At 40.1% G+C, this 120,948-nt stretch overlaps 1 protein-coding gene across 1 annotated transcript; it reads right to left on the reverse strand.

The window, feature by feature from the left end:
- Window positions 1-68,776: 68,776 nt before the first annotated feature.
- On the reverse strand, window positions 68,777-117,042 carry LOC126291799 (peroxidase-like). Its single transcript, XM_049985496.1, has 9 exons — window positions 116,858-117,042; window positions 113,012-113,207; window positions 112,292-112,489; window positions 108,678-108,825; window positions 103,971-104,127; window positions 90,579-90,749; window positions 83,565-83,754; window positions 69,496-69,601; window positions 68,777-68,934 (listed from the first exon to the last, which is right to left on the reverse strand). The coding sequence occupies exons 1-9, from the start codon at window positions 116,918-116,920 to the stop codon at window positions 68,868-68,870; spliced, it is 1,296 nt and encodes a 431-aa protein (XP_049841453.1). The 5' UTR covers window positions 116,921-117,042; the 3' UTR covers window positions 68,777-68,867.
- Window positions 117,043-120,948: the final 3,906 nt, after the last annotated feature.

Below are 120,948 nucleotides of genomic sequence, written 5' to 3' on the forward strand. Positions count from 1 at the left end.
TTGTTGATATGCCTCGTGTAAGGAGGAGAAATGCGTACTATCACGTTTCCGACTTTGATAAAGGTCGGATTGTAGCCTATCGGGACTGCGGTTTATCGTATCGCGACATTGCTGCTCGTGTTGGTCGACATCCAATGACTGTTAGCAGAATATGGAATAGGTGGGTTCAGGATGGTAATACGGAACGCCGTGCTGGATCCAAACGGCTTCGTATCACTAGCAGTCGAGATGACAGGCATCTTATCCGCACGGCTGTAACGGATCGTACAGCCACGTCTCGATCCCTGAGTCAAGAGATGGCTACGTTTGCCAGAAAACAACCATCTGCACGAACAGTTCGACGACGTTTGGAGTAGCATGGACTATCAGCTCGGAGACCGTGGCTGCGGTTACCCTTGACGCTGCATCACAGAAAGGAGCGCCTGCGGTGGTGTACTCAACGACAAACCTGAGTGCACGAATGCCAAACGTCCATTTCTTCGGATGAATCCAGGTTCTGTTTACAGCATCATGATGGTCGCATCCGTGATTGGTGACATCGCGGTGAACGCACGTTCGAAGCGAGTATTCGTCGTCGCCCAACTGGCGTATCACCCGGCTTGATGGTATGGGGTGCCATTGGTTACACGTCTCGGTCACCTCTTGTTCGCATCGACGCACTTTGAACAGTGGTCGTTACATTTCAGATATGTTACGACCCGGGTCTATACCCTTCATTCGATCCCTGCGAAGCCCTACATTTCAGCTGGTTACTGCATGACCGCATGTTGCAGGTCCTGTACGGGCCTTTCTGGATACAGAATATATACGACTGCTGCCCTGGCCAGCACATTCTTCGGATCTCTCACCAATTGAAAACGTCTGGTCAATGGTGGCCGAGCAACTGGCTCGTCACAATACGCCACTCACTACTCTTGATGAACTGTGGTATCTTGTTGAACCTGCATGGGCAGCTGTACATGAACACTCCATCCAAGCTATGTTTGACTCAATGCCCAGGCGTATGAAGGCCGTTATTACGGCCAGAGGTGGTTGTTCTGGGTACTGATTTCTCAGGATCCATGCACCCAAGCCGCCCAGAGTGGCCGATCGCCTCTAGGCGCTTCAGTCTGGAACCGCGCGACCGCTACCGTCGCAGGTTCGAATCCTGCCTCGGGCATGAATGTGTGATGTCTTTAGGTTAGTTAGGTTTAAGTAGTTCTAAGTTCTAGGGGACTGATGACCTCAGTGCTCAGAGCCATTTGAACCATTTTTTATGCACCCAAATGGCGTGAAAATGTAATCACATGTCAGTTCTAGTATAATATATTTGTCCAATGAATACCCGTTTATCATCTGCAATTTCTTCTTGGTGTAGCAATTTTAATTGGAAGTAGTGTAGATGTACATATGTCCTCAATTGAACAAATGGCCGTTGTCCACGACGTGAAACATCTCAAGGGGGTGAAGGTAGCGTTAGTGTCTGGGGAATGTTTTTATGTCATTCCCTGTGTGACTTCGTCATTCTGGAAGGCATAATGGATCAACACATGTATTTGTTTATCCCTGTGGATCACCTCCACCCCTACATGCATATTGTTTTCCCTCAGCACGATGGCATTTACCAGCAGGACAATGCATCGTGTCACGCAGCTCGCAGCCCCTGGCCATCAGACTCGCCGTATTTAAACCAAACCGAGAATCTGCCGGGCAATTTCGATCAGGTTATACGCGCCATAGAACCTCAACAGAGAAATCTACTGCAGCTGGCCACAGCACTGGAGCTGATATGGCTCCTCATCCCTGTCTGTACCTTCCAGAACCTCATTGATTCTCATCCTATCCTGCGGGTCTCGCAGCCGTCCGCTGAGCAGGAGGTTGGCATTCAGGATTTTGACAGGTTGTCATGCAGATGTGGATGGGCCACGTACGAGGCCTGTTCAAAAAATTCCGGTACTTTGCCCTCTAAACTTTTCTAGTTATTGTGCACGGTCTCCTTCGGCATACTCTCCTCTATTATTGATACACGGCTCCCAACGCTGTTTCCATTTCCCGAATCAATCTTAATACACCTCTTGTTGGATCGCGCAAAGCGCCGTCTGCGAATTTTCTTTTATCTCGTCTGTCGTTGCGAATCTTCGATCTCTCAAGGGATTTCAACTTTGATAGTAAAAAATAGTCTGCAGCGGCAATGTCTGGAGAGTAAGGGGGATGAGACAGCACAGTTAGTTTCTTGCAATACACACCAACAAGGATGAATGTGCGGGTGCGTGATACAAGAGCCAATAATTGTCTCACCACATTTCAGGCTGTTTCCTTCCCCCGTTTTTGTCAGAGGCGACACTAGATGTCCTCATAGTACCATAGATTAACTGTTTGTCCTTGTGGCACAAATTCATGATGAATTCATCCTTCAAAGTCAAAGAAAAGTATCGGCATGGCTTTGACATTTGACATGACATGACAAGCCTTTTTTGGTCCTGGATAACCTTTCCCGACCCATTGCCAGGATTGAACCTTGGTCTCAACGTAACTGTAGTCCCACGTCTCATCACTAGCTATGGTTCTCTTAATTCCTTCTCATTTGCGCGATCCAAAACGTCTTTACAGATTGCGAGGCGAAGGTCGTTCTGGTCATGACAAGTGGAACGTACTTGGAGGCAACACGATGCACTGCAAGATGCTGTGTCAGTATTTCATGGAATGATCCAACTGAAGTGTTATATTCTTATGCAATCTCACGGACAATCAGTCCTCGGTTGTCAAGCACAATTTCGTTGACATTCGTCAAATTGGCGTCGTCTGTAGACGTCGAAGGGCGTCCTGAACGTGGGTCGTCTTTGACTTCCGTCCGGCCATTTTTAAGCCGTGTAAACCATTCGTAACACCGAGTACGCCTTAAACACTCATCAGCGTAGGCTTGCTGCATCATTTGGCGTCTCTCTGTAATGGTTTCCTTGAGTGCAAAATTTAATGCAGACGTGGTGCTCCTTCAACTCTTCCATCTCTGAATTCGCAAATTGTGCAACACAACGTTCTACTCAATACAGCACTGAACAATAACTAACACACACAACAATGAAACTTCCGGCATGGGACCACCGAGCGAGGTGGCGCAGTGGTTAGCACTCTGCACTCGCATTCGGGAGGACGACGTTTCAATCCCGTCTCCAGCCATCCTGACTTAGGTTTTCCGTGATTTCCCTAAATCGCTTCAGGCAAGTGCCGGGATGGTTCCTTTAAAAGGGCACGGCCGATTTCCTTCCCCATCCTTTCCGCACCCGAGCTTGCGCTCCGTCTCTAATGACCTCGTTGTCGACGGGACGTTAAATGCTAATCTCCTCCTCCTCCTCCTCCGGCAGGGGACCACATCCTGCCTATCTAACACATGTTAATTTAGGCAAGTATTTGACCCATTTCTGAGAAAACTATTTAATGCAGTATCGGACTTATGGAAGAATATGGCCCAAACATCTCTCTTCATTGCCTCCAGATTTTCTTTATTTCTCCTAATTACCTGCCTATAGTATACCTGCAAGTTTTCTATAACAACTACTTGCAATCACACTTGAACAAAACTAACCGCGTGTTTGAAAGCGTGTTGTTTACAAACAACAGAAACAAAAGAGTACCGACCGTCGCATCACAAAAATGGTTCAAATTGGCTCTGAGCACTATGGGACTCAACTTCTGAGGTCATTAGTCCCCTAGAACTTTGAACTAGTTAAACCTAACTAACCTAAGGACATCACACACGTCCATGCCCGAGGCAGGATTCGAACCTGCGACAGTAGCGGTTTCGCGGTTCCAGAGACTGCAGCGCCTAGAACCGCACGGCCACTTGGGCCGGCTCGCTTTACAAGGATATCCAACACACTCTGGAGTAAAAAAAAAAAAAAAAACAGTAACGTGCAATGTGGGGGATATAAAGACCTAAAATATATGCAGAAAAGTGGGTGACAGAAAAGTGGGTGTGGCACATAAACACACGTGGTAGGAAAATGCTTTTTAAATGCTCGAAAAAAATAAAAATTTCTGCGAAATCCTTTTCAGAGTACTTAAATAAAACCTTAATCTATCGAAATATGATGACAACCGAAAATCGATTGTTTTCGACCTGAACCATGGCGTGGTCCCCTTAAAAAAACACATTAACATAGGCGTGTGCTGGGATGCCATTCGCATTTCGCTCCTGCACACTATTGGCGCGAAATTACGTATGTTCCAGAATTTTTTGAACAGACCTCGTATACCAGTGCTGGCGATGAGCCAGACGCTATTGCGCACTGCAAAAGCTTACGCAATCAAAACACTGTTTCCTGTCTATGGAGAATAATCCGTGTAGCGTACGACGCAGGTCAGTCATAGAGCTCGTTTGGGCACATCGCTACCTGCGACACAAGTAAAAGATTTTTCTTTTGTACTCATCTTTAATTTTTAAATGACTTATATAGTTTCATCACTCATTAACGCAAATTTTGCAATATCTCCGCGTTCTGTAATCCATACATATAACATTTCCTCAGAACCTAATTTACTTCTACGTATAAAACGAATAAACAAAGTCTTATCAAAGGAAGTAGCTGCATTTGCGGTAGCACGATCTACCACACAGTCGATGTTTCCTTTAAAATCCTGCCCGTGATGACATCTCGAAATGGGATATTAGCTATTGCAGTGGTCCCAACTGTAATATTCTTGTTTAGGCGAGCAACAACAACAGTTAAGTTTTTACCGCCGTCAACATAAATATTCGTCAAGGCGAAATCAAATTTAACACCACGCATAACTGCACGACCACGAACTAACTACTGATGTGTAGCGGTGACGGTAGCAAAGCTATACTCAATTTATACGTCATAAACTTGCATGTAGGCGGTAAAACGCCACCTATACACACGAGGTGTCATCTCCACATTCTTCTTATATGTTACGCTTATTATCTCGGTACTGTTTCGGTAGCTTTTCTAGATTAAGTAAAATTGATAAAATATAAACTCTTAGTTTCTTCAAAAGTCGGATATTATAGATAAGTACGGATGACATTTATTTTAAAGGATAATAAAACTTTTCAGGCACGTTGTTGGAAACGGTAAAAATATAAATGCTTCCTGCAAAACTGATATTTCGTCTGCTACTCGTGTCGAAGCGATGGAGTAAATGATTCACAGTGGAGAAAATACAGGGATTCGCCAAATAACTGCAGTTCTGTCGCTTGTAACAAAAAAGATCTATCAGTACAGTTTTCCAGACTTTTGTCACCCTTTCAGCTACCCAAATCTAGAAACGATTATCATCACATTGATTCTGGGAATTTCGGAGAAATTTAGTCAACTGTACTATTACATGTGTAACGCAGTGTGTGCTTAAAATTTCACTATGATTACAAAAAATAAAAACAAAGAAACTATTAGATATCGAGAACCGTGGCGTATTGTAAAACGTTTCGCAACAGTCGTAGTTTTATTTTTCTATGTCCTTTGTTGCAGATTTACCTTGGAGTGTATGAGGGGAATGGTCACAGATTACTATTACAAAGATGGATGGCGTCAGTCGAAAAAATTAGACTCTTTCTAAAAATTAACCTAGTTCCGTTGGTAGAGCGGTGAATTGTCGCTTATTGAACGGCGAAATCCATAGGTCGCAGGTTCGAATTTAGTCTGCAACAATATTTTAACTGTAAAATGTAAACTTTCACGGCCTGAACTGTCATGATTAATAAAATTCTTTTCCGGGCTATTATGCCGTGGTCAGACCACGGCATAATAGCCCGGAAAAGAATTTTATTAATCATGAATATTTTAACTTATTTATAAAATAAATTGACGGCCCTTTCATATGAAAATCGAGTCAAAATTACAGAACTTCACCACACCGATTAGAAACAGAGTATTATTGCGTTTCCCTATTATTGCTGACATTTGCAACCGCTGTTGACATACGTCACGTTCAAGATGTTTCCTGCTTCATGTGACCACACACTTTTTTTTATTATAAACAATGTTTTTTTTCTTCGTAACGTCCAGCTAGAATCCTTGTTATTTAATCTGTTATTATCTTATTGTTGAAGCTTTTGAAGTTTCATCATCTTACAGAAGATGAAGTTCGGTCTGCTTCGGACACTGAGGTTATTTTACACTCTCAAACAGCATACGCCTTACATTTTTTGTTACCTGCATGTTATACATGCTTTATGTCTTCCGCACACAAAACCTCATCGTACGCCTCGTTATGGGAGAATGGTGATATCTTCATTATTAGCAGTGCTTTCTAAAAGGGTAATTGTTTGTAAGTAGATGCATTTATCTTCAGTTGCCCATTTCTCAGACTAAGATTAATGTGACGCTATATACAACACATCCCACCATCGAAACAACTGCTGTAATGAGTCCTTGCTAACGGTAGTTTCATATTTCGTGTAAAGCTTTTAAAAATGTAACACGTTTCTAGGATTCGAACCTGTGACCTTCTTATAAGTAGTCGCATGCGCTATACGTTGCGTCACAGTACGTCTGTTGAGCGTCATGTATAGCGGAAATCAGCACTACGATTTGCCAAGAATAACTTTATTGTGCTGTGGGTCGCATTTAATGACTGACAGCCGTCAATCTAGGTGTAAGACATGGACCCATTTTGGAAAAGTTCCACAATTCCTTAGCTATCAGCGGGTTTACATGATGTTGCAAGGAGCAGGGAAAAGAATGTTTGTCCTTGCACATATCGCCGCTCTAAATGAATGGAGCATAAACGCATTAGTTTTCGTAAAGTTTCCACTATACAGTGTTCACAAAATTCTTTCCTATTGTTAGTTAAAAGTTGCAAATGCGTTTCCCACCACTAAATAGTTAAATTATTTGCAGAAGAGTACGTTACTGTAAAAGGTGTGTAGTTTCGTCTGAACTCCTACCCTGTGACGTCATCATAGTTCCAGCCAATAACAGAGCGTTTCCGAGCAAGTGACTAAATCTTGATATTTAATGATTTTTAGCTTTAATTACGTAAAAATAAGAGATATTTTGTGAGAATATTAACCGTAAATGTGATTTGAACGTTATAATGACTCTAAATAACAACAATGCGAACCATATTTTTAACACAGGAAAATAGGCTCTTATGGACTCTAGCATGGGAGGCTGCCACAGGCTAAAACAAGGGTAATGAGGTTGTTCAAAAAACTTCAGCCCCAAAGGCTAGCCGACACGGTCAGAGGGTTAGCTGCCCTCTGTAATAAAAAGAAACTGAGTTCATGGATCAACGACGAACGTAAACGGGTGTCTTGCGACGTCCGCCCCGAGCAAATACAACGAACAAAATGAGATTAATAAAAAAAAAAAGGATCGTGATAGTCCCGTGACTCGAATACCAACATTGGCATACTGCGAAAAAACTTTGAGTTGCTTCATATTTTGAACAAACGACGATGCTCTATCTCTCATAGTTCCCAGATTTCCAGTTTATGATTTTTTGAAATGACAGCGGGACCTATGCAGTTTTGGAAACGGGAAATTTCGAATGCAAGTTATATTAGACGAACTAAATTAGCGCCCGCTGCTTCGATCGCTTAGACTCTATGATCTGCACTGATATTTTTTTTTTATTTGATCTAATTTTTATATTGTTCACAAATTGCAACACCTTCTAAGCTTTTCACGCTAATTAAGGTAACATGATCATGGCCTTTTCCGAATGTACTTCTGACCAAAAAGCGATTTCGGTAGGTGGAGTCCAAAGTTTTTGTTAATCATGCCTTTTGCGTTCTTGTGCAAATATTGCCATAGCAACTTTCATCCCCTTACACATATTTCTTTATATCTAACAGAGAAGTGAAATACTAATTTTCATAAGTTAAGCTTTAAATTTTTTTTAATCTAACGAAATATTTTTTAAAAAATTCCATCCCCTGTTGCATTCCATTAGTGGTTGAATTTTCAGACACTGAAACACATTTTTTTTAAATTTCTAACCGAGAAGTCAAATACCAATTTTCGTAGATGTAGCCGTAAAATCCTTTAGTAGTTCTTTAGTTATTATTTATTTTCAAGAAAACTTTCATCCACTGTTTTGGCCCGTTAGTGATTGGATTTACAAAACTGCTGAAACACGTATTATTTATTTGCTGATTGAGAAACCGAATACCAGTTTTCGTAGTTCTAGCTTCAATATTCCCTTCATAGTGAAATACTTTCAAAAATCCTTTCATCCACTATTTCACCCCCTTAGGAGTGGAAATTCTGACAATCCCAAAAGTAAAAAATCTACACCCTCTCCAAACTTTCGGTTTAGCTATTTGGGTTGAGCGGAAATGAGTTCGTGAATTCATCTCTAATGAAGAGGCCCATACCAATTTTCAAAGATTTAGCTTTAAAAATTATTCGCAATGAAATTTTCTCATGAAACTTTTCACCGCCTGTTACAAGTACTTACCGGTTTAATTTCCGAAAACAGTGGAATGCGTATGTTTCATTTCTAATAGGGAAGCCAAATAAAATTTTTCAGAGATTTAGCTTCAAAAATGTTTGCACTATGAAATATTTCCATAAAAACATTCATATTTCGTTTCACCAACTGCCAAAAACAGTTAAACATGTATTTTTTATTTCAAACTGAGAAGCCAAAATACTTTCATGGTAAAACATTTTCAGAAAATATCTCATCTCTTTTTCACCCTCTTAGGGGTTCAGTTTCCAGCAACACTGAAACACGTATTTTTTGTTTTTTTGTTTTTTTATTTGTAACGGAGAAGTCAAACACCAATGTTCACAGAGGTAGCTTTAAATATACTTTAGTAGTTCTTTAATAATGATAATTTTGAAATAAAGGTTTCACTCACTATTCCACCTCCATAGGGTTAAATTTCCAAAAGTTGTTGGTCTAACTTCTAAACTGCCTTAACAGCGAGAATTATCAGAAAAAACTTTCTTCAGGTATTTCACCGCCTTAGGTTTGGAATTTTGAAAAATCCCTTCTTAAACGACACCTACAGTATAAGATCCACACCTTCTCCAAATTTTAAGTTTCTGTACTTAGTAAGGTGTACTGGGCGATAATGAGTCAGTCAGTTAGAGCATCGCCTTTTTTTATATATAGAGATAGAAGATTAGATTGGCTGGATCTCGCTTCAGAAGAACACGTAGAAAAAATTAAGTTTCTAGGAACTGACACAGAAGAAGAATGTACTGGGAAAGACAAACAACTCAAAAATCTTACGAAATGTGATTAAAAGCGTCGTTCAAACACGATAGGCTCTTTTGCGGAAACCATTTGGAATACTTAGAAGATTATAACAGTGCGTTTCTGATGTGGAAAAGCTTGTTTGCACATATTTGAAAGGAAAAGCATCGCTAGTCAGTTACACCAATTGAAATTCAATCCAAGACAAAGTGCACTGACTGAGCATTTCTTAGAATTTGACAATTTGACACGTAATCTTCGTAATCTTCGATCGATCGGTGTTACGATTGAAGAAACTGATGCCATTTGTTCTCTTTTGGTGATAATGATTAAAAAATATGATGTCGTAACTGCTATCGAAACATTATCCATCGAAAATCCGAAGTGAAGCTTCGTGATAAACAGGCCCATAGATTACGTAAATAAACATGCAGACAATAAGAAGCAACCTGCAGTAGCCTCAGGACGGAATGCAGTTCTTAATACGTACAGGAATGGTTTCTCTCTTGGGACAACTCAATGGGAAAACAAATTCGTGAACGTCGTCGAAAGTGACTAGCACAATTCAGGCAGAGAAACCGTTTAGTTTTAAATGTAATAAGTGCGGTGAATTTGAACACAAAAGAACTGACTGTAATAAACGAAACAAAAGAAGGGTTATGAAAACTCAATAAGTTGCGACTCTCGAGAAGTTTTTGTTAGGATGCACATTGTTTTTGTACTGTTATTGAAACAGTTTTGTGGTATTTGGAGTCTGATGCGAGTGAACACATTGTGAATGACGTGAAAGGTCTTGGAGATACGGAAACGCTAGAAAAACTAGTAGTGATAACCGTTGCAAAAGCTGGATCTGTTTCGAATGCAACGTAGTTCCGTGAAATTAATGTTGTCAGCTACATCGACGGAAGGCTAGTTCCAATTTCGATTAAAAATAATTTCTTTGTTCCTGGGCTGGCTCACAACTTGCCGTTAGTGCATGGACTGGAGACAAATAGTTTAAAACTCACGTTTGAGAACGGAAGATGCGACTACTCTTAAGGAAAAGGATGTTGTCATGGCAATGAAAAATGAGGCGAAAATGTACGCTTTGAAATTCGCTAGAAACGCCTCAAGGCGTTTCTTGTCGAAACACTACAAATCTGTCATAAAAGGTTATTACACTTGAATTATGCCGATCTAAAGGTCCTTCCGAATTCCGTAATACTTGGAATGAATGAACAATGAAGATCTGAAGACACCATTTCATGCACCCTCTGCACAGAAAGCAAGTAAACAAAACCTCCACACAATCTGAAGAGGACAAGAGCAACACTTCCACAGGAACTAATGCACAGGATGTCATTTTTTTTAACACTGATAAAACTTAACAATTCTTCTTGAATCACACAAATACTTTGGAAGTCGACAATGAGTAATTCTGAACAAAATGTTTTGATGGTTCAAATGGTTCTGAGCACTATGGGACTTAACTGCTGTGGTCATCAGTCCCTAGAACTTAGAACTACTTAAACCTAACCAATCTAAGAACATCACACACATCCATGCCCGAGGCAGGATTCGAACCTGCGACCGTAGCAGTCGTGTGGTTCCGGACTGAGCGCCTAGAACCGCTAGACCACCGCGGCCGGCACAAAATGTTATGAAAAAACTCTTCGTGTAACATAGAAGTTTCGGCAGCAAGGAAATAGTAAATAATAATAAGAACACAAGTGACTTTTCATTATCTTCTGTTCGTTCTCGTTCAACGTGTTGTAGTGGTTCCACATATTTAACCGACACCCATTCTTTCAAAGATGATCTTCAGCATTTTTGCGTTTTCACACTTCATGTAAACGCGGAATTCTATCTCGTTGTCCGACCCAAGGTTGTTGATGACATAACTAACATATTTCCCCAGTAACCAGCTAATGGCGTTGGTTTTTAATTTCGGAAGGTACGTCATGTCTGGTCTCAGGAGGAGCGATGGCGTTATTATCCCGTCGAGAATCTGGTGAGAAAGGCGATTCGTTGCTTGATCCAATTCCAGTTATCCACATTGCCGCCACAGGTGAATATGTGTATGAGTGTATCCACAAGATTGCATTTTCCACAAAGGTGTGTCTGGTTTAAACCGATCCCATATAGTCTCTCGATGGTGCTGATGACATTGTTAACTGTTTTGTACCATGCGGAAATAGCGTCTGTAGATAGCCCGGCATAGTTGATGTTCCGCCATACAGCTTTCCAGTCACAATTAGGGAATTTCTTTTCAATTTTGTTTCTGCCCTCATTTAACTTCCTTTCAAGTATGATGTAGCGCGCTGTGATGCATATGTTGCTTCTGATTTCGTCACTATGATAACTTGCTTCGAGGAAAAAGTTCCTCACATACTGCAGACGGTCATTAATCCTTCGCACATCAATCGGTGCTTGCAGGCTATGAGTGTCACAGCCTCAAAGAGTTTTGCGGCTATACATTGTGAAAGTTCCCTGAGTATATGGAAAGTCCGTTTGAGGAACGGAGCAGACGCTTTATTTCGAATATCCGAGGCCCCCATTTCTGACATCGCACCAACACTGAATATGTCTCCTCGCCGTAAATAATTGGTAACAGTGGATATGATCCCTGTCGCTACTAGTTTGGGGATTGGAAATACCTGCGCAGTGAAATACGCTTTAGACAAAATGCAGGAGTTGATGAATCTGACTTTTTGCACCTGGTCCATAGTTCGATGGATGTTCTCCATTACAGCACCATGAACTTTCCTCCTAGTTTTCGTCCAGTTAAAAGCAGCCATCCTCATCGGACATGCCATTAAGGTTATTCCCAAAGTTTTATGTTTGTTGCCTTGTTTTGCCCATGCCCCGCAGGTTCAATATTTTACTTTTGTTTTCATTGGCTGCCGCTCCCGACGCAAGACAATACTTTTGGATTTTTCTTTCCAGTGTAACTGTCTCCTCCTTATTCTTTATTAGAACACCCACGTCATCAGCATAAGCTTGTATGACAGTTTTCTCACCACTCATTGGTATGCCTGTTAATCTTGCGTGGACAGTGCGGAGAAAGGGCTCTAAAGAGACGGGAAAGAAGAACATAGATAAGGGTACCCCTCGCCTTGTCTGTATAGATTTGGATGTTAGGCCATTGATTGCTACAAGGTGCATTCAAGTTCTAAGGCCTCCGATTTTTTTCTAATTCACTACTCACCCGAAATCGATTGAACTAGCGTTACTTCTCGACGTAATCGCCCTGCAGACGCACACATTTTTCACAACGCTGACGCCATGATTCCGTCGCAGCGGCGAAGGCTTCTTTAGGAGTCTGTTTTGACCACTGGAAAATCGCTGAGGCAATAGCAGCACGGCTGGTGAATGTGCGGCCACGGAGAGTGTCTTTCATTGTTGGAAAAGGCAAAAGTCACTAGGAGCCAGGTCAGGTGAGTAGGGAGCATGAGGAATCACTTCAAAGTTGTTATCACGAAGAAACTGTTGCGTAGCGTTAGCTCGATGTGCGAGTGCGTTGTCTTGGTGAAGCAGCACACGCGCAGCCCTTCCCGGACGTTTTGTTGCACTGCAGGAAGGAATTTGTTCTTCAAAACATTTTCTTAGGATGCACCTGTTACCGTAGTGCCCTTTGGAACGCAATGGGTAAGGATTACGCCCTCGCTGTCCCAAAACATGGACACCATTATTTTTTCAGCACTGGCGGTTACCCGAAATTTTTTTGGTGGCGGTGAATCTGTGTGCTCCCATTGAGCTGACTGGCGCTTTGTGTCTGGATTGAAAAATGGCATCCACGTCTCATCCCTTGTCACAACCGACGAAAAGAAAGTCCCATTCATGCTGTCGTTGCGCGTCAACATTGCTTGGCAACATGCCACACGGGCAGCCATGTGGTCGTCCGTCAGCATTCGTGGCACCCACCTGGATGACACTTTTCGCATTTTCAGGTCGTCATGTAGGATTGTGTGCACAGAACCCACAGAAATGCCAACTCTGGAGGCGGTCTGTTCAACAGTCATTCGGCGATTCCCCAAAACAATTCTCTCCACTTTCTCGATCATTTCGTCAGACCGGCTTGTGCGAGCCCGAGGTTGTTTCGGTTTGTTGTTACACGATGTTCTGCCTTCATTAAACTGTCGCACCCACGAACGCACTTTCGACACATCCATAACTCCATCACCACATGTCTCCTTCAACTGTCGATGAATTTCAATTGGTTTCACACCACGCAAATTCAGAAAACGAATGATTGCACGCTGTTCGAGTAAGGAAAACGTCGCCATTTTAAGTATTTAAAACAGTTCTCAATCTCGCCGCTGGCGGTAAAATTCCATCTGCCGTACGGTGCTGCCATCTCTGGGACGTACTGACAATGAACGCGGCCTCAGTTTAAAACATTGCGCATGTTTCTGTCTCTTTCCAGTCCGAAGAAAAAAAATCGGAGGCCTTAGAACTTGAAAGCACCTCGTATTTTCGCATTTATGCCTGTTGCAATATGTCTTAGCATGTTGACAATCTGAGAGTGGAAAGCCATTCCTGACAGCGTCGTAAAGATACCTATGACTAACGCGGTCAAAAGCTTTGTTAAAATCTATAAAGATTGTAGCACATTTTATGCTTGTCACTGAAGTAACTGAAATGACGTCTCTGTATGCAGATAGACTTTCGAATATCGTTCTGGTTGGTGAACAAGATTGATGATGACTCAACATTTTGATGGAAAAGGCAGAGAGTCTTTTGTTGATAATACGCGAAATTATTTTGTAATCAGAATTTAGTAGCGAAAGAGGCAGAAAATTGTTTAAGTTGGTTTTGCCTTTACTCTTAGGAATCAGTACTATTTTACTTTCCTTAAACTCTGCAGGGACCGCTTTTCCGTTCAGGACCTCATTCGCCATGGAAGTGATCTTGTCCCCAATTATAGAGCAGTAGCGGGCATAAAACTCCACAGGGAGGCCATCAAGTCCCGGAGATTATTTGAGAGGTAAGCTACGCACTGCCTCATGCACTTCATCTTTAGTAATAGGTGACAGGATGTCAGCATTCTCTGTTCCCGATAATTGTGGACCTAAAATAGTGAGAAAGTCATGGAGAGCTGCATCGTCCACTGTGGTAGGGGCAAATAAGTTGTCCAGTATTTCTTTCTGGCATGTGAGCCTGGAACCAGTATGCGTCTGGACTTCATCAATAAAAGTTTCACGTCTGTTTTTAGGATGCCGCACCAAGTGATACAGAGAAGCTGTTTCATCTGCTACTACTGATGTGGCTTTCGATTTAATTATTAGTCCCTCCATCTGTTTCCGTTTAATGCTTAATAACTTATATATATATATATATATATATATATATATATATATATATATCATTCAGACGAATTACGTCATCATGTGCCTGTTGATATATATCTCTTAAAACTTTATAATGAAACTCCATTGTATTCCTCAACTCCCTGTGCCTCGCTACACTACACTGCATGACAGCTTTCCGCAGCCTTGGTTTAGCCCTCCTAGTCCACCAGTCAAAGACTGTTTGGGGCTTGTCTGCTGTGCGGAGACACATAGTCCACGCTACTCTTATTTCCTGTTCCAGTTCTTCGTCAGTTAAAACAGAGATATTCAAATTCCATTGGCCTCTGAATCGACGGGTTGGCTGTACACTTAAATTAAAGCAAAAGTCTACTGTGACCGCTAAAATGCACGGGAACAGCTTCAACGTTTAATAAAAGATTTTGTAAATTTGGTGACACGTAAATTCTATCTAGTCTGCTGCAGGAGTGGCTGGTTATATTAGTGAACCCGACTGACGTCGGGTGCTGAAGTTCCCACACATCCTGAATGTGTAGATCACTTACTAACTTTTTTAACTGTGGCGAGTAGTTGAAATTGGGTTTTTGATCTTTTTCTGGTTTAAAACTCAGTTAAAATCTCCACCTAGTGTAAAAGAACACGAATTTTTCCTCAATAAATAAATAAGTTCATCTTGAAAAAACTTCGCACGATCCAATTTCTGGGAATTTCCTGATGGGGCGTAAAGGTTAAGCACGGTCACATCGAAAATTTTTATGCCTACGGCTCTTCCTGAATCTAGTCGTTCGATTTCAGTCACCGGAATGCCTTCCCTTATAAGAATGGCTGTACCGATATTGGCTTCCGTAGAAACATTAACAATTTCAAAAAAGCCTGAGATCCGAAATTCCGTTATCGCAACTACTTGTAGCAACGCGATATCTGTCCCAGACTCGTACAAGAATTCTTTTAGTGCTGCCAATTGCAATGGTGACTGTATTTTATTAATGTTAATTGTAGTAATGCTACAATCTTGCATCACAGACATACCAGAAGAAGCTATTTGGGAGAAGGATCGGCATGATTCTAGCAGCAACGTGCTTCTCTGCAAGCCACGATCTTTACAAGCTGTGTGGCCATTACATGTACTAACTTCCTAGAAAAAATTTTACTTGAGAAGAAAATTATCCTGAAATCCTGACAATGCATTGCTATAAGTCAGTGTGGTCTTTCTCTTTCTCCTCGTCAGTGTTGGCCCTGATGACTTCATATTTAATATTCTTTTTCTTGATGTCTTTCTTCTCTGGTGTAGCTTTCGCTTGATGACGCGTGACAGCAAGACCTGATTTCGGTCGCAGCCTCCGACGGTGGCCGTCTGGCGCAACGGCGGTGGCTTACGAGTCGTCAATATTTGGCTCCGGCGTGTTGTCTGTTGTGTTGTCTTGCTGGCGAGGGGGTGATGCTTGTTTATTTCCTCCTTCGGCGCTGTGTTGCGATTCGGAGTCAGCAGGTTGTTTACTTGATACTTCCTTGTATTGTTCGCACTGTATGGGCTGTGCACTCGATGCGGTTATTGCACCTGTGACGTCAGGCTCAGGGTCACATTTCCGTGAAAGGTCACGACCAGGTGCGTCACTATCTGTTCGTGGCGGTATAATTCCTTGTTCAGAAGTGGGAGCCACATCAACCTGCATTTCATCTCCTTTTACCACTTCCAACAGATCTTCAGGACTTGGCTTCGGCTTCCTGGCAACGGGCGTTTCACAGGAAGAGTCCTCATCAACATTTTTTTCAGTGTCCTCTAGAGGACGCTTTTTAGTAGGAATCTCGCTGTCACGGGACGGAATTTCAGCAGTTAATGCAGGTTTTAAGGACGGAAATTCATTAAAAGTGCAACATATTCAGAGGCAGTAACAGGATCCACGACAGCCGCTGGCTCTGTTGTATTACTGGCTGGCAACAAATCGTTGAGTGTTAATTTCCGGCGTTGCGCAAGGTTATTTTTTAGCACAAAAATGCGGCGAGGGCAGTCCTGGCGGAGGTGACTAGACTCGTTACATCATGACATGTAGGGGTTTGCCCTGAGTGAATAACATGCGCCTTGTGCCCGTCAACAAAGACGTGGGAGGGAATGTTTGCCTTCACTTCCATCTCCACAGATCGAGTGCCGTTAAAGCACTGCAGCTTGAAATGCGAAGCCCACCTTTCGTTTACTATTTGCCTAACAACCCCATACTTTGAAAGGACATCTTTAATTTTCGAGTTGTTTATTTCTATGGGAATATTCAAAACCGTAAGATTTCTAATTACAGATTCGGAACTCCTGATTTTTACAGTACTTTTAAGTACCATCACGGTGTATAAATTCCGTTCCATAACCAAAGTGATCTACACCCACGGGATCGTTAAGCTTAACAAAAATGCAGTATTCATCGGAGTCTAGCTGCATGGTATGAACAGATTCAGAATGAAAGGCCAATTACCTCGGTAATCCAGTCACGTATTTCAGGTGCAGAGGGCTGTACTCGACAGGTGTACTTGTCGAAGGTGAAAATCACGGTGTTTTTTTCTCACGGAATTTGCCATGGTGCTCTGCAGCGAAGAAATTTCGGACAACTCCGAAATCACTACGCAGAAATACGACACGAGCGAAGACCAATAGCTCAATTTATAACACTTAACTCACGTGCAAAACGCCAATAAACAATCACGAAACACGAAAACACTGGCGTAAACACTGAACTTTTCACGGAGCAAACTTGAGGAGCGTGCGACCGCGGTGACAGCTCAAGCCAGACTAGCAAAACCTCCACACAATCTGGAGAGGACAAGAGCAAAACTTCCACAGGAACTAATGCACAGGATGTCATGGGTCCTATCACTCCCACGTGTTATCGTGAAAAGAGGTTCATCATTACAATTATAGATGACAACAATCCTTTCGTCCATAGCTCGCAGTCTCGCGGTAGCGTTCTCGCTTCCCGGGCACGGGGTGCCGGGTTCGATTCCCGGTGGGGTCAGGGATTTTCACCTGCCTCGAGATGACTGGATGTTTTTGCTTCGTCTTCATCATTATCATCATTCATCCCCATTACGGTTGGAGGAAGGCAATGGCAAACCATCTTTACTAGGACCTTGCCTAGAACGCCGGTGCGGGTCTCCTGCATCGTTCCACTACGTTCTGCCAAGAAGCATGGGACTTCAGCATCATACTCCTTTTACAGCTGCATATGTGATGCAAGAAAAAAAAATGGCTCTGAGCACTATGGGACTCAACTGCTGTGGTCATTAGTCCCCTAGAACTTAGAACTACTTAAACCTAACTAACCTAAGGACATCAAACACATCCATGCCCGAGGCAGGATTCGAACCTGCGACCGTAGCAGTCGTGTGATGCAAGAAAATCCTTGGTTTTGGAATATGTTAAATACTATGAAGCAATGGCCACTACTCTTTTCCATTTGGCTCTGCTGTGATAATGTCAAACGAGAGGAAAAACTTCTTTATGGAGAAGGAAATCCATATCAATTGACGATGAGACACACTCCACACGAAATGGAGTGTATGAGTGAATGAACAGGAACATTATAAACAGGGTTCGTTGCATATTGTCGAACAGTAAACTTGAAAAAATGTTTTTGGTCAGAACCAATAAAGACTGGTGCTTACGTTATAAACAGAACATCAACATGTCCAGTAAAAATGATAGTTCCCGCTACTCCGTGGTACGGTGAAAAGTTGCAGAATTGAAAGTGTTTGGTTATGACATTCTGTAGTTGCTGGAAAGTTTAATTACAAAATGAAGAAGTGCTTCATGGATGGAGACTTTGTTAACAGGTATCAGTTACGGTGTCCAGATGAGAGACGAATCATTCTTTGAAGAGACGTCAAGTTTGATGAAAATCGTTTTCATTTTAATAATGTAGATTGGATTTGTTGGAAAGGAGACAATAATGATAAAGCTATCATCGATGAAGAAAATGTCAGTGACTGCAGGGGTGACTCTATATCAAGTAGAAATGAAGCTGAGGATGTCAAACATCTTGAAATACGCAGAAGTACCAGAGAGAGAATGCGTCCGTGGTGGATGGAAGACTATGCTGTATTAAGCATTAAATGCAAAATGGCTCTGAGCACTATGGGAATTAACATCTATGGTCATCAGTCCCTTAGAACTTAGAACTACTTAAACCTAACTAACCTAAGGACATCACACAACACCCAGCCATCACGAGGCAGAGAAAATCCCTGACCCCGCCGGGAATCGAACCCGGGAACCCGGGCGTGGGAAGCGAGAACGCTACCGCACGACCACGAGATGCGGGCATTAAGTGCAGAAATGTACAGTACGTTGAGGACGATCTGGAGACTTTCAGTGACATGTATAGCAGATCAGATAAAGAAGAATGTCTCCACGCTTTCGCACAAAATAAACGAAACAAGTCTATGAATTACCTTAAAACAGGAAGGCTATTTACACTAAGTGTGTCTTAAATGGGAAGCGTGATGATGTAGGCAACATTAGTGGTTATAAAGCTAGACTAGTTGTCCAATGTTCTCAAATAAGCGAGTTTGACTGTAATGAAAAGCATGCTTCTGTAGCAAGGTTATTTGCTCTTATGAGTCGTGAAAAATTGGCTGCACCTCAGATGCATGTGAAAAATGACTTTCTTCAGGAACATTTAGATGAAGAAATGTATGTAAGTATACTGTCAAAATTTAACGTAGACCCAGGTACTGTAGGTAAGCTAAAAAAGCAATTTATGGTTTAAAGTGGGCTACAAAATCTTTGAATTTAACGTTTTACAAGTTTGTTAAATATGCATGCATTGTTCTAAACAACGCTGATGGGTGTCTATATACTTACAGGAACTTAAATACTACGGTTTATGTTTTGTTCTATGTAGATGACATTATCATTTTAGATAAAAATAAGTTCACAATTGAAGAATTCAAATTAGCTTCAAGAAGTAAATTTAAAATGGAAGATTTGGCTGATCTGAAACTGCTCTTGGGAATTAAGAAAGAAAAGAGGGAGAATGGAATTATTTTGAGCCAAGAAACTTGATCGGAAAATCTCTTGAAGTCAGCACACCAATGGAACTGAATTACAGAGAAGTGGAAGATGATGGGAGATTGTATGAAAAAGCGCCGTACAGAGAATTAATGGCATGTTTTTTGGATGTGACTTAAACAACACGTTGTGATTTAAATTATGTGTTAATTGTTTCAGTCGTTATCAAAGTGATACAAAGCAATCAGAATGGAAAGGTTTAAAGAGAACTCTGCGTTATATAAAAGGCACACTATGTTATTGGATGATAAAACTGATCAGAACGATGAAACTGTAGTAGCATGTACTGATGCTGGTTAGGCTATTAGTTCAGATAATAACTTAACGTCAGGTTATGCTGTCAAGCTCTTTGGTAACACTATAAGTTAAGGAACTAATAAACAGAGTACGAAAGCAGAATTTGTATCAGTTACAATTTGTGTTATAGAATACCAGTGGTATGAGAAGTTTTTCAGGACCTAAAAGTTTTGAAATGAAAAACTTATATTTTATTAAGACAGTCAGTCTTGTATTGCCTCTATTTGTAAATGGAAATGTAAAAGTCTAAAACACGCAGTTGTTAAGAATGAGCTCGTTAGAAACTTATCTACGATAAGGAAAATGGTTGTCGAGTATACTGCTACAAAAAGTCAGTTAGCTCACTTTTTTTCAAAATCCTTATGCAAATAATTGAACAATTGTCACAAGTATTGGGGATTTGGGGATATCTAAAGTTGTAGACTAGCGTCATAAACAATTGAGGCAGAGTGAAGGAATAGCAACTATAAATCGTGCTCCTTGTGACCTCTTTGATGTATAAATCTTTGGTTTGAAGGACCTCTGATTTTTCCCTTCTTTCTTGTACAGTATGTTGTATATGCATTGTCGTTATGCATGTTATATATTTTCTTTATTGTTTCAACCTAAATGTTTCTTGCTTTCATTTACGCTCTGCAAGCATAGAAATAGCAAACGAAATATCAGTTTCGTAGTATTCTGAGAATTCCTTTACAATATGAGTGAAACTTTTTATCTGCTTTTATCTGGAACTAGTGAACCCGCCGACACTTCACAACTGCTACTGATGTATTGGTGTCAGATATTCCTCCTAATGTCCTCTTTCCCCTCTGTGTGTCCATCTACTCCTCCTCCCTGTTACTGTTTATCTCCTTCATTCCACTCTCTGTATCAATACTCCCCCCTCGCCACCGAGCGTCCGTCTTCTCTCTCCCCCCCCCCCCCCCCCCCTCCCTGTCTGACCCTAAGCATTGAGCGAACGAAATATTGATTGGGAAATGAAGTGGTTTCAAGCGAATGGGTACAATGGTTGGGATAATTGGTATATGAGGTATGAGAGAGACGTCTCCTGCTGTTGGGTTGGCGGGTTAGTAACTTCGATTACAGTATTATCCATAGTTTTAATTTGTAAAGCGGCTGTATTACTAAATTTCGGGCAATTCAGATTCCACAGTAGTATTCTAATCATAAACCTACAAGCCATATAATGACTTTCTTGTTTTCTGTGAGGAAGAAAACAAACCAGAACATAGTTGGGTATATTATTTTTATTTAAAATTGCACATGAAATAGGAACATATTATGGGAGAAACAATTTGTGTAATGTTTAAACGCGCTGGTATCGCAGTTAAAACTGAATGAGAGAATTGAAATGAAATCGCACTTTCTTTTTAGCACACCATTTTCCTGCTCACAAGAGGATGTAACAGAAACCTGCTCATTGTTGTTGTTGTTTTTTTAATATATCTGTATGAACGGTTGTTAGACTGTTGTGTAAAAATCTGAAGTAAATCGGACAGGAACTTTTCGAAATTTCCATATATATATATATACTCCTGGAAATGGAAAAAAGAACACATTGACACCGGTGTGTCAGACCCACCATACTTGCTCCGGACACTGCGAGAGGGCTGTACAAGCAATGATCACACGCACGGCACAGCGGACACACCAGGAACCGCGGTGTTGGCCGTTGAATGGCGCTAGCTGCGCAGCATTTGTGCACCGCCGCCGTCAGTGTCAGCCAGTTTGCCGTGGCATACGGAGCTCCATCGCAGTCTTTAACACTGGTAGCATGCCGCGACAGCGTGGACGTGAACCGTATGTGCAGTTGACGGACATTGAGCGAGGGCGTATAGTGGGCATGCGGGACGCCGGGTGGACGTACCGCCGAATTGCTCAACACGTGGGGCGTGAGGTTTCCACAGTACATCGATGTTGTCGCCAGTAGTCGGCGGAAGGTGCACGTGCCCGTCGACCTGGGACCGGACCGCAGCGACGCACGGATGCACGCCAAGACTGTAGGATCCTACACAGAACCGTAGGGGACCGCACCGCCACTTCCCAGCAAATTAGGGACACTGTTGCTCCTGGGGTATTGGCGAGGACCATTCGCAACCGTCTCCATGAAGCTGGGCTACGGTCCCGCACACCGTTAGGCCGTCTTCCGCTCACGCCCCAACATCGTGCAGCCCGCCTCCAGTGGTGTCGCGACAGGCGTGAATGGAGGGACGAATGGAGACGTGTCGTCTTCAGCGATGAGAGTCGCTTCTGCCTTGGTGCCAATGATGGTCGTATGCGTGTTTGGCGCCGTGGAGGTGAGCGCCACAATCCGGACTGCATACGACCGAGGCACACAGGGCCAACACTCGGCATCATAGTGTGGGGAGCGATCTCCTACACTGGCCGTACACCTCTGGTGATCGTCGAGGGGACACTGAATAGTGCACGGTACATCCAAACCGTCATCGAACCCAACAGGACAATGCACGTCCGCATGTATCCCGTGCCACCCAACGTGCTCTAGAAGGTGTAAGTCAACTACCCTGGCCAGCAAGATCTCCGGATCTGTCCCCCATTGAGCATGTTTGGGACTGGATGAAGCGTCGTCTCACGCGGTATGCACGTCCAGCACGAACGCTGGTCCAACTGAGGCGCCAGGTGGAAATGGCATGGCAAGCCGTTCCACAGGACTCCATCCAGCATCTCTACGATCGTCTCCATGGGAGAATAGCAGCCTGCATTGCTGCGAAAGGTGGATATACACTGTACTAGTGCCGACATTGTGCATGCTCTGTTGCCTGTGTCTATGTGCCTGTGGTTCTGTCAGTGTGATCATGTGATGTATCTGACCCCAGGAATGTGTCAATAAAGTTTCCCCTTCCTGGGACAATGAATTCACGGTGTTCTTATTTCAATTTCCAGGGGGACAATGAATTCACGGTGTTCTTATTTCAATTTCCAGGAGTATATATATATATATATATATATATATATATATATATATATATATATATATATATATATAACACCTTACCCTGATAAACATTTGGACAGCATAGGCTACATACTTTTATACTTTTTAAAGCATAGAGTGTGCTGTCCAAACGTTTATTAGGGTAAGGCGTAAAAATCTGAGGTAAATTGGTAAAGAAATTTTCGAGTTTTTCGCTAATAAGTTTGCCACACACACATATATATTCCAAATGTTTATTAGAGTGTAGTGTAACTACTTGAAGTAAATCGGTCAAGAATTTTTTGAGATTTTTGGTAACAACGTTAAATAACGACTTAGTACCGTATAGATATACAGGGCGTGTCAAAAGTCCTTAGACACCTTCATAAGTTGGAAGATTAAAGGGAAAATTGAAATGTGACGATGGGAACATAGGTTCGATGTGCGCCACAAGTTCTGGAGTGAATGTCATTTATGGCCGCCATGTTGAAATCCGCCATTTTGAATTCAAGCCATTTTTTTAAAAAATGGGAAGGGGCGTGTATGACACATCAAATAACACTCGTTGGAGCTCTGGAATTGAGTGGTGTAATTTGTTTTTGTCTATCTTGTACAGTTTAGAAGTTATTAATGTTCATAGTTTCCTTGATACCGACTCATATCGACAAAAATGGTTCAAATGGCTCTGAGCGCTATGGGACTTAACATCTGTGGTCATCAGTCCCCTAGAACTTAGAACTACTTAAACCTAACTAGCCAAAGGACATCACACACATCGCTGCCCGAGGCATTATTCGAACCTGCGACCATAGCAGTCGCGCGGTTCCGGACTGAGCGCCTAGATCATATCTACATATCTTTGTTTTAGGTGATCTAAAATGAGTCTGACACGTGAACAGAAGGTCGAATCATCCTTATATCAGGGGAACGCAGCTAACGAACAATAGCAGCTGACTACAACAGACGGCGCCCACTATAGACGACGTCCGTTTACACCAATAGTATACGACTTTTACACAGAATGAGGGTTTATGTCTTACTATTTTTTTATTAATCTAGCACTCTCACTAAATCAGTGTCCTTAGAGAAAACATAAGGTGCATTAGAGAACAATAAGTAGTTCAGTTGTTGAAATCAGTATTTGATTTCAGCTGCAAATCAGACGAACTGTGGATGTCGATCCCACTTGGCACATCATGTAATGCAAGGATCTCTGCTTTCCGTCTCAGCCACGTGACTCAGACGGCAGAGCTTTAACACGGCAGAGGTAGGGCAGTGCGTGGTCTACGTGTAACTCTATATCTACGGTCTAAGGTAGTAAGACCACCGCGCGGTGTGGCCGCACGGTTAGAGGCACCATGTCACGGGTTGCGCGGCCCCTCCCGCCGGTTCGAGTCCTGCTCCGGGCTTCGGTGTGTGTGGTGTTCTTAGCATAAGTCAGATCAAGTAGTGTGTAAGTCTAGAGACCGATGACCTCAGCAGTATGGTCCCTTAGGAATTCAACTGAACTGGACACACATTTGACTACGTGTAAAGCGGGTAGCGGCGATTCGTTCGGCAACCTGCTCGCCGTCTTCACTCACCTCCGTGACCGATCGTGACGAAAAACTCGTATCGCTCAGCTGGCAGCGAATCGCTGGATTCGCGGCCGCCCGTGTGAGAAGGACTCTTCGTTGCAGCCGATATCTTAGCAGTGTACGTCCCTCGGCCTATCTATGAACTTTCCCATCAGCTCGACTTGTGTTCGCCAATCGACATACCTCGTGAATAGTCAACGTGAGCTATATGTGCTAGTCAATTTATGAGGTTACAAATGTAGCGCGTCTTTTACAACATTCATCATCACGTTAGCTATGCAGTTTTCTGCGGATGTTAATCAGACGACCAGTTTTGCAATACTTTTGTGCATATTCCCTGTCCCGTCCACAAAATCGAATAAACTCTTGAGGGAGAGCTCTCTTACAGGTACATAACATCGAATATTTCGGAACATACTTGTATTAAATTAACCCTCGTACTACTATCTTTTTTTTTTTTCTTGTTTAGTCACTGGGTAGCACTGGATTCATGCAGACCCCAAGTAATCTATATCGAATAAATTGGAATTATTTTAACGAAGTAACATAAAAGCATGCATTACTATTGTTCAGTATAATAGTAATGATCCTATTTTCATTAATATCACGTTCAAGAAACAAAAGAAATTTAGATTGGTGTAATATCGACCTCAGTGGTACTCGCTAGAAAAAAAAACACGAATTAATTTTAATTTGTTGTAAATATAAAAATGAACGAATCATCTTTGTATGCAACTGGCTCAGATCGAGAAAGTGAAATTGTAACCTCCCCACAAAATAAAATAATATGAATAATATTCACATTTAGTGTAACCTCGCAACAGAAAATTTCCTAAACCTCTCAACAGTAAAATATATAATTATGGCGTTCACATTCAGTATAACCTACCAACAGAAAAATTGCGCAACCTATCAATAATAAAATGTGACTAATCTCTCAATAATAAAAATGTGACTCACTTATAACCTTTCAATAATTGACTGTCAATTTAACCTGGTAAATTTTGGACGTCAGCAGTGCTGCGTCATAGCCTCAGTCTAGTCGCCGGATAACGCATATATATCTGCTCCTGTTGTTGTTGTTGTTGTCTTCAGTTCTGAGACTGGTTTGATGCAGCTCTCCATGCTACTCTATCCTGTGCAAGCTTCTTCATCTCCCAGTACTTACTGCAACCTACATCCTTCTGAATCTGCTTAGTGTATTCATCTCTTGGTCTCCCTCTACGATTTTTACCCTCCACGCTGCCGTCCAATACTAAATTTGTGATCCCTTCATGCCTCAGAACATGTGCTACCAACCGGTCCTTTCTTCTTGTCAAGTTGTGCCACAAAATCCTCTTCTCCCCAATTCTATCCAAAACTTCCTCATTAGTTATGTGATCTACCCATCTAATCTTCAGCATTCTTCTGTAGCACCACATTTCAAAAGCTTCTATCTGCTCCTATATGAAACTAAACTTTTCGGGCACAGCCCCGTGCAATGCTGGTCGATAGATTTGTCATGTATACAAAGAAACAACTGACTTTTCTTTACAATAATCGGGATGACCATGGACTGGAGAAATTAGTGAATTCTTTAAATTGAGGTGAATGATTGTCAAAAGTTACTTTTTATGAGAAAGATTATTATTAACAGATTTTTTAAAACCATTTAATGGAACTTCATATAACAATACTACATATGCGCGACGCTGCTTTTACCTTATGCTACAACGCTCAGGCTCCGCCATCGCTCCCACGACCGGCCCAGCCAACTCCACACACGCCACCGCTAGCAACAACTTAACTGCTACTGCTACGCAGTTCCTACTGCAGTCAACACTGCTCTTTGGTCTCAGATTCTCTTATAGCTTACATATCGCAGGCAGCGCGTGAGCAATACATCGAAATTACATCTGCTCGAGTGCGCTAACAACAAATTCCTTAATCATGGACCTCTTACAAAATATTCTGAAAATAATCAGGAGGATCCGTAAGAAAGAGCCAGAATCCCTTAGAAACTTGAAGGGGAATGAGTTTGCGTGTACCAAGTGGCGAACCTATTCCTTCTTACTTCGTGGCTCCACGTCTTTGCACACTACACCACTGTTAACTTAAGCAATTTGTGTCTTGCAACCTATAGTCTCCTTGTCATTGACTGAAATTTAATTATAAAAAATCTTATTAAGGTCGACACTCTTTTAGAAATCTTCACTATTCCATTATCTTGAAACGGCATAATTTTATAAGTTATAGTATGAAAGCCATCAAACACAAAAGCCAGTATCGGTGCTCCCAATTTCTTCAGAGCAATAGTAGAGTCGACGTAAATATGGAATGTTTGACATTCGTGTTCGGTTACGTCACCTCACGTCATTTCATAAAGGTGCTCGTGTGCAAATGATCTTTTTCAAGAATTCTACCCCCGACACTTTGTCCCTGAGAGCAGTGCTGCTAACGTCTTCGAAAAAAAAAAAAAGTTTTTCAGCTTTACAGGCTCCATACACTTACATTCTGGACATGCCTCCTATGTTCTACATGCAGCACGTGCTTTTGCTAAAATGGGCATGGGTGTCAGATGAAACCCAATTACAGCGTTATGAAATGATTTGATAATGATCGTCATAACAAAATAGAAGAAGGTAGTATGCTCTGAGTGTACGAATAATGAATCACAAATAGAGTCATTGATGCTGTACGCACATTTTGGTAGTAGCGGTGTGTAGAGCACTGAAATGGAACCATGACATAGATCTAAGTGATGGGCACCAAATGGCAGGTTACGATTCTCTGGTAATACTGGCATCTATTCATCCTAAGAACAATACTGATGTTAAAAGTACAGTGCGTATGCTTTCGCGTTTGCTAATACCCCATTGGCTTTTACTTTCCGCGTAGCATGAGCTGCGTGTAGTCGGGTTCAATAATAACCTTACGTGTCATGCAGCAGCGTAGCTCACGCACGCTATCCAACGAAGATAACGCAAGGTACAGCGCTGTACCGGCGTATTGAAACAGGGAATCCGGTCGATAAAGCCGGCAACAGTGTGAAAAACTGCGGGTAATCGTGTGCAAGCTTATTTGTCTCTGTTCCACGTTCCAAAACTGAATGTTAATAAAGTTTTCTTTAATCTGTTTGCAGTTGCTTTATTTTAACACTTCTCATAGAGAGCTACTTGAAATTACTAGAACACTCAAATCATTCACGTCAAAAGCATTAAAACATTCGGAAACAGATTGTACGAAACACTACACCTGCAGATAATGAAATCGACAAACAGCAGACAAATATTAAACTTTTCATTCGATTTAAATTTTAAAAGGGATAAATTAATATACATGAATACTATAGCAGTACGCTTCTTGAGGGACCAAGCGGAAATCTTATTTTAGCCTAGAAAAAGAGCAACAAAAATACTTGTGTAAACACAATATGGTTTATCCATGATAGCGATGTGTGATTTTAAGAGCGAACATAAGTGAATGCTCCACTACAGCAATATCATCTCTTACAGACTGAAGTACGGTGAGCAGTGCATTGTCACATACAAAAGTCGATTTTCCTCCGCATACTCTACTTATTCTCAACTGTGCAATATAAAATGTCATTTCTATAAACATTTTTTTTTAAAGTGGAGTGGAATCGAGCCAACGGCCATGCGTGTAGAAGTTAGCTACTGTATTCACTACTGAAGCACAACTGTGTAGAATTTGTAATGTTTTCATAATGATACTACACTATGTTACTCAAATTTCCTAAAAAGAAGACCAAAACGTAAGCTTTTCGGAATTTCATGTTTAAGGGAGATATTAAGAGAGTATTTACAAACGAAGCCGACATGTGCCCATCAGAACTAACCACAACTCCTACACTGAACTGTTCAGAGAAAGCGACTATACACTGAGAACACTGAAATTTCAAGTACGAAATAAATTGTGTAAGTAGTTAGCCTACTGATCACCAAACCATTGCTGTCTTATAATGCTTTAGAACGCCTTAAATGTTCATTACCTGTAGTATAACGTAAAATATCTAATGCATACAGGGTGACATTTATTGAACTATATGAAATAAGATAATCATAACTTCTGCTTCAAGAATCATAAAAGAAGGTTGTACACACGGAAGAACCCTGGAGATACTAAAAGGTATCAGATAGATTATATAATGGTAAGACAGAGATTTAGGAACCAGGTTTTAAATTGTAAGAGATTTCCAGGGGCAGATGTGGACTCCGACCACCATCTATTGGTTATAAGCTGTAGATTAAAACTGAAGAAACTGCAAAAAGGTGGGAATTTAAGGAGATGGGACCTGGTTAAACTGAAAGAACCAGAGGTTGTACAGAGTTTCAGGGAGAGCATAAGGGAACAATTGACAGGAATGGGGGAAAGAAATAGAGTAGAAGAAGAATGGGTAGCTTTGAGGGATGAAGTAGTGAAGGAAGCAGAGGAACAAGTAGGTAAAAAGACGAGGGCTAGTAGAAATCCTTGGGTAACAGAAGAAATATTGACTTTAATTGATGAAAGGAGAAAATATAAAAATGCAATAAATGAAGCAGGCAAAAAGGAATACAAACGTCTCAAAAATGAGATCCATAGGAAGTGCAAAATGGCTAAGCAGGGATGGCTAGAGGACAAATGTAAGGATGTAGAGGCTTATCTCACTAGGGGTAAGATAGATACTGCCTACAGGAAAATTAAAGAGACCCTTCGAGATAACAGAACCACTTGTATGAACATCAAGAGCTCAGATGGAAACCCAGTACTAAGCAAAGAAAGGTGGAAGGAGTATACAGAGGGTCTATGCAAGGGCGATTTACTTGAGGACAATATTATGGAAATGGAAGAAGATGTAGATAAAGATGAAATGGGAGATACGATTCTGCGTGAAGAGTTTGACAGAGCACTGAAAGACCTGAGTCGAAACAAGGCCCCCGGAATAGACAAGATTCCATTGGAACTACTGACGTCCTTGGGAGAGCCAGTCCTGACAAAACTCTACCATCTCGTGAGCAAGATGTATGAAACAGGCGAAATTCCCTCAGACTTCAAGAAGAATATAATAATTCGAGTCCCAAAGAAAGCAGGTGTTGACAGATGTGAAAATTACCGAACTATCAGTTTAATAAGCCACAGCTGCAAAATACTAACGCAAATTCTTTACAGGCGAATGGAAAAACTAGTAGAAGCCGACCTTTCGGAAGATCAGTTTGAATTCCGTAGAAATACTAGAACACGTGAGGCAATACTGACCTTACGATTTATCTTAGAAGAAAGATTAAGGAAGGGCCATCTTACGTTTCTAGCATTTGTAGACTTAGAGAAAGCTTTTGACAATGTTGATTGGAATGCTCTCTTTCAAATTCTAAAGGTGGCAGGTGTAAAATACAGAGAGCGAAATGCTATTTACAATTTGTACAGAAAGCAGATGGCAGTTATAAAAGTCGAGGGACATGAATGGGAAACAGTGGTTGGAAAGGGAGTGAGACAGGGTTGTAGCCTCTCACCGATGTTATTTAATCTGTATATTGAGCAAGCAGTAAAGGAAACAAAAGAAAAATTCGGAGTAGGTATTAAAATTCATGGAGAAGAAATAAGAACTTTGAGGTTCGCCGATGACATTGTAATTCTGTCAGAGACAGCAATGGACTTGGAAGAGCAGCTGAATGGAATGGACAGTGTCTTGAGAGGAGTATATGAGATGAACATCAACAAAATCCAAATGAGGATAATGGAATGTAGTCGAATTAAGTCGGGTGATACTGAGGGAATTAGTTTACGAAATTAGACACTTAAGGTAGTAAAGGAGTTTTGCTATTTGGAGAGCAAAATAACTGATGATGGTAAGTAGAGAGGATATGAAATGTAGACTAGCAATGGCAAGGAAAGCGTTTCTGAAGAAGAGAAATTTGTTAACATTGAGTATAGATTTAGGTGTCAGGAACTCTTTTCTGAAAGTATTTGTATGGAGTGTAGCCATGTATGGAAGTGAAACATGGACGATAAATAGTTTGGACAAGAAGAGAATAGAAGCTTTCGAAATGTGGTGCTACAGAAGAATGCTGAAGATTAGATGGATATATCGCATAACTAATGAGGAAGTATTGAATAGGATTGGGGAGAAGAGACGTTTGTGGCACAAGTTGACAAGAAGAAGGGACCGGTTGGTAGGACATGTTTCTGAGGCATCAAGGGATCACCAATTTAGTATTGGAGGGCAGCGTGGAGGGTAAAAATCATAGAGGGAGACCAAGAGATGAATACACCAAGCAGATTCAGAAGGATGTGTGTTGCAGTAGGTACTGGGAGATGAAGAAGCATAGACAGGATAGAGTAGCATGGAAAGCTGCATCAAACCACTCTCAGGACTGAAGACCACAACATCTACAACTTCTGCGTTAGGGCGTTCAAACTGCACGGATGGCCTCGGGACGTGTTGGTAATTAGTACTCACTGTATGGTTTTCTTTAGCGACGGAGCCCACTTTCATTTGGTAAGCAAAATTGGCGCATTTGGGGGACTGAGAGTCCACATTTCGCGTTCGAGAAATCTCTTCGCCCTCAAGGGGACTGTGTGGCGTGCACTGTCCTATCAAGGAACAATCGGTGCTTTATTCCTAGATGGCACGGTGACTACTGAATAGTACGTGAAGGTTTTGAAAGATGATTGCATCCCCATTATCCAAAGTGACCTTGATTTCAACAAGATGTGGTTCGTGCAAGACGGACCTCGACCCCATAGAAGCAGGAGGGCGTATGATGTCCTGGAGGAGCAGTTTGGGAACTGCATTCTGGCTCTGGGGTACCCAGAGGCCACTGCCATGGGCCTCGATAGGCCACCATATGCTCCGGATCTGAACACATGCGACTCCTGTTTGTCGGGGCTATATTAAAGACAAGGTGCACAGCGATGACCCCAAAAGCACTGCTGAGCTGAAAACAGCCGTTCAGGAGGTCATCGACAGCATCGATGCTCCGACACTTCAGCGAGTCATGCAGAATTTCGCTATTCGTCTGCGCTACATCATCGCCAATGATGGCAAGCGTATCGAACATGTCATAAACTATATCCGAATACTTGTAGTGGTGTTTACACGTTGAAAAAAAATATGTGCAAGCCGTAGTTTGCAACTAATTAACGTTTTCTTTCATGGTCACCATGTAATTAGCATCTATTTCCAATGGCGTAACAACACCCGTGAACGACGGATGCCTAATCGCCGAGCATGGGTTTGGTTACATCATGATCATTCTTACAATAAAGGGATTATAGCTACGCACTTGGACACAGTCTCGTTTTGAATATAAATATGGAAATCCGTGGCCTATCATTTTTGAAATATTTGTTTATTGCCATAAACTAGTTTTCAAGCCTTTTCACGTTCATCTTCAGATGGGTCACATGGAAGTTACGTCTTTGTTTTCGCACTTGATGATGGACACTGGTTCGGTAACAAGAATGAAGGAGACACTTTAATGTTCAATTAAATTTTATTCGCCCCTTACATGAAGCTCATACAAAGGCCGTATATATTGTGATGCTACAATTGCCAGCGCTGCAAGCCTTTATCGGCGTCTCTGGGGTGCGGTTGCTCCAGCCTAACAAGATTCTGAGGCTGTCAGAGATACTTCTATGTAAAGTAATAAATGCAGTTGTGGTCATCAGTCCGAAAGCGTTTGATGCAGCTTTCTATCCTGTCGAAGCCTCTTCTTTTCCAAGTAACTACGTCAATCTACATCCTTCTGAATCAATCTGCTTACTGCATTCATCTTTTGGTTCCATCTACGATTTTTACCTCCCACACTTCCTTCCAATTCTAAATCGGCGATCGCTTGATGCCTCAAAATCCTGATCCCTTCTTCTAGGATCCCTTCTTCTAGTCAGGTTGTGCCACAAATTTCTTTTTTCCCCATTTCTTTTCAGTACTTCGTCATTACTTAAGTGATCTACTCATCTAACCTTCAGCATTCTTCTGTAGCACCAGATTTCAAAAGTTTCTATTCTCTTCTTGTCTGAACTGTTTATCGTTCATGTCTCGTTTTTATAGATAGCTAGGCTACAGACAGATACCTTTAGAAAAAAAAAAACTCCCTGACACTTAAATATATATTGGATGTTAACAAATTTCTCTTCTTCAGGAAAGCTTTTCTTGGCATTGACAGCCTACACTTTATATTCTGTCTACTTCGGACGTCATCGTTTACTTTGGTGGCAAAACAGCAAAACTCGTCTACAACTTTAAGCTTCTCGTTTCCTAATCTAATTTCCCCAGCACCATCTGATTTAATTCGACTACCTTCAATTATCCTTGTTTTGTTTTTGTTGACATTCGTTTCATATCCTCTTTCCAATACGCTGTCCATTCCGTTCAACTGCTCTTCCAAGTCCTTTGCTGTCTTTGACAGAAATACAGTGTCATCTGCAAACCTCAAACTTTTTATTTCTTTTCGCTGAACTTTAATTCCTACTCTAAATTTTTCTTTGGTTTCCTTTAGTGCTTGCTGAAGGTACAGATTGAACACTCCCTTCTTAACCACTGTTTTTCTTTTATGCTCCTCTGCTCTTATAACTGCCTTCTGGTTTCTGGGAAAGTTGTAACTAACCTTTCGTTCCCTGGATTTTCTCATGCTACCTTCAGAATTTCAAAGCGGGTACTCCGCTCAACATTGACAAAAGCTTTCTCTATACCTACAAATGTTATAAACGTTGTTGTGCCTTTCCTTAACGTATCTTCTAAGATAAGTAGTAAGATCAGTATTGGCTCATGCCTCCGGAATCAAAACTGATCTTCTCTGAGGTTAGCTTCCACAAGTTTTTCCATTTGTCTATAAACAATTCGTTTTAGTATTTTCCAACCATTTCTTATTATAGACTAAGGTGGTACAGTTCGGATCATTTCGGACAAATGCTATTGTAAGTGGAAACATATTGAGAAAAGAAATAATTTAAATTATTACACTTGTTCTTTGATGTTCAATGAATATGTAACACAAATATTACACCATTGTAAATGTTGCTTTAAACACAATAAAGATTACAGAATTGTACTAAACTGTTCGAAAACGTATCACACTAGATACAACTGTGATTACTTCTTGGTACAGTTCTGATTTTTGACATCTTCCACATCAAAAGCACTTTTCGTCTGAAACAGGTCTATTGGTAGTTTGATTTTTGAATTTCTGGAATTTGTACATGGATGTCTCAAACGCTCAGCGACATTTTGAATCGCTTATTATTCGCTCACAGTTTTTGGTCAGAGTAGCTCTGTCGCTGGAAGAAGTGTTTGTTTTGTCACCGCTGCTTGGCAGTGAGGAGTGAAGGGAGTTCTATTATTAGTGTAGTAGCCGGCCGGTGTGACCGAGCGGTTACGGGCGCTTCAGTCTGGAACCGCGTGACCGCCACGGTCGCAGGTTCGAATCCTGCCTCGGCCATGGATGTGTGTGATGTCCTTAGGTTAGTTAGGTATAAGTAGTTCTAAGTTCTAGGGGACTGATGACCTCCTATGTTAAGTCCCATAGTGCTCAGAGCCGATTGAACCATTTTTTGTTAGTGTAGTAGTGAGCCAGACACCGAGGAGAGAACGTGAAGTTAAATGCATCTGTGTTTAAGTTAGATGATTGTGAAACTTCCTGGCAGATTAAAACTGTGTGCCCAACCGAGACTCGAACTCGGGACCTTTGCCTTTCGCAGGCAAGTGCTCTACCACCTGAGCTACTGAAGCACGACTCACGCCCGGTACTCACATACTTCTGCCAGTACCTCGTCTCCTACCTTCCAAACTTTGATGGTAGAGCACTTGCCCGCGAAAGGCAAAGGTCCCGAGTTCGAGTCTCGGTCGGGCACACAGTTTTAATCTGCTAGGAAGTTTCATATCAGCGCACACTCCGCTGCAGAGTGAAAATCTCATTCTATATGATTTGTGTTTGAATATTGTGAAACACTTGATAAGGATATGATTAGTGATTTAGAATGAAAATAATATGAAGAGGAATGAAGTAATATTTTTATTTCTGGGCACTGCTGTTGCTAGTGCTTAGAGTCACTGTTTGAATGAGACATCTACGTTAGGTAAGTTTCGGTTTTTCAGTAAAGATTGAGTAATTTTCACTGTCAGGTTTTTTTCAAGTTTGTTAATGAGTTACCTAGCATTTGCGTGAGTAAGAGTTCGGTATCAATGTTAATCTTTCTCAATGTTAACCAGTGTTTTAACATGAATTGCATACAAGTAATAATATATCAGATAGTTTAAAAAAATTATTAAAGGGATATTCCACCTAAGAGTATTGTCCATATCCTCCATCCAAGTAATTTTTATGATGTGTATAAAATAATTTACTTGTTGTCTGGAGCATTGCACTAATCTCTTAGCAGCGGTAGAAATTTGGTGCACAGAGACCAGCAAGCACCGCGTTTCCAGGCAGTTACATTATGAGGTAAGATATTTTTATTTCAGGATCCGTTTGCTACGAAACGTCGCAACAACAGTATTACGCTTATCATTAACGCACAGGACTACTTTGTTTAATTAAGGAGATTAACTTTTAAGTCCAGGAATTAATGAGTTTGCACATTTTCTTAGAAAGATTATAAAACAGAGAGGATTTCATGTTGTATTCTCCCACGCAGATACGTATATTTGGTTTCTCTCCTATTTGGAAATGCACAAAGCCACCCAAAGCTAAAAAACAGCAAAATTACAACCAACCAACGAAGCGAGTCAAAATCATATCAAACAAAAAGAATTTATAAAGGAAACTTTTGCGTGGTACCAAACATTACATTTTTGGCAGCGTATCCAGTCACTATTTGCCAGTAATTCTGCACCATAATCATTAAAGAAACAAACTCCACAGTTATTCTCATTGTTTGTTGGCGATTTGAAGCTTATAACACTTCTTTCGTCATTGTTCATAAACCTACATTTCTGTTTATTGTTCTTGTTGCATTTGATTATTTCTTTCTCTGTTTGCTGCTGAAAAAAATTTCTCTTGCTGTGGAGATTTTCCAGATTTTCATCTGAAGTGAGTCGACCTGATGTCTGCGTTTTCCTTCTCCAAGACGAATACTTTTTTCACTGTAGTTGGCATAATGTCCTTGACAGCATCGTGCTGAGAAATGATACTGGATGCTGGTGTTACGTATTTGCCGTGCTCTTCAGTTTCACCTTCTAAAGATATGCTCTCTTTACCCAGAATGCTGATAGTGGCTTGATTAGCGGGGGTTGAAGGAGCAGGAGCCTCGAATAACGTTGAAGGTGTAAATTTCTCCTCGGGAACTGTGTCTTTTGCAGAAGGGCATTATTCCGTGCACTGGAACCCCTTGGTTGCACATGCAACAGATGCAGTTTTGCTCCAGGCGCCATAGTAAATAGTACAAAATCTTTTTCTTTTGTAGTGGTTTCATTGGGGTTACGATGAATCCACTCGGTAACATTTCTGTGACACTGAGCTTTTAGCCTAATGGCTATAGTAGGCCTACCTGAATACTGTGTGGAGGCAATCCCAAAGGTCCTATCCCATTTTCCTGACAGTGCTCTATAGCATCGAAGCTGGCATGACTGCCATGTTTGCCAAAACAGGAACTGTGATACTACCCACTGTTATTTCTTGAAGAGTCGAAGTCATTCTTCATTAATGTACCCTCAATTCATTCATCTCCGTAATGGAACCAGGAAATGAGCCATCTTGAAATTCAGGGCGTTTCCTCACTCCTTTGAAAATTACCATTGGTGGTAATTTGTACTAGATGTATTCATGCATGCAGCAAGAGTCACATTTTGTCCTCTTCCCACGTTTCTTAGTGGAACAACTTCTCACTTACCTTTACGACTAACTTAACAGGAAAGTCAGACTCATCCAATTTATAAACTCTGGTTTACCAAACAAATCATATTCCTTTATGACTTCTTCCAAATTAAGGAAATATGTACAGATGTAGGATAAAATTTTAAAACAATTCGAATTTTTTACTGGGTAATTTATTAGATTGATTCTTTAAGAATAACATTGCAAAGTTTGATAATCGAATTCTGGCTAGAAATATGTTTTAAAAACGTTTGTTTTGGTACCAGCATCTGCCTCACAGACTAACAGATAAGGAAATTCACACTTTACAAATATATTATGGAAAATATTTTTATAGTGTGGAAACAATGCAGCAAGTAGTGTATGCAATACTCTTTCTCAAACTTTCCACAGACGATAATCCTCAACGTTTCCTTTGTGACATATCGTGGTGCAAATATCTTCAGGCAGAAGCCAGTGGAAAGCCATACACCCAAAAACATGGTTTGCCACTTGCTGTTTTAGATGTTATAAAACCAACTTTCATGTACCAAGCCAAGCTGGAACTGCTGAAAACATGTGTACACCGGAAAACACAGAATAAAAATGAGAGCTACACTCACCTTATATGGATCAACAGTATTTGTGTTGTCTATGTTGGGAAGATAGCTGTGCATGATGCCTGTCTAGCATTCAGTAGTAAAGATTTGTATATATGATCAAGTGCCTGCAGAGATTAGGTGCATTCACACTGAAGATTGTCAAAAGCATCGATGGACAAAGCTCAGGTAGCAGAAGAAGAAAAAAAATGGATATGGAAAGCATTAGTCACTAGAGGTATATCAATGTTGTCAAATATTGAAATAAAAATTTTAAATGCGAATTTCCATAAAATGACTTTCTTGAGTTAAGATGTACATTTTCTCAAGAACTATAAAAGTTAACATCCTGAAATTTGGCACGGTTTTTAAGAATTATTTATTGAATAATCCTGTGAAGCGCTTTCCCATTATCTTTTCTCTGCGAAAAGTTCTCCTTCAAAATTTGAAGAAGATAGAGCAGTCCTCGGTAACACAAAACTGAAAAATTAATTTCAAAGCAACTGTGACCTTAAATAAAAAATCTGTTCAACACGTTTTATTAGCCTCTAATGCACATGTAAACTGTGAAATTCCAGTTTTATTGCTTGAATAGTTTACGAGAAATGCTACGCTATAGAAAGAATGGTAATTAAAAATTCAAATCTTTATAAAACGTATGTCGGTGCTCATTATCAAGCAAAAATTGCATAGAATGTAAAGCATTATATTGTACATAATAGTCTCAAGTTTTACTAATTTAGCTGTACGATTTGTGGAAATATACGCGTTTAAGTACAAGAATGCATTTTGTCCTACAACTGTCCTTAAGCCTTCAGCTCTGGTTTTTCATATACCCTCGGGTTTTCGCAGGTTAAGGTTCACGTGACTCTTAATAAAAGTTCTAAGCCTATGGGTTTCATAACCTTGCTTTCGAAATTCCATGGATGTTTCAAGTTATTTTTCTCAGCCAACCGAAATGCAGCTTTTCATAACTGGAGTGGCGACAGATCGAGTGTTCTCTGTTCTAGAAATAAATAGCCATTCTTTCAGAACTGAGTACCATTGGATGACCAATTCTGCTTTTTTTATATTTCGGAAGTAATCCAACTTGTACTTTCTTTTTAATCTGTATTTTACCCTGTGGAGTGCTGAAAGAAATATCGTATAATTCCGCTGGAACTCGAAGGCTATGTCCACCCACTGCCTTTTGTAATGCAGGTGGATGCCATTTGCAGTAGATTTTCTTTTCTGGTCGTTTATGTGGCATATAAGAGAAAAAAAGGGTTTGCTTTAAAAGCTCACGAGATAAAATATTTTTAAATATGCAGAACTAGCTTGTAGTAATTGTGTATAATATATCTACACGAACTAAACTGAAGAACTGCATTGATCGAAATTGTACTAGGGTATCGAAATTATACCTTTTTTCTGATCGAAAATTTACTACTGGCGGGAGTGAAATCACGAGTAAGTAGCACTGAACTGTGCCAAGAGATGGCAGCACATTTCACACAGTCTTTCCCTGTCGATGCGTCAGAACAAGTTGGAATGGAAAATAAGTCTAACCTGACTAATGTAGAATTCACAACGACATGGAAACTAGTCAGTGTACAAGAAAGCATAAAGCTAATTAACTGCACTTACCTCTCAACATGAAAAAAATTATACCTCTGTAGCAGAAACTGGTCGATTCAGGGAAAACACAGGAGGAGCTGCAGAAACCTTCCACACCGCAACGTCACACAAAGGCAAGTGCTACCAACAGTACGAAACTGAAAAACGGTGTGAAATCTTATGTTGATCGACACTGTACTTATATCGAAATTGTACTACTGTACCCTACTGATAGTTGTATGATTTTCACACCTGTTAGCACCTCCTCTCTTTGGAACGGGAATTATTATATTCTTCTTGAAGTCTGAGGGTATTTCGCCTGTCTCATATAGAGTACTTAATATTAACTACAATTATTTATTAATAATTTTATTTGTGTTAGGAGGGCAGAAAGAGATGCCAAATAGATATGGATGATGCCACAGAAGAGGATTTTGTGGATCGTAGTTACTAATAACTGAGAAGTAGGCAATTTTTGCCAACATGGCGTTTACAGTCGGAAGGCACCTCCTCTCTTTGGAACGGGAATTATTATATTCTTCTTGAAGTCTGAGGGTATTTCGCCTGTCTCATATAGAGTACTTAATATTAACTACAATTATTTATTAATAATTTTATTTGTGTTAGGAGGGCAGAAAGAGATGCCAAATAGATATGGATGATGCCACAGAAGAGGATTTTGTGGATCGTAGTTACTAATAACTGAGAAGTAGGCAATTTTTGCCAACATGGCGTTTACAGTCGCAAGGCAGCCCTCTGTTTCTGGTTTGGACTGTTTTTTGCCCATAAATTCACCAGAGGGTCGCCGGATAAACGATCCCAACTGTTACAGGAAGGCAGTGGCATTCCAACCTGACTTGACTTTTTAACCTGTCTATAACGGTGGAAATGAGCGCTGCTAGACTGGCTGTGGAAAGCAGAGCCTTCCTCGCAGTCGGCCGTTTTTTCCGATACCCGAGGAGTTGAATAACCCCCACAGCAAGAGCTCTGCCTCATTTGGTCTCAACATATCCTGCAGTCTAGACGCGTTTCTGTGGCTGGTACACACAGTCACCAGAGCACATGGTCCTACCGTTCATATCCTCTTCAGTCTCCATGTATGATATATGATACCTCCAGGTATTATTATTTTTTTCTGGGGCGCGTACGCAGCGGAATCTTTTTCGGCCTGTGGTAACATACACGATTAGACACCGCCCTTGCCGCAGCTCGCTTGTTCGTGGTTGTGCGGATTCTGGAACTGCACAGCATGTCTCGGCGAAATAAAGGTAAAGACATAAATTTTATCAGTTACATTGCTTTAACAACTTAGAAAAGCTCTACAAACAATACTCACTCAATAGTCAACTATTTATCAACGTAATACAGGATTTATAAAAGACAATGTTTTGGGTATCGTATACTATCCCTGGGACTCAATGCCGATTTTGTTCACGTCAGTGGAAGTGAGGTTATATTCGTTTTCCGCTTGATTCTTAGGCTTGACTGATGAAGAGGTCACTGAGTTGGTCAACAGAATTGATCCAGATGAGTCTGACGTAGAGTTTGATGAATCTGATGATGAAGATGACGCTTTGATACAAAGAAATCAAAGTGACGAAAGTTCATCAGATGAAGAGACTGTACCTCTTGCTAAAATCCGAGAAAGAAGCGAGTTTTGAAGGCATACAGACGTGTAAGAATAAGAGCGGTAATTAAAGAGATTACAGTCTCTTACTAGATGGTTTACTTAAAAACACTAATTTGCCTTTTTTTTAGTTTTCAGGTGCTTAGCACTTCCAAGAACCTCCGGTCCAACATTGCTGCCAGCACATCAGTAGCCACAGATGAACTCAAGAAACCATTTGAATACTTTTTCAAATACTTTTATGGTCCATTTTTTGAGGATATGTCTCAATTCACAAATTATAGGCATGTCAGTGAAACAGGAAAATCACTAAATTGTACTGTAGAAGAAATGCACAAGTTTTGGGGAGTACGGATTGTTGCAGCACTTACAGGTGTATCCACATCTAAGAATGTGCTGGGAGAGGAAAGGTAGGTACCCAATAGTTTCAAGAGACAGATTGTACCTACTGAGGAACAATATAAAATTAGTTGACAACAATGCTGTAATTGAACAAGAAAAGCAATACCAAGTTTTGGAAAATAAAACCAATACTGGAGACTGTTAGAAAGGGATGTTTAGGAAACCATCGGTCAACGGAAATATCTATCGGTGAGCAGATGATTCCGTTTCATGGACAAGTGGAAATGAAGCAGTATGTAAAGGGAAAACCTAACCCTGAAGGTTTGAAGAATTTTGTCATGGCAAACCCTAATGGCATACCTCTTGATTTCTGTATGTATGAAGGAAAAGGGAAAGAAATTCAGTCTGAAATACTGCCCCTCGAGACAAGTTGGATTTAGGAGGCAGAGTAGTGTTGTAACTTAGTGATAGAGAAGTTGTCAGTTTATATTGTCAGATATTTTACTTCTGTTCCCCTCCTTCACAAGTTACTGAGAGACAGGAACATTACTGCCACTGGCACAATAATGCTGAGTTGCATCCCCAGAAGTATACGGTTTGAGGAAGACGCAACAATGAGAAAAACAAGAGGCAGCCATGATCAGGTGCTAAGGAATGACGGGAACCTAGCAATTATTAAATGGTTTGACAACTGAACTATTTATTTGGCTTCAATAGAATCAGGTGTTGATCCAATTGAAAAATGCACTCGGTGGTCTAAAAAAGAGAAAAAGTACATTGAATTTCCTCGCCCATGTGTAGTAAAGGCATACAATACTTACATGGGAGGTGTTGACCTGTTAGATAGGATGGTGGGAAAGTATGGCATGAGAGCCCAGGTCCACAAATGGACCCTCAGAGTGATTCATCACTTTATTGGTTTTGTAATTGCTGCTGCATGGTTGGAATACAGAGAGACTGCAATGCAGAATGGTATTGCAAAGAAACATACAGTGCCATACTATCAGTTCAAACTTGATATTGCACAAAATTTGATATATTTTCAACAATGGTCAAGTTTACTGATCGAACCTGTGTAGCAAGAATTAGACTCCGTAGAAGATTATTTGCGAGATAGGAAAAGACCAAGATGTCCCATCCCACCACCACCAATGGAAAAAAGAAAAGCAAGCAAGCTTTATTTGCCTGAAATGATGAACCATGTTCAGAAGAACAGGTAAAAATTCCGGGCAGAAGGCTGTAGACATCTCATTTGTACGATGTGAGCAGTGCAAAGTATTCCTTTGCTTCATTGCTGACAGGAACTGTTTCAACAAATTCCACAAAAAATAAAATTAATTTAGCATAGGGGTTGTTAATTTACATTTGATACTTGTGATAATATGAAAACAGGAACAATAATTTGACACATTTTTCTAAGGTATTTTTGTTTATGTATTTTTAATTGTTTACATAATATAGTCAAAAATTTTGATAAAAAATTTCTGTTTTCACCTATCATGGTATCTACAGAAAATATGAACAATGTGTGTAATATTTCTCACAGACATTTTTTTTGGAATAAACCAAAATCAAACTGCATAGTTGTGTGTATAAATGCCCTGCTTGAGTCCCAAGGTATCATATGTGATACCATCTATAAGAAATTGTCAATGGCTAAAATTTTTTTTGAGGGTCATTCATTGTTAACTAGCATTAACAGATTGTAGTTAACACAAATTTAGCTCGTTTGTAATTTTAATATGTGCTCGGGACTGAAGAGAATATACCATGTGGGGATAGTTGAACTGAGTGCTACAGCCATCAGGCTACAGAATTGTTACGACCAGTTAGTCCTATAATCGACCAATTGTCTTGTTGTCTGCCAGTGGCTACAATCAGATAGCCTGAAATTATTAGCCGCATTCAATATATAATACAACACATTCATTTTTCTGAAAGCATCTTGGTTTTATTAAGGATTTCAATAACCCATTTTATTCCCCACTTTTTTTGGCTACAAAACCCTATTTTTCAACACAGTCTCTGTTCAATGAGACGGCCTTACGTCGCTTTACTGGGAGGGCACTTATGCCTGCATGGCACAACTCTATTGGTTGATGTTGGAGCCAACATTGTGCTGCATCAATAACCTCCCCATTATTCAAGTGCTGCTTCCCATGGAGTGCATCCTTCATTGGGCCAAACAAATGGACGTCAGAAGGTGACAGATGTGGGCTGTAGGGTGAATGAGAAAGAACAACCAGTGCCTCGTTTATTGAGCCAAACACATCAGAAGCCGACATATCTGGGCTGTAGATGAGAAAGAATAGTCCAGTGAGGTTTTGTAAGCTCCTCTTTCGTGCTCAGACTTGCGTTGACATGGAGAAGGAGACGTTCGTTTACATTTTTGTGACGATGAATACACTGTTGCACCATGAGGGTGCACATTAACCAGAGTAACCCCTTCAGAGCCCAGAAGATCGTCGCCATAAGATTTCTGGTTGAGGGTGTGAGTTTGAACTTTTTCTGTGGACACTACTCCACGGATTGTCATTTTGTTTCTAGTTCAAAATGATCTTACCTGTTACGATGTTCGACAAAAAATTGTCAAAATCAGTCTTATAACATGCAATCAATTCCACACGGATGGTCCTTCATCGCTCTTCATGGTCTTCCGTTAGGCCTTGAGTAACCTAATGGGCACACACCTTTCAGTGCCTCAACTGGTGGATGAGTGTGTCAGCACTACCAACAAGGATGTCCAGATGAGCAGCGAAGTGTTTGATTGTGATATGTCGATCCCTCGAATCACTGTTTCTGCATGTTCCAACACTGCAGGAGTCACAGCTGTGTGCACTTATCTGGCACGCGGCCTTTTGGACAGGCTTGTGTGGCGTTGTTGCGATGGTGACATTGTTGTTTGTTGTTGTGGTCTTCAGTCCTGAGACTGCTCTGATGCAGCTTTCCATGCTACTCTATCCTGTGCAAGTTTCTTCATCTCCCAGTACCTGCTGCAGCCTACATCCTTCTGAATCAGCTTAGTGTATTCATCTCTTGGTCGCCCTCTACGATTTTTACCCTCCACGCTGCCCTCCAGTACCAAATTGGTGATCCCTTGATGCCTCAGAACATATCCTACAAACCGATCCCTTCTTCTAGTCAAGTTGTGCCACAAACTCCTCCCCAATTCTATTCAATACCTCCTCATTAGTTACGTGATCTACCCATCTAATCTTCAGCATTCTTCTGTAGCACCACATTTCGAAAGCTTCTATTCTCTTCTTGTCTAAACTATATATCGTCCATGCTTCACTTCCATACATGGCTACACTCCATACAAATACTTTCAGAAACGACTTCCTGACACTTAAATCTATACTCGATGTTAACAAATTTCTCCTCTTCAGAAACGCTTTCCTTCCCGTTGCCAGTCTACATTTTATATCCTCTCTACTTCGACCATCATCAATTATTTTGCTCCCCAAATAGCAAAACTCCTTTACTACTTTAAGTGTCTAATTTCCTAATCTAATTCTCTCACCATCACCCGATTTAATTCGACTGCATTCTGTTATCCTCGTTTTGCTTATAGCCTGTTTTAAATGTAGAACCGTGTAGCCTTAGGAGTGGGAGTGTTTATGTTCTGTCTTACCAACACCCTCTGGTACTGCTCCCAGACACTGGAACAATACTGTAAAATTGATAGCGTAGTTGATTCACATAAAATGCTTTGAACTCCACTTGTCTGGAGCTCCATCATGCGTAAAAATCACCCAATTCTTGTTCTTCTGGACTGTCTGCTATTACATCTCAACACTTTCAAATCTGTTAGTATACGTCGATGAGGAGTGCTAACCTCCTCGACATGGGCGAATCTGGAGAAATGTTGTGCTCTTGGATGGGCTAGGACTCGGCAAGCTCCATTCATTCACGAGACATGGAATGCAGCGGTCTACTTCTGGTCTGCTGCAGATTAAATCGGCAACGGTGCTGCAGGACAGGTTGGTCAAAGACAGTACGATGGGGTCTTTCAGTTCCTAATTTTATCCTAAAACTGCGAGAATGCTCTGTGACTCCCATCCGCATAGAGATAATTCGTAAATTAAGAAGCATGCTCGAGATGCTAGAAATATGTACAGCACTGTCTGGTATATTTTGATGTTGTATGTGTTCGAGAATTAACAATGAATAAACGTACTACACAGTCATCTACCTACATTTGCAATGATACTCACAAAGTACAGACCGAGCGAGGTGGCGCAGTGGTTAACACACTGGAGTCGCATTCGGGAGGACGACGGTTCAATCCCGCGTCCGGCCATCCTGATTTAGGTTTTCCTTGATTTCCCTAAATCGCTCCAGGCGAGTGCTGGGATGGTTTCTTTGACAGAGCGCGGCCGATTTCCTTCCCCATCCGTCCCTAATCCGATGAGGCCAATGACCTCGCAGTTTGGTCTCTTCCCCCAAACAACCAACAACAACCAAAATCACAAAGTAGAGAAGCGGTGTTTTAGCTATGCTACTGAAATTGGGAAACATGCTGTCTCATCATTGGTCGGTGGTAAAATACTGTAAAATTGCTAAAATTGTTCACACTATGAGCTGTGATGCTTACTATTACAGTACATCACCGGTGTCTTTTCCATCCCATCTGTCCACTGGTCTGCTGTTGGTTACCACATAATGACTGACTGACATCGCTTGTTTGAGTTGGAGAAAGAGTTTTGGTGAAGGGGCAACATTTTCTGGGGATGGCTAGCACCGAAACAGTGATCGCATATTGCATAATGAGGAATCAGTCGAAATGGAATGCAGAGCTATCAGCTATTCCGTCACTGTGACAGATAAGTGTAAATGTAGAGGCCATCAATTGCCTTCAGACAGCAGTTCGGAAACTCTCCACAATGCCGTCAAACCCCTGCAGTTTCCTTATGTTGTAACTGTCTTTTATTTAAAATCATCCAGGGTTTGTGGTGTGTTATGGTAGCAGCAGTAACACCATGACTTATACCATGTGACGTCTAGTTTTCTGTGAGAAGCAATGGATCAGAACCTTTTTAACGACAGTTTAGATCCTGGCACGGACCTCAAAGTCGTGGCGAAAAAACAAAATGTATGGCAGTGTACAAAGCATGTTACAGCATTAAAAAAACTGCGACACAGGGTCACAGGGAGAGTCTCTTGCGACTTATAGTTTGTGGAATACGGTCATCCGCCTACAGAACAGGAGATGCAACTTTACACTGGTCTGTGCAATGGGTCAATACTTGCATATTTAATAGGATCGTCACATGTGCTCGATGTTGGCACACAAACGGTATTTGTTTTCGATATATGGGAGGAGAGAGATGCAGTAAAAATCTTGTGGTATCGGTAGCAACGATGTCACGGCCTAAGTGCAAGTTAAGTTGGCACTACTACAGACACCGACGGCAGCGCCCTCTAGCAGGCGCTGTTGAGGTCTACGAGCTCCGCTACAGATTCTTCCCATTTTTTACCAAGGGCAGGCTGCCAGGACACTTCGCTTCAGCTTTGCACCTCAGGGCAAAGTTGGGTATTACTGTTGTTGCTAAAGTAGAGGTGATTTTAATTCACATTGCAGTACCGAGAGATTTTCACCTTTTCCTGCTCCCACCCACGCACCACCTATCAGGCGGGATACAAAAAATCTTATAGAGTTCTCTGTTGGATGAAGTTAGTGGAGCTTTTATAGTTCGTAATTTTTCGCTGTAGGATGGCACAGAATAACAAAGATAGCATGTTAGGCTGATGAATGGGCCTTGAGGGACACAGATCTGCTTCAGATAGCAGTACTGGTATGTAGTTTGGGGGCACACCACAATGCAGTAGCAAAATCCTCGTCCTTTCCACAATACCAGACTGTCTTTTCTACTACCTCGCCTGCAGCAGCAGACTTCGTACACTGTTGACGGAGCTATGACAACATGTTCCCCATTTCCACTGACTGGTCAAAAAGGGTCCTGTCACACTAACTCAGGTCACTGTGTTTCTACACAGGTTGCAGAAGGTGGTGGATATAGCCCTCTCTCTGACTCCTGCTGAGTTCCAACTTAAATTGGTATGATCACATGTGCAAAGCTGCATAAATGGCACCAGTTGTAGGAAGCATTGGGACTATCTGCAATTTTACTGTAGCTGGATACGTTCGAAAAAGGTGACTCGTTTTGAGATACATGAGTGCCAGAAATATGATTGTTGTGTACTTTCCAACAATAGTGTTGTGTACATACACTCCTGGAAACGGAAAAAAGAACACATTGACACCGGTGTGTCAGACCCACCATACTTGCTCCAGATACTGCGAGAGGGCTGTACAAGCAATGATCACACGCACGGCACACCGGACACACCAGGAACCGCGGTGTTGGCCGTCGAATGGCGCTAGCTGCGCAGCATTTGTGCACCGCCGCCGTGTCAGCCAATTTGCCGTGGCATAAGGAGCTCCATCGCAGTCTGTAACACTGGTAGCATGCCGCGACAGCGTGGACGTGAACCGTATGTGCAGTTGACGGACTTTGAGCGAGGGCGTATAGTGGGCATGCGGGAGGCCGGGTGGACGTACCGCCGAATTGCTCAACACGTGGGGCGTGAGGTTTCCACAGTACATCGATGTTTTCGCCAGTGGTCGGCGGAAGGTGCACGTGCCCGTCGACCTGGGACCGGATCGCAGCGACGCACGGATGCACGCCAAGACCGTAGGATCCTACGCAGTGCCGTAGGGGACCGCACTGCCACTTCCCAGCAAATTAGGGACACTGTTGCTGCTGGGGTATCGGCGAGGACCATTCGCAACCGTCTCCATGAAGCTGGGCTACAGTCCCGCACACCGTTAGACCGTCTTCCGCTCACGCCCCAACATCGTGCAGCCCGCCTCCAGTGGTGTCGCGACAGGCGTGAATGGAGGGACGAATGGAGACGTGTCGTCTTCAGCGATGAGAGTCGCTTCTGCCTTGGTGCCAATGATGGTCGTATGCGTGTTTGGCGCCGTGCAGCTGAGCGCCACAATCAGGACTGCATACGATCGAGGCACACAGGGCCAACACCCGGCATCATGGTGTGGGGAGCGATCTCCTACACTGGCCGTACACCTCTGGTGATCGTCGAGGGGACACTGAATAGTGCACGGTACATCCAAACCGTCATAGAACCCATCGTTCTACCATTCCTAGACCGGCAAGGGAACTTGCTGTTCCAACAGGACAATGCACGACCGCATGTATCCCGTGCCACCCAACGTGCTCTAGAAGGTGTAAGTCAACTACCTTGGCCAGCAAGATCTCCGGATCTGTCCCCAATTGAGCATGTTTGGGACTGGATGAAGCGTCGTCTCACGCGGTCTGCACGTCCAGCACGAACGCTGGTCCAACTGAGGCGTCAGGTGGAAATGGCATGGCAAGCCGTTCCACAGGACTACATCCAGCATCTCTACGATCGTCTCCATGGGAGAATAGCAGCGTGCATTGCTGCGAAAGTTGGATATACACTGTACTAGTGCCGACATTGTGCATGCTCTGTTGCCTGTGTCTATGTGCGTGTGGTTCTGTCAGTGTGATCATGTGATGTATCTGACCCCAGGAATGTGTCAATAAAGTTTCCCCTTCCTGGGACAATGAATTCACGGTGTTCTTATTTCAATTTCCAGGAGTGTAGTTCCACATAGTCAGCGTGTACACAACTTTCCCAGTAGAGTGCGCCCCGCTAAGCACAACAGCGCAGGCGCAACGCTCGTCCATCTCCGCACTACGAGATGGCGCTGTCTTAGAGACGGACCAAATTCTGCTTCTGCCGATCCACGTATTAATATGTAACGGAGCCAGTGAGATTGCTCCTAACGTAGAACCTTTTCTCCTCGCAGATCACACTCGCGCAGTGATACCTGAACACTCGATGTATTGTAACGAGTGTACAGACCTCCGATTAGTCAGTCTGCATTTGTCTGGATTAGTCTGCATTAGTCTGTACCAGTCTATAGTCAAGTTTCAGTCTGCGCCTAATCAGATTATCATATTCCTGTACATAGCCATGAAGATAAATGAATAGACACTTTGTCAAGTATCAGAGATATGGGAGAATAAGATTAACGTACCAAGACGAAAGGAACTTCAGATTGTCAATTTTGGTCACCGTCAATCTGCTACTCTAAGCGTGCAAGTGGCATTTCTATTGTCTGACCTAACGGCAGAAGATAAACACGCCGCGATAAGACCACGAGACCTATTGCTGACACTCGCCTACTTCGTTAGAGCGACAAGTCAAATAATCTGATGGTGTGTGTACTGAAGGTCTTACAGTACGCACACCACAATGGTTCACTAGTGACAGTAATCATTAATGGACTCCTCCATAGCATCCAACGCAGGTATGTGGTTGAATGGAAAGACTTGATTCCATATCCCAGACAGCATTTCTACTGGAGAGTGTAACACTAGAGATCTGAAAAGCCTGTGTACATTTCTTACGACCTCAATCAGAACACCATCTACAGTTTGTGATCCTTCCCAATCAACCTTCGTCTATAAAACACTGGATATATCGCCTTTGACATGGCATCAAGACGGAATACGTTGCAAATACTGGAGAAATATCTAGCGGTTCTAGGCGCTCAGTCCGGAGCCGCGCGACTGCTACGGTCGCAGGTTCGAATCCTGCCTCGGGCGTGGATGTGTGTGATGTTCTTAGGTTAGTTAGGTTTAAGTAGTTCTAAGTTCTAGGGGACTGATGAGCTCAGAAGTGAAGTCCCATAGTGCTCAGATTTTATTTTTTTTTTTTTTTTTTTTTTTTTTTTTTTTTTTTTTTTTTTTGGGGGGGGGGGGGGGGTCTGTGGCGATCGCTGTCTATATTCAGTGTCGCTGTATTTGTCTGCCATACCTCGATTTATAAAGCCAGTATAGCTTTTAAAATGGATACTTGTGTGCACCTGTAGAACCAAGACCACTTGTGACGGTAACATACATTAGTTGTTGCGATCGTGTTTTTTATCATCAGGCGGTTTATAGGACAAACACGCCTCTCTTCCTAAGATACAGTGGTGCCACTCGCAAGAAAAACTTATGAGACAAGTCCACCCACCATTGATTTTCGGTCAGTATTATTCCGTATCGCTAGCAATCAGTTATTGACGAAGTATTATACTTAGTAGTGGAGAATGCGTGATAGGTTCACCTTGAGCCTCAGACTTATAAAGTGCGTGCTTGCGTTCCAACATGTGCAAAGGAAATGATTATGTCCAGTCGTAAGGAACGTATGTATTTGACGTGAAATACTGTGATAGCAAGGGGAAGAGTATGTCAAGTAGTAAGAATGGTAAGATATTGCTATTTCCAGAGCCACAGCCATCAGCAGGATTTATTTCCGAGACTTCGCTCATTGTGGAATGTCGTTCAACTCAGACCACAATCATAGCATTTAATTGAAAGTATTAAATATACACTACTGGTCATTAAAATTGCTACACCACGAAGATGGCGTGCTACAGACGCGAAATTTAACCGACAGGAAGGAGATGCTGTGATATGCAAATGATTAGATTTTCAGAGCATTCATACAAGGTTGGCGCCGGTGGCTACACTTACAACGTGCTGCCATGAGGAGAGTTTCCAATCGATTTCTCATACACAAGCAGCAGTTGACCAGCGTTGCCTGGTGAAAAGTTGTTGTGATGCCTCGTGTGGGGAGAAAAGCATACCATCACGTTTCTGACTTTGATAAAGGTCGGATTGTAGCCTATCGTGACTGCAGTTTATCGTAACGTGACATTGCTGCTCGCGTTGGTCGAGATACAATGACTGTTAACAGAATATGGAATCGGTGGGTTCAGGAGCGTAATACAGAACGCCGTGCTGGATCCCAACGGCCTCCTGTCACTAGCAGTCGAGATGACAGGCATCTTATCTGCAGGGCTGTAACGGATCGTGCAGTCACGTCTCGATCCCTGAGTCAACAGATGGGGACGTTTACAAGACAACAACCATCTGCACGAACAGTTCGACGACGTTTGCAACAGCATGGACTATCAGCTCGGAGACTGTGGCTGCGGTTACCCTTGACGCTGCATCACAGACAGAAGCGCCGGCGATGGTGTACTCAGTGACGAATCTGGGTGCACGAATGGCGAAACGTCATTTTTTCGGATGAATTCAGGTTCTGTTTACAGCATCATGATGGTCGCATCCGTGTTTGGCGACATTGCGGTGAACGCTCATTGGAAGCGTGTATTCGTCATCACCATACCGGGGTATGAACTGGCGTGATGGTATGGGGTGCCATTGGTTATACGTCTCGGTCTCCTCTTGTTCACACTGACCGCACTTTGAACAGTGGTCGTTACATTTCAGATGTGTTACGACCCGCGGCTCTACCCTTCATTCGATCCCTGCGAAACCCTACATTTCAACAAGATAATGCACGGCCGCATGTTGCAGGTCCTGTACAGTACTTTCTGGATACAGAAAATGTTCGACTGCTGCCCTGGCCAGCACATTCTCCAGATGTCTCACCAATTGAAAATGTCTGGTCAATGGTTCCGAGCAACTGACTCGTCACAATACGCCAGTCACTACTTCTAATGAACTGTGGTATCGTGTTGAAGCTACATGGGCAGCTGTACCTGTACACGCCATCCAAGCTCTGTTTGACTCAATGCCCAGGCGTATCAAGGCCGTTATTACGGCCAGAGGTGGTTGTTGTAGGTACTGATTTCTCAGGATCTATGCACCCAAATATCGTGAAAATGTGATCACATGTTAGTTGTAGTGTATTTGTTCAATGAATACCCGTTTATCATCTGAATTTCTTCTCGGTGTAACAATTTTAATGGCCAGTACTGTATATGTGGCTGATTTCGGAGAGCGATTCTGTGTGTGTGCTAGGCGCGGCGGCGGCGATGGTCTGTGGCGGGAATTATTCACATTTCCCACTAACGGCAGGAGCAGTCTGAATGGACAGGCCTGTTGGGATGCAGGAATGTAGTTGACTTAACCATGTCGTCCTCTAGACGGCCGAATAGCGGAGCAATACCTAGTATGTGTTGGACAGCTTTCGTGATCGCGTGGAAATTTGAGACGAACAAAATTTTTGTGTGATGCTCTGACAACCTCTTTTGTTTTTCCGTAACAAACTCAATTTTGCCTCTTGAAACCACAGATCCATCTCTAGATGATCCTACCCCTGCTCCAAAGTTTTAAATAGGTACGGTACTTAGCAACATGAACTTAAAAATATGCTTAGACTACAACAGTTTTGCGGTTTCTCCATCCACCTGCTCCGCCTATGAAAATTAACTCTGAATGAACGTACTGCAGTATATTTTGCACTCACAATGATTTCATAGTCAGGTGACAATTCTGTGTTCTGTGATCTGGGTGGTGAAAGCTATGCATGAAATGCATGGACACAAACCCCGACTTCGCGGTCTCTCTCTCTCTCCGTCTCTCTCTCTCTCTCTCTCTCTCTCTCTCTCTCTCTCTCTCTATATATATATATATATATATATATATATATATATATATATATAACGACTCTAGGGCTTTTTTAGATCGTAATTACATCCTTTATTCATCCACAAACACGTAATGGAGGGAGGCTTTTTGCAGCGCGAAAACAACACCCAGCTGGTGAAAGTGTGGATGTATCATAATTTTTTTATACACCTATAATCGATAGTCAGAAATGTTGTGCTGTTGCTTGAACGTATAGGTACCGTGGCTTGTGTTTCGACATACGTTTGTGGGAAGTAATGAAAGTACTATTCACGTAAAAACAAAAAAAAATTACGTGCGCCCAGTCATCATGGAAGGATACATTTGACATGGTGAATTGTGATTTCAACGCACTGAGGAGTATATCCAAACGTAAACGGTGGTAGATTCATACTTTAAACGGCTGCACACTATAGCAATGCAAGTGCTCAACTGGACCTGCTGTGGTGTTCAAACAGGACGGGCAATATGGCTGTAACAACACATCGCCTCATCGGCACCCCTAAGCGTACCCTCGCTTTTTCCTTGTTGCTCTATCCGTAGTGATGTTGATTACAGAACACCAATCCGTGTCAGTGATGTCTTTCCAAGCATTACGTCCGCGGCTGTGGTATTCATTATCATGTAGTGCCGGATCCCCGTCCATCATAACACTCGTTTCAGAGAAACTTGGCAGGATGCAGCACTTTCCAGGTGCGCTGGTTCGCAGACTTTGTCAGATAATTTCCTAGAACTGAGGAGAATCGAGACAGATAACCGGTGTGAGTGTAGGCATACCATAATTTTTTCAGGCGCTGTACAGATATAAAAGATAACTGCACCGTTTGTGTAAAATGTGTATACATTGCAGTTTAATGTTACTGTGACTTGTATTGTAGCATGACCAGAGAAAACGAGTGTGCGTCTTCTCGTGAGGGACATATAGATTCAGGACATGGATAACCGAAAGGGTATGAAAGAGATTTTTATATAGAAAATAATGTGCGATGTAGATACTGAGATTCGCTCCAGATCCACAGCCGTCAAGAGGAGACATTACCTGTACAACGATCGGTGCCAGACTGCAGCAGCAATCGTAATATTTAATTGTATTCAAACTGGTACATCCGTTCCTGATTCCCAATATTCTTGTGAGTCTTGCATGTATTTGACGATCTGTAGACACCTTTTGTGAGGTTTAACAGTCAGTGCAATGTGGCTATCTGTACAAAATAGTTTTGCCACTGAAAGTCTCATCTGCAGGAAGCCAATGGCGGATGGTGTTCCAACACTGGCAGAAGGAGCAGTTTGACAAGTAAATTCAGTGGCAAGTGTTCTGTCCCATTACGATTGCTAGGAAGAATGCAACCTGTGTTATTCAGTAAGCACTACGACAGATTTCTATAGCGTTTCCAGAGGAGGGACTTGACTATTATTTACACAGACATGTGATGTCAGTATAACATTGAAAACCGTTTAGCTACTATGCAAACATCTCTGTAGGTGCTGGACCCGCACTGCACCTATGCTTCTTTGTGCCAGCAACAGTGTCTAGGTGAACACGTATTTCTACATCTAAATCCACATCTACATGATTACTCTGCAATACACATTTAAGTGCTTGGCAGAGGGTTCAGTCATACTATCTCTCTACCATTCCTCTCCCGAGCAGCGCGCGGGAAAAACGAACACCTAAACCTTTCTGTTCGGGCTCTGATTTCTCTTATTTTATTTTGATGATCATTCCTACCTATGTAGGTTGAGCTCAAAAAAATATTAGCGCATTCGGAAGAGAAAGTTGATGACCGAAATTTCGTAAATAGATCTCGCCGCGACGAAAAACGTCTTTGCTTTAATTACTTCCATCCCAACTCGCGTATCATATCTGCCACACTCTCTCACCTATTACGTGATAATACAAAACGAGCTGCCCTTTTTCACACCCTATCGATGTCCTCCATCAATCCCACCTGTTAAGGATCCCACACCGCGCAGCAATATTCTAACAGAGGACGAACGAGTGTAGTGTAAGCTGTCTCTTTAGTAGACTTGTTGCATATTCTAAGTGTCCTGCCAATGAAACGCAACCTTTGGCTCACCTTCCCCACAATATTATCTATGTGGTCTTTCCAACTGGAGTTGTTCGTAATTTTAACACCCAGGTACTTAGTTGAATTGACAGCCTTGAGAATTGTACTATTTAGCGAGTAATCGAATTCCAACGGATTTCTTTTGGAACTCATGTGGATCACCTCACACTTTTCGTTATTTAGCGTCAACTGCCACCTGCCACACCATACAGCAATCTTTTCTAAATCGCTTTGCAACTGATACTGGTCTTCGGATGACCTTACTAGACTGTAAATTACAGCATCATCTGCGAACAACCCAAGAGAACTGCTTAGATTGTCACCCAGGTCATTTATATAGATCAGGAACAGCAGAAATCTCAGGACGCTTCCCTGGGGAACAACTGATATCACTTCAATTTTACTCGATGATTTGCCGTCTATTACTACGAACTGCGACCTTCCTGACAGGAAATCACAAATCCAGTCTCACAATTGAGACGATACCCCATAGACCCGCAGCTTGATTAGAAGTCACTTCTGAGGAACGGTGTCAAAAGCTTTCCGGAAATCTAGAATTACGGAATCAGCTTGAGATCCCCTGTCGATAGTTGCCATTACTTCGTGCTAATAAAGAGCTAGCTGCGTTGCACAAGAACGATGTTTTCTGAAACCATGCTGATTACGAATCAATAGTTCTTTCCCTTCCAGGTGATTCAAAATGTTTGAATGCAATATATGCTCCAAAACCCTACTGCAAACCGACCTCAATGATATAGGTCTGCAGTTCGACAGGAATTTCTCAGTGTCAAGTATGAAAAGGATGACGCCGCCAGATTCTTGTGGGGCCCAAATGGACACCTGTGCATGGCTCGGCAGCTGATGGCCAAGTCGTCACTTCGCGGGGGCCAACAGTGCACCCCGACTCCTGGGGGTGTGTGCGGTAGTGTCCTGTGTGGTCCATTGTACAGGGGACGACAGGCGGTATGATCAACGCGATCGAGAGATTTTTAATTATGTAATTACGTGTGATGTGTGTTTCATGATGGTTATCCTTGCGAAACTGGAATAAAAAAGAAATGGTCTGATGTAATTACGTCTCACAAGACCTGCATCTTTCCAAACAGCAGAGAATGATGAGCAAGAGAAATGCAAGCCCCACAAACTGATTTTTTATTAAAAATCAATATACCCTTGAATTTCCCTTCATGGCACCCTACCCCTCCATCGAAGAACTGCCAGTTTCCAGGTAGAGGAAGGTAGGGGGGACGGGGAGCAAGGGAAGTGGGGATGGTGTGGCCAGACTGGAGATCGGTTTCCTGAAAAATTATTTGAATATGTAAATAAACTATATTCCATACACTCCCTTGAATCCCCTAAATTGTTTAAATAAACAATATTCCACTCATTTTCTTAATCTTTTAAACAATAATCCATATACAGCAATCGATTTCTGGATAAATTATTTAACTAAATAAATAAACTATAGTTCATACACTGATGTTGTTGTTGTTGTGGTCTTCAGTCCTGAGACTGGTTTGACTGCAACCTACATCCTCAATCTGCTTGGTCCCCCTCTACGATTTTTACCCTCCACGCTGCCCTCCAATACTAAATTGGTGATACCTTGATGCCTCAGAACATGTCCTACCAACTGATCCCTTCTTCTAGTCAAGTTGTGCCACAAACTCCTCCCCCAATTCTATTCAATACCTCCTCATTAGTTATGTGATCTACCCATCTAATATTCAGCATTCTTCTGTAGCACATTTCGAAAGCTTCTATTCTCCTCTTGTCCAAACTATTTATCGTCCATGTTTCACTTCCATACATGGCTACACTCTATACAAATACTTTCAGAAACGACTTCCTGGTACTTAAATCTATACTCGATGTTAACAAATTTCTCTTCTTCAGAAACGCTTTCCTTGCCATTGCCAGTCTACATTTTATATCCTCTCTACTTCGAACATCATCAGTTATTTTGCTCCCCAAATAGCAAAACTCCTTTACTACTCTAAGTGTCTCAATTCCTAATCTAATTCCCTCTGCATAACCCGACTTAATTCGACTACATTCCATTATCCTCGTTTTGCTTTTGTTGATGTTTATGTTGTATCCTCCTTTCAACTATCCATTCTGTTGAACTGTTATTGCAAGTCCTTTGCTCTCTCTGACAGAATTACAATGTCTTCGGCAAAGTTTTTATTTCTTCTTCATGGATTTTAATAGCCTTTCGTTCCCTGTATTTTACCCCGCCACCTTCAGATTTTGCTGTAAATAATTAAACAATATTCTATACATTGTATAAATTGTTTAAACAATATTCCATACACTGCAATCGAATTCCCTCTAAATGACCGATCAACTGAGTCTTTTTCCCGCCAATTTCCGAGAGGATAAGTGTGAGAGGGGCTATTCCAATAACTCAGACCTGAAAGTATACTTGTAACAGCGACAGGGGAGGTTTCCTGAAGGGTGGGAGGGGGACAGGGGGAGGGGGGGGGGTAAACAACAGGTTAAGGACCTGCCAATAAAAAGAAGGGATCCTTTTAGCAGTACAACAGGTTAAGAACCTGACAATCAAAAGAGAACGATAAGTTTGCCCCTGGGTGCATACCTACCTCTGATATAGGCAACCTGCACTAACAAAATGTGCTTTTTTGCACTACAACTGGTGTGTTGCATACCTATTAGGCATTAACTCAATCCGATCGCTTTCTTTACGTATGTCATTACTGTCTTATTAGATTCCCCTAAAACCCTTAAGTAGTCAACCCGATCAACTGAGTGCTTTTACCGCCAGTTTCCGAGAGGGAGAATGGGAGGGAAAGGGGCTTACCAGGGGGGAGAGGTTAATTAATTTATCAATTGAATTAAGTAGCCAGTGAAACTGATAAGAGTGAGAGGGGCTATTCCAATAACTCAGACCTGAAAATTATAAATGTATGGGTAACCTACAGGAAATTTTTGTACTACATATGCTGCGTCCTTCGAACAAGACGCGGCCAGGGCAAAAGCACAACAGGCGTAAATATGCAAACTGATGCCAATGCCATAGAGACTCGCTGCTTGAGCGAGTTCCACCAGCTGGCCGGCCGGAGTGGCCGTGAAGTTCTAGGGGCTTCAGTCTGGAACCACACGACCGCTACGGTTCGAACCCTGCCTCAGGCATGGACGTGTGTGATGTCCTTAGGTTAGTTAGGTTTAATTAGTTCTACGTTCTAGGAGAATGATGACCTCAGAAGTTAGTCTCATGGTGCACAGGGCTATTTGAAGCATTCCACCAGTTGAGAATGAAGATATCGACTTCGCCTCGGCCAGTTGCCGGCCTACTAAAATCCCCCAATGATGAGACGACAACGGGCAGAAGATAGAAGAGCAGCCCTCTCCTTGCTTATTGATCATCGTCCAGGGCTTACTTAGACAAGGAACGTCGTTTAGTGAACTCTTAGAAGTTAACAGACAGTTGTTATAAGTTGCATTTGCTATGTACTGTGAAGTTTACCTACGATTATGTGCACTTAGCCATCGAGGGCCTTTTTTATGTTACATTACATGCAGTGTTACAGTCTTTGTTATTCGACAAGCCATAAATATAAGTAAAACTTTTCAACTCATTTGAGTGACTTCGTTACTAATTTGTCGGAGTATTATACAAGAGTCATTCTCTTATCCTGTTACTTGACCCTGGAGCATAACTGTGTAATAGTGGCAGAGGGAAATTGTCTTAGCGGTGTACTGCACCGGAAGCCGTTTCACGAACTCACAAACTCGGCCTACCGTAACAACAGTAGCAATTCGGCCTCCACAGCAGTAGCGACGAGGTCTTTACAAAACTGGCGACGACGGTTTACAAAAACATAGGTACCCTCCTGTCTACTACTCAAAAGTAAACAGTATTTATAGCAAGTTTGAAACTCTAAATGCTTAATTCAGGCTTTATTAAAAAATTGTTGATTTGTGGTAGCAAAAATGAAGTAAATAATACAGATTTTTATATATCTCTAGAAAACACAATTTTCTCAACACAATAAAAAGAAACTGCAAAAGAAAAATGTAGTTAACATCACTTTAATACTTTGTAGAACTTACATAAACATGTTTCTGTTATCCATAAAAAAACTCTCATTTATCAGTATTAACAGCAAACTCTTGCCTTTGATCATGATGAAGAATGTTCCACTGAGTACAAAATAACAACAATAATTATACAATCTTTTTATGTTTTGAACATGTAAACTATACCTGCATGAAAAGTAATTGCTTTCGTTACATAGAACAGCAGCGATCAACTAATTTCTATTATTAAATAAAATTCAGTTTATATTGTTGGGTTATAAAATACACAATGGGTTAACATTGAATAATATTCGATTCTAATTATGTGCAAAAAGAACAACCAAACAACAAAAAAGCAAGGAGAAAACGTCGTCTTCCAGTTTGTCTCTTACACATTTATTTATGTTTGTTTCGTACCAATGTTACCAATACTAGCGGTAATGCTACCATTTACCACATCATTTATTTAGTGTATCAAAACTACTCAACTATAATTTTGGTAGAGCGCAACTGTAATCAACAGTGCATGGCTTCAGCTCTTGACCATATGTGATACAGTAAGTATAAGGTAAAAATTGACACACATGCTTGGAATAACATGGGATTTTACTAGATCCACAAAAAAAAGTATTGCTAGACGCGTGAAAGACCTCTTGCGCGCGTCGTTTGGTGATGATCGTGTGCTCAGCCGCCACTTTCGTCATGCTTGGCCTCCCAGGTCCCCAGACCTCAGTCCTTGCGATTATTGGCTTTGGGGTTACCTGCAGTCGCAAGTGTATTCTGATCGACCGACATCTCTAGGGATGCTGAAAGACAACATCCGACGCCAATGCCTCACCATAACTCCGGACATTCTTTACAGTGCTGTTCACAACATTATTCCTCGTCTACAGCTATTGTTGAGGAATGATGGTGGCCATATTGAGCATTTCCTGTAAAGAACATCATGTTTGCTATGGTTGAAATAAATTACAGCCCGCTCCTTTCTCCCACGCCCCCCTCCCCCCGCTCTTCCCCCATCAACATATTATAGCGTATCTCTTTTTTCGTGTCTTCAACTTCAGCTTCTAAGGTAAGTTCCACCAGAGTCCCAATCTACGAGTACATACACGGCCTAAAGAGAGAATCCGTTGCGCTAATTACCATGACAGAATACTATGGGCAGTCTAATCGTATCAATTCAGTCAAGGACTTGATGTATCAACACTGACTGTTAGAGCCATACTAAAATAGTAGGTACGCCTACGCAACTAGCTGGTATTCATCGCCAGTTGGGCTTGTAATTCGACGCTTTAGAGGCACATTGACTGTGAGCTCACAAGGGCTTCACTAACTGCCAAAAATAATGGATATTTTGAGTGAGATGGCTTTAGTCAAATTGCAGTAGTTACTCATGTCACATCGGGATTCGTGACTGAATGCGCCCACACACAGTTATGGGACAGTCAAAATGATCAGTATTAGACTACCATTATTGTTACCTTTATCACATTATTATTATTATTATTAACCTATGCTATATAAGACCTCAGCAGCTGGGCCACCAATGTTTTGGCAGACTTGTCTGTTATTGCAATAGGTCTCTAATTTGTAATTTTCAATAATTTTACGGCCTTTTCGACATTATTAAAAAAAGAAAGGTCTTTCATTTCTGTAGTTGGTGTTTCGTTCGTTCTTAGGATTCTTTTACCAAAATCTTGGTCATTCCATCTCCTTATAATCTTATTACACAACAAATACACTTAATCTCGCTAGCTTTTGCCTTTACTATTTTATACCGTGTCCATATCCTTGACGTTATCTTCACTATGTATCTATGAAACGAAAGTCTAAACTGCACGCTATCTAGACCCGTGGCACAAAAAATTTAAAATATACACTTCTTTGTTTTAATAGTGTAACGCGAGCCCTCTTGTAATCGTAAAAGACGTAGACATATTACTTTGAATGGCTTATATGAAAGAATTTTACAGTGGACAGCTGCCCTGAATGGAGGCAGCAAGCTCGCAAAGCCAGTAATGTTTTATGTCAAATGCCCAGTGGTAGGCGGTTAAAAAAATGTTACACTTGAGCTGGCAAACAGCTAGCTTCTACATACACACTACACAAGCCACCACACTATGCATAGCGAGGCGTATCTTGTATTTGGTATGACTGCTAGCCATTCCTTTTGCTGTTTTACTGTCAAATGGAGCAATGGGAAAATGACTAAGACACTTAATATTTCTCTCATTTTGTGTACGTGATGCTTACACGAAATGTACGTTGGCGGCAGTAAAACCGTTCTGCAGTCTGCCGCAAATGCTAGTTCACTAAATTTTCTCAACATTGTTACGCGAAGAGAACGTCTTCTTCCGTCTACGGATTCCCATTTGCGTTCATGAAGAATCACAGTAATACTTGTGTGTTGGTCGACGCTACCGATAACAAACCTAACAGCACACCTCTGAATTGCTTCGATATCTTCCCTTAATCTGGCCTAGTTGCGATCCCAAACATTCAAGTAGTACTCAAGAATGGCTCTTATATGTTTTCCGTGCGTGATCTCCTTTGTAGATGAGCTACACTATCCAAGAATTGTCTCAATAACAGATTATTCCAGAAGCACTCACCTCAGAGTTGTACGCTACAGCAGCCAGGACAGCAATTACGTTGTGATTGTTAGTTCAAGAATACATTCAGAGGGAAGGGTCCGGATTCCTCCCCTCCTCCCCCCCCCCCCCAACCCTCCACCACAACCACCTGAACAGAATTACCGATGTCCTGACTGCTACGTTCTGAAACTGAAAGATTTTTGATTTTCTTGGAAAAAAAACTTTCAGTCGCCGATATTGCGTAAATTAGTCTTTGTTGTTGACAACCTGTTCCGACAGTTGTAACTGTCATTTTCTGGTCTTCAAGAAATTTTTCTGCAAAACTTGTTCCATTGTGAGTGAATGTCGTAATGACAACGTTTTTGTTGTGAAACGTGTTCCATTGTGAATTAATACCTCATGTCATACAGGCAACATGGCTTAAGGTACTAACTCACGATAGAACACGTTTTATAACAAAATTAGTTTGAAGAATAGACGATAGCTGTTACAACTGTCGAAGTCGGTTGTCAACAATAAAGAGTAATTTATACAATCTTGGAGACTGAAAGGTTTTTCCTCAAATAAAACGCAGATCCCTCCTTCTAAGTTCTCATTACGATAAAATTCTGTCGTTTTTGTTTTCAGAGATATGACGAATAAGGGATACGCACTATGAAAACAGAGCGTTATGGTACCGTAAGTTACAGTACACACCACTGTAGTAGGGTAATTACCAATGCTGGGTGCTGGCTTAAAAAAAAGGGGGGGAAGGGAACAAAGTGCGTGGTCATCGGTTCCTAATTACCTATGTATAGTACTCTAATGTTGGTACTGGAGTCATTATTTGGAGACTGGTTGCAATATTTCAAGATTTCACAAGTACCAGAGCGGTAACCATCATTACAAATAACATTAATTATAGTCAGTACATAAAAATACTCTTGGATTTGCCTGTGTATAGCAAATGTCGTGTTGGTCAACATAAATCCCGCCTTTATGGTGATAGGTAATTACTTTGAAAGCTTTCTCAAAATTATATCTTTTGTAGCCCAAATGGCAAAATATCGCCCAACCAGGTCACACGGGCGGTAGTTACTTACTGCTGGGGCAAACAGTATTTCATTTTCATCTTGGTTTGCATAAGACTTCGACAATATGCGTAGCTCAGCGATATTTACATTGGAAGGCGGCTAGCAATCGTCATTTTGTACTATGTATCTGCGCAGAAAAATGGCTCACAAGTGGAACGGCGATATATCCTGTTTTCAAGTTTTATCAGTCTGAAATATGTTAGACTGCGTTTTTACTACGATAACTATGTTCTAATGTGCAATGTCTTTTGGTAATATCCTTTGAACAGTGATTCCAACCATCACAATGCAAATGTAGCTGTAAACAAACTTCATTTAAACAAACAAGTATGTTGTACTTTCTGGAGGAGTTTATAGGCATCAAAGACTGTATAAACATATTCTCATAGATAAATACAAAGTCATTTATGAGAGCGCATACATTTGTTAGCAAAGTATGGTACAGTATATTAGACTTTTAATTCGTTTGGCAGTAAAGTGGAGTTACCATACTGTGCAATAAAGAAACTTTTAATTGAGCTGTAGGATGTGTCTCATATATATATTGAGAATATATGCAATACTTTTTTCAGAAATGCTTTTCTTGCTTAATTTTATAGGGTAAATACCATTTCTATGATTGTCTCCCAAATAAATGGCAAACACGAGCCTTGTTAAGGTCCTCTTTAATAAATCGAAACCAACCTTAGACAAAATCCTGGCTACATCATTGGTTAGTTGCTGTGTTCATACACTGACACTTTATGGGGAGCCCAGCTGCCTGTTTCCATAAGGCTTGACCAGATGGTGTAAATGGTGAAGGATGCCATCGATGTGGGATGTGCACAGTGCTGCAGCTGTGGTTACATTCCTGTGACATTCACAATAAAGTAACATCATATCTAGTTTATCTTCATTATTAAAAACCAGCATTTTGACTTGACGGCCACAGATATCACAAGCGACACCAAAACAGTGGAAGTACTGTCCCAAACATGTGTAAAATGTGTCACAGTGTATTTTCCTGTTTGTCACTGACACAAGTACAGCAGGGCCGAGTAGGAGAGACTGGCAGACCTGAGTGTAGGAGAATGTAATGTGCATGCTGATAGTGGTCTGTTCGCAACAGGCTGCAGATCAGTGCAGTCAAGCCTTGCCTTGTGCATTGTTACAGAAACTGCAACACTGTTGCCATCTTTTAAAGTCTAATATTACAGAATATATGAGGGTTACGATAGTGAAAACAAGTCTGCCATCATAAATTGTACCTCTAGCTTTCATTTGGCCACATGGGGTAGCTGCGCGGTCTAAGGCATCTTGTCACGGTCCGTGCAACTCCCCGCCTCGGGCATGGGCGTGTGTGCTGTCGTTAGTGTAAGATAGTTTAAGTTAGATTAAGTAGTGTGTAAGCATAGGGACCAATGACTTCAGCAGTTTGGTCCCATAAGACTTTACCACAAATTTCCAATTTCTAGTTTTCATTTCAGTAAAGAAATCATACATGTGCCATTTTTAAAAAACCTAACTTTGTATTGAAGGTTGTGTTCATTGACACGTAAGGATTATGCATTTCTGCTCACTTGGTGAAACCCTGAGAGAAGTTGCATCTCTGGCCAATTGTATTTTCCACATCTTGTTTCTTCTGTACAGTAATTAAGTATCTGTGTGTAACTATTATGAAGGTGAGTCAAATGGAAACCTTAAATTTGTAATAACAAATCGAAATTTCACGCCATTATCCTATAAGTCGGTAAGCGTGCTACAAACAGCGTGCAGAATGACCTGTTGGTGGCAGCATAGTTCAGATGCACATATACCGTCGGAGTATCAGTATAAAGATGGCCGCCCCACTTGCAACTTGCACCATGGAACAACAGCATTCTGTTATTCGGTTTTTGGGTAGTGAAGGTGTGAAACCTATTGAAATTCATCGACGAATGAAGGTTCAGTATGGTGATACATGTTTCTCACAGCATCAAGAGCAGGAATGAAGTAGGAAGTTCGCAAATGGTGTGACTTCAGTGGAAGATGCTCCTCGTCCAGGTCAGGCACAACGAGTTGTGACTCCACAGAACATTGCAGTAGTTGAAGCCACAGTGAAGGAAAACTGTGGAATTACACTAAATGACATTGCAGCATGTTTACATGTTTACAGATTAGTCATGGGTCAGCACACCACATTGTGCATGATGTGCTCCAGTTTCACAAAGTGTCTGCAAGATGGGTGCCACGGCAGCTGACTCCTGAAAAGAGAGAACAACATGTCGATGCTTGTGAAGAACTTTTTTGGCACTTTGAACAAAAAAGTGATGGCTTCCTTGCAAGAATCGTTACTGGGGATGAAACCTGGGTTCAATTCCACCAACCAGAAACAAAGAGAGCGAGCAACACAGACCTTGCCCCAAGTGATTTCCATATGTTTGGACCACTCAAAGACTCAATGGGAGGAAAGAAGTTCCATTCTGATGAAGAGGTACGCCATGTGGTGCATGAGTGGTTGCATGGACTACCAAAAGAATTTTTTTCTAAAGGAATTTATGCACTTTGTAAGTTCTGGAGGACTTGCATTGAGTGTGGGGGAGATTATGTTGAAAAGTGGTACAGCTTCTGCACAATAAATAATATTTTTAAAAAATATTTAAGGTTTTCATTTGACTCACCCTAATATAAAATTATTCTGTGCACTTAAGTGTATATACATATACAATTTTGTGAAACTTTGGTTGTAACTTGTAAAGTAAAACATGTTTCATATTTTGTGTTTGTGTTTATCCTTTTGGAAATATATGTATGAATATTTCCTTTCAGTAGTAGAACTGCCCTTGATTTAAAATTCATTTAAATTAAAAGAGAAAGGCCAAGATCAAGTTGCCCCATTACTACTTGATGATAAATTCAGTTGGGAGCAGCTCACCGGTGACTGTGAATGCCTGTCAAATCTTTATTTTCAGCATGCATTTTGTTACAAACAGCTATTATAAAAATTAAGAAAAACTGGCATACTTCGCTTAATTTCATTCTGTATCATCCTACTGCATCATACTTTGAGTAAAGCTAAATTAAAATTCCCTTAGTCCAAAAGCATGTAATAAGAATTAATTGATGCGCAAATTCAACAGTGTGCTTTATAGGCCTGATGAAGGAACTGTAAATGCTAATTACTGCGTCCCTGTATATTTATTCCTTAATGTAATTCATCATAAATAGTATATCTGTTTTTCAGAACAACAGCTCTGTTTATGGAATCAATACAAGAAACAAGAATAATCTACATACAGATTTAAAGTCTTTTCCTTTTATCTAAGAAGGTGTCCATTATTCAGGAACATAAATTTTCAATAATTTAATTGCAACCATAAAATATTTAGCTTTTAATAAGTGGAGCCTTCAGATGAATTGGTGACAAACTCGTACTCCATTCATCATTCCTCAGTAGAACCAATTTATATATAAGCAAGTATTGCATAATATCTGACATTTGTGCAAAAATTACCTCCCTGTAGGTAACTACTATAAAATTATTTTATGCACTTAAGTGTATATACATTTACACATTTGTAAAACTTTGATTTTGACTTATAAAGGAAATTATGTTTCAGATTTTGTGCTATCCTTCTTTAAAATAATCATTACCGTGTCTCCTTTGGCAGCTGCTATGAACCTACAGACTATGCTTATATCTATCTATCTACCTACCTACCTACTTACCTACCCATCTACTTTCTACACTCATGATAGTACTTTTCCCTGTATGTGCACTGTTGAAATATAAAATCAGCTCCAATAAGTAAATACACAGTGAGTAGCATATACTAAAAGATGCCTGGTGTTCAGCAATCACATATCTTCTGTGAAATCCAGCAAAAATAACACAAAGAGAAACAAAGGCACACTTCTCAGTCAAAATGTCTGCACAGAAAGAGCGAAGTGACTGCAGAGGTTTAGACATTGGACTCACATTCAGGAGGAGCAGAGTGCCAATCCTTGTCCATCCATACAAACAGATAATTTCCTTTAATTAAAGTAAATAAATCCCTTTCCAACTGGCTGTGATACTGTCTTCAACAAAGCAGAAAAATTACACTAAAAATCGTACTGAACAGTAAGGTCTAAATTTTTAAAGCAGATCTGAAAATGCCATTTGCAGGCTTCACTTTCTTTTGTCCCTATCTCTGAGTGGAATGGCATTCTTCAAAGGTATACTTAAGCTCCTGAACTGAATGACAAACTTTACTCTATCTTCTAGGGTCTCTCATGTACAGCACTATTTTTAATCCTCGTGGCTCACTTATTGACCACCTGTTTCTCGCACATATTTCGTCAGTAATCACTTATTAATATTAATCCTGCAAAGTGCTATCAATAGATAAAGTTTTGTGACCAACAGACCTCAAATAATTTTTGTAAAATAATTGATAACTTGGGTGGTGTGTTGTTTGTTTCCTGTTCATGCTTCTATGGAAAGAACACAGTTTAGCTCAAGAGAAAGCAAGGAGTGATGAATGCATGACATAACTAGAGGTTGTGGGAGAGGGTGATTACTTGTTTCTCAGTCAGTACTGGCAACCTATGGATGGGGTCAATCAGGAGCTGTGCTATAAATAACAAGGACTCCAGAAAGAGGATTATAGAGATAGATATTTGTGTTTAAACAGGCTAGGGTACATTATTTATTCCTGAATAGACTCACACAACACAACAATATTTCGCAACACATCGTAAGAGTTTTATCTTTTATGAACAATAAGTGGACTGATCAGAAAAATAGCTGCAACATAGAATTGATTAAATCAGAGCTTCTGGTTGAAATCCATTCTGATTGCAGAGTCCTGCTAAGTATTTTTAGGACACATATCATACATATGTGCAAATTTGTTAAATTCTATTGTGATTATATGTGTGTATTATGTTCAATGAACAAGTAAACTTGTTTGTTAGGATACAATTAGATGTATTTTTCATTTTGTGGACCAAAAAATGGGAGGATTGTTGTAGATGTGGAACATGTCAGGAAACATAATGTTATGGGCATATTTAGAACGCTTGAATGTAATGTCCATTTCTGAATGTACACCACAAATGACTCTTATTACATGCTTTTGCTCTCTAAAAACTTTCCTTTGCTTTCTGGAGCTACCCCAAAATATGATACTGTATGACACAATAGAATAAAAGTAAGCAAAATATGCCAATTTTATTTTTATACTTTTATCTCCATTGTCAGACATTCAAAGAAAATGTGACATAATTGTGAAATATGCAGTTGAATTATATTGCCACTAAATCTCCCTTAAAATTATGATACAATGTTGGTCATTTCCCTTAAAACCATGATAAAATGTTGGTCCCTCCACAGCTCAATGTGTTGTAAGTAAGCTGTAAGCCAGATTCTTTGTTTTAGTTACAGTACATTGATGTTTGGTCCATAGATGAGGAATACACATTTCTTTACATGATATAATTCTACAATTACTACTTTGTATGTAAAATTAATCTGCTTAGTAGATTAGAAATTCTTTTAGTTTACATTTAAATGCTGGTTGGCTATCTGTGAGACTTCTAATGCTATTTGGTAAATGACCAAAGACTTTTGGGGCAGTGTAATTCACCTCTTTCTGTGCCAAAGTCAGATTTAATCCAGAATAGTGAAGATCATCCTTTCTTCTAGTGTTGCAGCTATGCATTTTGCTATTGTTTTCGAATTGGGATGGGCTATTAACAACAAATATCATAAGTGAATATAAGTATTATGAAGGAGCTGTGAATATCCCTACTTCCTTAAATAAATGCACGGTGATCTTCGGCGGGCTCCAACTATTATTCTGATTGCACACTTTTGTGCAATGAATACTTTTCTCTTAGTTTGTGAAGCAGCAAGGGTTTCTTGCCTCTGGTTATTACTCAGTGTGTTTCATTTATACTTAAGGGGACCTTTCTGACATGGACAGATCTGTACCACATTGGGCAAGCATAATCTGCGATGGAGAAGTACAGTGTCTTGGTTCTGGTTCTCAGCACCTTTGGGCTAGCTCTCCATCTGCTGTTAGCAAATTTTATCATTCTTATTTCTTGTTGGAACTTTGTAATGTGTTGGCATTTGTCTCCAATTATGGAAGTATTGGTAGAGATCCAGAGGATGAAACTTGGAACTTTCTCCCTATTCCATTGTCACTAAGGTTCCAACCAAATCAGTAGGTCGATCTCCTGGAAGAGTATGAAACACACAATATCAGTGCACCTGGCCAAATCTCTGAACTTAAAGCAGGGCTGCAAAACACATGGAAAGGGAAGTAGGAAGAAAGAAATCACAGTGATGTAAAAAGTGACAATCCTGTTGTTGTATATAAGGTGGTGGTTTATGGGCTGGACAGCACCATGTGTGTTAATGTCCATCATGAGGCTGCCTTTCTATCCCTCACCTTCACTGGATCGCATCACACGCTACATTCTTTGTACATGCAACTCAATGTCACAAGATGATATGAAACACATATAATTTTCTTTTTGTGTTAGTGGTATGACAGTCAGTAAGTCACTCTGTGAAAACACTAAACAAATTTGTGGGAAAGCTTGTGGCTCTATCATCATATAACCTATGACTATGCAGACCTTCCATCCCTCCCTAGAAGGCCACTCAGACAGGTGGTACTGTTACTCTAAAATGACTGTAAAAAGCAGTAGCTCAAACTATCTTCGTACCTGCAGATTTCTTCATGTATTCTCCCCTACCATTCTGCTCCCCCACCCCCCTCCTGGAAAAAGCCTCATTTTTTGCAGCTCATAACAAATACTTTTAACAGGGTAGCAGCTGCATACACAACAAGAAACACAAAGTGTAGAACCCTAGATATATTAATTACACCTGCAGTGATTGCCCTTTATAGAAGCTGCATACGCAGTACTAAACCGATATTCTTACATCACTATTCACTCTCAGAGTGCACATTTGTTTCATTTCATTATGTGATGGAGAAGTCACTCTTACAGCTATATTGGCAATTTTCATTTTAACACCTTGTCCTGCAGTGGATCCTGCCTGCAGTCAGGAATGTCATTTGAACTTCATATACCTGCTCCTTATAAAACTGCCTTTCATTTGTTTCTTTCTTATTCGACACTTTTTCTGATGATGCTTTAACATATAATATGTGACATAAAAAATGATAAGGATAGAAAATTATATCAAGCAGTGCTATTATGATCACCGACCTGTGTAATGATGTACAATTAGTTGAAAAAACAATAAAATATTTTAATGATTAAATTCATAAAGACAATTTGAGGTGGTTCAGAAAATACACATTCAAATTGAATTGCACTGTTTATAAACATCCATGTATTACAGAGTGCAATTACATGTTAGTGTAATAATGTCACATTATTTTATTTGGAGCTGTAGTCATTGTTCCTCTTTCCAGTAGCTCAGATCCACCTGTGGAATGAGTGTGCAGTCTGTTGCTGGGTTCCTGGAAAAACAATATTGCCAATGAGAGTCAAATATTAACAAATCTTGTGCGACAATGATTCGACTTAAATATTTCAGAGAACCTCAGTTATATACAAAAAGCATCCAGGAGGCAAGTGAAAATGTCACAGGACAAGAAAAAATACACTAATAATAACAGTAAATCTAGATCAGCATGTAAATATTGTTTAATTGCTCTGCAAGTAAGCATCTCCCACTAGACCTCAACAAACCTACCCGCATTGCTCAGACAGTTTACTTTGTCATGGAATTAATTTTATAGTTAATTCATTCTTATATTCATTCATCATCTTCCATAGATCCCACCAAGAAAGATAAAGAAGTAAGATATACATTAATAAAAGATGAGCAAATGAGAAAACTTAATCTGTACAATAGACCATCACTGAAGTGCTTAACACTATTTATGCTTAAACCAACTAAGTGAAACTCAGTAAATTAAAAGATCAGCTGCTAATCTGAAAAAAAATCATGTGCCTCCTCATTTACATTTAATAATTGCCATTCATCTCCAGTAAAAATACACTCAGAAAGCACTTACGTGTCACTGATTTTCTTGAAACTGTTGGTCTGTATTCTGGTTATGTTGTCTGAGTTGTCACAAATTATCCTGGACATTGTTACCTTTTTAATTTCATTTAGCTGATCTGCAAACAAGTTAGAAAAAAATTGATCTGAGACAATGTAATAAAACCATATTGTAGTAGTGATTCTGCTATTTTCAGGTACATGACATCGTTTGAAAGCAGAGATTCAGGGTGTGTTTACAAAACTACTGCAATGTAATTCACCCTTGCAGTTGAAGTCAGTAAAGCATGCCTGTGCAGTGGCCCTCTACTCAGAGGTAACAAATGGGTCTTTCTTGCATTCATTCATTCACACATCATGTTCTGCAAATCTCATCAGGAAGGAAAAGCAGTAGAGATGTGAAATGAGTCAAGTTATGCATTAGCAGGCTGGAGCAACCATCACAGCTATTACAACAGATTATGATTAGTGGTAATGTACTCATTTTAAGAACTATGGAGTTACTTCCCAACAATTACTTTTTATGTAAGCCTCAGTCCAAAAGTAACCTCGCCCCCCCCTACCCCCTCCCCCCTACCCCCCCCCCCCCCCTGGCAACCCCTCCCAACCACCGTGTCATAGACCTTTTAATCATTGGCACCATTGGTGCTATTTTGAAATGTATCAAAAATTTAACAATTTCACCTAGTGCGAGGTTCATATTGTAACATGGTTTCCGAATGTCAAAAAAAATCCCACTATCGAAAAGTATAATCAAGATTCATAACAATGTGGTAAACAAAGCTTCAGTTTGAATTTGGTGCATAATTTTTAATGGTGGATGAACGAATATCCATGATGAAGAATGATTAAGTCAGCCTTCAGTTGTGACTGGTAACCTCAAATCAAGGGTTATGGAAAGAATTAAACAAGATAGATATTTCACTGAAGAGGACTGAGCTCGTACTTCCAGAAATTTCTACATCATTATTTATGACATTCTTGGAGGTGATTTGGGTTATAGAAAAGTGTGTGTCTGGAGGGTTCCTCGACTTTTGTCAGACAAACATGAAAAACAATGAATGGGAACTGCACTGGCTTTTCTTACTTGGTATGACAAGGATGGTAAGGACCACACTGTTACTGATAATGACAGCTAGATTTTGTATAAAAGTTCAGAAACAACATGCTAGTTCATGTAATGACATCATTAACAATATCCAACAAAACAAAAATCTCAATGAATTTGTGAACACCAGAGGGCTTATGGTCATTGTGTTTTGGCATTGAAAATGTATCCTTTTCATTGACTTTATGGCTAGAGCAGAGACTGTAAATGAGGTGGTCATTGTCAGACCCTACACCAACTGCACCACACCATTCCAGAACTACAGCCTGGACTATAGTCCAGTGAGCATAATAATGCTCACCTGTGTTCTGCTGCATTGATAAAGGATTTGCTTTGGCAGTAAAAATGAGAAGTTTTGAACATTCACCTTAAACCTCATACTTTTTCCCAAATTGAATAATGTTTTTTTTGTATAAAGCACTATGGAAATGTCAACAAACTCAAAGAGGAGGTTAATGACTGGGTGAACACCTTGGTAGCAACTGAGTATGCTGAAAGCATAGGAAATGCTGTGGAGTATTATCAGATGTTTAAATTTGTGTGGCAGTCACATAAAAAATGCTAAGATATCAAAATATGTTGTAAAAGAATGTTTTCTTTCATTGTCTTGGGTAAAAATATATGAGGAAACAAATATTATTTACCGTTAGGATAACCCTTATATGTTTATATATTTTGGGAAAAAACAGCTGCTTTGAAGAAAGCCACTGATCCTGTCCTTATACTGTGCAGTTGCTATTTTTATCTAAGATCTCAAATACAGCAAAATCCACTCACTTATCTCTCCCAGTGAATATGTCATTTTAAATATTCTCTGGGCATTTGTTACATTAATTCATTATGAAAACCTGGGCTTCCGAAAATATCAACTGTTATCATTACCAGGAAACCAGCTGACTGTAAAAGTATGGGAGTCACAACAATGTAATTTGTGTAGTATTGGTCCCCGTGACCAAATACTGTTTTAACATCAGTGATGTGATGTCACTAGCAGCATCCTCGTTTCCATTGTCATGCACATTATGGACATACTGCTATGTATTCAGTAGAGCACAGATGCAGGCACCAAAAGACTGCATGGGTGTGTCCCCCATATTATCCATCGTGGTGGTGACAAGGATGTTGTAAGCTGATAAGCTGTTGTGGAGGGTGCTTTGTGTACCACTATCACTACCACATTTTCCTGTTCCATTCCCAAATGGTTTGTGTGAAGAATGATAGCTGATAAGCCTCTAATTTTATCTTCATTGTCTTTTAGTGGGATGTACCAGGTGGTAATAATTAAACTTTTCCTATTTAACACGTTATAAAATGGGAACTGATTACAGTACGATTAGCAAACTTGGTAGCATTAATGTCAAGGACATGGAGAAAGATGTAATGCAAAATCAACTCAACTGAAACACTTTTAATGTGCTGCTATGGTACATCATACCGTTACATACTGGTACAATTATTGCTACAAAAGGGGCTCAATATGGCAACCATCAGCATCCAGAAGAGTCTGAAAGTAGTGAATAGCAATCTGCACAGTAGAACGAAGTATGCTGGCTACCTCTCTTGATATGCTGCACTTCATATCAGCACATGTGTGAATGTTCACCTAGTAAACCCTGTTCTTCAGGTAGCCCCACAACCAGAAATCACAGGGTGTGAGGTCAGGAGATTGTGCCTGCCAAGCATTTGGAAATAATTGGTTCATAATTCGATCGTTACTAAATGTATTACAGAGAAGCAGGTGAAGTTCTCATGTGATGTGTGGTGGGACCCCATCTTGCATGAAAACTGTTTAGTTCAATGCATCTGTCTCCTGTAGGGTGGGTGTGATATGCTGATGAAGCATATCACAGTAATGCTGGCCAGTCACCCTGCATGTCTGTGGCCCTTGAGTGCCAACCTGTTCAAAAAAACAATGTGCCAAGGATGAATGTAGCCACAAAGCCACACCATATCGTGACACGTTTGCCATAAAGAGAAACTTCATGCACAGTGACTGGAGGTGAAGGTCCCTACACTCAGCAATTCTGTGTGTTTACCTCAACCATTAAGAAAACATGGGCTTTGACTGTCCGTAGGATGGTTCAGGGCCAGCTCTCATCAGATTCAATCCTTGCGAGAAAGTGGAGAGTGAAATCAACATGTCATTGTGCCTCCTGTAGTGCAAGCTGCTGTACGATACTGATGTTGTACTGATACCATTTGAGAATGGTTTGAAGCAGTGCACCACCAGATGTTCAACAGTCGTGACACAGCATGTGCACTGCTTGACAGTCAGGAATTACATGCCGTGTTGTCTGCCGTAGAAACAGTGATTTCATCTACCTCCTGCGGTGGAGCGATGCCCAGTTCTCCAGTTGATTCGAACCTCCTCATCATGCTCTGCACAGTGGGTGGAGAAAGAGGACCCTTCCATAGTTCTTTCAGCTGGCAATATACTTGAATTTCAGCTGCAGCGTTACTGTTGTTTGGATAAAAGAACTTCACCTATAATGCCCTGCTCCTTTTGTCCAACCTCAAGTTGAAATGTTAACAAGAGCACTGCCACTGATCAGGTATGTAAGACTATGAATCATGATGATTGATCATGGCATCTGGTGGCCATAGTTGGAACTGGATGGTGACACTGTGACACATGGAAATTATGCACCTCATACTCTGTACATTAATGCTACCAAGTTTGCTACTCATGTGGTAATTAGTTTCCATGTTATAATATGTATGTAGGCAAAAGCAACATACTGATTGACTCTTCTAGAAATGTATGCTATCCAAACTCTGACAGTAAACCACACCATGACACAGAGCACCTGTCTTGCAGCATCTATAACTGGCGTCAGCTGAACATTTGCATCATACTTTCATGCTTACTGAATGAACCTGTAATGTAAGATACTGTTCTTCTTTGGATTTTCTCTATTTCTTCCATAAGGAATGAGTGCAACAATGCACTGTGAACATGTAAATGAAAGCAAGATCTAGTTAATACAAATATTAGAGCTATGAAGAATTTAGGCACCTGAGGTGAAACAGTCTAATAAACTGTGCAACAACTGGCTAATGAGATTTTTTTTTACCAACTTGGGATTTCCAGTTTCCTTTTTGATGTCTTCTGACACCTGATCCAATCTTTTCCAACAGTATATAAGACTCCATTCTGAAGCCTATGTTGGGATGCATAATTACTTTGAAATTATCCTTACTGCCATATTGTCATGAGTTGCAGAGTTTGTACTAAATTTATTCCTTGTATTACCTACAAATACATCAGAGAGTTTATGTATTCACATGTAAAGCTAAGAATCCCTGGGTCCTTAAAGAGACTTCTGCAAGATGTTTGGTTATCAATTTTAGACAGCATTCTTACTACATGCATCTGTAGAATTGTGCATTTTTCACCTTAGTAGCATTGCTCCAGAATATGCCACTTGACAGTACTGAAAGAAAGTATCCAAACTGTGTTAGCAATCTGATGTGCAGGTCAGCACAGTGACAGAGATTTGCACATTCAGACATGTAGAACTGAGCTTCTTGGTTAACTTACGTATGTGCTGCTGTAGCTTCAATCTATTATTCATTTCTATGTCAAGGAACATAACAAATGGTGGTCTCAGTGTGTGCTCCCTTATATATCTCTGGTACCTGTGAATCATTTTCACTTGTTTGAAATTGCATAACATTAGTCCTTTTTATGATAAAGGATTAAACTATGAACTAGGTCTAATCCTACAACATTATTTTCCTAGGTGTGCCCGATATGGATGTGTGGACCCCTAGTGCAATCAGCAAACAAAAGTTTTTGAAGAGTAATCCAGTGTCCCAGGTAAATCATTTATGTTGATCAAGAACAAGAGTGGACCAAGCACTGATCCTTGTGGGAAGCCATATTTAATGTTTCTTAACTCCTAATTTAGTCTTATTACTGCTGTATTATTTGTTAGTCTGTCCATCTGTTTTCTGTTGTTAACACATTTCCATTCTAGCAAAGGAAGTGCCTTTTACAAAACACCAGTAGCATTTTAGTTTTTTGGTTTCTTTAGTAGACTTTCATAATCTTCATGATTAAAGGCATTGGCTAGGACACAGAAAATTTCAACATCATGAGATAACATGTAGCTTTCTCAGTCAAGAACCGCTAATGGAAGCCAATCTCAGATACTGTAAAAATGTAAATCAAAGAAACATTATTTAATATTCTGTTTTCACCTTTCTTCTCAGAAATGTTAGAGAAGTTAGGAATGGTGTGTCTAACATTACTGGAACTTTACTTTTGGAGATCACAACACAGTATCCCTGAGGCTGTGCATGTACAACTTAGTAACAACATTCAGACTTTATGGAAGATGCCATCAGTGGCAGGAGGGACATGGGACCATCATCCAGTAAATTTCACAGACATTTCGTTATAGTGCCATGACTGGAGAATGAATAGAGATGAAATATGGTGAGGACAACAGTCTGTGAAGAGATCAGGTGGTGGTCCTTTCATAAAGTCTACATCAAGAGGAGAACATAAGATTGTTATATCAGTTCTGATGAGCAGAAGGATGACAATAGATGAAATCCAACAGATTATTGGAAGATGAAATGAACCTATACTTTGGCAACACATGTGCAATAGTAGATGATGCTGTAACTGTGTGTAAATAAACATTTTGATACAGTAATTGTCCCTGTGGTATCTCTCAGCATTCACAAACTATATTTCTGTGCCTCCCACATGAACCATAGACCTTGCCGTTGGTGGGGAGGCTTGCCTGCCTCAACGATACAGATAGCCGTACCGTAGATGCAACCACAACGGAGGGGCAGCAGCCTTTTCAGTAGTTGCAGGGGCAACAGTCTGGATGATTGACTGATCTGGCCTTGTAACACTAACAGAAACGGCCTTGCTGTGCTAGTACTGCGAACGGCTGAAAGCAAGGGGAAACTACAGCTGTAATTTTTCCAGAGGGCATGCAGCTTTACTGTATAGTTAAATGATGATGGCGTCCTCTTGGGTAAAATATTCTAGAGGTAAAATAGTCCCCCATTCGGATCTCCGGGCGGGGACTACTCAAGAGGATGTTGTTATCAGTAAGACAAAGAAAACTGGTGTTCTACAGATCAGAGCGTGGAATGTCAGATCCCTTAATCGGGCACGTAGGTTAGAAAATTTAAAAAGGGAAATGGATAGGTTAAAGCTAGATATAGTGGGAATTAGTGAAGTTCGGTGACAGGAGGAACAAGACTTCTGGTCAGGTGACTACAGGGTTATAAACACAAAATCAAATAGGGGTAATGCAGGAGCAGCTTTAATAATGAACAGGAAAATAAGAATGCGGGTAGGATACTACAAACAGCATAGTGAATGCATTATTGTGGCCAAGATAGATATGAAGCCAACGCCTACCACAGTAGTACAAGTTTATATGCCAACTAGCTCTGCAGATGACGAAGAAATTGAAGAAATGTATGATGAAATAAAAGAAATTATTCAGATAGTGAACGGTGACGAAAATTTTATAGTCATGGTTGACTGGAATGCGTCAGTAGGACAAGGGAGAGAAGGAAACGTATTAGGTGAATATGGACTGGGGCAAAGAAACGAAAGAGGAAGCTGCCTGGTAGAATTTTGCACAGAGCACAACTTAATCATAGCTAACACTTGGTTCAAGAAGCATAAAAGAAGGTTGTATACATGGAAGAAGCCTGGATATACTGACAGGTTTCAGATAGATTATATAATGGTAAGACAGAGATTTAGGAATCAGGTTTTAAAATGTAAGACATTTCCAGGGGCAGATGTGGACTCTGACTACAATCTATTGGTTATGAACTGTAGATTAAAACTGAAGAAACAGCAAAAAGGTGGGAATTTAAGGAGATGGGATCTGGATAAACTGAAAGAACCAGAGGTTGTAGAGAGTTTCAGGGAGAGCATAAGGGAACAATTGACAAGAATTGTGGAAAGAAATACTGTAGAAGAAGAATGAGTAGCTTTGAGGGATGAAGTAGTGAAGGCAGCAGGGGATCAAGTAGGTAAAAAGATGAGGGCTAGTAGAAATCCTTGGGTAACAGAAGAAATATTGAATTTAATTGATGAAAGGAGACAATATAAAATTCAGTAAATGAAACAACACAAAAAGGAATACAAAAGTCCCAAAAATGAGATCAACAGGAAGTGCAAAATGGCTAAGCAGGGATGACTAGAGGACAAGTGTATAGATGTAGAGGCTTATCTCACTAGGGGTAAGATAAATACTGCCTACAGGAAAATTATAGAGATCTTTGGAGAACCACTTGTATGAATATCAAGAGGTCAGATGGAAACCAAGGTCTAAGCAAAGAAGGGAAAGAAGAAAGGAGGAAGGAGTATATAGAGGGTCTATACAAGGGCGATGTACTTGAGGACAATATTTTGGAAATGGAAGAGGATGTAGATGAGGATGAAATGGGAGATATGATACTGCATGAAGAGTTTGACAGAGCTCTGAAAGACCTGAATTGAAACAAGGCCCCGGGAGTAGACAACATTCCATTGGAACTACTGACAGCCTTGGGAGAGCCAGTCCTGACAAAACTCTACCATCTGGTGAGCAAGATGTATGAGACAGCAAAATACCCTCAGATTTCAAGAAGAATATAATAATTCCAATTCCAAAGAAAGCAGGTGTTGATAGATGTGAAAATTACCAAACTATCAGTTTAATAAGTCACGGCTGCAAAATACTAACGCGAAGTCTTTACAGATGAATGGAAAATCTAGTAGAAGCCGACCTTGGGGAAGATCGGTTTGGATTCCGTAGAAATATTGGAACACGTGAGGCAATACTGACCCTATGACTTATCTTAGAAGAAAGATTAAGGAAAGGAAAACCTACGTTTCTAGCATTTGTAGACTTAGAGAAAGCTTTTGACAACGTTGACTGTAATACTCTCTTTCAAATTCTGAAGGTTGTTGTTGCTGTTGTTGTCTTCAGTCCTGAGACTGGTTTGATGCAGCTCTTCATGCTACTCTATCCTGTGCAAGCTGCTGCATCTCCCAGTACCTACCGCAACCTACATCCTTCTGAATCTGCTTAGTGTATTCATCTATTGGTCTCCCTCTACGATTTTTACCCTCCACGCTGCCCTCCAATGCTAAATTTGTGATCCCTTGATGCCTCAAAACATGTCCTACCAACCGATCCCTTCTTCTAATCAAGTTGTGCCACAAACTTCTCTTCTCCCCAATCCTATTCAATACCTCCTCATTAGTTACGTGATCTACCCATCTAATCTTCAGCATTCTTCTGTAGCACCACATTTCGAAAGCTTCTATTCTCTTCTTGTCCAAACTAGTTATTGTCCATGTTTCACTTCCATACATGGCTACACTCCAAACAAATACTTTCATAAACGACTTCCTGATACATAAATCTATATTCGATGTTAACAAATTTCTCTTCTTGAGAAACACTTTCCTTGCCATTGCCAGTCTACATTTTATATCCTCTCTACTTCGACCATCATCAGTTATTTTACTTCCTAAATAGCAAAACTCCTTTACTACTTTAAGTGACTCATTTCCTACTATAATTCCCCCAGGATCACCCGATTTAATTTGACTACATTCCATTATCCTCGTTTTGCTTTTGTTGATGTTCATCTTATATCCGCTTTTCGAGACACTGTCCATTCCGTTCAACTGCTCTTCCAAGTCCTTTGCCGTCTCTGACAGAATTACAATGTCATCGGCGAACCTCAAAGTTTTTATTTCTTCTCCATGAACTTTAATACCTACTGCAAATTTTTCTTTTGTTTCCTTTACTGCTTGCTCAATATACAGATTGAATAACATCGGCGAGAGGCTACAACCCTGTCTCACTCCTTTCCCAACCACTGCTTCCCTTTCATGCCCCTCGACTCTTATGACTGCCATCTGGTTTCTGTACAAATTGTAAATAGCCTTCCGCTCCCTGTATTTTACCCCTGCCACCTTCAGAATTTGAAAGAGAGTATTCCAGTCAACATTGTCAAAAGCTTTCTCTAAGTCCACAAATGCTAGAAACGTAGGTTTGCCTTTTCTTAATCTTTCTTCTAAGATAAGTCGTTAGGTCAGTATTGCCTCACGTGTTCCAACATTTCGACGGAATCCAAACTGAGCCTCCCCGAGGTCCGCATCTACCAGTTTTTCCATTCGTCTGTAAAGAATTCGCGTTAGTATTTTGCAGCTGTGACTTATTAAACTGATAGTTCGGTAATTTTCACATCTGTCAGCACCTGCTTTCTTTGGGATTGGAATTATTACATTCTTCTTGAAGTCTGAGGGTATTTCACCTGTCTCATGCATCTTGCTCACCATGTGGTAGAGTTTTGTCATGACTGGCTCTCCCAAGGCCGTCAGTAGTTCTAATGGAATGTTGTCTACTCTGGGGGCCTTGTTTCGACTCAGGTCTTTCAGTGCTCTGTCAAACTCTTCACGCAGTATCTTACCTCCCATTTCGTCTTCATCTACATCCTCTTCCATTTCAATAATATTGACCTCAAGTACATCACCCTTGTATAAACCTTCTATATACTCCTTCCACCTTTCTGCCTTCCCTTCTTTGCTTAGAACTGGATTGCCATCTGAGCTCTTGATATTCATACAAGTGGTTCTCTTTTCTCCAAAGCTCTCTTTAATTTTCCTGTAGGCAGTATCTATCTTACCCCTAGTGAGATAAGCTTCTACATCCTTACATTTGTCCTCTAGCCATCCCTGCTTAGCCATTTTGCACTTCCTGTCGATCTCATTTTTGAGATGTTTGTATTCCTTTTTGCCTGCTTCATTTACTGCATTTTTATATTTTCTCCTTTCATCAATTAAATTCAATATTTCTTCTGTTACCCACGGATTTCTAGCAACTCTCGTCTTTTTACCTACTTTATCCTCTGCTGCCTTCACTACTTCATCCCTCAGAGCTACCCATTCTTCTTCAACTGTGTTTCTTTCCCCCATTGCTGCCAATTGTTCCCTTATGCTCTCCCTGAAACTCTGTACAACCTCTGGTTCTTTCAGCTTGTCCAGATCCCATGTCCTTAAATTCCCACCTTTTTGCAGGTTCTTCAGTTTTAACCTGCAGGTCATAACCAATAGATTGTGGTCAGAGTCTACATCTGCCCCTGGAAATGTCCTACATTTTAAAACCTGATTCCTAAATCTCTGTCTTACCATTATATAATCTATCTGATACCTTTTAGTATCTCCAGGATTCTTCCATGTATACAACCTTCTTTTATGCTTCTTGAACCAAGTGTTAGCTATGATTAAGTTATGCTCCGTGCAAAATTCTACCAGGCGGCTTCCTCTTTCATTTCTTTACCCCAGTCCATATTCACCTAATACGTTTCCTTCTCTGCCTTGTCCTACTGACGAATTCCAGTCAACCATGACTATCAAATTTTCATCTCCCTTCACTACCTGAATAATTTCTTTTATCTCACCATACATTTCATCAATTTCTTCATCATCTGCAGAGCTAGTTGGCATATAAACTTGTACTACTGTCGTAGGCATGGGCTTTGTGTCTATCTTGGCCACAATAATGCGTTCGCTATGCAGTTTGTAGTAGCTTACCCGCATTCCTATTTTCCTATTCATTATTAAACCTACTCCTGCATTACCCCTATTTGATTTTGTATTTATAACCCTGTATTCACCTGACCAAAACTCTTGTTCCTCCTGCCACCGAACTTCAATAATTCCCACTATATCTATTCTGAAGGTGGCAGGGGTAAAATACAGGGAGCGGAAGGCTATTTACAATTTGTACAGAAACCAGATGGCAGTCATAAGAGTCGAGGGGCATGAAAGGGAAGCAGTGGTTGGGAAAGGAGTGAGACAGGGTTGTAGCCTCTCGCCGATGTTATTCAATCTGTATATTGAGCAAGCAGTAAAGGAAACAAAAGAAAAATTTGCAGTAGGTATTAAAATTCATGGAGAAGAAATAAAAACTTTGAGGTTCGCCGATGACATTGTAATTCTGTCAGAGACGGCAAAGGACTTGGAAGAGCAGTTGAACGGAATGGACAGTGTCTCGAAAAGCGGATATAAGATGAACATCAACAAAAGCAAAATGAGGATAATGGAATGTAGTCAAATTAAATCGGGTGATCCTGGGGGAATTATAGTAGGAAATGAGTCACTTAAAGTAGTAAAGGAGTTTTGCTATTTAGGAAGTAAAATAACTGATGATGGTCGAAGTAGAGAGGATATCAAATGTAGACTGGCAATGGCAAGGAAAATATTTCTGAGGAAGAGAAATTTGTTAATATCAAGTATAGATTTAAGTGTCAGGAACTCGTTTCTGAAAGTATTTGTATGGAATGTAGCAATGTATGGAAGTGAAACATGGATGATCAATAGTTTGGACAAGAAGAGAATAGAAGCTTTTGAAATGTGGTACTACAAAAGAATGCTGAAGATTAGATGGGTGGATCACATAACTAATGAGGAGGTATTGAATAGGATTGGGGAGAAGAGAAGTTTGTGGCAGAACGTGACTAGAAGAAGGGATCGGTTGGTAGGACATATTCTGAGGCATCAAGGGATCACCAATTTTGCATGGAGGGCAGTGTGGAGGGTAAAAATCGTAGAGGGAGACCAAGAGATGAATACACTAAACAGATTCAGAAGGATGTAGGTTGCAGTAGGTACTGGGAGATGATGTTGCACAGGATAGAGTAGTGTGGAGAACTGTATCAAACCAGTATCAGGACTGAAGACCACAACAACAACAACAATATTTTCTGTGTGTGTGTGTGTGTGTGTGTGTGTGTGTGTGTGTGTGTGTGTGTGTGTGTCTGCCAGTTTGTTTTGATGTTTTGGGACCTGAGGTTGAAGTTTCATTTGTCATTTTATATTGCTTATTCTGTATGTTAAACATCCTTTCGTACATATTTTGCACCTGATATCTGAAAACATTAATTATATCATGTGATACATCTTGATTACTATAATGTGTGTCAGCAGCAAACAAAATTATTAAAAAATCCGTTATTAAAAACGGTATTTAAAAATTACCTAACAAATTATATTTTACAAAATATGCTATGTATTTAAAAGTAAATCTACCTAAAGGTGATTTCAGTTGAACTATACTGATATTAAGGGAAGTGTGTGATCTGTTGGAATGTAAAATCTTTGCTTTTATTTTCCCTCTGAAGTTTCTATATAGATAGGATGTCATAATGTGGTAGTGAAGTTGTAAGGAAGTCTGTTTCAAGCGTTAAAAGTGGATGGATGGGGGAGGGAAAATTGTAACTTTTGTCCACAGCACCCGCATGAAATGTATCCATAGAGTTATGTTGTACAAAAAGTGTAAGTAGTCAAGAAGTGTTTTGTTAGTTGTGTTTCATTCAAGAATATTTTGAGTTACGTACTTACATTATTTCCAAACAAAACAGTATTGTACTTCATTATTGTCTTAATTGTTTGATGAATGGATTACACCAAAACATTGATTCTAGGAAGAGAGATTTTTATTCTTAAACATGACGAACTGTGGCCTTTCTCAGTGAGATCATACACCATTTTGCTACAGGACAATGAGCAATAACAGCTACTTTGACATCAAGAGAATTGAGGACACGTTTTTAACTATTGACTTTATCAATGAATGAGTTGGACATTGTTAATCTGCAATGTCTGTCCCAAAAAGTGCAACAATCATTTCTATGTCTGTTGTTTTAGGCAAAAATGTTGAAATAATTTTAGTAAGGAAAATAATATTATTGTTTAATTGAACTGAACATTTAGAAAGGTAAGATCAGATCTCAAGCTGCCATATGTCAGTTACTGCCGATGCCATTCCAAAACAATAGATCCTTGCATGGCATAAAGCCAGAATCAAATGAGGTATTGGGTAGCATTTTGTGGTGTTCAGTGATGAGTCTTGCTTCTGCTTGTGGAAGTCAGACTGATATAAACGGGTCTGCGATTATCAAGACCATTATGTCTTCGTCTCTTGGAATCATGGTCTGGGGAGCTGTGAGACGTGACTACAGGACTAATTCCATAATAGTTGAGTGGAGGCTGAATGATCTCCAGTCAATGGCATGAATGACAGACATTGTTGTCATAGCCCTCATGACCATGGTACAAAATGGAATATTTCAGCAAGATAATGCAAGATCTCACATGCAGTTCACACCACAAACAGCACGATGAATGTGTGGATTCTTGTGTGCCCCTACTGTTCCCTCACTTGTCAGCCATGTAGCTTGTGTGGTATATGGTGGAAAACTGAATATTTTTATACAAGTTTTCATGAACTGACACAGTGTATGTTTCTGATATGACAAGAAATCCACCAAACTGGCGTTTAGAGGTAGTCTGCTTCCATGCCACAATCAATGCAAAAGTGTTTTCACACCCAAAAGAGTCACACTTCATACCGATATTGTTGATGGAGAAGTGTTTGAAATGGAGTAGGTTTTCTTAATCTGCTTCTGCCAGTTTACGTGTAGTTTGACCCTTTTCACAACTATGAAGGGCTCCTTCATGATCAGATTTGTTGAGCAAGACATGTGAATAAATTAATTTGGACATGCTCTCATTTCGCAATTTTCTGTAACTTAAATATTGATGCATAAACACACACACATACACACTCAAAAGAGAGGAAAGAGAGAGAGAGAGAGAGAAGAGAGAGAGAGAGAGAGAGAGAGAGAGAGAGAGAGAGAGAGAGAAGATGGGGATGGGGATGGGGTAGCAAGAGAATTAAAGATTATAAGTCTACAAGTCTGATGGGATTTGAAAATATATACAAGAGGAAGGGTGCCATATTGTGAATGTGTTAATGAAAAAGCAAGGACAGTGTTTGTTATTCTGAACAATGCTAAATCACATAAGCAATATTTGCTTATAGGAAAAAAAAACAAATATGTCATAGACTGTATTATATCAGTAACAAAGTTTATACAGACTTATTAAACGGTGAAAAAATGTAAAGCAATGAGACATTAACTGATACCTTCTGAGAATGGGTAAGGGGACCCACTGTAATCATAGAAGAATCTGTCTCCACATCTCCAGCGGTAGAATTGCTCTGCGAGAATAGCCTGCCTCACAGTCAGTTTGTCTGGGCTGGTTTTCTCCAGCATCACCATCATCAGCTCAACATCGTCTGGATCTGCATAATACTGTCCCAAGGCCATGGCATCCTTAAAAAGAAAGTTATGTCAGGTGCAAATAACTTACATGCTTTTTTGATTAATGTACATATTGTGTAAACAATTCTGTTTTTAGGTGTTTCACATTGTCACCATTCAAATAGTCATGTTTAATCGAATAAAACAACAAATTAGTAGCTCTTTCAGATTAAAACTGTAAATTACATTGTGTGTTCTCTGGTTACATGCAAAATGAAATCAAAGTTTCATGCTGTACACTCTTAATTCTCTTCAGACTCTTGCTTCTCTTCTATACCATTCTTGCTCATATGAGTTTTATTTCAACATGTTTCTCTGAGAGCTCCACTATTCCCAAATCTAGTTTCGTAACTTTAGTAAATGACTCTATGTGTGAATATGTACTTCAAAAAATTCTGCACCTCAAATGATGTGGTAAGCTGACAAAATAAAACTGTTACTCTGGTACCGAGCACTGCTGGTCTTGAATTTGTGCCAGACGGCATGGACCTCGATTACCGCTATAGGGCTCTGCAGCCATCACACCGTAAGCTGTGGCTGCATGAGCTCCTGGCTCACATATAATGTGAGGGTGCCACAGTGGAGCATGTGGTCCGAGCGGCCAATAGCGATGTACCCCATCATGTATTTAAGCGCCTCTCTCTCATTCAACGAGGCAGTCTGACATTCACGTGAGTATATCTATATTGACATCTCACATACAGACAGTGTGTATGGGTGGACATAGTGGATTCATGAGGTTTTTGCTTGTAAACCCATTGCTTCTTGTGTGTTGTTCTTCATAAGGTCTTGCTCGGTCATCCGTCATTGTTCTTGTCCATCCTTTCCCATTCGTTTGGTTTGTTCACGGGCCACTCCCATTTGGTCCCGCCACTACAGACTACAAATATATAATGATAACAGAAACTCCTCAATGTAAGCAACAAAGAAAAATGAGTAAAAGCAACCACTCACCAACGGACTGACTATGGGTGTTGCAGTGACAGGTTTCATGTATTATAGTTGGAGTGAGGGAGAGTTATCTAAACTGTCAGAGTTAGAATGAATGAAATGGTATTGTCATGGCCAAGGAAATCAAATTTTTAATTTTGTTTGACAATGGTTACATGTGCCCCACGTATCTTTTATTTGCAAGAGAATGAATGTGCATCCCAGAGGCAAATCTATCCTCCGTCAGCCCAGGGAACATTTTACCAAGATCATCTATATTTTTAAGTATATAAGTTCCCAGGTTCAAAGATAATTTTTTCGAAAATAAACTAGCTTGGAAATACTCTAAATACAGAAAGGAATCCTTGAAAATTACAAGTGGTCCGACTGGTTCCAGAGAACATTCCAGCTAGATACGGGCACCCATCCATGGGCTTGCCACATCTGCTGCTGACAACAAATTCAAAACAGTTCCAGAGTATACATGTAGCAACAAGAAGGGGAAGACTGTCCACCGAGGATAAAATTACAGAAACACTGACTTCCCTGACTGTGAGCAGAAACAAACAGCACTCCTCTCATTCACACACTCACATAGCCCTAGTCTGCAGACCCATGTTCACAACTCTATTCTCAAATGAGGCAGTGATAATGATGAGTGCATACTTTGATTTTATTTCATGTGACTTACTATCCTTGTACGCTCTTCTAAATCAATCTACCAAACATCAATCTTCCAAAATTGTTATTATATTAAATTAATTATTCCGTTCTTGTTACTATTAAATTCTAGGTATCTGAGGTATCTTAAAACTGCTAGTAACACCTTTCACACATCCAGATGCATGATGTTGTTGTTGTTGTGGTCTTCAGTCCAGAGACTGGTTTGATGCAGCTCTAAATGCTACTCTACCATGTGCAAGCTTCTTCATCACCCAGTACCTACTGCAACCTACATCCTTCTGAATCTGCTTAGTGTATTCATCTATTGGTCTCCCTCTACGATTTTTACCCTCCATGCTGCCCTCCATGCAAAATTGGTGATCCCTTGATGCCTCAGAACATGTCCTACCAACCGATCCCTTCTTCTGGTCAAGTTGTGCCACAAACTTCTCTTCTCCCCAATCCTATTCAATACTTCCTCATCAGTTATGTGATCCACCCATCTAATCTTCAGCATTCTTCTGTAGCACCACATTTCGAAAGCTTCTATTCTCTTCTTGTCCAAACTATTTATCGTCCATGTTTCACTTCCATACGTGGCTACACTCCATACAAATACTTTCAGAAACGACTTCCTGACACTTAAATCTATGCTCGATGTTAACAAATTTCTCTTCTTCAGAAACGCTTTCCTTGCCATTGCCAGTCTACATTTTATATCCTCTCTACTTCGACCATCATAAGTTATTTTGCTCCCCAAATAGCAAAACTCCTTTACTACTTTAAGTGTCTCATTTCCTAATCTAATTCCCTCAGCATCACCCAACATAATTCGACTACATTCAATTATCCTCGTTTTGCTTTTGTTGATGTTCACCTTATACCCTTCTTTCAAGACACTATCCATTCCGTTCAACTGCTCTTCCAAGTCCTTCGCGTCTCTGACAGAATTACGATGTCATCGGCAAACCTCAAAGTTTTTATTTCTTCTCCATGGATATTAATACCTACTCCGAATTTTTCTTTTGCTTCCTTCACTGCTTGCTCAATATACAGATTGAATAACATCGAGGAGAGACTACAACCCTGTCTCACTCCCTTCCCAACCACTGCTTCCCTTTCATGTCCCTTGACTCTTATAACTGCCATCTGGTTTCTGTACAAATTGTAAATAGCCTTTCGCTCCCTGTATTTTACCGCTGCCACCTTCAGAATTTGAAAGAGAGTATTCCAGTCAACATTGTCAAAAGCTTTCTCTAAGTCCACAAATGCTAGAAACGTAGGTTTGCCTTTTCTTAATCTTTCTTCTAAGATAAGTCGTAAGGTCAGTATTGCCTCACGTGTTCCAACATTTCGACGGAATCCAAACTGATCCTCCCCGAGGTCCGCATCTACCAGTTTTTCCATTCGTCTGTAAAGAATTCGCGTTAGTATTTTGCAGCTGTGACTTATTAAACTGATAGTTCGGTAATATTCACATCTGTCAACACCTGTTTTCTTTGGGATTGGAATTATTATGTTCTTCTTGAAGTCTGAGGGAATTTCGCCTGTTTCATACATCTTGCTCACCAGCTGGTAGAGTTTTGTCAGGACTGGCTCTCCCAAGGCTGTCAGTAGTTCCAATGGAATGTTGTCTACTCCCGGGGCCTTGTTTCGACTCAGGTCTTTCAGTGCTCTGTCAAACTCTTCACGCAGTATTGTATCTCCCATTTCATCTTCACCTACATCCTCTTCCATTTCCATAATATTGTCCTCAAGTACATCGCCCTTGTATAGACCCTCTATATACTCCTTCCACCTTTCTGCTTTCCCTTCTTTGCTTAGAACTGGGTTTCTATCTGAGCTCTTGATGTTCGTACAAGTGGTTCTCTTATCTCCAAAGGTCTCTTTAATTTTCCTGTAGGCAGTATCTATCTTACCCCTAGTGAGATAAGCCTCTACATCTATACACTTGTCCTCTAGCCATCCCTGCTTAGCCATTTTGCACTTCCTGTCGATCTCATTTTTGAGACGTTTGTATTCCTTTTTGCCTGCTTCATTTACTGCATTTTTATATTTTCTTCTTTCATCAATTAAATTCAATATTTATTCTGTTACCCCAAGGATTTCTACTAGCCCTCATCTTTTTACCTACTTGATCCTCTGCTGCCTTCACTACTTCATCCCTCAAAGCTACTCATTCTTCTTCTACTGTATTTCTTTCTACCATTCTTGTCAATTATTCCCTTATGCTCTCCCTGAAACTCTCTACAACCTCTGGTTCTTTCAGTTTATTCAGGTCCTATCTCCTTAAATTCCCACCTTTTTGCTGTTTCTTCAGCTTTAATCTACAGGTCTTAACCAATAGATTGTGGTCAGAGTCCACATCTGTCCCTGGAAATGTCCTACATTTTAAAACCTGATTCCTAAATCTCTGTCTTACCATTATATAATCTATCTGATACCTTTTAGTATCTCCAGGATTCTTCCATGTATACAACCTTCTTTTATGCTTCTTGAACCAAGTGTTAGCTATGATTAAGTTATGCTCTGTGCAAAATTCTACCAGGCGGCTTCCTCTTTCATTTCTTTTCCCCAATCCATATTCACCTACTACATTTCCTTCTCTGCCTTTTCCTACTACCAAATTCCAGTCACCCATGACTATTAAATTTTCGTCACCCTTCACTATCTGAATAATTTCTTTTATTCCCTCATACATTTCTTCAATTTCTTCGTCATCTGCAGAGCTAGTTGGCATATAAACTTGTACTACTGTAGTAGGTGTGGGATCGTATCTATCTCAGCTACAACAATGTTTTCATTATGCTGTTTGTAGTAGCATACCCACATTCCTATTTTCCTATTCATTATTAAAGCTACTCCTGCATTACCCCTATTTGATTTTGTGTTTATAACCCTGTAGTCACCTGACCAGAAATCTTGTTCCTTCTGCTACCGAACTTCACTGATTCCCACGATATCTAACTTTAACCTATCCATTTCCCTTTTTAAATTTTCTAACCTACCTGCCTGATTAAGTGATCTGACATTCCACGCTCCAATCCGTAGAACGCCAGTTTTATTTCTCCTGATAACAACATCCTCTTGAGTAGTCCCCGGCCGGAGATCCAAATGGGGGACTATTTTACCTCTAGAATATTTTACCCAAGAGGATGCCAGCATCATTTAATCATACAGTAAAGCTGCATGCCCTCGGGAAAAATTACAGCTGTAGTTTCCCCTTGATTTCAGCCGTTCGCAGTACCAGCACAGCAAGGCCGTTTTGGTTATTGTTACAAGGCCAGATCAGTCAATCATCCAAACTGTTGCCCCTCCACTATTGAGAAGGCTGCTGCATGATACAAACATATTAATATGTATAACCTCATACAAGCCCAGTTAGGGTACCCACAGTGGGAATAAAAGACCTCCTAGTGGATGTCTTTGCCTCTGCCCTTTTTTTTTTTTTTTTTTTTTTTTTTTTTTTTTTTTTTTTTTTTTTTTGTCATCTGTCCATGGACTCCACAGTGCTGCATCTATTTACAGCATTTAGTTTTTTGGATCATAAACATTGGATTTCCACCAACACTAGTCTTTATGAAACTCTGAAACAAAAACTGTTTATCCAGGTAAGTCATGCAAGGACTGCAGTCTTTCCACTGGAACAATCTGAGATCCAATTCTGTTGATATTTCACCATGAACTGTTTCTGCTTCATTCATGGACTAACTGATTAATTACATCTTCTATACTTATGTTAACCTTCCCCCTCTCCCCTCCCCACCTCCACCCCTCTCTGGCTCACTTTCCAGATGCAACCCTTGTTCTGTACCTGGCTTTTCCTCAAAATTTTATTTTTGAAGATCAAATCTGCTTTAAGCACAGTTTTATTTTATTCTCACCCAAACAAGTTTTGCCACAGCTATGGCATCATCAGTGTTTACACTATTTGTCCTCTTATATTATTTCACGGTATGTTTGCAAATGGCTTGGTCCTTCTAGCAGTGGATGGAAAAAAGTTGCAGGGACTCTGGATGCCATAGAACCTAAGGAATGAGCTATGGAATTAACATGAATACAAAGAAAATCAAAGTACTACCATTAGGAGGAAATGAAAGGGCAAATATAGTACTGGATGGAGAAACATTAGAATCTGTGAAAAGCTTTGACAGTTAGGAAGCAGAAGGGAAATCAATGGGAACTGGAGCACAGACGCTAAAAACAGGGTAGCAATTAAGGAAAGGGATTTTATAAGAATAGGGGACTTTTCTTCAGCAATATGGAGAAATATTCAAAGGAAAGAGTGATATAGTGTTTTATATTGAGTGTCATCCTTAGTGGTTCTGAAACATGAAAAATGAATCAGAAAGAAAGAATAAGTCAGAGACATGGTGCAGGCTTCTAAGAAGTGAATGTGGTGTAGGAGAGAAAGAATAAGTCAAATAATGAGGTGAGAAACGTTGAAATTGCCGAGGAGAATGTGAGAGCAGAGACAACTATTCAATTACTGTGTGTAATAAAAAACGAGAAGAAACTAAATGGGACATATGTTAAGAACGAAAGGGGGGGGGGGAGGTATTGTAGGAAGTCTTACAAGGGAATTTTGAAGAGTAAAGGAGGCAAGAGAGGAGAAGGAAGTGATAGACTGCCAGAAATGAAGAAACGAAGGCTCTCTCAGCCTAGCAGAAGACTTATGATGATGATATTTTGTGATATGGTAGGCACATAACAGAGTTGTAAGTTATAACAATATCATTACAGGATATCATGTTTGCTGCCTTATCTCCGTCAGCTGAAATATGTGACTTTGAGAAGGTATGCAACATCTGCTATAATCAGAAAGCTGAAATTTGCACCAGCTTCTTGGAGTAAAATTTCAGTATATGCAGGTTCATCTGTCAGCCTATGATAGACAAATGAGCTGCAAATGCTGCTTTTTTTTGGCAGGCCATTGGGAGATGCTGGTTTCCAAAAGCATTTGTGGATGTTTGCAAATTTGGGAAAAACTATGAGTAGCCTAGAGTTACAGATATTGAAGATGACCACCTTTCCACAGTATTACTTGTTGTTATCTATTGTGAAAGATCAATAAAAGTTTTATTAATGTATCTGAGTCACTTAATATATGCCGTATTTAGAAAATTATATCATTCTGAACCATAAGCCCAAATTGAATTATAAAGACTAGTTAAGATGTAGTACTTAGTATTTCATTTTCACGAATAAAAATGAACATAGAATAACAATAGCTGTTTAAATACCTCATATGACATAAGATCAGCAAAGTCTTCAAATTTTGTTGCTCTTGGCAGGCCTATTAATTCTCGATAATCATTATAGTGTCCCAAGCCATTATCTCTTCCTCTTATTATGTCAAACATATCCAGGTCTTGGCCGTAAGGCCCATCAACTTGGAACAGGTTCCTGTTAAGCTGAAATCAATTAAAATTTATTATTTCAAGCACTAGTGATAGAATATTGAAATATCTGCATTAATATTGTTAATTTGAAACAGGATGACTGACATTGGTCAGTGTTATTTAATTTAATCTGGGAATGGAGAGAAAATTCAAAGGAGAAGACACAACAGACATAAGGCTCAGTGTAAAGAATGGCAAACTATAGTAAAGGCAAATGGAAACTGCAAACTACAGTGAAGGCAAATGGAAACTACATTAAGAAATAGATTTACAGCAAACACAGAAATAGAAAGAAATGTTGCGGAACTGTAGATCTGGAAGAACATTTATTTAATATTTGACAATATTACGAAAAGGATAGATTGCTACTCACCATATAACGGAGATGTTGAGTCACAGACAGGCACAATAAAAAGACTACTAAACACACAAGCTTTCAGACAGAAGGCCTTCTTCTGAAACAAACAACATACACCCACACATTCACGCAAACACAGCCCGCACATATGTGACCACTGCAAGTAACAGCAAATGATGGGAGAAGCAATCTGGATGGTGGGAGTAAGGAGGTGGGTGGGGCAGAGATGGGAAGGGATATCAGGGTATGGGTGGGGGATGGTAAAGTGCTGGCTGTGGGAGCATAAAGGAATGACATGGAGAGACGTTAGGGCAGCTAAGTGCAGTCAGGAGGTTAGACTGAGAGCAGGGTGGTGACAGAAAAGAAGTGAACTAAGAAGACTGTGGGTGCACTTATGGAATCAAAGACTGGAGTGGGAACAGGGAAGGGATAAGTGGGTGAAGGACAATGACTAACGAATGTTGAGGCCAGGAGGAATATTGGAATGTAGGATAAGTTACAGGGATAATGCCCACCTGTGCAGTTCAGGCAAGCTGGTGTTGGTAGGAAGGATCCAGATGGAACAGACTGTGAAGGAGTCATTAAAATGAAGAACATTGTGATGGGCAGCATGCTCAGCAACTGGGTGGTCCAGCAGGCTCTTGGCCACAGTTTGTTGGTGGCCATTCATGCAGGTGGATAGCTGGTTGCTTGTCTCCCCATGTAGAATGAAGCACAGTGGTTGCAGATTAGCTTGTAGATGACACGACTGGTGGCGTGTTGCAAAAGCTAACAAGTGCCAATGCTACACAGCAACATACTGCCATCGGGTTGGGTGCCAGCTCAGTCCCCGTGACTACCTGACCTTCTGATTCCACCATTTGCAGCGCAACCTGCAGAGGGCCTTTTGCCTACACTGGACTAAAGCACAGAGGACATGTAAATCAGCAAGATAGGTCAATCCTGCCTTGAACCTTTTTTTGCATCTGCCAGTGTCACAGGCAGCCAATCAGGAGGAAGTGTACCTCCACCGTGTAGGTATTTAGGGCTGTCTCTGCAATGATCGCTGAAGTTATGATGCACCCAGCCAAGAGAAGTAGTCTGCTCTACATCCAGCACAACTGACCACATTCCACCTTCGCCACTGGAGGACCTTGGAAACTCCTCATGGGCTTGTTAGTATTCTGTCAGACTGACTTGGCAAGACTGTAGAAACTGTAAACTTGTACTGTCCATAACAAGTGAGTCAGTTCCACTGTGCTCCATTAAATAAGAGTGAGGACTTAAAGATTTGATAGACTAGTGGAGAGCAGAATCTGACTGTAAGAGGCTTCCTTTTGCTGTATCTTCAACCAAGATAGGTATTACAAGTACTTGTGATTAGTTATGAACTTATTTCCCTATTAGGAAAATTTACAAAGTTGGTTACTTTTTTTATGGTCAATGAAGACTATTTGTGTAGAATTCATTGCGTTCTTAAATATTGACAATGAACTACATGCTTGTGTGTTTCTTGAAGAAGTGTTCAAAGTTCAGGATACTTCCTAGTTTCACAGGTAGCTCTGTCTTTGATGGGATACATTATGCTTGTGACCAGACTGAAGTAGGTGGTGGCAGGAGGATGCATGGGACAGGTCTTGCATCTAGATCTATTAGAGGGATATGTACCATGAGGCAAGGGGCTGGGAACATGGCTTGTGTAAGGGTGACCAAGGATGCTGTGTGGAACACGACTGTGGGAGTGGTGGCGAGAGTATTGGTAGGACATTCCTCATTGCAGGGCACAATGAAAGGTGGCCGAAGTCCTGGGGGATAATGTATTTAGTTCAGTTGCTCCAGTCCTCAGTGGTGCTGAGTCACAAGGGGTGTGCTTCTCTGTAGCTATATGGTGGTACTTTGGGAGAGATAAGGCACAGGAGATATGTTTCTGTACAAGATTTGGTGCGGGTGTGGGGTGGGGGGGTAATTACGGTCTGTGAAGACCTCAGTGAGACCTTTGGTATATTTCAGGAGGGACTGCTCGTCGCTACAATTGTGACTGTCATGTGTGGCTAGGCAGTATGGAATGGACTTTTTGATATGGAATGGGTGGCAGCTTTCAAAGTGGAGGTATTACTGGTGGTTTGTAGGTTTGGTATTGACGGAGGTACTGATGTAGCCAGTTTTGAGGTGGAGGTCAACTTCGAGGAAGGTGGTTTGTTCAATTGAAGAGGACCAGGTGAAGCAAATGAGGTAGAAGGTGTTGATGTACTGGAGGAATGTGGGCAGGGTGTCCTCACTCTCAATCGAGATCACGAAGATGTCATTAGTGAACTTGTACTAGGTGATGAGTTTAGCGTTCTGGGTGTTTTAGGAAGGATCCCTTTAGATGGCCCATGAAAAGGTTGTCATCGGATGGTTCCATGTGAGTTCCTATTGCTGTACCCACGATTTGATTAGCGGTGATGTCTTCAAAGCAGAAGTAATTTTGGGTGAGAATGTAGTTAGTCATGGTGATCAGGAAGGAGGTTTTAGGTTTGGAATCCATTGGGCATTGGGTAATGGTCAGTAGAGGCTAGGCCTTGGGCATTAGGGATGTTACTGTAAAAGAAGATGGCATCAATAGGCACCATGTGAGAAAGCATGATCTCCAGTCTCTCCTCAAATCCTTTGGCCCATTCCAGAACCTCTCCCCAGAGTCTCTCTCTCTCTCTCTCTCTCTCTCTCTCTCTCTTCACCCCTAACACTCGCCTCACTCGTGCTTCCCATAGTCCATAAACCTAACCACACAGGACAACATATTCTTGCCAGTTACTGTGCCACCGCCACTGGGAGAAACTCTGCTCTCTTAGACCAACACCTTCAGGCTATTACCCACAACCTAACCATCTACATAAAAAATACCAACAACTCCACTGACTCTCCATGGTTCCTGTTCCTTTACCAGACAGTGCCCTGCTCATCACTATTTATGCCACCTCCCTTTACACTAACATCCCTAATGCCTATGGTCTAGCCATTGTTGAATGTTTTCTACTATCAATGAATTCCAAACCTACAACCTCCTTCCTGGTTGCCATGAGTAACTACATGCTCACTCACATTACTTCTGCTTTGAAGGCATCACCTGTACTCAAATCTGGGGTACAGCAATGGGCATGCGCATGGCACCATCCTATGCCAACCTATTCATGGGCCATCTAAAGGGATCCTTCCTAAAACAACCAGAATACCAAACTCCTCCCCTAGTTCAGATTCAGTGATGACATCTTTGTGTTCTGGGTTGAGGGTGAGGACTTCTTGTCCACATTCCTCCAGAACATCAACACCCTCTTCCCCATTTGCTTCACCTAGTCCTCCTCAGCCATACAAGCCATCTTCATGTTGATCTCCATCTCAAAGATGGTTACATCAATACCTCTCTCCATACCAGACCTCCCAACCACCAGCAATTCATCCACTTTGACAGATGCCACTCATTTATACCTAAAAGTCCCTTCCATAAGGCCTAGCCACCTATGGCTACTGCATCTGTAGTGACAAGTAGTCCTCTCAAAATATATAGAGGGTCTTACTGAGGCCTTCATAGAACACATTTGTACAGAAACAGATCTCCTGCACCTTATCTCTCTGAACACACACCACTTCCCAAAGTCCCACTGTCGGGCCACAGAGGAGCATACAGCCTATAACTCAGTACCACACAGATCTGGAGCAACTGGATCACATTCTCCGTTAAGGTTTCAACTACCTCTTGTAGTGCCCTGAAATGAGGAATATCCCACTTACTATCTTCCTCACCCCTCTCACAGTGGTATTACAGTGGCCTCTGAACCTACACAATATCCTCATCCACTCCCACACAGCCCCTGTTCTCAACCTCTTACCTCATTGTTCATATCCCTTTAACAGACCTAGATGCACACCTGTCCCACACATCCTCCCACCCACTCCAGTCCAGCCACAAGCATCATCTATCCTATCAAAGGCAGGGCTACCTGTGAAACCAGTCATGTGATCTACAAGTTAAGCAGCAACCACTGTGCTTCATTCTATGTGGACATGACAACTAACAAGCTGTCTATCTACATGAATGGCCACTGACAAACAGCTGGACTACCCACAACAACTTTCTTCATCTGGATTCTTCCTATCAACACCAACTTTTCCGAATTGTGCAGGTGGGAAAACTCCCTAAAATTTATCCTATGTTTCCATAGCCCTCCAGGCCTCAATATTCATTACTCATTGTCCTTCACCCACCTGTCCCTTCCTGTTCTCACTCCACAATCTTCTATTCCACAAGTGCACTCAAAGTCTGTTTACTTCTCTTCTTTTCCATCCCAACCTGCCCACCATCTAAGCTCCTGACTGCTCCTAACTGCCCTACACTCTCTCCGCCTCTTCACTGTAGGCCCCCACAAGCAGCACTTTACCATCTCCTGCCCTTACCATACCTTCCATCCACCTACCCACCCCAGCCTCCTCCTTATCCCCACCATCAGGTTTGGTTCTCCCATCATGAGCAGTAGCTCACCTTCTGGCATCGGGAGCCAGAGACAGTGGTCATGTGTGTGTGTGTGTGTGTGTGTGTGTGTGTGTGTGTGTGTGTGTGTGTGTGTGTGTGTGTGTGTATGTGTGTGTATGTGTATTGTCTATTCCAGAAGTAGGCCTTTTGGCTCGCATTTTAGTAGTCATTTAGCTGTGCCTGTCTGCGATTCAACATTTCCACTATATGATGAGTAGCACTTTATCCTTTTCATAATATTGTCATTACCCCAGCCTGGATTTTCCATAGTATTTTATATATGCTACACAATGTAGAAGTTTATTCAAAAATGACTTAAAAGTCATTGAAACTGTGAGGAATATGAATATGAAAACAAGCTAAAATTATCAGCCATAATTTATTTCAAAGTGTATGGATTTCTCATCTTAGTTATTGTATATGTCTTCAAGTGACTGCTCAAACCAGTTTTTATGTGAAATTTATGCCCAGTTGCAGTGTGCTTGATTGCTGAACGTCATATTATTTTAGAAGTAGGAAAAGAAATTGGTGTGATTTTATGTTGAAAAATTGGTGTTAAGTTTCAGGCTGAGCAACTCAATACTGAACAGCTGTTTGCTAAACAAGATCTGAAAATACGCAAGTTATAGTACTAATAGTTTATGGGCCATCAGCAGAAAATGTAAGTTCCATCAAAAAGTTAAAGAGAGTATTAAATATATCTAAAGAAAAATTCAGTAGAGAAAGCTATAAAATTGCAAACAGGCAGAAAAGCTCTACAGTGCTACCTTCAGGAAGTGAAATTCCAGCACTGCTGGTAGACACATTTACAAGTGGCATGCCCCCCTTTCTAACCTTCCAAGGCATATCCCTCTTCCCTCCCTATGGAAGGAACAAATAAGCTCAAAATCTAGGAATAGTTTTCTCACAATCAAATGTGTTGGTCAGCAGTATGGGATTTCACTTCCTAAAGGCAGCACTACCAAGCCATTATTTAACTTTGTAATATTAATAAAAGACTGTGCTGATTGAAGAGACTGTGAGGTACTGATGCATGGCTTTCAATTATTTCTCATAGAAAAACTCCTGACAAGATTTGAAAGTCACAGTGTGACAGCTTCTATCAATTTATTTTGAGATACAACTGCTGTCAGCAATTTACAGTAAAACTGATAGTTATTAATCTGACGGCTGAATGTAAGAATAAGGAATGCTGCTCCATTAGTTATATATCACAAAAGCAAAATATTTTATAATAGAAACATTCTATCACCACTACAGGAAAGAAGAAGACTTTTGCGTATTAATTCCATATCTACATCACACCGAGAACCTTTTGTCTTGCATCATATGAACCAGTCTTACAGCTTATATTTATATGCTACACACCGTTTAGCAGAGGTGCTGAGTCACAGATAGGCACAACAAAAACACTGTTTTTTGTTGTGCCTATCTGCTACTCAGCAGCTTTCCTTTTTACGATATTGTTACATTCTATCCTGGATTTTCCATTGTTTGATTTATGCTACATATATATGCTAACTGGAAGAGATTTATTTAGTCATTTTGACCATATGTAGAAGTATGTATTAGATGATAATGGACATTGGACTTAAATCTAGCATTTCCAAGCAAATATGTTCATATCGATATGAACAAATTCTAGAAATCATTAAATAGAAGAACTAAAGTGGCAAACAGACATTCTCCAACAAATTTTCCAGATGCATTTTCATTTGCTATTCATTTTACATTTTGTGGAAATTTGTTGAGCTCTTTTATTTCCACATAAGATTTTATTTCTGACAACAGGCTCACTTGCACTGACTGAATAATACAAAATTTCCTTCTAATCTTATATTTTGATTGGGCATACCACTAGCTTTTTAATCCACTACACCCCCACCCCACCCCCACCTGCCCCCTCTGGACATTCAAAGGGACAAAAATTCATCTTTTGAACAGACACAATATAGATGCATGGAAATAACGGCACATTTAATCTTTTAAACAACAGTAACCAAGCTCCCTGCAATAATTCTAACAGCTGATTTTTTGATTCTGAATTACTGCATTCATATTGAAGTACTGTAGTCAAACTCATGATATTTTTACTGTTTTGTACTAGTCAAGATAATAATGTCAGATAGCCACTAAGTGTCAAGTGTGATTTTAGTGCTAATCAAAACATAAGTTTTGATCATATTTTTGTTGGTTCTTCTCTGTTTCACATTTTTAATACTTTTTTAGTATATTTAGGGGCTATTACATTGAACATTTACTGTACTCTGAATTTCCAGTACTCATTCTGTAGGCCTGACTTTTGTTTACATACTGAATTCACACTTGTAGTGAACTGTGCAAATTCGTGCCCATTTTACATATACGTTTTGATGTGATAAAACAATTTGCAACCAAGACTGTCTCATTTCAAGAGCATCTTTTTTTTCTTGTCACACAAATGAAGACTTGCCATCTCTCTATTGCATTTAGAAAATATCTTGTGTCATTTTATGGTAATTTTTTGTAAGTACAACTGAAATTACTCAACTAACACTCATAGCAAACTCAACACATTATCATAAGGTAACTTTCTTTTTTAGTGAAACAAACATAATACATCTCAGAATATCCCTTTATTTCACACATTTAGCGATTTTCTTTGCTGTAAATATTTTACTTCATCGTGAGTGAAAACTTTGGGAGTTGCCATAGGAAAGTAAGGAGCTGTAGCAAAATGATTACTGGAAAGGAAGGGGGGATGTAGTGGTGGGAACCCTGGGGAGGTCACTGAGACTGTATCTTGGGCTGTAAAATATGCAGCAAGATAGGAAGATTTATGCCCTTAAGGTACATTTGGATGAAGGTAGGAGAGAGATAATAAGGATGAAGGAAGACAGTGGTGAGAGGAATGGTTGGGAACTGGCAGTTGGTAGGAAGGCTAGTGGGAGAAGTACTCAGTCTGACAATTTTGTTGTTTCTACCAGTAACATGTTCCAGCTGTCAGAGTTGAGGGGAGAGGAGCCTCAGTGTAGGAGTAGGAAATGTGCAGGAGACTGTCTGTGAGTAGGGAAGCTAGGAACAATACTAATGTTAGGAAGAAGAGAAAGCTGTTGCTAGGTAGCAGTTATGGTAGAGGCATAGGTGCTCAGTTACAAGAGAAGTTAGGGGGAGAGTATCATATCACCAACATTTTCAAGCTGAGTGTTGGGCTGAGTCAGGTGGCTGAGGGTTTAGAGCCTTTTAATGCAGATATCATAAAAGATGTTAGATGGTGACAGGGGGTGGGCAGGGAACAGCTTCAGCAGGGATAGGGCTTGCAGACTGGTTGGTGGTGACCCAAGCAAGGTAACTTCCCTAGCTTGAGCACCAATGTGAGCCCAGTTGGTCTGTTTGGCTGGCACAATTGGCCTCATCTCAACAGTGCCATGTGATGAGTCAGAATGGAACTGGAAATGGTGCTGATGACTACTGATTTGCACACATTGTAATGGTATTAGTGGAGACTATTGGGACAAGGGGCTACTGTAGGTATGATCTTAACCTCGACAGGATTAGGAAGAGAATTTGATGGCATTAATTATTGAGAGTATAGCAGGTAGGTACTGACCTGCACTTGTTCAGATACCTGTTGTTGTAGGTAGAAGGACTAGGCCTTTTCTCGGAATAAAACTTGACAACAGCTTTCCACCCTTTAAAAGTATTTCAACAAATTTACAAATTACTTCAGAATTTACAAAGAAGATAGGATGTACCACAATGGAGAGTACAAACATCACAGTAATTTGATAATAATTATCTAGTCTTCATCAAAATGTGCAGTAATTAACTGAGTAATATAGATATTTGCATGATGAGTCATGGACAACAAATCTGTAGATGTATACTTTTTTATTTCCAGGTACTAACTAGCATGATGACACTGAAAATGAGAGGGGCACTTGTTAATGACTAATTGCCAACGGACTTAGAACTTCACGTAATTGTTGCAGAAGCCTGGTTGACTCAAATATAACTTTATAGAATGATTACCACATGCTGACTGATCAACAACACAGTCGTTGTGCTATTCGATGATGACCCACTGCGAAGTTTACTTGTTGACTGCCTGGCATGGACTAACTGTGGCATTGTGCCCAATGCCTACATAAAGGAACACGTAGACATAAATCACAGAATACTCAAATTCAAGACTATTATGTTTTAAATGTTAAAATAAATGACAGATACAGTAAAAGATGCAAAGATACAATTGGCAATGAATTAAATTTGTTTATCTGTAAGCTGTATGATAAGGAAATAGCCAAAAAGTAGGAAGTATTTTTGTGAGAGGAGAGTTTTTTTCATACGGGGGTTTTTACAAAGACTGCCAACTATTTTCTGGAAAGTTATATTTTTCAATTAGAATTCTTTGTTAACTAACATGTTATTTTAGAAAGATTATACATTTTTTGGCTCAGAAAAGTCATGACTATAAAACTATAATATTGGCTTTTGGGAAGAATCACATTTTAAGATTCAAACTTTCTAAACCACAAAAATTTTTAATTAATAACTTTTGGTATGTATAGATTCTGGAAACAGTAAAATGTTTCTCTGAAAGAGGACTATAAGGGCTCTTGAATAAGCATCATTGATCTTAAAATAAACAATTCTCAGTAAGTTTGGATTTTGATGAACACTTGGTTTACAGGTACTGTAAATTATAAATATTTCTTTAAATAATATGTCTCTATGTGAGTTATTTATACTATTGTCATCAGCAGTGTGTAAACTGTACCATCAATAATAATGTTTAATGAAATATAGTGTATGTAATAAATTAATTGTGGTGTACATAGAGTTACCATACTTTAATGTTCAAAAATGGTGGGAATTCAGGTAATGTGATTTATTTCACATATTTTTTATTTGCTTGGACCTTTTCAGTAAATCTTTTTTAAAGATAATTCTGTTGTAGTACTGAACACGTTACATTTTTCATATTGTACAGTACGATCAGTGACAGCTCTGCTTTGAGGTTACAAAAGTGGTGTTATAATGATAAGCACATATACAGAAGGAAATAGTCTCACATACACAAGGCATAAAAGGGCAGTGCATTGGTGGAGCTGTCATTTGTATGCAGGTGACTCACATGAAAAGGTTGCTGATGCAGTTATGAACACGAGACTGAAATTAACGGACTCTGAATGAGGAATGGTAGTTCGAGCTAAAAACATTGGCCATTCCATTTTGGGAATCAGTAGGGAATTCAATATTCTGAGATCCACAATGTCAGGAGTTTGCTGGGAATAGCAAATTTCAGGCATTACCTCTCATCACAGACAACGTAGTGGCTGACGGCCTTCACTTAACGGCCAAGAGCAGCGGCATTTACATAGAGTTGCAAACAAACATGCAACACTGTGAAATAACCACAGAAATCAATATGGAACATAACAACAATCATATCCATTTGGACAGTCTGGCGAAATTTGGCGTTAATGGGCTATGGCCACAGGCAACTGACTCGAGTGCCTTTGCTAATAGCACGATATCAGCTGCAGAGCCTCTCCTGGCTTCATGACCATACCATTTCAACCCTAGAGAACTGGAAAACTGTGTCATGCCAGAGCTGTTGGTAGGGTTTGACGCCACAAAGCCATGGGCCCAACTTTTCAACTAGGCAGTTTTCAAGCTTGTGGTAGCTCCATAATGGTGTGGATTGTGTTTACATGGAATGGACTGGGTCTTTTGGTCCAACTGAACCAATCAGTTACTGAAATTGAAGTCAAACAATGATGGAATTTTCTAGGATGACAATGTGCCACATTACTGGACCACAATTGTTTACAATTGGATAGAGTTTTTTCTCACCTTCAATGTGTAGAATTTGTTTTTGCATGAAGCTCATTATACCATGTATAAACCATAAGTAGCACTCTGCCAATGGGTATCATAAAAAGAGCCTAATAGTTAAAGAACAGTTTTGTTCAGATAAGAAATAACTTTTTAGACAATCATGTATCTGCATATCATTTCAGTTACATATGCAAGTGACACCATCTTATTTACAGTGAGGCAAAACTGCCTTATATTCTGTTCCCACAAATTCAGAGAGATTCATTAACTTCTAAGCTCTTACAGTGTAGATTGAAAAATATGAAAATGCTTCATGTATGAATGGTTCCACATCCAAGTTAAAATGTCAGAGGTAGCCTTCACAGTATTATGATGAATATGACAAGAAATGTACTGAACTGATTAATAAATAATGTGTTTTTTTGTGTACTAAAAATGGACAGTTTAGAAAAAAATCTAAAAATTGTGTGGGGATCATGGAACGGTCTCAAAAATGGGTGGCTCCCAGTAAATGTAGGTACTATTGCATCGCTAGGTATACATAGTGCAACTAATTTCCCTTTATAGACATTGAGGACTTTTAGTGGAGACCATGACAGTTGAGTTTATCATAGGAACTCCACAAATGTACTATTCTCCCCACTACATGCAAAATACCACAACAGACATTCAGATCCATGCTCACTACAGGTTTTGCTTACATGGCATTCAGTTGTGCTTGTGACCTTCCTGGACTTCATTTTACACATGCAGTCCTAAATCATCTGGGCCAAAGTGCATACGTCACTGTGGCCTGATTGCTTGGCCTAGATATTCTCCCAACATGAACTTGATAAATTACTGGCTGTGGGATCACATGAAAAGCTTGATTAACAAGATCCTTCTGGCTTATGGGGAAGACCAACTAGTGTGGGGTATGACTGTGACAGACACTGGAGGACCCAGGGTTGGCAATCACATGTTCCGGAACATGGTACAGAGGTACTGTATCTGTGTTGATATTGTCGATTGCTACATTAAGCTCTGCTTGTAAATGAACTCAGGCAACAAGCAGCTGGAGTCAGAGAACAATGTGTGCTGTGGTATTTTGTTTGTAGTGGGAAAATAGTATGTTTCCAGACAGGAATTACTATGCTTAACTTAATAATCTTGCTCCTCACTTCAAGTCCTCAAAGTTTGTAAAGGGAATTTAGTTACATCCTTTGTGCATTACGAATAAAACAGATTGGAAAGGAAAACTTAAGAATATTGGCACCAGAAGCAGTATAAAAGCAAGCAGGATAATTCCACCTTGCTCTGTTACAAACTCTACTCTAAATGATATACATGAAATTTATTTTTGGGTGTGTCATTGTGTTTGTGTAAATTACAGTTCAAGTGAAACAAACTTGTATTATCTGGAAAAAAAAGCATTGATGGTAAATGTACTGGGAAGTGAGTGTGGGGATTCCAGCATCCTTAAAGAGACCTCTGCAATGTATGTAGTCATCCACTCTACACCATATTCTTGCTGCTTGCTTCTACTTAATAAATACTTTACTTACTTTAGCTGTACTACCTCAGAATATTATTCCATAAGGTAATAGGGTATGAAAGTATGTAATATGTCAAAATATCCTTACAATCAACCCAGTGTGTAAAACATGATGACCTAATTGAAGGAAAAACTTTTCTAATTGTTTACACCAAAGCTAATCATTTACTGGGTGACAAGTTACAGCCTTTGTCCATTTTCACAAGCCATGTACTTGTTGTGGACAATTTATACCATCTCGCTTTAGATAAACTGTAGCTCAAATATTTAGTGTCCAGCATGATCCTGATACATGTGAAAAAGATGTTTTGTATGGATAATTTGTTCTCACTGGAATTAACTGCATCTCATGCTGGCTTATTTTTTATAGGTATTATTGTAAATTTGACTCGTAATGACTAGCATTGACATCTGTCAAATTTACTGTAACACCTATGACAAATATGCCAGCATGACACATGGTGAATTCCAATAAGAATGAATTCTCCATTGTATTGTGAAATATCATTGTCACATACCTCAGGTCATACTGGATAATAAAAATCTGAGCTACATCTAAAGTGTGATGATATAAATAGAACTATCCTCACAAAATATATACCAAATACAAAACATGTGGCTTATGAAAATAGGGAAAGCCTGAAACTTGTCAACCAATAAATAATTAGCAATTTAGGGGCAAACAATTAAAAGTGTATTTTTTTTTTCAATATTTGAAAGTTGCAAACTGCTACATACTGAAAACCTTTATATGCTGAATTAAGCTTAATGATTAGTTTGATCATTTGTTGACTTTACTTTAATTTGTTATTCAGTTGTGAAATCAAGATGGTATCATGCAGAATATTCAGACCTGAGAAACAAAAATCAAAAGAGGAGTATGCTATGCAAAAAGTGAGTGTGTGGCAGCCACATTCCGTTAGCAAACAATTTACAATTGATTCAGGATCAAGCTGCTAAATTTAATATCCCAAATCTGCTGATAGAACAACTGCATTAAGTATGGTAAAAGTCTGTAAAAAATTGCCATACCTCATAGACTGTGTATTTGTCATCCTTTGTGGCAGGCTGCTGTGTGAGGCCCAAGGTCAGCTGATCCAAATTGTTACCTTGAATGAGGATTTCTGGTTTATCGAACCATCTGTTTATTTTTATTTTTCCGACTGGACACCCTATGTCTTTGTACATACTGCAAAATGTGATTTAATTAGTTTATCTCATTAACAAGGAAAATGAAGATGTACATGGACAGTTTATTGGAAAAGGAAATGGTTTTAGATTTTGGTAGCAGCTGCTGTAAAAGGGCTTGCACAATATTTGTTCAGTTTTTATCTCTTTATTTATATTTTTTGCATGGAGCCATACAATAATGACTTTTGCACATGTCAGAAATGACAATAATTTCCCTTACAAAATATGTTACATATTACAGTCGTTATATCTTACATTTATTTTATACTTTTATTACTTAATAGTTGATATGCTACTAGTTCAAGTTACTGTCAAAGTCTTAAAATTTGTTGAATGAATATAAACATTTATCTGTCATAAAAATATTATTATGTAACATTAAAATTGTTCCCCATACACCTTCTGAGAAAGTTTGGTAGTTGGTTAAACCAAGGAAAAACATTAATGTGTTTCCTCTTTACATGCATTCATGCAAGTCCTGACTATATACATTGTTAACCATAAGCAGTGCACAAAGCTGACATAAATTCAATGATCAGGTCACAGACTTTCAGTCCAGAGATGAAAGAGTCACAGAAGGTGTACCCCAGGGCCTAATTTTAGTCACTTTCATCTTCCTAGTGTCCATGAATGATGTAGAGTCACCTATCATCTGCCAGTGGGTAAGTTATGCAGATGATGTGTTACTGTTATTTGTTGGCAAACAAAATGATGAGTTAACATTGGTCACAACTGAGGGACTAGGTCAAATAATTGCTTATTTCCAGGATCGAGGTTTGGAGATTAATATCTACAAATCACTGTTACAGCGATTTAAACTTACAAATTCACACCATACCTCTGTCAGTAATATAGGTGGAACTGGAGCAGTACAAACAGAAGACTGTAGGCTTGATTTTTAGGTATTTACCTAAATGGAAGCCTATGAGGGGTAAATGTTATCAATTTTATATGTAGCAAAATCAGTAGTGCACTAAGTCTAATTAGTCTTCTCCCATCAGACATTAAAAACAATTTATCATGGGACAATTTTTGCACAGATTATTTATGGGATAGAGATACGGGCCTGTGCTACTGACATACATATGAACAGAATAATAACCCTACAGAAAAGTGCAATAATGATTATCAGTGGAACAGGGTACAGAGACTCATGCTCAGAAATATTTGTACATCATAAATACCTCAAAGTCTGCTCACTGTACCAGTCGCTTTACAAATCAATTACTTTTTTTTTGTGACATCAGAAGAAAGCATTCAAGCAGTTTTATGACTGTAATAAAAGAAAGGAAGGATGCTACTATTGACTATGAACTAAACCAAAAAGAATGGTCCATGCTTTAATGGTCACATGTGATATAACAAACTGCTTGCCTTTATAAGGTGTCACAAAGAGACCAAATTCAAAGTGAAACACAAATCATTCTTGATGGGAAAGTGCTTATAATTTTTGAGTGAATATTAACATTAAGCTGAAATAAAATCTTTGTATATTTTCTTATGTGAAATCTGAATATTTGTAATAATTATGATGAAACATCCAATTATGTTGTCTTACTTAGTACTCTGACATTTGTATGATGTGTATGTAAACACTTGTACATGTGTAAAATGTATCTCCTCTCTCTTTGTACAAAACATAAATTCTATTGTCTACTAAGTAACCTGATATTTGTATCATATACTCAGATATCTAGTCACTTGTGCAAAAATTGCTATGATCCCTACAAAAGTAATCAGTTGGTGGCTCCATGCAAAAAATATAATAAATAAATAAACAAATCTCTTATTTTTAAACTTGTTCTTTTTCTGAAATAGTTAAATTTTCTCCTAGTGCTGTAATCATATAAGTTATTGCACTTGATAATTTTGTTGGTTGACTCACAAAAAATGTAACTAATTCAAATGTGTATAAAGAATAAGTTGTTAGGTACTTGTCACGCACAAGCACTTCATGACATGAGTCTCTGTGAGCTATGCTTTACATAAATCTTATTCAACTTTTCTGTAACACAAATATTCTTTTAAGTGAATGCTAACTGGACAGCTCCATATTTCAACCCCTTAATTAAAAAAAGGTGTAATTTATTCCATGGCAGCCTTTAAAATTTTTGATGTTGGGCTAGGAATTATCTATGTGAAGTAGTTAAGGAGAAATAAGCCACTACTGAGTTTTCCACATACAGAATTAATGTGGTTTGTCCACCAACAATTTGTATCATCATACATACCAGAAATTTATTGCTACCAGATTTTGTTACTGAGTGTTTATGTACATAATTAACATTGTTGCATTGTGAACTATCTGCTTTAAATCCCAGTAATTGAGATTTAGTGACATTCACCTTGAGGCCCTGATCATTGAAGTATATTTTTACTTTTCCTACACCACTAGTCCCTTACACTCTCTACCATAGAATAAAACTGAAGCATCATTTGCATAGCTTATAATATCAGGGTTAATGGGATGTGCGATGTCTTCTTGTATACAAGGAAGATAGAGCCTTGAGCCTTGATGTTATGGTTATTTACAACAAATTTCATGAGGGAATAAATATACTGTGATGCAGTATATGAAGTTATTGTATAATTTGTTTGCCTGTTTAGTGCACTGCTTATGTCTTCTTCTCTTGCTCTCCCTTTTTCTTTTTTTTAAAAGTGGACTGTGGTTTACTGCATCAGTTGATGATCATGCAGATGTAAGTTCTGCAGTAGCATTAAATCCAGCTTAGTGATAATTAATACTTCAAGAAATGCTTAAACAGCAAAGACTTCTGTGCACTTTTAAAGGTATAATGTTCTTATTGCAACATACTACAAATTACTTGCTATTGAATACTTTAGTGCATTCTTAAATTGTCTTCATAATACTTCATTTTACATCTGGAGCACAGTTTCTTTTGTATTGGCAGCAACAAGTATGAATTACTTTGATTGCACATAATTTCCAAGACACATCTAAGTGTCCTATGCCACTATCTACAAATTATACTACTAATGATAACAATGTAAATATTGTCTGAATGTTATTATTATTATTATTATTTGAAAATAAGCCTATTTGGCCTACATGACATACTAAGAGGTGAGCATTTGCCTTCCTTTATGCTCATATTTCTTCCACATTCTCTTCCTGTGGACTTCCTTTCTGTTTTATGATCATGTCATTCCAGACTTGGTCAACATGTCATTTGTGAATTTCAGACCTGAATATTTTACAGTTTAGGACATCTTGTGGAGTGATTCTCACTCATTTCAGATCAGTTTGGATATCACAAACCCATTTCATTGTGTCGTCTTTGGCTTTGCTCCTGCTGTCAAAAAATTTCTATTTGTTTTGTGAGCCTGTCTGGCTTCACTGTTTTAATGTGCCCAAAGAACCTTCACCTGCATTTTCAAATGTCACTATGTATGTTTGTGTATTGTTAGGGTTCTTGATTGCTTTGGAGTTGGTATTGTTTGTCTATAACATTTCCAATGTTTGTTTTCCTATCCAGAATTAGCATTTCTGATCCATAGAGGCACCTGGTTTAATTATGGTATTGAGTTTTGTGAAACATTTCTTGTTGAAAATATTTTGGGTAAGTCAATATGCAATTCCCATCTTCGGACATCTAATTTTGTTTGCATTTCTTTCAATTCAATATTACTCAATGGTTTCACTGAGCTATTCAAACTGTGAAACTCATTTAATTTTGTCATATTTTGTCTCCACAAATTTTTGTGTATTTGTTGCAGAGCAGGTATTCTGTCTTTTCATATCTGGGAACTGACTTTTACTGCATTTTATTTCAAGAGTTCAGTCTGATTTTGGGCTGATGAGATGCCACAAGGTAATACTGTTAGATTGATAGGCAAGCTATAGATAACTTTCCTGTGCCTAAAGTGACTGGTTCATGAATTTTGAAATCTGACTTCTGTTGGCATCATTCTTGTATCACTTTCTCAAGAACAGAGTTGGAAAATAACTGTGACTGTCCATCTCCTGATTTGATTTCGAAAGGATGTGGGAGTTGTGCTATAAATTTAACCCTGGACTTTATATCTCTCAGTGTCTCTTTTATGATTACAAATGTTTTCACATTTAGACATTATTCTTTTAATATCTGGAATAGTGATTCATAGCTGAGTCATAGCTTTTTTGAAATCAACTAACGTGCAGACTAAATTTTTGCTACAAATTCTGTGATGTCTTAGTTGTAGGTTCAAGATTTGCTCTGATATGAAAGGCTTGGTCTGATTCCTGACTGATATTCTTATATATTTAGTTCAAATTATTACAGTTCTCTGCAGTAAAATGTCACTTATTTTAGCATTCTAGTATTTTAAGTATTTATACCTGTATGAGATGCAACAGTACACTTAAAAATACATGAAAGCCCAGTTTCCTAATGCAGTGCCATGTAGCAGATTTTCACACATTTTACATATCTCTTATGGTGTATGTCAGGTACTGCAGAATGCAGTTTTGAAAAACTGATATTATGCTGTGTCAAATAATTCATATTAAATCACTATGAGTTAATATTAGAATGAAGTATCACTTACAGCAAATCACTCTGAGCGATCCCATGGAACATCCTGTAAACTGCCTCTGTGAACTCGGAGAGTGTAGCTGGTTTCAGGTCCTCCTTGTAACAGTGGCTGTAGCCAGTTTGATTTGATTTTATATGGAACTTCTCTAATAGGTCATCACCTATAAGCAACAGATACATAGCGCTGCAGAATTAACGTCTAGAATTAAAGAAGGGGGCAAATTCAAATACTTTTAAATAAACAACAATAGATGATATCATAAAATTTTTAATTAGGGAAGTTCGAGTCTCGGTCGGGCACACAGTTTTAATCTGCCAGGAAGTTTCATATCAGCGCACACTCTGCTGCAGAGTGAAAATCTCATTCTGGAAACATCCCCCAGGCTGTGGCTAAGCCATGTCTCCGCAATATCCTTTCTTTCAGGAGTGCTAGTTCTGCAAGGTTTACAGGAGAGCTTCTGTAAAGTTTGGAAGGTAGGAGACGAGGTACTGGCAGAAGTAAAGCTGTGAGTACCGGGCGTGAGTCATGCTTTGGTAGCTCAGATGGTAGAGCACTTGCCCATGAAAGGCAAAGGTCCCGAGTTTGAGTCTCGGTTGGGCTCACAGTTTTAATCTGCCAGGAAGTTTCATATCAGCACACACTCTGCTGCACAGTGAAAATCTCATTCTGGGGAAGGTATACTTTAGTGTAGTTGTGTTGAGCCTTTGTTCTGTACATATCCTCCTCACTATTCTCCGTACCTCTCCAACAGTGGTATTTTCCTACCCACACAATCTGGTCATTATCATTACCTGCCCCTTTCCCAGCCCTGCTACTAACCCATTGCCCCGAGAGTCATATTCCTGCAACGGACCTCAACACGAGACCTGTCCTGTACATTCTCCCTCTACTGTCCACTCCAGTCCTGTCACTGGCATTTTCTACCCCACCAAAGGCAGGGCCACATGTGAAAGCAGCCATATAGTCAACCAACCCAGCTGCAACCACTTTAAGTGTTTCTACATGGACATGACTGTTAACCAAGCTCTCTGCCTGTATAAATGTCCAATCCTAAGCTGAGCCAGTTGACAGCTGGACCACCTAGATACTAAACCTACTGCACAGCACTGAGTGCTTAACTTCAAAGACTGCTTCACAGCCCCACCAATGGTTTGTTAGTACTAATGCCAGATTTTCTGAACTGCACAGGTGGCAAGACTTCCTATAACACATCCTTTAATCCCATAACACGGTGCTCATGTCACAGCCCACTATCCTTTCCCCGTCCCTATCCCACTAGTTTCATTTGATTCTATCGTAATCTGATATGTAAAAAATCTACTCACAAAGCAGCAGCAGGAGAAAACACATGTAGAGGTATAGAAATTTGTGTTTTCAGAGCAGTGGCTTCTTCTTCGGTACATGTGTTCAAAAGGATCAAATGTGATGTGTGATGGTATTCATCATGGAAACAAGAGGGGTTGGGTGTGTTTAGAGGTGGTGGAAGTGGCAAAAAAGAAGCACATATTACTTATTTCATTCAGTCCTTTTGAAAATGTCTACAGAAGAAGCCACTCACTCCAAAAGCATATAAATTTCCTTCTGCCACCTCTTGGTGAGTAGATTTTTTATTTATCCACTTACACTATATTTTGAAATATTGATTATTTTTGATAATCTACCTTAATTAATATACAGGGGGATCTGTCAGTATTCATGGTATGACAGGAATGCTCATTTGAAACAAAAACCTACTTATGGACATAGGCCCTAATCTGAATAGTTTCTGAGACAGAAGACATTTAATGTACATTTAATTTTGTGCTGGTAGCTTGTATGTTTCTTATCCATTCAACCTTTTTGAAGTTTTCTTCTAGCCCAACTTAGCTCATTGCTTTCAACCTCTTCGCTCAGGATGTCTTCTGCCATTGAACTATCCACTGAATGCACAGTTTTCCATAGTGTGTTCTGATTGAAGTAGTGTAAAGGATTGAGAGTGTCTCAGAGAGAAACATAGGTCAACTGTGTTTGTACATATCCTGGGTAAAATATCACACATCTACAATAATGAGGAAAATGCAGTTACAGTGTATGTTTATGGCTACTGTGATGGTAGTGCTCATGCTGCTGTCAAAGAATACCATAAGTTCTTTCTGATACATATACTTCTTAATTATAGGGTATTTACCAGAGTTTTTAGCACTTGGCATGAAATAAGCATTCTTCCAAGATCCCTTTTTTCATCTGACCATGTAGTTAAACAACCTGTGCAGGAACAGTGACACATTGTTGAAATGGTGCTGTGTAGCCCATCCATCAGCATAGGATGAGTTACTGCACATATCAATGTCCCATGAACAAATGTATGGTGATAATTACATGTGGAAAACTTGTATCCATTTCACATAAGTGTGTCCTAAATCTTGAAGTTGTTGAAAACACCACACATCTTATTTTGTCACCAGGTAAATGACAATTGCCATTTGCTTTCTTCAATTCTACTCGCTGATGAAGCCACATTTACATGAAATTGAATCAATAACACATGTAGTAATCATTGGTGGTTGCAGAAAAATTCACACACTATAGTGAGAATCAAATTCGAGTTTCACTTTTTGAACAATATTCAGTGCAAGGTGATCAGTAACGTGTTGGTAGGTCCAGTCATTTTAGAAGAGCGATTGATGGGACAGAACTACTTGCAGTTTTTGGAAAATTCACTTATTTAACACCTTGTGAGCGTTCCTTTGGCCATGTGGACAGCAGCGTACCTCTAATATGATGGATCCCTTCTACAGTTTGCAATGTGTTTAAGTGAACATCTCAACTGCACTTACCACAATTACTGGATTGGTATGGTATTACCTATTAATAGGTCACCAAAATCATCAGAACTTATGCTATTAGGTTTTTGTTTGTAGGACTGGATGAAGTATGAGGTAGACAATTGAAAGTTGAATACAAGAGATGAACTGCTTGGTTACATCATGGACATTGCAAAGCATTCAGACAAGCAACACAACATGTCCTCTCAAGACTGCACAAATGCATTGAAGTTGATGCTTGATATTCAAATGTTTATTGTGAACTCTACAACACCTGTAGTGTGAAATGTATGATAATGCTTAGATGTAAACATGTTAAACTATTTATTTTTAATTGATACTTTGTAAAACACATGTTGTAATGTTTACTAACTATTGTATGTGTGTATATTTGCAAACCTGACAATGTATTAAATAACACAGAAAATAAATTTAAAAAAACAATGTACATTGAATGCATTCTATGTTGGAATCCATTCAGAACAGGTCAGATGCCAATATGAAATTTTTGTTTCAAATGATCATACCATCATGTCCTTAAATACTGACCATTCATTCTGTGACAGCCTGTATATATAAGGCATTGTCATTGTAAGTGCATTAGCATTAGCGGTAACTGGTTGTAGTACATGCAAAAAAAAAAAAAAAAAAAATGTAGTCTGCAGTGCTTGCTTCTGCCTGTTACTGTATAACTTGTCTCATTTCACACCCCTATGGCCCTCCTTCATTATTGCATTTGGGGAATGTGATGCATGAATTAATGGAGACACAAGTTTCTGTGTTAATTCTCTTACAGTATAACAGATTAAAAAGGATACTTACGCAGAATCTGTGAAATGAATTCTGTGTAGGTTATGTGTTCATGTTCTGCAATAACAATTCTGCGAGCCTCTTGGTACGTCTTCTCGTCATCCCAGTGTGGGTTCATGGAAGACAGCTTGTCAGCCACCCTGTTGTGTTCTCGTAAATACAAATTTTGTAGAATCGTCAGTTGGGTGTTCTGGTTCACACGCACATCACCTGAAGATTTGACATTTTATATCATAGATTAAATGGGACACTGTGAAGATAAAATCAATTTTAACTTGTGAAACAAGTGTAGAACTTTTTTAAGTTTTTCATTTATTGCACTGAGTCTCACTCAGTGAGACAAGGTTGAAATATTAGAAATTCTGTAGACAAAACATAATGGCATAAACTCATTTGCATATCCATACAGGAAACTGCAGTTTCTCTGTGTAATATTTCGTATATTGGGCTAAACCTGTGTCTGAAATGAACTCCCATCTGATTCAGTTCTTATGTTTTTACCCACAAAATAAGAAAGTACAGAACATTTGTGATAAATTTCAATTATTAATGCAATGACATTTTTTTCTCAATCTCTCCTCTTTCCATGCCCCCACACCCCTACTCTGTAGCCAGACTCTGTATAGACATTACAATACTGTTCTTTTATCATACAAAGAAGTATCATTGAACAAAACTTCCTCACATACAAAAAGTGCCCCATAAAAATAAATGACACGTAAAATTACATACCTGCGATGAAACACGTTCCGTTTGATGGCAGGCTACAAGATACCATTGAGTTAGACACTTGTGGCAACACCTTTCTACCATCAGGAAGGACCTGTTCAGTAAGCTTACCACCTTCAAATTTTCTTATTTCATATGCTCGCTTCTGGCTAGGGCCATATGTGAAAGAAGCATCAATAAGGTGATTTTCAGAATTAATCTGAAACAGATGGTGATGATAAGTTTCAGTCTGAATTTCTCTAACTGTCCCAGAGGAAACATCCAGTTGGTAGCCAATATTGTAATATTGTAACTAGCTATGTATATGAACATATGTGTCAATTTTGTTTCAGTTCAGGACTCTCAGATTATTCTGCATATTACTTAAAATCCAGCAGAACAAGGAGAAATGTTTCAGTTAGGAAAACCCACATGAAGAGGACCTTTGATAAAGAAAACTTGTTTTATTTTCAGCAGTAAGCTAAATAAGATAGAAAAACTTCTTGGTGACTATGTCTTAAGTAACAAAATTTTGACAAATTCTTTAACAATATTTTAGATATCTTCAGTGAAACATTTCCAAATAAGTTAAAGTGGATCACCAAAAGCATAAGAATTTACAGTGAAAAGAAATGGGATCAGCACAAGAATGAAACTATAACACCAAAACTCTGATAACACTTTAAATACTTATATTTAGAAGGAGTTGTTAAGGCAGAAAAACAAGTGGAAGTAAGAGAATAATTTTAAAATATTGAAATAAGATGAAGATCAAGTGGTCAGCTGTTAAATCACTATTATCTGTTAAAATCTGCAAAGGAATTTCAGAAATTGAACATGAGGGAACCATTGTTGTATGTTGAACTCTATGTCAGAGTGCTGCAAGTTTTCTTTAAAAATGAAGGGATAACTTGTATCCCTGTAACAGAGCGTCACAATAAAGTAACTCTCTTTGATCTTGATGAGAACTCTGAGGGCCTTGACTATTTGTTAAAAATTTCAATTAAGGGTGTAGAAAATACAGAATTACCATTAAAAATACCCACTAAAATTGTCAAAGCATCACCCAACATAATGGCATGTCCAGTCTTTGAATCAAGGCTACTTCCTACAGGTAATGAAGTACTCATTGCAAGAAAGGGATAAAATGAATGGGAAATTAACAACCTACCTCTTTCCTCTCAGCCACATCAAACATATCTGAGGTATTTGCTGCTATACAAATCAAAAATTTCATTAAATGGATGCAGCCGTCAATTTTCTAGAGAAAATAGCAAAACATTAGAAAAGAGCAACAAAATTACAGGAATCTTCTGTGACTTCACAAAGCCTTTTAATTCTGTAAATGGCAATTTGTTTCTGTGGTGTTTCCGGGAAGTTTTGACATGAATTGTTTGCTTGTGGAGAATAAATAAACAAGTTAGGGACAGTATTCCACATAGCTGAAGTCCAACTTATGAGACAGAAAAGAGAGAATTATCATCACTCTAAATCGGGAAAAATTATTAGTCTGACTGGTAAACACAGTTCCACTCTGTGTCTCTAGATTCCATAACAGACCTTTCGTGTTTCTGTTCTGTGTGTGATTTTCTGGTTGATATCAGCTTCTCATCAGTTTTGTTTGCATATGATAATCCTGTGTTTGTTGAAAATAAGGATGCGGAAAAACTTCATGGCTTGGTGATTTGTATTCTCAGTAGCTTAAAAAATTGGTCGCACTGAAATAGGTTGAACCTGAATACACCTGAAACCTACATGGTGCAATTCAGAACCAAACAGTCAAATTTTGACTGAGTTAAGATTACTCCTGACAGTCAAACCTGACTGACACCATCAAATTCTTTGGATTTAATTTAGCTATAAACACTGAGAGAAGGACCAGAACATGTAATCACCATCATAATGGTGTGTTTGTCCATATCTGAAATGCCGGCCGCGGTGGCTGCGCAGTTCTAGCACTGCAGTCCGGAACCACGGGACTGCTACGGTTGCAGGTTCAAATCCTGCCTCGGGCATGGGTGTGTGTGATGTCCTTAGGTTAGTTAGGTTTAAGTAGTTCTAAGTTCTAGGGGACTTATGACCTAAGATGTTGAGTCTCATAGTGCTCAGAGCCATTTGAACCATTTGAACCATCTCTGAAATACAAAACTGCAGCAATTTATGCATGGCATGGATTCAACAAGTTCATGGTACATTTCTGTATGTATGTGCCACCAATTTGCTATGCACAGGCTGTGCATCTGCCATAAATTATGGGCAGGTGGCTTGTGGGTGTGTCATTGGAGATGTCATTGCCATGGGGAAAGAAATCAATCATGAAGGGATGCAGATCATCCACAGTGATGTTCTCATAGCTCATAGCTCTCATGGTGCATCCAATTGGTCCTATGGAAGCCCAGGTAAATGTCCCCATTGCATACTACTGTCTCCGTCAGCCTCTGTTCACAGCATGGTGCATCTTTTCAGCAGGCATTTATTTTGATGATGGCACATCCAGATATGACCAATGACCTAGTCTGACAAGAAACATGATTCATCCAGCCAGGTGACACATTTCCTATGATCCATGGTCCAAAAGTCCACATCCCATGCCTACTGCAATCATCATGGATGATGTTGTTGAGTCAATGGGAACACGTAGGGGTCATCTGCTGAGAAGTCCCATCTTCAACAATGTGCACTGAACTGTAGGTTTCAAAATGCTTGTGCCTGCACCAGCATTGTACACCATCATGAAATTTGCCACAAATTGCTGCCCATTCTGCTTTACCTGCACATTCTGTGGTGATACGTGGATCACCAAAACATTGTCCTTTCACCATCCTTCAACCACTTTCCATAAATGTCCACAATAGCAGCACACAAATAGCATACCACCTTTGCCATTTCATTCATAGATGTTAGGCCATAACACTCTGTATTTTGTTGAAGTTGATTATGTCAAAAAAAATTCTCATCTGCAGTCTGTTTCATCATTACAATGATTCATCATTTGTCTCTTGTTTGCTTATATATTTTTCTTATTGCAGCTTGTGTTCACATGGTGGGCAGTGGTCATAATGCTTTAACTTATCAGTGTATCTGAGAAGCATGTATGCATGGAGTGCCACACGTGGTAAACGAGTTAGCATCTTTGCATTTGTGATGCATATATTATCAATTGTAATTGGCATGTACACGTTAAAAGTAACATATAATCATTGTTTTTAATCTGTACTTCAGTATAATATTGATTTTTGAGTATTTTGGGTAACACAGTGTGGATACTACAGATAAAAAAAAAAGAAACATTCAGAATATGTGATTTGTACATCATAAAGAATCATGTCTCCATTATTTAGAAACTTAAAACTATTAACTGCCCTGTCTATGTCTGTTAATGGAATTGTTATCATTTTGCACATACATACAACACAATAAACAAAGAAAGCTTTATGTGTCCCACAGGCCAACTCAGAGTATACTCTCTGGATCCTCAGTACTAAACAGGTTTATACTTATAATTTCTAATTATGTTTATAGTAATTAAAATGGCACAGGTTTATGCAAATGAAGCTATGTTCACTGTGTCACTAACAGAGAAATGCTTTTAGTGAGTGGAATAATTCTTCAAAGACAAACTGGTAAATTTTGCTAAATAAAACTTGTTACTTGCCCCACAAAGTAAATATAGCTTTTTACTCTTAGATATTTGCATTTTAATGTTGTATTATTAATTACTAGCATAATAAATACTGTAACTACGATGTATATTTCTGATGTGTCCTGCACAGCAACCAAATATTTTACAGATGTTCATCATGTGACGAATAGACCACTGTTCACATAAAGTAGTAATGTATCTTGCTAAATACATGCTTAAATACTTACTGTCTCTGCTGGACCTAAGATACCTCCAAAAGTGTAAGTCTTCATAGACCTTGCCACACTCATACATGTCACTCCTTTGTCTGCATAGTACTCATCATTGCGTGGTATCCTAGCTGGGTAACAACCAACGCTGATGTTCTTACATGGGAGAGGAGATGCATTATGTGAGCAACATTCTACCCCAAGCCCATCTGCAATTAGGATTGTAAGACATTTTATCAAACTTATAATACATTAACTAGTTAATGGAAAATCTCATATACAGATGTGAAACAATTACTAACAAAGAGATAGAGGGGCTGGCCAGTACTTACCTCAGCTCAGTACAGCCGATAGAAACACAAAAAACAACTGAAAATTTAAGTTCCTAGCTTTCGGAATAAATGTTCCTTCATCAGGGAGGAGAGAGGGGAAAGAAAGGGAAGAAGGGAAAGTGGATTTAGTTACTCACAACCCAGGTTATGAAGCAACAGGGAAAGGAAAACAGGGAAGGTAGCAAGGATGGAGGCATGGTTGTCAGAGGGAAGCCAAAGATATTCTACTGCACGTATTGTGCCAGCTTCAAACCAAAGAGGATGCATACAGAAGTAAAGAGGTGTATAGTATAAAGATGTAGGATGGAAAGATGCATGCATGGCTAAAGAGGAAAGGGAAAGAGGAGAAGACTGAAAAGTAAATGGGAGTGAGGTTGTTTAACGTAGGTTCAGTCCAGGGGGATGGCGGGATGAAAGGATGTGCTGGAGTGCAAGTTCCCATCTCCGCAGTTCAGAGGGACTGGTGTTGGGTGGGAGAAGCCAAATGGCACATACAGTGTAGCAGGTTCCTAGGTCCCTAGAATTATGCTGGAGGGCATGCTCCGCTACTGGGTATTGGACATCTCCTAGGCGGACAGTTCGTCTGTGTCCGTTCATGCGCTCAGCCAGTTTAGTTGTTGTCATACCAATGTAAAAGGCTGTGCAGTGCAGGCATGTCAGCTGATAAATGACATGTGTAGTCTCACACGTGGCCCTGCCTTGAATTGTGTATGTTTTCCTAGTAGCGGGGCTGGAGTAGGTGGTTGTGGGGGGATGCATGGGGCAGGTTTTGCAGCGGGGTCGGTTACAGGGGTAGGAACCGCTGGGTAGAGAAGGTAGTCTGGGAATATTGCAGGGTTTAACAAGGATGTTACGGAGGTTAGGGGGACGACGAAAGGCAACTCTGGGTGGTGTGGGGAGAATTTTGTCAAGGGATGATCTCATTTCAGGGGTTGACTTGAGAAAGTCATATCCCTGGCGGAGTAATTTATTGATGTATTCGAGGCCAGGATAATATTGGGTGACAAGGGGGATGCTTCTGTGTGGTCTGAGGGTAGGAATATTGTTGTTGGACGGGGAGGAATGTATTGCTCAGGAGATCTGTTTGTGGACAAGGTCTGCAGGATAGTTGCGGGAGAGGAAAGCACTGGTCAGGTTATTGGTGTAATTGTTGAGGGATTCGTCACTGGAGCAGATACGTTTGCTACGAATACCTAGGCTGTAGGGAAGGGAGCGTTTGATGTGGAATGGATGGCAGCTATCAAAGTGAAGGTACTGTTGTTTGTTGGTGGGTTTGATATGGACAGAGGTGTGGATGTGAGCTTCAACAAGATGAAGGTCAACATCCAGGAAGGTGGCTTTGGTTTTGGAGAAGGACCAGGTGAAATTCAGATTCGAAAAGGAGTTGAGGTTATGGAGAAAATTAAGGAGTGTTTCTTCACCATGAGTCCAGACCACAAAGATGTCATCTATAAACCTATACCAGGCCAGGGGAAGCAGCTGTTGGGTCTTCAGGAAAGCCTCCTCCATGCGGCCCATGAAGAGGTTGGCATAGGATGGAGCCATCCTGGTTCCCATGGCAGTTCCCCTGATTTGTTTGTAGGTCTGGCCTTCAAAAGTGAAGTAATTATGGGTGAGGATGAAGTTGGTAAGTGTGATAAGGAACGAGGTTTTTGGAAGATCTTCGGGTGGGCGTTGGGAGAGGTAGTGCTCAAGGGCAGAGAGACCACGGGTGTGTGGGATGTTTATGTAAAGGGATGTAGCATCTATGGTGACAAGAAAGGTTTCAGGTGGGAGAGGAGTGGGAATGGATTTGAGGCGTTCTAGGAAGTGGTTTGTGTCCTTGATGTAGGATGGGAGTCTGCAGGTGATAGGTTGGAGGTGTTGGTCTACCAGAGCTGAGATACGTTCTGTTGGGGCTTTGAAGCCTGCTACAATGGGATGGCCAGGATGGTTCTCTTTGTGGATTTTGGGTAATAGGTAGAAGGTAGGGGTACGTGGCTCAGGTGGAGTGAGTAAGTCTATGGAAGCCATTGTGAGGCCTTGTGAGGGACCTTGGATTTTTAGGATTTTCTGCAGCTCAGTCTGAATGGAGGGAATGGGATCCTGGGTAACAGCTTTGTAGGTTGAGGTGTTGGAGAGTTGACTCTGTCCTTCTGCCACATACTCCACACGGTCAAGTACCACAGTTGTGGAGCCTTTATCCGCCGGAAGGATTACAATAGAGCGGTCTGTTTTCAGCTGCTTAATGGCACGGGATTCAGCTGGGGTGATGTTGGGATGTTCTTCAAGAAGGACTGGGAGGCAACACTGGATGTGAGGAATTCCTGAAATGTCTGTAAGGGATGGTTTTGGGGGAGGGGAGGAGGATCCCTTTGAGAAGGCGGTCGGAACTGTTCTAAACAAGGTTCAAGACTGGGTCTAGTATTACATTAAATTTGTGTGGTGTTAATACAACACATAACATCCTAGTAATTGCTACAGGGGAAGTGTAATCATTGTTGCAATCCCAGTTAACACCATTGTTTGCCATTGTGGTCCCCTGAACAATACACATAACAATACTTATTATCCCATTTAAAGATGCCAAAGTACAGCACTTCTAGTTGCTTTGGTATCACTCTTACAATAAAGAAATAGTATATTTTTTCTGTTTACAATTTGGTTTCAGACAACAATTTCCTAAAAAATATCAGAATTGCTTCACAGGCTGTTTTCCAAATCCTTACTAGTCATACAGCAATTCGTGGTCTGATGATTCCTATGGTGTAGTGAATTTTCCTGAGGTATTTTCATTTTACTGAAGCACTTGAGATTTAACATTTAAGAATTTAATGAACTAGAAAAATTTTGATCTCACTAATAAATTCTAGATGGAACATTAACTTGTATACTAACTTATATTACCAGGTTTTCTGATAGTAGAAATGCTTTTAATTTTACCTAATAGCCTGTCATAACTTGAAAAAGTTAGAGAGATGTTAATTGAAAGATTTGATTCATTATATAAAAAGATAGTAATGTACCAATGTGCTGTCATCCAAAAAGTGAGGTGCCAAAGCAAGGTTGGTAGCTTACAATGGAATAACAATACAAGTAAACATGTCAGAAGCAATGAAAAATGTGAGACAGTGATGTAGACGCACCCAGAAGGGTTTCCATATGTCACTGCATCAGCTTGTTTACTTACGTCTAAGTGCCACTCAGCCCAGTTAGCACTGTGTCTCTAGCAAACCAGAAATCAGCATAAAAGTTTATACTTGGTTGTACCCTGTGAGAAGAGACTAGTATCTTGTTCTACATCAAGGGATGCGTTAATGTTGAATAACAGTGATAAATACTTGTGATATTTTTGTGGACATGGATTGTTACAAAGTTAAGCATTTCATCTTACTCAAGTTGTAATATTTTGCACGTTGTAGTACCATGTCAGTCTATCCAGAAATAAAGCCGAGAACCCACCGTGGTACTGATGATTGTTATTTTGTCCAGTACAATTGTTTCAACAACACTCCAATAAAGTCAGAGCTGATAAATTAATACCAGTTGTTAAAAAGCCATATGAACTATGCTCAGTTCCAAGAAAATGTGTGTTAATTATGCTATTAACTAAAATTACTGTATGAAATAAAACCACTTACATATTTTTTGAAGTATTGGTATAAATATGTCCTAACTTCTACTATATAGAAAAAGGTGGAGTGGTAATCGCACATTGTTGTCAGTAACAGCACATAATGATCTTTATATGATTTAAATGTAGCAGATTTGACTATGAATAAACACGCGATCTAGTGT

This window comes from Schistocerca gregaria, chromosome 9 (genome assembly GCF_023897955.1).
Source record: "Schistocerca gregaria isolate iqSchGreg1 chromosome 9, iqSchGreg1.2, whole genome shotgun sequence".
Taxonomy (NCBI): Eukaryota; Metazoa; Arthropoda; class Insecta; order Orthoptera; family Acrididae; genus Schistocerca; species Schistocerca gregaria.

Bases quoted from the DNA above. Each gene is read 5' to 3' on its own strand.
- LOC126291799 (XM_049985496.1), bottom strand. From the start codon at position 116,920: ATGAGTGTGGCAAGGTCTATGAAGACTTACACTTTTGGAGGTATCTTA. The intron at 112,490-113,011 runs GTATGTAATTTT...TCAAATCTTCAG, and splicing joins CGGAACGTGTTTCATCGCAG to GTGATGTGCGTGTGAACCAG. The intron at 104,128-108,677 runs GTAAGTGATACT...CACATTTTGCAG, and splicing joins ATCGCTCAGAGTGATTTGCT to TATGTACAAAGACATAGGGT.